The 118,892-nt window shown below is 38.2% G+C and overlaps 7 protein-coding genes across 17 annotated transcripts; 4 read left to right on the top strand and 3 right to left on the bottom strand.

Moving 5' to 3' along the window:
* The first annotated feature begins 34,039 nt into the window (after nt 1-34,039).
* On the top strand, nt 34,040-37,595 carry Noa36 (zinc finger protein 330 homolog Noa36). Of its 2 annotated transcripts, none has more exons than XM_090152855.1 (9): nt 34,040-34,159; nt 35,646-35,731; nt 35,798-35,868; nt 35,934-35,971; nt 36,141-36,309; nt 36,379-36,483; nt 36,547-36,593; nt 36,655-36,880; nt 37,386-37,595. In XM_090152855.1, the coding sequence occupies exons 1-9, from the start codon at nt 34,109-34,111 to the stop codon at nt 37,505-37,507; spliced, it is 915 nt and encodes a 304-aa protein (XP_090008981.1). In that variant the 5' UTR covers nt 34,040-34,108; the 3' UTR covers nt 37,508-37,595. The 2 variants fall into 2 exon arrangements, with proteins under 2 accessions (XP_090008981.1, XP_090008982.1); XM_090152856.1 differs by lacking the exon at nt 34,040-34,159 and adding an exon at nt 34,736-34,865.
* Nucleotides 37,557-43,208, bottom strand: Fbl6 (F-box and leucine-rich repeat protein 6). Of its 3 annotated transcripts, none has more exons than XM_090152851.1 (12): nt 43,106-43,208; nt 42,326-42,455; nt 42,064-42,262; nt 41,848-41,997; nt 41,557-41,780; nt 41,292-41,493; nt 41,087-41,221; nt 40,883-41,017; nt 40,660-40,821; nt 40,497-40,588; nt 40,277-40,439; nt 37,557-40,195 (listed from the first exon to the last, which is right to left on the bottom strand). In XM_090152851.1, exons 1-12 carry the CDS (start codon nt 43,116-43,118, stop codon nt 39,869-39,871), a joined length of 1,932 nt encoding a protein of 643 aa, XP_090008977.1. In that variant the 5' UTR covers nt 43,119-43,208; the 3' UTR covers nt 37,557-39,868. The 3 variants fall into 3 exon arrangements, with proteins under 3 accessions (XP_090008977.1, XP_090008978.1, XP_090008979.1); XM_090152852.1 differs by lacking the exon at nt 43,106-43,208 and adding an exon at nt 42,790-43,066; XM_090152853.1 differs by lacking the exon at nt 43,106-43,208 and adding an exon at nt 42,534-42,554.
* Nucleotides 43,209-43,833: 625 nt separating this feature from the next.
* Nucleotides 43,834-51,079, top strand: LOC149935377 (uncharacterized). 4 transcript variants are annotated; one of them, XM_090152850.1, is made up of 7 exons: nt 43,834-44,086; nt 44,157-44,536; nt 45,431-45,935; nt 46,020-49,148; nt 49,221-49,318; nt 49,695-49,767; nt 49,843-51,079. In XM_090152850.1, exons 3-7 carry the CDS (start codon nt 45,497-45,499, stop codon nt 50,925-50,927), a joined length of 4,824 nt encoding a protein of 1,607 aa, XP_090008976.1. In that variant the 5' UTR covers nt 43,834-44,086; nt 44,157-44,536; nt 45,431-45,496; the 3' UTR covers nt 50,928-51,079. The 4 variants fall into 4 exon arrangements, with proteins under 4 accessions (XP_090008976.1, XP_090008975.1, XP_090008973.1 ...); XM_090152849.1 differs by adding an exon at nt 45,033-45,186 and having other exon boundaries at nt 45,431-49,148; XM_090152847.1 differs by having other exon boundaries at nt 45,431-49,148.
* Nucleotides 51,080-56,714: 5,635 nt separating this feature from the next.
* LOC149935376 (eukaryotic translation initiation factor 4E-like) lies at nt 56,715-59,538 on the bottom strand. 2 transcript variants are annotated; one of them, XM_090181137.1, is made up of 7 exons: nt 59,393-59,538; nt 58,555-58,724; nt 58,431-58,494; nt 58,260-58,373; nt 58,024-58,163; nt 57,596-57,650; nt 56,715-57,420 (listed from the first exon to the last, which is right to left on the bottom strand). In XM_090181137.1, the coding sequence occupies exons 1-7, from the start codon at nt 59,423-59,425 to the stop codon at nt 57,361-57,363; spliced, it is 636 nt and encodes a 211-aa protein (XP_090037263.1). In that variant the 5' UTR covers nt 59,426-59,538; the 3' UTR covers nt 56,715-57,360. The 2 variants fall into 2 exon arrangements, with proteins under 2 accessions (XP_090037263.1, XP_090037264.1); XM_090181138.1 differs by lacking the exon at nt 59,393-59,538 and adding an exon at nt 58,842-58,979 and having other exon boundaries at nt 56,716-57,420.
* Nucleotides 59,495-61,502, top strand: Coq2 (ubiquinone biosynthesis protein COQ2, mitochondrial). Its single transcript, XM_090181136.1, has 7 exons — nt 59,495-60,143; nt 60,200-60,366; nt 60,434-60,555; nt 60,621-60,706; nt 60,761-60,894; nt 61,090-61,278; nt 61,334-61,502. Exons 1-7 carry the CDS (start codon nt 59,831-59,833, stop codon nt 61,499-61,501), a joined length of 1,179 nt encoding a protein of 392 aa, XP_090037262.1. The 5' UTR covers nt 59,495-59,830; the 3' UTR covers nt 61,502.
* Nucleotides 61,503-66,677: 5,175 nt separating this feature from the next.
* Nucleotides 66,678-111,373, bottom strand: ko (Stork-head domain-containing protein knockout). Of its 2 annotated transcripts, none has more exons than XM_090154908.1 (6): nt 111,197-111,373; nt 110,656-111,106; nt 71,255-71,502; nt 69,656-70,064; nt 68,578-68,765; nt 66,678-68,493 (listed from the first exon to the last, which is right to left on the bottom strand). In XM_090154908.1, the coding sequence occupies exons 2-6, from the start codon at nt 111,086-111,088 to the stop codon at nt 67,276-67,278; spliced, it is 2,496 nt and encodes an 831-aa protein (XP_090011034.1). In that variant the 5' UTR covers nt 111,089-111,106; nt 111,197-111,373; the 3' UTR covers nt 66,678-67,275. The 2 variants fall into 2 exon arrangements, with proteins under 2 accessions (XP_090011034.1, XP_090011035.1); XM_090154909.1 differs by having other exon boundaries at nt 110,656-111,089.
* Nucleotides 111,374-111,391: 18 nt separating this feature from the next.
* Nucleotides 111,392-115,516, top strand: Clk (circadian locomoter output cycles kaput protein Clock). 3 transcript variants are annotated; one of them, XM_090154911.1, is made up of 15 exons: nt 111,396-111,527; nt 111,616-111,686; nt 111,890-111,961; nt 112,446-112,594; nt 112,673-112,764; nt 112,830-112,919; nt 112,987-113,104; nt 113,169-113,297; nt 113,356-113,563; nt 113,624-113,730; nt 113,799-113,946; nt 114,019-114,200; nt 114,261-114,649; nt 114,710-115,153; nt 115,238-115,516. In XM_090154911.1, the coding sequence occupies exons 3-15, from the start codon at nt 111,915-111,917 to the stop codon at nt 115,349-115,351; spliced, it is 2,217 nt and encodes a 738-aa protein (XP_090011037.1). In that variant the 5' UTR covers nt 111,396-111,527; nt 111,616-111,686; nt 111,890-111,914; the 3' UTR covers nt 115,352-115,516. The 3 variants fall into 3 exon arrangements, with proteins under 3 accessions (XP_090011038.1, XP_090011037.1, XP_090011036.1); XM_090154912.1 differs by lacking the exon at nt 111,616-111,686 and having other exon boundaries at nt 111,392-111,527; XM_090154910.1 differs by lacking the exon at nt 111,396-111,527 and having other exon boundaries at nt 111,540-111,686.
* Nucleotides 115,517-118,892: the final 3,376 nt, after the last annotated feature.

Here is a 118,892-nt window from a genome sequence, read left to right as displayed (position 1 = left end):
TTTGCCGGTCTTTTAAATGTACCATCGACGAAAATCGCGGTTGTCCTCGGAATAGCGTTTTCTACCATATAATTAGAAACTGAAACCAATGTACTGTAGAGCGGAAGGAGAGCCTTGAAGAACTGTTGCCCATTTTTGTCAATGGCAAAATGGGCTCCGGCCAAGCCTTCGGCGACACCAGCTATACTGTCGGGATTAGCAGGATATTTAACCGCTGCCGCCCGTGTCATCATCGATTTCATGTTTGGATACGTCAAGTGGGTAATGTTGTGTCTAAATATTTAATGCCCCGTTAATTTTCTATAAACTTAAATTGAATACCGACGAGTTTAGAATAATTAAAATCAACTTTCTCCCTTCGAGTTCGGTCGAAAACATTTCGGTGGGAAACATTAATACCCGTTGAAACGTTACGACGTAGGCTCTTTCTGAAAATGAAATCCAATATGTGGTGCTATCTACATAATAAAACTCTAAGAGCCTTTCGTCGCATTTTTTCCTGACTTTCATTCGCGACTCTAACGTGGCATCGCCGCAGGTACACGGAGGTACACACCGAAGGTATGCCTAGCTCTTCGCCTTAATACTAGGTCATTGAGTATATTTCAGAAATCGGGTCTAACGTGACATCGCCGAAGGTAATTTCTCTGTGTATAACCCGTGGTCGTTGCGCTTCGCCTTAATACTAGGTCAAGTATATTTTGGTCATTAAGTTTGTTTTTGGAATTTCGGATCGGATTTCGCACTGGCTCGAATTTCGCACTGTAAATCGGGACTCAAGGACGAGCGTATTTTTATTTGTTCGTCATGAGAGTAAATCAGCCATTGGACACAGGAGGTTTACAGAAGTACAGAGGGGTTTGGGACGGCGGCGAGTTTTTGAGTTATTTTTCGGGAAAAAGGGTACCACGGAAATTCTCGCATGGGAAAAGGGGAGGGGAGTACCACGGTAACTCTCACATGGGAAAAGGGGGGAGGGGTACCACGGTAATTATCGCATGGGACAAAGGGGGAGGGGGTTCCGCGGTTATTATCACATGGGAAAAGGGGGGAGGGAGTACCAAGGTAATTATCACAAGGGAAAAGGGGGAGGGGGTACCACGGTAATTATCACATTAAGAAAAAGTGGAGTAAGGGCCTTACTGGGGTGGTTCTACTATGGGGAAAAGAGTACCATGGAAATTATCCCCTGGGAAAAAGGGGGAGGCTTAACTGGGGGGGGGAGGTTCGACTATGGGGTAAAGGGTACCACGGAAATTATCGCTTGAAAAAAAAACGGTCGGGGGCCTTTCTACGGTGGTTCGACTATGGGGTAAAGGGTGCCACGGTAATTCTCGCATGGGAAAAGGGGGAGGTGGCCTTACTGTTGTGGTTCGAATATAGGGAAAAGAATGCCTCGAAACACACCACTGGCTGAGGGCCCGCCTGTAATATATCATAATAAAACTCTAAGCCCCTTTCGTCACATTTTTTTCTGACTTTCATTCGCGACTCTAACGTGGCATCGCCGAAGGTACCCGGAGGTACACACCGAAGGTATATCTAGCGCTTCGCCTTAATCTATATAATAAAACTCTAAGCCCCTTTCGTCGCATTTTTTTTCTGACTTTCATTCGCGACTCTAACGTGGCATCGCCGAAGGTACCCGGGGGTACACACCGAAGGTATACCTAGCGCTTCGCCTTAATACTAGGTCATTGAGTATATTTTAGAAATCGGGTCTAACGTGACCTCACCGAAGGTAATTTCTCTGTGTATAACCCGCGGTCGTTGCGCTTCGCCTTAATACTAGGTCAAGTACATTTTGGTCATTAAGTTTGTTTTTGGAGTTTCGAATCGGATTTCGCACTTTTGTGTTAAAAGGTTAATCTCTCCCAGCGCGGGACGGAGAGAGAAGCTGCTGCCTTTCGTTTTGTTAGTGGCTCAACTATAGCCTTTGTGCTTTTGCTTAGTTTGTGTTTTTGCGTAGTCAGTAAGGGTACCAAAGGCGGGGCGGCGAACCGGGCGAAGACAAAGGCGGCACGGGACAGAGAGAAACCGGGACTGCCTTTCGCTTTGTTACTGGTGGTGGTTCGACTAGCCTATAGGCTTCCTATTTTTCTAGCTAGAGAGATATCCGAAAAATGAATTCAAAATTTAAGGGCGATAATATTAACCGCAAAATATCAGCTTTAATCGAAAAATAGATTATTCTCATAACACTTAATTTTACATTAATTGAAATTATGGAAATTATTAGTCCATAATTATATAGTCTTGCTCTGTATTCCATTACCATTAGGCACACCAAAATTTTGCTTTAATACAATGAATAAAGGTAGAAGGAAAATTAAGCTCTATGGGTTTGGAATGAAGACTTTAACGGTTAAATTATTGTGATAATATTTACGAGCATTTTAATTTACCCGATCACGATTACATATGAAAATATGTAAACTTTGATGCTGTAGTTCGATTACTGACTGTCTTTTTTATAATTACCATAAAAAATTTATAGGCTTTGCCCAAGGTTCTTACAAGCTTAGCGTGGTTAGGTGTCATTTATTTTCGAATATAATATGGAGGAATAAAGAGAGATTAAAGAACATATAAATTTAAACGAGGGGGGGGGCGAAGAAAGAGCGAAGAGTCCTGGATTCGTCGAAAAAAAAACGGCGTAGGGGTCCGGGTCCAGCGGACTCTCTTAAAAATATACACTATTTACAAGTCAACCCTCAAGCTTTTTACCTCTCCTAGGGGACTTTGTACAACCACCGTGTCTGTCTGTCTGTGGGTGGGTGGGTCTGTCTGTCAGGCCTGCGAACGCGTTCGTATTTTCGAGGCAAAGGGTAATCACTGCGTACGCAGTTTCTTAGAATCAGGGAAAAGGTTTTTCCAAAAGCGCCCTCTTTTTGTCATTGGGTGTAGTATACTTTTTTAATCTGCCGGGATTCGAACCCGAGCCCTCTTGAACGACAGGTGTGCGTTCTACCGCAGAACCACGGATACAGTTACGCTTCACTGAAAATTAAAAACTCTTCCAAGGAGAGGTATATTTTGGCTTGCCAACTTGTTAAAAATCGTGTTAACCTAACCCTTATTTTAAGAAAACTGGTCAGGTGCGTAGAAACTGGAGCGGGCAGGGCAACTTTCAAGAAAGTTTTAGTTTTTGAAATTTAAATACAGCCTATACAGGGTGTTTACGTTTACTCGGTGTTAAATAAATGGAAATAGGGTTTGTAACTGTAACGCAACTGGAACCGGTAAATGTTTAAAAAAATTGCAATATGGCCGAACATTAAAGCCCAGTTCACACTTTTCTTTTACGAACCTTGAGTTCACACTATCATGAATGTATTCATTTCAACCGTGGATATCGAACTGCATTAGGTAGTCTGACCTCAGTCGCTAGGATGGGAGCGGCTTAGCTATCATGACGTCGGTCACGCGCCTCCGCTCAAAAATTGTATTGAAGGGCAACGTTTTGGAACTTGACTAACTGTCAGTGCCAAGGCTTAGCGTTAAATTTTGTTTTTAAAATTTTAATACACATCTTTTCGATTGAACGAAAATAGGTAAGAATATGAATAACAAATTCCTTTATTCATGATTATCAATTGATTGTGTAGTGGTAGAGGTATTTTTCTAAGAATCACTAGTCATTTTCTTCGCCGGTTAAATCGCTCAATCCCGGAAACGTTTTGTGGATCGAGTCAATGACAAATGTCAGTCTCCTGATTGGCTCAAGTGATTACGTAAAACGCAGAAAGGAACCGCCCATCTTAGCCCCAGATGGTAGAAAGGGTAATGATATAGTTCGATATTCATGGTTGAAATGAATACATTCATGACACTATACAATTAAATGGGACACTTAATTGTATCCCACTAGTTGTAAGCCAGAAAATTGTTTAGTGTAAAGCCCAGTTCACACTATACAATTAATTGGGCCACTTAATTGAAACCAACTGATTGTAAGCAAGAAAATTGAATAGTGTGAACAGAAAAATTGTAACCATTGTTCCAACTTTTTCTGTTCACACTGTACAATTTTCTTGCTTACAATTAGTTGGTTTCAATTAAGTGGCCCAATGAATTGTATAGTGTGAACTGGGCTTGAATAGAAAAATTGTAATAATAACTCCCACTTTTTCTGTTCACACTAAGCAATTTTCTTGCTTACAATTAGTTGGATACCATTAAATAGAAGTGAAGAGAAGCACATTGTGAAAAAACTAAATTAAAAGAGACTTAAAACGGTTTTAAAATTCACAATTTATTTATTTAAAAAATCCAACGTTTCGGAGGGATTTTTACAAGTCTGACAATACAATGGCATGGAGGGTATTTAAATGCGAATACATGCCACCATCTTCCCAAAAAATAAGTGCTCTATCAACATTAATTCACCGCACTTTCACCATTTCCTACAATTCTTCCCGATTCTTCCTTCCTCTCCTCCGAATTAAAATTAGTTAAATCCATCGCTTTAAATCATTCTTTTTCGGAATCCCAGATAAATCACATAATAATAAAAATATCAAAAAAAAATATCTAATACCGTCAGTTTTCAAACAACTTTAGCTCCTGAAATCAGTAGGCCTTGATCCTACTTATCTCCCACCACCCAAATTGTCAGATTTATTGTGTAATAACAAAGAACCAACTGCCCTGCTTGACAAGGCCTTAATTTATAAAATCACCTGTGAATGTGGTGATTTTTACATTGGGCAATGCCGTCGCCCATTTCATCAAAAGAACCCAAAAACATAAACAACCAGTACAATAATTATCCCCTTAGCGAACACCTTCGTGTTTTTGGCCATAATGTTAGGTGGGACTCAATAGACATACTAGCTCAACCAAAATTACATCAAACTTATTTTAATGTACGCGAATCTATCGAAATTTAAAAAAATAAATCTGCGCAATGTTTAAACCGTGACGATGGTCCCTTTAACTTATCCACGTTTTCTCCCCTTTTTAGTCTTACACGAGCCGTATAGGCTCTTAGTAAGACTCCTGGTCTCGCTCCGCTGTCCGGCGTCGGCCGCCGCCGCCGCCGTAGGCATGACACGGCACGGTAGAAATCATACTTAACTTAGAAGAATCCTCGCACGCGATTGCGAATAACAGCCACGCGAGGAAATCAGCCTCTAGAAGTAACAATCAAAAGCTAGACGAATCTTCCTACAACTCTTAGAGAAAGAGACACGGGAGAGTCACGTGACACACAAGAGAGGACGCGGGAATCGTCACTACGTCTAGACTGGCGCTGGGGTAGAGCGGGGGGGGGGGCAAAATAACGAGAATGAATATTGGTGTATATAGCAATGAGCCTTCACACCAAGCGCACCAGATACAAAATAAAACAAATGGAAAAATTAACAAACACTAAAAGTGAACAATGCAATAAAATTAACACACAAAACAAAAAATTAAAATACGCGACAAATCGAATAACAAAACAAAACAAAAAAAAGAAACGAGATAATAATAGTTCGCAGAAAGTTATCAAGTCCGAACAGCGTTGCGAAGTATAGCGCAAGTGGCGGAAATAACGTCTGAAAATCCGGCGTGGACCGCTTTCAACACACCCGTCAGAGAGACGGGAAGAGCCCTCTTATGGAGACTACTAAGGAGACTTCGCCGTGCTGCAACTTGGGATGGACAGGCGAAGAGAATGTGCTCCGCGGTATCTATCGCCCCGCACTTCAAGCAAGAATCCGAGCTACTCAAATTAAAGCGGAAGAGAGCTGCTTTCGTGGGAAGGCGTCCGCAGCCGAGACGCGCCAAAAGAGTGTCATCCCGCCTGGGGAGCTGCCGCCGCATAATCTCGCGAGAGCCCGGATTAGGCTTCGCTTCCCTGAGCGCGTAGGAGGTGGCGCGGGTCTGCCAGGAGTCCCACCAAGCACTGGTAACCAATTTACTACACGCGGATTTCAATTCGGAGAGCGTAGCCGGGAGGAAAAAGTCCACCTTGGAGGGACGCGGAAGACTGGTGACGTCCGCGAGACCGTCCGCCGTTTCATTGCCCACTACGCCGACGTGAGCCGGACACCACAAAAGAGTCACTGAGTAGGAGTACCCGTCAGGGCCGGCTCAAGAAATATTTTTCACCCGGGCAAGGGGGATTTTTGGCGCCCCTCTTATTTTGAGACTAAATAAATTATAAATTTACCGTTTTCCTAACAATAAATAATCCCTTTAATCCCTTTCTAAATACTTTGTGTAAACGTATTTAATATCTTCTTTATGGTACAGGGTCATTTTACATGGAGCTTGAAACACTAGGTAAGGTGGCAAGACTAGTATACCTTAAGTACTTTAATTATAATGTCCATACTGAATAGTATCACGGTTAATATGTGAAATAAAAGAATTAAGTTTACGAAGAACCCGTGAGTTAAAGATAAAAATAATCCCTGGATATTTTTATTTTTAACTCACGGGTTGTTCTTAGTAAACTTAATTCTTTTATTCATTACATTAATTGCTTTAACAACTTAATTAAGAAACTTTTTACGGGTTTTTTAAGGCCTACACTTATGAACTTTTTAAAAGCTGTCGCTTGCTTTTCTGCTTTAACGGCTTCTCTTAATTTACTTTTTTTTATAAAAAGAACCAGAATGCTTATATTTCTCGGACATCTTAATTCAATTCAACGTGACTCTAATTAATATCTATCTAACAAAAACTATTTAACTGAAAGTAATAAATGGCTTTCTGCGCGTGCGCGTAAAATAGAAGAGACTAACGGTAACCACGGACACAAGACAGATTAAATCGTACAGATAGACTGCTTAAGAACTAGCCATCGAAAACGATTTAAATACATTTTAGAATATTAAATGCAGGTTCATAATAGTCTAAGAAACAAATAGAATTCTTGAAAATGGCCTGCTAGTTTATTTATCATAAAGCTGGATAAATGGACAACGAAATAGCAAGCAAGTACATAGAAGTACTGTATTACTTTGGGCTTCCTTCTATTCTTGTGGCCCTAAATTGGTTAGGTGTGCAATAACTGGTGGGTTTACCGGGGAGTCGGGGTCCGGCTCTTGTAACCCATAAGGGCGGTGGCGCACTGGGAGATGTTAGCTCTGATCAAATGGTCCTATGTCCACCTCCGACTTCGGCCAGGTTAGCCGGAAACTGAGCTTCGACTCAGGCTAATGGAGAGGGTCCGTGTAAACTAGCCGCCTCGGCGGATTGGGTAGCCTGCTGTGGGGTGGCGGGCCTCCGTGTGAGGACACGTTGGTCCTGTTTCCCGGCCTTATGGAGTTACACCGCGATCTCCGTGGCCAGCTGTGCCGGGTTATGTGGACCGCTGTGTCCCGTCGTTCCCCTTTAGGAGCTCTCTACAAAGGGTATGACTCTTTACCTACGTAGGTAGGGTGTCGGAAGGAGTTGCTATAGCATCCACTCTTACTCGCACGGCTGTGTGCGAAGTGAGAATTGGTCCACCCATTGCTGCACCTTCTGCTGGGTTGAGTGGCTTGCGTCAAAGGTCCGACCATAAGTAGTAGGGTACTACTACCCTAGGGGCTATCGACTTCCCGTAATCGGTATACACCCTAACTGTAATGATTACGTATTTTTCTGTCATCTTTTGTACTTATTTTTAATCCCGTTATCATTTGTAATCTTCGTACTTATCTGTAATCACCGTAATCATTATGAAATAACGCGTACTCATTTGTAATCACGTGTAATCATCTGTAAAATGCGTAATCATCTGTAATCACGCTTATTCATTGGAATTATCCTGTACTCAATTACTCATCTGTAACAATTTTAAAGTTTTGGGTTGCCTGTGTACTCATCGTAATCATTATCTTCTCATCATAATCATTCTGTACTCATCGTAATCATTCTGTACTCATCGTAATCATCTGAACTCATTAATGATTACGTAATCGGTGTACAGGCAAATTCTTACTGGCTAGCCCCACGCTACTACCCATGCTGGATTTGTCACCTGTCCGGGCTTGGGGACGCTGGCGTAGGGCACTATGATGATAGGCCTCCGGTGGTATGCCCCCTGTTGCTAGGTACACCGGGCTAAAAATTCTGACACACTTCTATTCTTGTAGTATCGCCCAACCACTTTTTCTTCTTCATATTATATACCCTGGTTTATAATGAAAATCCCAGGAAAATGCTTTATCCGTCAGAATTATGGACCGTAATTTTATGGTTTATTTACTATTTTAAAATAAATAGTCGCAAAAAAACCAATAATCGACGATGTTGGACATTTTGGTTGGGAAAACGGTTTGTATTTCTAATTAGCTCAAGATTTTTCAAATTATGTTATGCTTTCTTTAAAAATTTTATAAACAAATCCAATTCTTGGTGTAAACTAAAAAGGCGCACAACTCAATTTTGGCGCCCCTCTCAAAACGGCGCCCCGGGCAGTTGCCCGGGTTGCCCGGCCCTTAAGCCGTCCCTGGTACCCGTCGCATAAGTCATGAATAGCGGTGATTACCGGATCATTTGAACGCGAATGTAACATCGTAAGCGCGCTTTTGGAGTCGGAGCAGAGGACTATTGAACTTTCAAGATCAGCGGAAGCGTATGAAAGTGCTAATTGAATGGCCAACAGCTCTATCCTGTTTATGGGATGGCCGGGATCCACCAGAGACCGAGCACCGACCCCTAGAGAAGGAATGGCGAATGGTCGTCGAAAATACCACCGAGGTACCTATACGAGTGGACTTTGGTTAAGGGAGTGCCATCGAGACTGAGAGTGAGATCGCCAGGGATGGTAGTCTCCTTTGAGAAAAGCATAAACTGGCACTTGAGTCGCTGAAAGTTGAGCCCCCAGAGTGTACCGTACTCCGCGATGTGATCAAGCGATTGCTGCATGGACCGCAAAATCGCTGGGGAGAGGACGCGGGAATCGTCACTATGTCTAGACTGGCGCTGGGGTAGAGCTGTACCGCGAAATGGCTGGGGAGAGGACGCGGGAATCGTCACTACGTTTAGACTGGCGCTGGGGAATAGTAGTTTAATAAATATATGTACACTCAAATAAATCGTCGTGCTTATTTATTTTTGGCTTAGTTTAACTCACAAACTCGATACAGTAAGCTCGTGTAAGACTATTATTTGGGTCACGTGACCCACTTGTTGCTTTTGGAGCGAGCGCGGGGAGCCTTTGCGAAGCGTAGAACCGGCGCTTACCATTTCAGGTATGACGTCAATTCTACGTTACTCCACACATAACTAGCAGTAATTATTTCAACTAACTGACACACTTATGAAATATAATTATAATCTTATGGTTTTAGTTAATGCAAGTTAGGGGCTCTAACTCCCGCGGGCGGTGTCCCTATGGGCACAGTCCCCTTAAAGGGGCTGGCAACCTACGTTGCATATTTGCATTTATCGGTGCGGTAATTATGCTAATCATTTTCCTCTGCGTAACTTCGCGCCTACTTCGTATTCGTACTATAGAGTAGTATCGCTCTGTAGCTTTGGGCTATGGCCCCCATTTTGAGGGCAGTTTTTTATCTATAGGAAAAAGCATGGGTGACGTCGACATACGTCACGACGATATTACTCTATACCCAACTTTTTAACAAATTTCTGCAATACAGGTTGCCGGTCCCTTTAAATGATGTGTGTGAAAAACGTGTAACGGGTACCATTTGGCTACGAGCGCTTGCCCGATTATGATATCGGGTTTCCGCCTGAAAGGAAGGTTTTTTGTCAAATGCAAGCCCCCAATGGCGCCCGTGATAATATCTTTTGCAGGCATATAAGCGTTATTGTTTTTGAAATGTTTTTGAAGTTAAACCACGGGCCTATTATGGTAAATTTTAATAAGTGCAGCCAGCAGGGCTGGATTAACCATTAAATGAGATAAGAAACAGCTTAGGGCAACAGGAGAATTGGGGGCAACAAATAGTTTATATTAAAGACAATTCCCAAATTTAAGAAAATAGAGGGAATTTCTATACTCTCAAACATTGGAAACACTACCTTCGCGAGTGTGATCTTAATTTGTAGCGACACTTTTTCATTTTTTAAATAAAACTACATTTTTTGTAACTTTGGTCCTCATTTCACTGGAAGGAAAAGTACACCCCATGATCATGGACTAATTAATTAGTCCATGCCATCTAGGAGCAACAAACACAAGGAGAACGCAGCTAACCTTTAAACACGCTAACGCAGGGCTGTGTACAAATTTCATTGGACGAACTTTAACGCTGAACGTTTTACGGGCGGGGGGGAGACCATTTCCGAATTTCCCCCTTCCGACGGCAGTAGGCGCTAAAGCGTCTAACCAATAAAAAATGTTCACAAGAATATGCATGACTTTTGACGGGTTGCGTTCTCCTTGTGTGTTTGTTGCTACTAGATGCCATGATACACACTCAGAATAGCTCTTTCTATAATATAATACGAACAAATACATGTATAAAAGCGTTATTTCTTATAGCGCGTGCTTTATAACATTTCAGTATATAGAGTCTCGTGCATTTTCGCACAAGCTGCCTGAAAAAGAAAAATCTGCGCGTGCTCTCCGGTCGGTGCTCTCTAATTTTAACAGTACGATGACTCTAACCGTCTAACGTAATCATGTGACGTCTCGTATTTTACGTTATGGCGTTTTTCTTTGGGCTGCTCTCTCTGCTCCCGGAGTGCTCCGAAAGTCCTTGCGTATCCCATTGGGCTTTCGAGAGCAGATCCCGCAGAGATTCGCGTGTCCCATTGGGACGTTGCTCCGCGAGAGAGTGGCTGATTTCTTGCTCTCTGTTGATCCGAGATAAGTGACGGATCAACGGATTCGGAGCCAGTTTTGTGGAAAATGGCGGCGGTCAGGGAAGAAGATTTACGAATTATTTTGTTATTATTAGAATCTTCATCAAGTTCAGAGGAGGAAGATTTTTTGGAACATATTTTTAAGGATAAAGCAGAACATCCGAAAATTGAGGGATTTATTAAAAATGTATTGCATAGATTTTCAAATGAAGAAGTACATAAATATATTACTACCTCTACTATATTGTAATGTAAATGTAGACTGTAGACTAATAAGAAAAAATTATAGTTTAGGGATAATTTTCGATAAACCCGTGAAATGTGTTATTCCCTCGTCGCGGAATTTGAAGCTTCAGAGTTCTTTCCATTAAACAATAAAGGACATGGTGGCCGTAGTGCTATTTCTGCCGAAAATCACCTTTTGACTCATTTTGATAACGTGTGGAAGACGAGTTTTGGGAGCTGAAATTTTCAAACTAAAGACCCTCAACCACGATGACGTTGTCTAACAAATTCCAGTACTCTAACAAGAGTACTTTTAAAGGTATCAGTTGAACATCGTCTTAAACACTTTATCAACTTAACGGCTTTCTTGATTTTGGCCTAACATTGCTCAACTTCCTATTTCGGAAATCAGATCGAGTCAAAGCTAGTTAACCATAAAATGTGACGGGGAACTACTTTCTAATTGGAACCAACTTCGTAGCTCTTACGGTTCTCAAGTTAATTTTCGAATGACCTTGAAGACATGGTTCAAGGTCCTTGACATTTTCATAGTTGGTTGACCCCCTGAGCGCTCTATAACAACCTAAAATTTCCAAATCGTAGCTAAAACACATTTTGAGATATTCGCCCTGGTCCATTTTTTAGTTAACACCCTGTATTTTAGAAAGAGCTATTATATTCATATATCTGGAACAATTACTCTGAAAACAATTTAACTATTAAATGTTTAAATATGTTTTTCTCAAAATGCCCCAAAAATTACGTGGTTATTGCTCTCAGGTGAGTTGTCGTTACACCCGAAAATTTGTGGTTTGAGTAGGAGTTTTAACTCTACAGTAGACACATTGTAGATGTTTTAGCAGTTGGCATTATGAGCAGAGCACAAGGCCAACTGCCGCTGTATCTCGAAATCGAGTTGGCGTTATGAGCAGACCACAACGCCAACTGCCGCTGTATCTCGAAATCGAGTTGGCGTTATGAGCAGACCACAACGCCAACTGCCGCTGTATCTCGAAATCGAGTTGGCGTTATGAGCAGACCACAACGCCAACTGCCGCTGTATCTCGAAATCCCCCCTTGAGGGTCGTTCCTTGCCGTGGTAAGGGGGCTAGCGCGGGTTGGGGCTTAGCTGACGGTGACTGGTGGGTCTTCGAACGCCAGAAACCAGATGTGTTTCTCCAACTCCAGACTAAACGCGACCCAGTTTCCCCAATGGTCACGCCTTGCATGGTAGGGAGCTTAAGGGGATTGTTGACACAAAGGGCCGTTGGCGCAGTGGATTTATCCTGTGACCAGCTCGTCCCGGTGGAGAGACCCCGACCGAAGTGACTGATCCCCTAATGGTTACACCTTGATTGTGGGGGGCTTAAGGGAGTTGTTTGACGTGCGGGCTATGCTGGGTTAGGGTCTCCTATACGAGATTGGTCGTGCTTAGATTCCCAACCGATAGTAACCGCCCTCTGTTGAGGTTTCAGGTCCTGATTATGGCCTGTTTAAAACTAGTCCCATCTGTTTGCCGTGGATGGCGACCTGTAAGCCATGTGATGGGAGACTAGAGAAGGAGGTTGATCCCTCCAAACTGCAAATAAGTGTTCAGAGTGTCCGGTCTTGTAGGAACGAGGGTCTGGTGGTACAGGTTAAAACCGCTGAGGATATGGAGAAGCTGAAGAGGGGAATAAGCGATTGTGCTGCCTTGGCAGACAAAGTTAGTGTGAGAGCTCCAAAGCTCAATAACCCTATATAGGGTTATCCTTTACGGTGTTGATGAGGACATCGTAAAGGAAGAAATTGTTGCTAAGCTTATAAGCAACAATAAGCTCTCCTGCAAGGAGACGGATATTGTCCCTAAGTTCTCGCTGAGGAACAGAAAGGGTGGTGTTAACTGACGTCGTGAGTGCTGGAGGGGCCTCCAGCCCTGCTTAATTCGTGGAAGGCGAAAAAGAAGCTCAATTTGGGCTACTCTGTGGTTGGAGTCAGAGAGTATGTGTATCTTCCAAGATGCTTTAAGTGCATGAAGATTGGACACATAGAAGGTGGGTGCATTGAAAATAGAAGGTATACTTTATAAAAAATTTCTGAATTTGATTTGATTTTTGTTCCCTATGCTCAAAGGATCACAGCTACAAGGATTGTAAGAGTGATCTTAAAACTTGCAGAAACTGTGCCCTGAGTAATAGGGACAAGAATACCAAACACAACACTGCGCATTCAGCCCTGGATGGCCAGTGTCCTGTGTATAAGAAGGAGTTGGGGTTTCTAAAGAGTAGAACCAACTATGGAGGAGAGTAGGAAACTAAGTTGTCTGCAGGTCAACTTAGGCAAGGGCAAAACTGCAACCTCTGCGCTTAGACAGTGTTGCCAGGAAGGCTCTATAGACATTGCCTTACTACAGGAACCATATGCAATTAACGGTCGGGTAATAGGTCTGCCCATGGGAACAAGGATCGTCTGTTCCCAAGACAATCCAAAGGCAGCTGTAGCTGTCTTCAACCCTCAGGCACAAGTGATCGTGCTCTACGAAGACTCTCACATGGTTGTGGTGGATGTGATTCTGGGGAATCTAAGCTTATGCCTGTTCTCCATTTACATACCACCAAACGATGACATTGAATTCCATATCGATAAGATTGCGATTCAATTGGGAGTGCAGAGTGGAAAAAAGGTTATCTTGTGTGGTGACTTTAACGCCCATCACGCGCTTTGGGGATCAAAGCATCACGATGAGAGGGGTAGGTTGTTAATCGACTTGTCGAGAACGATCCGGGTAGTGGCCCGACGTTCTGGACCGTTAATGGTAAGAGTTGGGTGGATCTCACGGTATCCAGTATGGCAATTGCGAGTAGAGTAATTGAATGGCGTGTCAGCAACGAGGAAACCTGCAGTGATCACAAATACATTTTCTTTGAAATTGGTGATCTTGTCCTGAAGAATGATTCGAATGCAATTCGTGTCAAGGATATTGATCTTGAAAGGTTACAAGATATTATCGTGCCTGATTTGGAGAGGTTGATGGAGTCTCCACTCAACAATGAGGTTGAGGTCGAGGCATGCGTGGTGGAGATTAATAATCTCATTATTGAGCGTTCGAAAGAATGCTCAAAGTTGCGGAAGAATAAGGGGCACAAGTCCACTCCCTGGTATACGAGCGAACTCAGTGAGAAGAGGAAGGAGTTACGGACGCTCAGGAGGAGTTTCCAAAGAACCAGGGACCATGCAGCCCGGGAGGCGCTTAAGGTTGAGTACCGTCGTGAGTCAAAAAGCTATAAAGCACTTATTGCAGACTCAAAGCTAAAGTCCTGGCAGGATTTCTGCACAAGGGTTTCAAGGGAGGATCCTTTCTCTCTACCCTATAAGTTGGCCACAAAGAAGGTCAAATGTAAGAATGCATTAAATTGCATCAAGAAACCAGATGGTTCTTTGACCTCAGGTATTGAAGAGACGTGGTCTACTCTGTTGGATACTCTTTTTAAAGAGGACTCCTTGGATGATGATGAGGAGGTTCATACGACAATAAGGGAGTCATTGCAGTTTGCACGAAGACTTCATGAGTCAGAATGATGAACCATTTACGAGTGATGAGGTCTTGGAGACTATCAACTCTTTTAAGAAGGGCAAGGCTCCTGGTGAGGATGGTATCACCATTGAGCTTTTCAAGATATTTTTCTTAGTTTGCCCAGCGTTGTTTGTCAGGCTTTTCAACACTTGCCTCAGTATGGGATACTTCCCAAAGCTTTGGAAGGTTGCTAAGTTGGTTTTTCTTTATAAAGAAGGCAGAGACAGGCAGGACGCAAAGGCCTAAAGGCCAATCTCGATTTTTCCTGTGGTAGGGAAGGTGCTTGATAAGCTGTTGTCAAGAAGGTTGTATCACTTTCTACACAGCAACAAATTGCTTAGCGATAAGCTATTTGGGTTTAGACATAGTCGATCCACGACTCACTGTCTTACCAATATGGTGAACCAAATCAGGGATAACAAAGCAAATAATTGTCACACCAGTCTGATATCTTTAGATATCGAGGGTGCTTTTGACAATGTGTGGATTCCAGGAATCCTACACGGTTTAAGGAACTTTAAGTGTCCGAAGAACATATATGAGACATATGTTAACTATCTGAAGGATAGAGTTGCAGTGGTGAGGGCAGGTAGTACCTGTGTACGGAGAGTACTAAACCGCGGCTGCCCTCAGGGTTCATGCAGTGGACCTCTGCTATTCAATGTGGTTATGGATAGCGCACTGAGGATTGAGTATCCAGAGGATTCTCTAATCCAAGCCTTCGCGGATGACTTGCAGTCATTATTTTGGGGCACGTCCAGGCGTGCTCTCGAAACCACGGGTAAGGTGATCGTGGATAAATTGACTAAGTGGAGCCAAGTCTATAAGCTGAGTTTTTCCATTAAAAAGTCGGCGGCTATCACCTTCGCCGCAAAATCCATTATGAAAAGCCTCCCAAGCCGGCCTTTTGGAGTCCCGCCGGGATCTCCGGTGCCAGCTGTGCCGGGTTACTTGGACTGCTGTGTGCCCGTTGTTCCCCTTTAGGAGCTCTCTCCAACGGGCTTGGCTCTCCACCTCCGTAGGTGGGGTGCTGGCTGGAGTTGCTATAGCATCCGCTCTCTATCCCACAGCTTTGCGCGAAGTGGGGGCTGGTCGAACCATTGCTGCGCCTTTTGTCGGGATGAGTGGCTTGCGTCGAGGGTGTGACCATTAGTAGTAGGGTTCTACTACCCATGCTGGGTTTGTCACCTGTCCGGGCTTGTGGACGCTGGCGAAGGGCATTCTGATGATAGACCTCCGGTGGTGTGGTTTGAATCTTACCGGTACACCGGGCTATAAATCTGACACATGTATCTCGAAATCGAGTTGGCGTTATGAGCATCCCATAACGCCAACGGCCCATAACACCAATTGTTCATTACACCTGCCACAGTGTTTCGAAATCGACTTTTTAGTGACAAAATTAAAAATCATTTCAATATAATAAATGTATATATATTTTAAATTGTTGTTTTAAGTTGTATCCGAAAATATAAATTATATTTCGCTACCTGCCACCAGAGGGCCAAACGTTCCCTACATGGAATTCCATAGAATTTCTTTTTGCAAAGCGTGTATAGAATTATGTTATACATAAATTTAAAATTTGGTAATATTCGGTTGAACAGATCTTCTGTAAAATGCAATCAAAGGGCCAATTTTGACCAAAATACGGCTTTTTCTAAAGGCTTTTTATCCAAAAGTTGCAAGTTGTTGCAAAATATTTCATCACTGTCTTGTAGGAAGGAGAAACCCCTAGCTAGTTCGATCCTATTTGAAGCCAGGCACGGCAAAATCCTACTAATTAATATTAGAATAAGCTAGGGATTTCTCCTTCTTAGTAGGTTTTATAGTAACGAAAAAGCAAACAATATGTACAGAGACACCATGAATTAGCTAATTCAAGAAATATTTTTAAACGTGATAAAACTTGATATATCTTAAAAACTTGGAGGTGATTGGTGCTCGGGTTTTTTGTAAGTTATCCTACGGGAACGGTTCTACAAGACAGTGATGAAATATTTTGCAACAACTTGCAACTTTTGGATAAAAAGCCTTTAGAAAAAGCCGTATTTTGGTCAAAATTGGCCCTTTGATTGCATTTTACAGAAGATCTGTTCAACCGAATATTACCAAATTTTAAATTTATGTATAACATAATTCTATACACACTTTGCAAAAAGAAATTCTATGGAATTCCATGTAGGGAACGTTTGGCCCTCTGGTGGCAGGTAGCGAAATATAATTTATATTTTCGGATACAACTTAAAACAACAATTTAAAGTATATATACATTTATTATATTAAGTTGATTTTTAATTTTGTCACTAAAAAGGCGATTTCGAAACACTGTGGGATGGATTGTCGTTAAGTGTTGTATGTTTGTTTGGCGTCGGCGTCGTGGAAAAGCGACGACACGGTAGATGGAGCTGCGAAAAATAATTTATATAAATTATACTATTGGCGATACCGGGATTCGAACCCTAAACCGACGTCTATACCAACCGAGCTACGCCGTCCTCGTCAAATTGCATGCTTGAACTTTTACCGTTGAACAATGGCCCCGGAACTAGCGTTCTTTAAACGAAAATATTTTTTAAAAATGCTAGTTCCTGGGCGTAAAGATTTTCTTTATCCTGTTTACTGTTTACTCAAAGAAAAAACAAGAATAGTTATATGATAAAAACTTGCACTGGCTAAAGCTGCAGGTGATAGATCCATGTTTAACTTTCACCTAAGAAGGATCTATCATGGATTAATCAAACGGAAATAGATTGTTCTTAGATGAAAGTTGAATTTAGTTCTAGCGCGTCGCATCGCGATGGTGGCGCCCCCTGGATTGTGGCAATTTTTCTTATCGAAACCGTGTGTGGTCAGAAGTAATAAATAAGGGTGGCACTTTCTTATCGAAACCGTGTGTGGTCAGAAGTAATAAATAAGTGTGGCACTTTCTTATCGAAACCGTATGTGGTCAGAAGTAATAAGTGTGGCACTTTCTTATCGAAGTCGTTTATGTGCGGCACGAAATAATATTTTCGCCTTCTTGGCGAACTTGTATAGTTTGTATAGACTCTTAACCGCGCCTCCCCAATCGACCGCCATTACCTTACAGTCTACGGGGAGGGAGATGGAAAAACCGGTTTTGGGGGGATGAAATTTCTGCGGTAGGGGGCTTGCTCGTTAGTTGTCTGTACGATAATGGCGGCGCCCAGTAAACATTTCTAAAAAGAGTGTATAGTTGGTCCAGAGATTTTCCGCCACCTCACGCGTGCCGTTAATTTCCGCCCCCTCTGACCAGCCCCCTTAAAGGGAGAGTGACCGAAAAAAAGCTGGTCTCATTCGATAGAAGTCTTTGACGCGTACGCAGTGCCGTTAATTTCCGCCCCCTCCGAACAACCCCCTTAAAGGGAGAGTGACCGAAAAAAACAAGTTGGTCTCGTTCGATAGAACTCTTTGACGCGCACGCAGTGCCGTTAAATTCCGCCCCCTTCGACCAACCCCCTTAAAGGGCGAGTCACCGAATGGTACGATATCGTACGCAACGAAAATTGTAATACGCCCTAAAAATTGCGATGAAATCATCCCACCTAGCCACTGACGCGTCTTCAACTGATTTCCTCTTTTCCGTAAAATTACATTCATGGGTATTTTTTTATGCATTTGCGAATTTGCATGACTTGTGGTGCCTAAACTACCCAAATGTTTGATATAAATTTCCCAGTTTAAGAATTTCTTTAAATCATATTTCCACTAATTTCCATAATTTAAAAGAATTGTGTTCGTCGTGTTTTGCTTACCTATTTCACCTTTGATACTTTCCGTCTATCTAACGATAGGAAATCACATGGCCTCAGTGGCGGCCTAAGGGGGCCGGGGCGGTCCGCCCCGGGTACCAGGGCAGTAGGGGGTGCCATCGGAGAAGCTCGAGGGGGGGTGCAAATCAGAACGATTAAACTTGAAGAAGACGGACCCGTGAAAACTTCTGCACGGTCCTGGGGGGTGTCACATGACACTGCCGCCGCCCCGGGGACCCAGCCTTCTTAAGCCGCCACTGCATGGCCTCAACAGCTTTTGTAATGGTTTGCCCACCCGCGTATCCTGAGGGTGGGCGGCATCCACTCTTTAACTTAGGATGGCAATTTTTATATCAAACGATTGGAAATCACATGCAGCTTTTGTATTAGTTTGCCTACCTGTGTCTACTAAGGATTTATGGGTTTGCCCACCCGAATACGCCGATGTGGAACTAATATTACGGCCTGGTTGACCACCGGACCAATAACCCGTGACCGCAAGACCGGATTATACCTATATCTCGCTCTGCGCCAAATCAGGATAGAGCAGAGGCGTTTTGATTTTTACTGATAAAATACGCGAAAAAGTAGATTAGTCCATAATTAAAAAGGATAATATAGCTAAATCCTAAACAAATTTGAAGAAATTAAAAAACAAATTTGAAGAAATTAAAAAACCAATTTGAAGAAATTAAAAAACAAATTTGAAGAAATTAAAAAACAAATTTGAAGAAATTAAAAAACTTACTACTAACTCTTACCCAATAGGTCTTCGAGCAAAAAACGCGAAACTCGGATCAAATAGATCTTCGAGTAATAAACTAAATTAAAATTAAATAAAATAGCCAGAAATTCCAACGGTAGACCGGTTTCGTTCTATTTGGAGCTCATCAGTACCGTGCGGGAAATCTGGCTGGCGACTGTCAAATCTAAAGGAGAAACTAAGCCTAAACATTAAAAATTTCAAAACGCGTTGCATATAGCAACGGAAAGGCGAAAAGGGGGGAGTGTGGTGGAGAATAGAATATACGATAAGTTAAGTTAGAAGAAACCACCTATGGACTGTGAGAAGGATGATAAAATACGCGAAAAAGTAGATTAGTCCATAATTAAAAGGGATAATATAGCTAAATCCTAAACAATAGAACGAAACCGGTCTACCGTTGGAATTTCTGGCTATTTTATTTAATTTTAATTTAGTTTATTACTCGAAGATCTATTTGATCCGAGTTTCGCGTTTTTTGCTCGAAGACCTATTGGGTACGAGTTAGTAGTAAGTTTTTTAATTTCTTCAAATTTGTTAAGGATTTAGCTATATTATCCCTTTTAATTATGGACTAATCTACTTTTTCGCGTATTTTATCATCCTTCTCACAGTCCATAGGTGGTTTCTTCTAACTTGATTTTTACTGGGTTTGTTATAGTAGTATACGGTTTATTGAGCGGAACGAGCGAGCGAAGCTCTCATTGTCGTGATCTCGACGGGAAAAGTTTTGTGTGTTCATCCGTCGCCTTTGGGGGAGGGAGGAACGGGGCCGGTACAAGATAGGAAAGAGAAAATTTGGCTGTGGGTTCGTCCGACGCCTTTGGAGAAGAACGGGGACGGCACAAGATAGGAGAGAAAAAATTTGGCCCTCAAGGGGGGGGGAGGGGGGTAGAGTATGGGAACGGAGAGAGGAGAGTAGAGAGAAAATTGTGCGTTGTGCCCGAAATACTAATACCAAAAGTAAATATTGAGATAAAATCTAATACTATCGCCTCGACCTGCGACATCTACTATTTCACCTTTGATACTTTCCGTCTATCTAACGATAGGAAATCACATGGCCTCAGTGGCGGCCTAAGGGGGGGCGGTCCGCCCCGGGTACCAGGGCAGTAGGGGGTGCCATCGGAGAAGCTCGAGGGGGGGTGCAAATCAGAACGATTAAACTTGAAGAAGACGGACCCGTGAAAACTTCTGCACGGTCCTGGGGGGTGTCACATAACACTGCCGCAAAACCCTTTGATTTGGTTAAGAAAACCCATTATCCCATTTCCAAAAAAAAAACACCCTAAAAATCCCACGATATGGGATTTATCCCACTATCTGGCATCACTGGAAGAGGGTTCGACCGACCTTCGGCGAGCAGTGTCGGCTCGAGTTTCGGCTCGGTAAGCACTCGCTTGCACCTTTTTCTGATAAAGCAGAATACACGAAAAAGAAAAAGTGACACTACAGCAATGGTAAAAATCCCATTGGACTACAGTCAGCGACGTCATTTCTGGATTTTTCAGGAGGGGCCAGAATTTGATTTAATTACAACTTACAAGAAATTACGTCTTTTATTTAAAAAAAAAACCTATGAAAACTCCCCGACAGCGTTACACTACACCGACTACAGTCTGCAGCCCTGGGTACTACCGAAAATGCCGCCGTTTTGGTTACAGTTTCCTCATACAGCTCAGTCCTATTGAAAACGCAACAATCCGTCGAAAACTTCCCAGTTTAAAATCTAAAAAACGAAATCAACGGCCGGCCCGTCGCTTGTTTAGTCACTGAAGCTGAAATATTTTAGTCATCGCGAATTCTACTACATGCCGCCTGCGTCGTTTTATCAAGGAGGATAGGAAGGGAGGAGAAGTAGGAGGGATGAACGCGCCGCCATTTTCCCGCCGAGTTCGCGCCTGGGAGTGAATCTAGAATATCACCAAATAACAATAAATTTTTTTAGCATGTCACCGATAACTATACTTTTTTACTTGTATTTTACATTCTTATCTTTTTATCGATTTTCTCTTCTTCTAGTTTGGAATCTTATTTTGGTAGATTTTAGGAAATTTTGGGCACCTACAATGTTAAGGCTTGCGCCCTTTTCCCAGATTTTTGGCGCCCTTTCAGTTTTAAGGTCGGGCCATGGCCCACCCTGGCCCTATCGTGCGCACGCCCATGGCCTCAACAGCTTTTGTATTAGTTTTGCCTACCTGTGTCTACTAAGGGTGTATTGGTTTGCCCACCCGAATACACCGATGTGGAACTAATATTACGGCCTGGGCCGTCTTGTTTCTTCTTCGTGTATCTCGCTTTATATATAAAGAGAGTCCGCAAATGCTTCACTCACTATAACTAGACGCCGAACCGTTTTCGCCATTGCCATTGAATTGGGAATAGTACCGCTAGAATGACATAGGCGCGTTCGCAGTGGCGGCTTAAGAAGGCTGGGTCCCCGGGCCGGCGGCAGTGTTTTGTGACACTCCCCAGGACTGTGCAGAAGTTTTCACGGGTCCGTCTTCTTCAAGTTCGGATTTGCACCCCCCCCCCCTCGAGCTTCTCCGATGGCACCCCTGCTGCCCTGGTACCCGGGGCAGACCGCCACCCCCTTAGGCCGCCACTGCGCGTTCGGTAGTCGTGATATATAATAATTTTAATTAAACATTTAAATTGAAATCTACCGTAACAATCAAAACTTAGACGACTTGACAAACTTTGTTGTTTACTGGTCAAATTTCACCTACCTGCCCCCCCCCCCAAACCTACTCTCTTCGGTACGCCCCTGCGTGACGGTCACGATGGTCATCGGCTACTCACCGAAGTCACGGCCAACTTTGATCACGCGCTGTTCGCGCTACAGCAGCCAATCCATTCGTCGAAATTCCGCGAGCAAGGATTTCCCCCCTATAAACTGTACTATAACGTGTAGGAGTTCAGCGCCACGCTCGTTTTTATATTGGCTTCAATGTAAAAACTATTCTAAAAATATTAATTCGCTAGGGGCGCTCACGTCATACACATCTTTTGCTCATAGCAAAAGTGACATAAGACCCAAAAGTGTGTCAGTACGGTATAATGTTTAATGGGAGCATGATGGGAGCTTGTCGCGAAGTAAAACGAGGGAGTGGGAGAGGGGTTTGAAAACGTCATCAAAATTTGAAATTTTCTCCACTCCAGCGCCGCCGAGTGTGGCGTTTTAGAACGTATGTCCACGGGCGAGTAAATCGAAGAGAGAAAATCGCGCCAGACCATAGACTAAATATACCCGTTGCTAGTACTATTCCAACTAGTAGGTTATGTAGTCTATTGTGAGACTAGCTTTCAGTAAATATTTTAACTGGCGCAAATTTAGAGTTGACACACTTTTGGGTCTTATGTAACTTTTGCTCATAGGTTAACACAGAAACTTCAACGAATGAGATGGCCGCTGTTGAATTACTATTAATTCAACGCCATGTTAAAAAAACACTGATGACTGAAAAAAGCGTTTTACAACTTATTACGTCATTATGACGAAAAAGCGAGCGTAAAACCTCATCGGTGGAAAATATAAATCCATCGGGTTTTTTTCCGTTGACTGTTATCAGTTAGTTTATTATATTTATTAAATTTTATTTATATATTTACAATTTTTGGTGGTTATTTACATTTGTTTTTAGATAATATTTACATTTATTATTCATAATCGCGAAATTTATTTAAAAATGGGGAAAGCAAAGAAGCAGAGCAAAGGGCGAATAAGTTTAACCAAGGTTGAACCAGATAGTCCGGGCGTTAATTAAGCGTCAGAACCTAGCACTTGGTGACTAGTAAGTACCACTTTGCGCACGTGTTTTAGACACCCTAAGACACAATATTAGATATGGCGCCATCAAATCTGCTCACGGGGGTACGTGTAATGCGGTGTTGCCTACCCACGGGGCGAGATTACTGAAAAACCGTTGTGGACGGTCTCCAAATCATAATCGCTCGGTTCAAAACAATTTAAATGTTCAAAGATTGCACGATGTGTTTTATCCTATCTTTGTAACTTTGATTTTAGCCAAGGGTACCCCATTATGTAGCGTTGCCTACCTTCTGGGCGCCAAATCTAGAGATTTTGTTTTGTTGCCAAATTAGGGTGGAGCTGTGTTGATGAGAGCCCAAATATTAAGTAATTACTTACCTGAACATTTATTATGATCCTTTAGCGGATCGAAGTATATTTAATAAAAGTTAAATATGGTTAAAACTTTTATACGTGAAGGTTTCCGGGGACGAATGTAGGACGCAGAATCGTTGAAATCCGAAAAAGCAAAGGCAGGGCAAACGAAATAAAATAAGTCTAATTAAAAAAGTCCATTTAAAATTATAAAATACTTAGTAAAAATACAATATCTAGAGAAAATACACATTTAGGGTATGAGGGGGTCAATACACAATTTTTTTAATCTTCACAATAACCCCCACACATGCACATTTCTGTTCACGGCAGTTCTGCCTTCTTGCATTTGACCCCTAATAATCGTTTGGGGAAATGATAAGAGCCTTGGTTGAGCGAGTGGAGAATCCATGTCGATACTAATGTCAGGAATAATTTGAGTTGCATTTAAATCAGATAGAGCAGGAGTTAAATGGTGCACGATACTGCTATTATCATGGAGTTCTCGGGAATTCCTGGAAGCGACAAATGAAAGTGCAATGTCATTTGAATTGTTTGATTCACTTTCACTAAGAGCTCCTATTAAGATATTATCAATAACTGATTCTTCAATGCCTTCTACAACTTTATCGAAAACATTTTGACTCGTTTGCAACATAGAATGTTTATTTATAACATCGTTCGATTTATTAGTTGAAAGATTACTTTCAACATGAACCCCTATAGCGTCCTTCAATAAGCTTATTTTATTGTCAGTACTATTTTGTTTTGGTTCGGATTCTAGCGATTTCTTTCCGTTGTGGGAAAGTGGATTTTTTAAAGATTCAGTAGTGGTTGGTAAGTCAAGTTTGTTCGCAATTGCTTTTAATTGAGTTTGTTCTAAGACTGGAATTGATGTTTTGAAGTACTTATTTAGAGCCCCTTTTTGAGAATTTAAAAATTCTTGACTGGCTTTTCGTTTTTTGCGACTTTGGCTTCCGGACGGAAATTTTCTCCCACTCATTTCTACAATTTTTTTTAATTTGTCAATACTTATAGTTAAATTTACCGGATATAATTATCTAAAATGTATCTCTAAAATCCTTCTAATTCTCGAGGAATATTTATCTTAGTAAATAATAAGACTAAGTTTCTAAGATATTAGAAAAATAACTAATAATAATAATTTGCCTTGACAAAGGCGGTTTGGAAAATATATATCTACTAATAGTTAGCTAGCCCTGAAAAATGCTTTTTGGAAAAATTAACTATTAATAGTTAATTAGCCTTTAAAAGGCTGTTGAAATAATTTGAAATAAAATTAAACTATCAACTAGTCATTTAGCTAAGTGTTTATATTTTAAACAAGCGCATTAGGGCTTCTTTAAACCTCGAGGAGGTAGAAGTCCGCTCTTGCCAAAATAATAGAACAGAAAGACTAAAGACTTAAAATTCGAGGAAGACTTTCAAAATAGACCTGACTCGTTCTGGAGCTCAAGACGAAATGGAAAGAAATGTAGCATTGACCATATTTCGCAAAAGTGGTGAAATCGAAAAACCGCAGAATTTTCCAGGAAGCGAGAAGAGCAAGGTCGTTTTATTGTTGTGGCTATCGTCGTGTTTACTGGACCCCCTTCTGAGCTTGTATTCGAGCGTCGGATTTCGAGCATTGACGTGCATGCCCGCTGGGGTATTTCCCGAAATTCCCTCAAGCCGCTTTCTTTTCTTTCAATTGTTCATTAAACTTTCTCTCGATTTCCGCTCCCTTCGCCTCCCGAATCTATCTGTTTATGGTCTACTATCTTTTTGAGTAAACTAATTGATTTTTAAAGATTTTTCCCCCCGAAAAACTTTACTTGGCAATAAAAACATAAAGAAATTTCAAATATGTGGCCTCTTAAATATAAATATGTGGCCCCTCTCAGAAATGCAGGGGGGCTAAAGCCCACTTCAGCCCATCCTTAGCGCCGCTACTGCCTTTCTTGACGGCATCTGCAAAAGTGGAGTATGAGCCTCGTGTTTGCTTCTTCGTGGTTTTATGAACTAATGTCAGACAACGCTGCCCCCAAGTTGTTGATGGCTTCAGACTCGATGTTGGTGTAGAATTCGACGCCATCTACATGTAGATTTTGTAAGGCTCGAGAAAGTAGTTCGAACAGCTGTCTTTGGTTTTCGGAGTCTCGAAGAAAAACTGTCCAAGACTTTTTGGGAACTTTCGTCGCAGGTGATAGGTCGAAAAGCTTGGCATCAAACAGCGGGAGGGGGCTGTCTTCGTCCAGGATCCGATCTTTCGTGGTATTGGTGAGGCACTGGATTACATCGGACTTTTTACAACTTCGGATTCGTACCAGTATAGACAAGGATGGAGGGCACGGCTGATTCTCGTGCGCAAATAATTCTGCATGGTCTGTTTTGGCAAGCATAACTTGTATCAAGTGCCATCAAATCCTAGGCGCCCTCGAGTTTAGCAATGAGAGCGGTATCCTTGAGTTTCTTAGCATATTCTATGATTCTGTCGCTATATGATTTTAAAGTTATTCTGAACAGTAGGTTGTCTTGAACGGCAGGCTTTCCACAGAATATGCAAACATTCTTGTCAAAAGCTCCACACGATTTCCTTGTGTTCCTCGGGGAAATGGCATGAGCGCTTTCTGTGTGAGCTCTTTTTCTTGCTCTTTCGAGTCAGCTTTCAGTGCAATGGTTTTTGCAGCTTTTGTGGTAAACGGCCCTTTTCTCTTTTAATGGGTAGAAAATTCCAGATCCGTCATTTAAAGAACTTAAATTGAGCTCAAAAGGAAGGGATGACAACTGGCCTAAGTCACTAAAAGCAGTTAAGACTGTAACAAGCGATTTGTAGCTGATTTTAAAGCGTTTTGGGAAAGATCGACCAACACAAATTTTGAAGTCATGACTGAAAACAATGCAGAAAAAATAAAAATGAACCGCCCCTTTAAGTTGTAGTTAAAGCGTGGTTTAACTGAATTCTAACAAAAAAAATAGGATCTGAACTCAAAACAATGTATTTGTTTAAGAGATCAATGCTCATTAAAACAAAGAAATTCGCCATTCAGTGTCAGTGATACGTTAAAAAAGACGATTAAACTAATATTACTTGCCTTTAAAAAGTTAAATAATACCCCCAAAAGTTAAATTTTGCGGGTTCTGGCGATTCCACATCTTTTTGTTATTTTTCGTACAAAGGTCACTAGCACTAAATTGAAAACATCACTTGTCAATAATTCACTTCATATATCACTTAAAACTTATAATTATTGCGTTCAAAATGTCTTTTTTGAGGAAAACAAAATGAAAAAAGCCGTAATAAAAGAAACATACACCAAGACAAGACGAACACCTTTTTAACATTTTAAAGCTTTTTGAACCGAGTGATTATGATTTGGAGACCGTCCACAACGGTTTTTCAGTAATCTCGCCCCGTGGGTAGGCAACACCGCATTACACGTACCCCCGTGAGCAGATTTGATGGCGCCATATCTAATATTGTATCTTAAGGTGTGTAGAAATCGTGTGCAAAGTGGTACTTACTAGTCACTAAGTGCAAGGTTTAGCTGAATTCTGTCGCTTAACGCCCGGACTAAGAGATACTGGCAATATAGAGATCCACCCAAAAACCATTCGGTTAAAAATTGCAAGGTCCTTTAAACAAAAACGTCACATCCTATATTACTCTAGTAGTGAAATCAAATAACGGGCAAGATCTGTAATTATATTCCCATAAACGTCATAAACTGGACTTATTTATCGACAAGTGATGTGCTCTGAAGTAATATGCTAGACCTTGCGCGCAGTGGCGTAGCTAGAAAAGGTTGCGCCCGGGGCGAGTGAAAATTTGGCGCCCCTAATATAAGCTTATTTTTTTTGCAAATAATATTTTGGCGCCCCTATACCTTAACATGACGGTGGCGCCCGGGGCGGCTGCCCCGTCCGCCCCGCCCTTGCTACGACCCTGCTTGCGCGTCCTAAGTGTTTTACTGAGTTAAAATCCTTTGTACAACCATTTCTTAGCTTAGCTGTAACGATTCTAATGATACAATATCAGTTAAATAATTTACTAAGTTAATCGAAGAAAAAGGTCAATATAAGATAAAACGTTTTCTTAAGAATGTATAAAGAGTGAACAAATCATAAAATTTACAACATAGCGGACGAAAGGCAAGCATAAATATCAAGAATTAGTTACCTAATCACGGGACCATTTCAACCTCCCGACTTTAAAGTTTTCTTTCATTCTCGCAAAATAAAAACACTCGATAAAATTACTGAAACTGTCCGTACTAGTGGTACTCGAACATTTATGTACATTATAGATAGGTGGCGGTGCGACTACTGAAACTGGCAAATTACTGAAAGCAGACAAGTTGTTGACTGCAGTGACGTAATTACTGCAGTCAACAACTTGTCTGCTTTATTTAATTATGGTTTTAAGGTAAAAGAGTAAATTTAAACAAAGAAGATAATATATTTCGATCTAAACAATATATTTGATACACTGCGATTCTAATATTAGCCATGAATTCTCTTTGAAATGTTTTATGGTTGTACAAAGGATTTTAACTTGAGCATTAAAACACTTAGGACGCGCAAGGTCTAGCATATTACTTCAGAGCACATCACTTGTCGATAAATAAGTCCAGTTTATGACGTTTATGGAAATATAATTACAGATCTTGCCCGTTATTTGATTTCATTACTTTTATGGCATAGAGTAATATAGGACGTGACGTTTTTGTTTAAAGGACCTTGCAATTTTTAACCGAATGGTTTTTGGGTGGATTTTACGCTTTTTTGTTTATAACAATAGAAGTGAAGTTATTATAATACCTTTAATCGTAACAAAGCGGAAATAATGTTTATAAACAAAATTGGAAAGTGAACTTTTACCTATTTGGAATATTGAGAACTGCCTAGCTCTTTCGCCAACATTGTGTACGTGTAGATATTGTTTACTTTAATTTTTTGAAAACGTGACGTCATTATGCTCTTTAATTCATTTTTTAATGTTAATAAATAGGCTTGTACGATTTTTATTAAACTTTACACGTTTTGTACTGTGTTTATTACTCATTGGCATGGTTTATCGCCCTCTGGCGGCACACTGCCCACCCTGACACTGGCGAGACACTTGGAACTCACTGCACCTCTTTCACTTAGAAACAACCTATAAATCAGTAGCATTCGAATGTTTAATCTATTTCTTTAATTATATTCCCATAAACGTCATAAACTGGACTTATTTATCGACGACAAGCCCTATGGCGGACAATTACCAACACGGTCAACACCTGACACTCGCAAGATTATTGTTGTCGAACTCAGCGCCCCTTTTTTTCTACAATCCACCTATAAATATGTTGCATACATAGTTTTCAAGTATATCCGTCATAGCGGGCATTTTAACCTTTAAGACTATTTTTTCGTACACAGCGCCACGTTTTCACCTAGAATCAACCCTCAAACCTTTTGCATTAATTTTTTTAAATCGATGGTCGCTCCGGTTTAGTACTTCTTATGTGTTTATTACTCCATGGTTTCGTTACCGACTCGCTAAACTGTACATTTGTCGCCGTAGCTCAAGAACTATACCAGATATGAACTTCTCCTTTGGAAGGACACAATGGGAGCTTAATTTGAAACTGTTTACCAAATTTCATTTAAATCGGTTCAGTAGTATTTGCTGTAGAGCGGTCTGCGAGGAGAAGATGGAAGAAGAAGAAGAAGAAAAATTAAGCCTTACTTTGCCCCATTACTACGAAACGTCGCCTCAACCCTGTTCGATGGAATTCGTATATGTTTGTCGCGTTCCTGTAACCTTTCAAACGATACATCACTTGTTTTGATACGACCTATAGTTTTTGAGATACGAGGGGGTAAAATCGGCTTCATTCTGACTCGAGATAATATAGCAAGTGCTCGAGTAGGTGCTCTACTCTATACCCGGACCTTGCATAGGGACTACCGTCCCTTTTGATATGAAACTCCAACTGAAAACAGTGAAAAGCGACACCCGGAATTTAAAAAAAAATCCTGAGCGGAGAGACGCCTAACGGCCGGAAGAAAGCTAATATTTCGAAATCCCAAACAACGGATTTCAGACGCTAAAATATAGCTACGCGTTTAAATCTCATCTAAATAATAATAAAACATAATTTTACAAATTCAAGGGTGTTAAAATTCAGCTGCAACCCTCGGTTTGAACTTGGAATGTGACGAGCTCCAGGGCCGTGCAGGGGGGGGGGGGGGAGCAAATCCCCGGGGCCTGGCTGAAAAGTGCCCACGATGGATTGTTAAGGAGGCCCGTAGCTGTAGGGCCCATCAAAAAAGCTCGAGCGCAGTGATGCAAATCAGAACGATTGAAAACGCGTTGAATGCTCAAGGGGGTGATGCAAATCATGATAACTTTGGAAAAGTTTTCAGGGCTGGAGGGGTCGGATGCAAATTGAAGGGCCCGCCAGTAACTTTTGCCGCGGGCCTCACGATACCTCTGCACGGCCCTGACGAGCTCCAGCCAGTAACCCCTATTCACCCTATGACGACGAAGATTGGCCATACTAAATCGCATATTATTCATTTATGTATTTTTCATTATTTATGTAATAGGTCAATTGTTTTAGTCGGGGATTTAAATTTTGGTGGCAAAAAAAAGTAAATTGAGCATGCTTTTCATTCCCCCCACCCCTCACTCGGCCTTGGCAGAGGCCAGGGTCCGTAGAAAATAGACTAATATGGGCAGAGGCGGGCAGAGTCACCCTTAAATTTCGCACTTTACTGACTTTACACACATTTTGCCACCGAACTTTGGAGCACCTTTAAAAACTTACAAATAGCTCGTACCGATAGGTCTTCGAGCAAAAAAAATGACGCGAAACTCGGACCAAATAGACAGAGAATGCCTTAGAAAGACTGGTCTTGGAGTGCCAACCTAACTTGAAAACTGAAACGAAACGCAACGGAGGACGGAGAAACTACCTTCGGCGATTGCACGTTAGACCGCGGATGAAAAATTCGGCCTCAAGTGATGTCTTGGGGCGGCAACATAACTTGAAAATTGAGAGCAGCGGACGGAGAAATTACCATTGGCAATGTCACGTTAGACCGCCGGGAAAAATCCCCGACGAAAGGGTCTTAAGTGTTTTATTATATAGACAATAAACAGGAACTTTTGAGATGTAACCGCGAACATTGCATGGAAATAGTAGGAAACCCCCTACTGAGTAGTTTAGTACCAAAGTGTCGGTTCCAGCGTACGCTATTTCCACCCTGAGATGTTTCCATCCTACGCCGTCTCCATTCAACGCCCTTTCCATCCAACGCCCTTTCCATCCAACGCCCTTTCCATCCAACGCCCTTTCCATCCAACGCCCTTTCCATCCAACGTCATTTCCATCCTACAACGGTTCCAACCTACGCCGCTTCCAGCCTATGCCATTTCCCACCTAGTACGTCTCCAGCAAACGTCATTTCCATCCAATGCAGCTTCCATCCTGCGACATTTCCATCCTATGAGTGTTCCAGCGTACGACATTTTCAACCTACGACTGGTCCAGCAAAAATACATTTTCCACCCAATGCAATGTCCATCCTAAAGATCGTCCAGCCTGTGCAACGTCCCCGGGTGGTGCATCGGAACAAAAGATGCAGGAGCTATCATCTATTATGGCAGGAGTTAAGCTGACTTTCTTCGCGCTAGCAGAAACACATCTGCGGGACGGAGCCAAATCCTAACTTACCCAAAGGTGTGCAATGGCTAGGAAATAACCGCCAGGGCCGTGAGAAGAAAGGTGGAGAGATTGGCGTGATGGCCCCTGTTTCTGTGCCCCTTATGCTACACAAAACTTGCACAGACCACGTGTGGTTCTACTTTGAAAATTTGCTAAATATTCTTTTCGCTCTAGTGTATTTTGCTGTGGGAATTTTTACAGCAGCCAAAAAGTTGAACAGTATTATTTATGAATGCCTCAGTAGGGACGTCACAGAAGCAGTCATGAACGGTTACAAAGTCTGTATAATGGGCGATTTCAATGTGCATATTGCGGAGTGTGGGAAGGAAGATCCAAAGGGCCGGCAGGTGAAACTGTTTGCTGAAAGTTTTGGCCTAATAATGAATAACTTGGCTCCAATTTGTAGTGGAATGTATACATGGCACAATGAGGGATATCGTACAACAGTAGAGTACATTCTCTACAGCGAAGAACTAGCACATTTCTTTACGAAAATGGAAATCGATGAGCTTGGTGTAAAGAGTGTTGGTAGCGACCATAACCGTCTATTTTTGGAAGCAATTCGTGAGTCGCCACAAGTTGAAGTTACAAAACCCAATTGCCTCGACCTGAAACCCAATTCAAGGACTTTTTGGGAATTGGATATTGAAGAAAATATGAAACTATTCCAGTTGGCCATGGAAGAGGCTATGGGAACGAGTGATCAGTCGTATGATAATTTCGTCCAATTACTGCTAAAGTCAATGGGAGGCACGTTAAAAAGAGACAGCCAGCCCCGCTCATTAAAGGGGCTCCAAAGTTCGGTGGCAAAATGTGTGTAAAGTCAGTAAAGTGCGAAATTTACGGTTAACTCTGCCCGCCTCTGTTAAGGCCGAGTGAGGGGTTGGGGGGAAGGAAACGCATGCTCAATTTTCTTTTTTTTTGCCACCGAACTTTGGAGCCCCTTTAAGAATAACATACTGCCAAAGAAGTGGTGGAACAAGTCAGTTGGGGAAGCAATCAAACTTAGAAAAAGGCAGCTGTTGCTAGAGGAGCATATACTTACTCTGTACGAGACCTCTGGCTTGCCTATAAAGCCGCAAAAGCCAACGCGAAATCCGTAGTATCACGTGAAATTAGACTGGTGAACTTAAAAATGGAACGAGATATCGAAAGGGCGGCAAAATACAAAGGAAAGAAGTTCTGGCGTTACGTGAAAAAATTAGGAAGCAGGGGGCGGTGGCAGAAAAGGTTTTTAAGGAGTTAGAGCGAAGAATGGGAAAAGAAGGTGGTTGCTCTGAGAATCACAGAGTATATATCAAAGATCTAGAGAATGAACTACTCAGCCCCACAGTCGGCCCCACTACTCCCGCCCCCTCAACTATAGCTGCTCAGGCACTGAAGCGAAAGCTCCCCTTTGTGACGATGAATTCTCAGTTATGGAATTGAATAAGGTGCTGGGTACTTTAAAAACGGGGAAGGCAGCAGGCCCGGACGGAGTCTAATCTGAAAGTCTGAAAGCTCTGGGTCCTAACGCTCACCTGTCTCTGTGTAGTATAATGAATTCTATTAAGAGAAGTAAAGTGGCGCCACTATCCTGGCTTTGTGCACGAGTGACTCTAATCTATAAAGGGAAAGGCAAAAATGCTCTGGAGCTCGACTCCTACCGCCCCATTACTGTCACCTCAGAAATGTATAAGGTGTATGCAATGTTACTGAAGAATCACCTTACTAACTTTCTGGAGGATTATAATTTAATTTGTGAGCCCCAAGGAGGTTTTCGAAAGGACCGACGAACTGGCGATCATTTGTTTGTCATCATGCAGTTAATTTAATTGACCATGAAAATGGATCTACGCCTGGAAATTGCTTTCCTGGATCTGAGGAAAGCTTTTGACAGCGTCGATAGGTCTAAACTGTGGGAATGTCTTTCCTCCAAGGCTATTCCTATTACCCTGAGATCACACATACTATCTGGAGGGGATTGCGACTACTGAATTATCGAGTAGGGTTGGTTTACGCCAAGGCTCCCCGTTATCTGCCACCCTGTTCACAGTATACCTTGATGACCTAGCCCAGTCACTACAAGTTTCTGGTTATGGAGCTATACTTCCTAGGTGTCCTCCAAAAAATAAGGACCTCTGTGTGTCTTGCCTTTTTTATGCGGACGACATTGTACTCTTCGCAAATCACCCTGACGACTTACAGAAGCTACTTGACATTTGTTCGGCCTTTTTTTGAGTACCATGGAAAAGATAGTGGCTGGAAAGGGAAACACAATGCGGTGGGTAGTTCGTAACCTAGCCGAGCGGTCCTACAACAAATACTCGGTCAGCCGTACACTTTGGAAGAGTGTAGCCGTACCAACAATGACGTATGCAAACGAGGTCATTTGTTATTCAGCCACGACTAGGGAGGGCCTGGAGAGATGCATAACGGCTCTAAATGCAAGCCCATTTGCGGCTAATGCCGCTATAGATGGTGAGATTGGATGGAGTACAATGGCAACCAGAGAAGCTCACAGCAAATTGAAATTTCTGGGACGCCTTGAATTTATGGATGCTAGAAGCTAAGAGGATTCAAGTGTACCCAACTGAATTAATCCATCAGTGCTTCCACATGCGGGGAATTTTTCCCTTTTCCGGGATTTTTCAACCTTCCTAAACGCTAAAAGGGAATTATGTAATTTAAGAGGGAAAACGGGAAAAGTCTTCTTTGCACGGGAAGAAAGGGAATTTTTAGCTTTTCGGATAATATTAAATTTTCTAGTCTTCTCTAATTGTATATTTAGTCCATGTTTATGTTATGAGTTATAGGATAGATGTAAAAAATACTTTCAAATTTCAATACGTTCCTAGTAATGAAAGTAACGATCTAAATATCCATTTGCGACTTTTGAGAATATATATTTAGGCAAACTTATTAAAATGTAAGTAAATTTGTATTAAATAAAACCTTATATTAAACTGAATATCCATATAAATTAGTATTAAAAGCTTCAAAATATAGCAAGGGAATTTCTAAGTAAAAAACGGGGAAAAAGTGATTTTTCGTTTGATGAGATTATCGTGAGGGAAATTTTAGATATCAAATGTGGAAGCCCTGGAATCCATACGCGAAGCGGTGATAACAACGTATGCACCGCGCGAACAGTTCTGTGGATTGTTATACTTTCTGGTTTTGAAAAGTACGCACGTGTTTTTTTTAACACCCAAAATGCCTAAAAAGAAAACTGGCCAACGTAAAAAGGCAGAGAAACAGAAACAGGTATTATCATAAATGCCAATATATTCCGAATCTCCCTACTTTTCGTTTGACGCAAATGTTTCCAGTGTTATAGAATATAGAGACCTAGGAACATGGTCTACTATTTCACAATCACATTATTAAATCCTGTTAATGTGTAAATGAATAGCTTTCTGACCTTCTTACTAATTTCTCAGGTGTTCCCACTGATATTATAACCCATCTGAATAATTGCTATGTTTGCCCACTTCTTAAATATGCTAGCTCAGTGTGGAACCCCCATTATGAAGTAATCATAGTATGGTTAGATGGTGCTCAGGTGCTTGCTTCAAAGGTTATTTTCCCATTATGAAATCCCCCCTGTGAGGAGAGACTGGCTAGGCTTAAATGACCCTCTTTAGCCGACTGCCGTTTGTTTCTTGACGTGATAAATCTCTACAAGACTCCAAACACCCGTAACCAGACATTTTTCCAGATTAAGACAACCAGTGATACCGTCACCCTTGTTTCTTGACCTGGTAAATCTCTACAAGACTCCAAACACCCCTAACCAGACATTATACTAGTTCACTAGTTCCTAGAAGATTGCCCTTGACCATTGAAAAACAGATGTTAAAAAGTTATAATTTTTTTACCGCCCTTCTGTCTCTTGGCACTCACTTCCTGACTCAAAAACTGGAGCTACTAGTATTGTCTAGTTTAAGTCTCTTTTAGAAAACACTTCTCAGTTTGATTATTATATAAATGTACTCTATATTTCCAAATCCTTAATTTGTCACACGGAGCTGTAAGACCGCAATGCCCTACCTCGCCAACTAAAATGGAACAAACAAATTTATTTTAGGAACCGGTATTTTGTCTATAAAATTAATAGCACTGCACCTGCTTCAAATATCTTGGAGCAGGAACTGGGTTCAATGTTTGCTCACATACTAATAAGATTAAAAGCTGTGTCAGTTCTGTTGCTGGTATTGTTGTCAAAATTTTAGAGCTATAAAGCTTGAATAAAATTTCTATGACGCTCTTGTCCACCGCTTGTTTGTCATTACACTTTCCTAAATTGGACCGCACAATTTTCGACTGTCCTGCTTACTCTTCAAAATGCCCATAATCAGTTTTCTAAACTAGCAAATAAATTAGATTAAAATCACTATCCATTTGAAGTATTTGTAATAATCAATCTTTGTCAATTGCAAAAGTTTCCTGATTACTTCACCTCGAATTAAGGGCTGCTATCTTGAACTCTCAAAAAAATGACTATTCCAAATTATTGTTATTCTAAAAGGCTTTTCTAAATTCTACTCCACACTATTAGAGCACCTTCTAACGGATTACCCATCTGTTTTCTGTGATTTTACTGTCTCTTTTGCTTATTTTCATTTGAATTCTATTACCAACATTATTGCTCTGTTTGTACGTATATTTTCATGCATGTCTACAAATAAACCACTCCAGTTTTAGAGAAAGTTGTATCATTAAATAAATATGTTTTAATTACAATAAATAGAGGCAAAAGGATATACGAGAGTCGAGGACAAAGTCGCTTCCAGAGTATCCTTGTAACGCTAGTATGGAGTGTGATATCTGCTCAAGGTTTGAGAAAATATGAAATTTTAGTTTTATATATTATTGAATTTCTAAACACATTTTCTATATCAGAAAGCAGAAAAATAGGGCATTTTGTTATTTTTGTAATTCCTTACAAAAACTACCCATGTGTGCTGAATGTGGTAATTTTTTTTTAAATTCTAGATAATGTTTGTTTCTTTTATTAAAATATTTTTACTTCTTTAAGGGAGAACCAAATGTATGATGAAGTCAGGGGAATGTGTTGTAAGTCCTAAGTGAAGCAGCAGTCAAAAAAGGAGGTTGGACTTCTTGAAGGTATCCTACTGACCTAAGTGTCCTAAAATCTCAAGAGTCTTGATTCCTTTTTTGTCTCTTTTCCACACCCTACTATCGATTGTTTACTTTGTTTTCTTATTCCAAAAAAATGTTTTAGGTAAGGCATGCAGGAGTTTATACAACTGGCCTTGCAATGGTTGGAGCCATATGTGACTTTTGTGAAGCTTGGGTATGCCACGACAAAAAGTGTTTAACAACTCATGCCTGTTCATGCGTATTGGTGGATGCTACTTGTGTCGAATGTGAAAGACATGTTTGGGATTTTGGTAGAACTATAACTCAGCTTTTCTTATGTTATTTAAATTTCACATTACCAATTAAATTAATGTTTTTAGGTGGTAGAGTCTTTGAGTGTTCTTTTTGTCTAAATAAGCTGTGTGAAGATGATCAATTTGAACACCAAGCTAGCTGTCAAGTTTTAGAAAATGAAACTATGAAATGTAAGCATTTCAATTTTTACAATTGAAATTTCAGCTATATTCTAATAGATTGACATTTTTTAGGTCAGTCATGCAATAAACTTGGACAGTATTCCTGCTTGAGATGCAAAGTAACAAGAAAAATCTAATTTGTTATGTAAATCAAATTTGTTATAATACTATCATTATTAGACGTGTTTCTGCGATGATCATGTTAGACGGAAAGGAATTAAATACGATAGGAATCAACCAATCAACTGTCCCAAATGTGGATATGAAACACATGAAACTAAAGACTTAAGTATGTCAACCCGAAGGCATGATTATGGAAGGCAAAAATATAAGGACGATGACGATGAGGATGACGATGGAAATTCTTCTGGATATATGTCCTATTATCAATTTCAAGAAGCCTCTGGTGATATGGTCCAAGTGGTGCTCCCAATGTTTATCGGAAGCACCATTAAAAGCTTAAACACGGTTATTCAAAATTTAGATGTGGTGTCCCACATTAAATCTGGACTTTCTTCCCTTCTATATGGGTTAATGAGGGGGATTTTATGTTTTTTGTCAACAGTGCCCTGTATCACAGTTAAATAGAGGCTTGTGAAAAAATAAAGAAAACAATGGTGGGGGAAATTAATTTACTTTTATAACTCAAGCATAAATTTACTGAAAATATTTATTTGGTTTTTACAAAAATTATAAAGAAGGGGATCATTGGGGAAAGCAAGCTTGACATAACTGTGGGCCATCCAGAAGCTTCTATTATCTAACCTCCTAAATTTGAATAACCCTGTTTTTAGTCACAAGGTGTGGAGATCTAGGGCTAATAGCAAATGTTGAATTTTTAGCCCTGGATTGTTTTCATATATCCCTGTAATATAGGATGAACAGCTTCTTACCTAATTTTACACATTCAGGTCATAAGGAAACTGAGAGTGAATCTGAGGATGATGATAGTGAAAATGATGATTCAGAAGATGAAAATGATGATTCAGAAGAGGGTGACACTGAAGAAGAGACAGAAAAGTCAAAGAAATAGTTATATTAAATTGTGTTGCATTAAAGACTTTATTAACTAAAAGAAAAAATTATTTAATTTAAGAAAATTCAACAAATATTTATTGCAAGTAATATGAATACGCTTAACTGGTACATGGTTCAATTAAACTATCCCACAATTTAGGCCTACTTGTCACTGTAAACCTATGTTTTCAAAGGTTCTTGTCAGACTTCAACAATATAATAAGTTAATTAGCATAAATTTTCAGTTGTCAAAAATGGTACAAATTATGTGACAAGAATTGAAAGTCAGAAGAATTAAGCATTTTATCTATAGAAGTTATTTGAATTAAGAAAAAAAAGGCAAAAATTTTCCAATAAAAGATTATGGACTTCGACACTAGAGCTGAAACTTATAGGATAGTTTTGAAGGCCTTTCAATGTTGATTGTTCTCCAAATTGTTTTACACTCACAACCAAGAAAAGAACAATACAACCCTATAATTAAATTGAGGCACCCTTATTACAATATACTGTGCATTCATATAGCTTCGATAAATGATGTAATGATTAGAAATGAGTGGAAAAATATTTACAAGAAATTGGTGTTCTATTTAAGCCATGCAGTATAAATGAAAGAAATGAGATCAAATTGTTTTTAAGGCTCAAATGACCAAACTTTCATTATTATAATAACACAAATTTGGTCCATTTTTTACTTTTAGTTGTATTTAATCCAGTGATTTAATATTTATCACTTATCAAATACAAACTTTTGTGTTGTGTTTTATACTCTGATTATATCTTTCACACTTATAACTGCTTTGAGAGAGTTAATAATATTGAACACCAACCACATTTAAAGAAAGGGGTAGAACCGTAGAAAAGTATGTGAAGCTTATGATAAAATACTGGCGTATATTTAAATCAACATTCAAAAGAAGCTTTTTTATGAATCTCAAAAAATTGCGAAATAAAAATGGTTAATTTTGTACTTATTTGGGAAACTGCTCTAAAAATTACACATTTTACATTTTATAGTTGCGGATAAAATATATTTCAATGGAAAAAGGACACGACTGTGAATAATTTGTTGTACGTCATACTGGCTATTAAATAAGCTGTCATAAAGCCAAGGGTAAAAGCTAGGTGTAACTTTGTTAAAGGGGTTTCCCAGTAAACTTCAACCCAAACATTGGGTTAGCTCCATGCCTCTGATTTAATCAACTCAGATTTTTAACACCACAAAACTTTTGTACCAGTGTAAAATAAGCATTAGAAACTTACAGAACCAATTTCTGATAAAAGAAAAAATTACACTTCTAAAAAAAATTTTGAGACAAGAATCTTTTAAAAATATTTTCCTTCCAACTATAGATTTTAGCTGTTGTTTATTACTAACAACCTTTTGTTCATTTATAATTATTTCTATATATATATATATTTATATATAGAGATTAAAAATTATTTTATATTATTCAATAAAAACATTTAAAAACTGTGTTATTGTTTCAACATCGTAATAAATGCGTGTATGGGGTATTCCATTAGGTATTGAAATATAATTTTTTTTCAAAAACCCAAAAACCTCCAAAACTTAAAATAACTTAATAAACGTTACCATTTGAATGGCAAGGGGTAAAATAAATTTTTCTTCAATCTTTGAAACTTTTTTCTCAATATAAAAGCCTTATAATAAATACTCTGCAAAATGGCTTTGTGCATCACTATAATGTAGTGCTCTATTTTATACAATATTGTACTCTTTTAAACAAATAGTCAAATGTTTTGAGAGAAAATCATTTAAGGAATGATGGCCCTAGCTTCAATTTCATCATTGTTTAGGTAAATAAAAGATGACCCAACAATTCATTCAAAGAATGTGATAAAGTAAAGGGCACAAGCCAGACCATTAGGTGGCATTCGACTCCATGATAGATGAAAATACATTTTTGGAAACTATCCTGGTAAGCCGAGGCGCAACTGCAAAATGACATTTTCAAAATGTTCCGAGGCCAGAATATTTAAAAAAATTCAGTATAAGTTGAACAGGCAGTGATTTGTCCGACACAATTCCGTTTAAACACTTTAAAGATGATATTCTGTTCTTTTGGTAATTATAATTATCAACTTCTGGCTGAAAATGTCTAAAAATAATGCCCATTTTCCAGCCTTCCCGATGAACAGTATTAAAATACACTGTTTTATATCCGAAACAAATTCATCCATTCCTACTAGTTAGCTGATTCAAAGCTTTTTAGTTTTCTGGAATGATTGACCCCATTCGAAAAAGTCATACCAACATCTTAAAACCTTTATATATATATATTACCATTATTTAATATAATCCATAATGGCATATTTAAAATTTCACCATAAATATTCGTTTGACCGGTCAATTTCAGTTTTCACTTTGGGCAACACTAGCTGCGTTATCATCAAACTTACCCTCTATGAGTTCTTCTCTTAACCTATCCAGATCATCACCAACATATAACCGTTTAATTCCTCTGGGTAACGCTCTACACGATTGTAGATTCAGAGTGTGTAAAAGTTTACACTTTTCCAGGGCACTTCTAACACTGATTAGGGTAATGGCTGACCCACAGACATCTAAAATTTCTAATTTGGACTCTCCTTCAGTGTTGCTGAGAGATATAACACCTTGGTCGATAGCATCAGCATTATTTGCCCACGAAAGATCAACTTCTTTCAAACTACGATTCCACTGATAAGGAAAAGTTTCAATATTGGAGGGTGTTAGACGTCTAGTTACTCTAACAAGAATTAAAAAAAAAATTGCTCTGACTTTTTTAAGAACAAGTTCCAAGTCCGTGGTTTTAGTTGCGGCGCACTGAGATAAATGAAGATGTTCTATATCCCAGGCTGGTACTTTGACTAAACTAGAAGCGGAAATACTTCTGCACCCTCTGACATCCAGAAGTTTTAGCTTATGAGACGTTTTCACAAGTCTGTAAAATTATATACATTTATTAAATATTTTCCAAGTGCTATGTATAAAATTGTACCGTTCTAGATCATTGTTGCCAAGCCAAGAGCTATACACTTTGGTAACGGCTATACTTAATTCTTCTAATTCAGGAAATCCAGGTGCTTTGGCCTAAACCACAAAAAGCATCTTAACGCTTGAACCAATTTCCCAAACTGAAAATTTTCTGTATAATATTTAACCTGTGCTGTTAAAGACGATGGCGCTAAGGCAATATTACTATTGGCAAGGCGAAGAACATTGAGTTTTGGACAACCTTCTTGCAATTGTTCAACAGGTAGTACTAGCGAGCTATTAGACTGCAAGTTTGACACATCCAAAACTCTTAAATTTGGACACAATTCCTTGGAAGGTAAACGGTCAATAACAAAACAGCAAAAACAAACAAAAACTACTTAAACGTACAGAGATGCTTTTGAAAACCGGCAAAAAATTATTGACATTGTTTTCTGCTAACACCAAATGCGTCAGTTGATGGCCACGTTTTTCACAAAGATATTTTAAGCAGGAGTTGGACAAAGGGCTTGTTACAGAAGAGTGCTATGAAATATCATAATAATCTCTTACAAATTTAAACTGATAACAAGAAAATTAAAAACCAATTCATACTTGCGCAGCCGCTGATAGGTCAATTTTGCTCAAATTTGAACAAGAATCCACCAATTGCCGGATGGAATCACTAGTTACTTTGGAACAGTGATTTAAATTAATTGACGATAATTTAGGGCAGTTTTCAGCAATAGCCTATTTATAAAAAGAGAGAAAAACAAATATTTGTTAAGGGCTTTCTCTGTCGTAAAAATGATGAATGTACCTTCATTCCAAAAGCCGTGAGAGTTTTCTCCCAACCAGATAGATTCAGATCTTCAGTTTTGGACATATACTCTTCACATAGTTTTTTAAGAGTTAATTCGTTCATATTCAGTTTGTTACAGTGACTTGCAGAGAAATCAACCTTAAACCACAAACTTGAACTATTGGCAACGTTTTTCCAGAGTTTACAGACTTTTGAAACTCTGAAATGCGAAATGGTTAGATAAGTAATCAAACCTCATCAGAAACATTATAGGTGTTGATACCTTTTAATAAATGGTAAAGCTCCCTCTCGCCGAATACATATTTTGAATATTTTAAGCAGGACATTCTCAGGTAGCAAATTACCCCACCTTTCATCATATTCTATTTTCGGAGAGTTATCGTCACTCTTTGACTCTGATTCTTTAAAAGAAACTGATTTCCCTTTCTTTTTCCTCTCTTTAGGAACTCTTTTTTCCTTTTTAACTTTGACCTTTTTGGGTTTTTCCTTTAACAATAAAGAACCAAATATAAACATTCATTATTTTCTTTGAATTATTTAAGAAATTTCATACCTTCATTACAGAGGGAATTTCAGGATTCTTTCTTTTTCTTCCTCTTTTAGAGTGGATTTTTTCACCAAGCTTAAACTTAATTGTCATAATACCCTTTTCCGTTTGTACTCCGTTTGGAACACTTATCACCCAATTTTGATGACTACCACCCTTAAAGAATTACAAATAGTATGACGTTTCATTCTGCAAATGAAACCCATTATAAACTCATTTTACCTTAGAATGGCTTTTGAGTGTATTGTTAACAAGAGGGCCTTCAGATTTCTCTTCATTTTTTGCCTCAATGACAAATTTATCTGTCTTCACTTCAGTGCCACTATCCTGACTTTCTTGCCCATCAGAGGGAAAACATTGAGAGACGTCAGATTTTTCTTCGTATCCACTACTATCACCTTCAATGGCAGAGTCATCCAATCTAACAATCAAGGCTCGTTTAAATCCAATGTAAAATACTATAAACTAAATTACTATTCCATACCTGTTTCTCTGGGCCATTTTTGATTTGACACTTTGAACTACAAAGTCTGAATCATTCGAATCATCAGAGGGCCAATTATCTCCATTAATAGTGAAGAGAATAGGGTTTGTAGGATTCTTTTGAGAAGATTCTATATGATCAGTATACAAACCATTACTCTTCGAGATAAAGTTTTCATTATTAGCCATATCAAGGTCATAACACACACCTATTGAAACTGAAAATTACCTATTCTAATACATGAATACATAGTTTTAAAGGGAAAGATCTTTAGTATTAAAAAATAATAATGGTTGTTACTGACAATCTTTACATAAATAATTTACATGTTGTGACGGAAAGTGATTGAAGGTAGGAGTTTTATAAAAGTATAAAATGAAACATTTTATCATAAGTATACAATTATATAATTTAATGTTTGTTTATTATCAGGTTTGTAACGCGAAATATTTCGCATTTCCTACGTCGAGAAACTAAATAGGCCACAATCTATTCCTTGTGGATGTACATTAAGCAACGCGGCTGGCATTTTATATAAAATTAATTTATGACCAATGCCATTGGTTCCCTCAGGATTTGGACCTCCCTCCCAAGAAAGCGAATATAAGCGTTCATTTAGGCCCCAAAGATTAGCCTACACGTCTCTGATCAAAACTACGTTTTCGATCAAATTGAAAACTTTATACTGAATTAGATATATAAATCTGGGTATAGCAAAATCATTTACATGAAAATTCGAATTAATTTTACTACCTAAACTGTCACATCAAATGAGCTCACCAATTTCCATCATAGCTCCCCCATCACGATATAAACACTAAATCAAGCGCCTCCTCTTTGCCTTGTGGGATGGCTAAAAATGTGCCGCTTCTTGCGCAAAGACCTAAAAATGGTGTCAAAATGGCGGACAGACGTTTTAGATTGGTTTAAAATATTATCATCAAATCGGGCCGCTTTTTGCAAAACAAAAATGGCTTCTTTTGAATATTACTAAACTCTAGAACGGCTTATAATTTATTTACCTAAATTTGTATTATAACTTCATCAACTAATGATCCACACTTAACCTTTTTTCGGTTTCTTATCACTATGAAAAATTAAATTGTTCATTTTTGTTACATTTTACAAATAATTTATTAGCTTTTTCGGCTATTTCCAAAAGCATTTTAGCCGAAAGTAAATCTGGCAGCACTACGCAAGCAGTCTCATTAAGCCTATGCTTGTTTAATAAAATTTCGTATCTATAAAATAAGTAATCGACTTATAATTTTGTTGATATTTTTTAATTACTATGTTTTTGTTATATAATACATCGTATTTGAAACGAAAAAGGTACTTGGTCTAATTAAATAACATTGAAATTTTGAAATATACCGTGCATCATGGGCCTTTGTCTTATATCTGTTAGTGACGTAAGGGTCATTTATAAGTCCTTACTATACATCGTCTTTGGGATTATGAATGTTTATACTTGAGAAAAATCCATAATTCGTAACACTCTTAATACAATAAGTACTTCGCTTTTAATCAAATTAAGGTGCATTTCTCTTTCTATTTTTTCTACACGGCCCATAATTTATGTAGAATTTCAAATAAATGTTAAAGAACTTTCATACTTGCATTATCAATTCCTTGAATTACTATACTAGAGTAACTAGAATAGGCAGTAGGCCTACTTACCAAAACCCATGCCATGGTTTCTAGTAAAGACGTCAGAGCCCCATAAATTTTAACTAACCGTAATTAAAACAAGTAGTAAAGGTACGTTGTTTCACGAATTCCATAATATTAATAAGCAATTGTAATGATAACCCACTAAATCGAACCGTAGATCGAAAAACTAACTCCGCTCTTCTGCTGGCACCGAAGTCTGAAGAAAAAGTCCAAGGCCCGAAAAACACGAAACGATGATTTCAGTCTTTTTAGACGCGCGCCCAAAATCATTGACAATGGCTGAAGCAGCAGCGTCTGTACCCGAAAAAGCTTGACCAACCTTTAATATTGGAAATTTAATGTGGTAGTTTTATAACAATAACGTAAATTATTAAAAGCCCACGGTTTTTGTGATAAACGCGATATTAATTTTAAACCAAGGAGCTATAATGTGCGAAAAGTGAAATGTATTTGGTACGACGTAGCCTTGGCTGTATAATTATACTCAAGAGTGCACACGCCGTTTTTGGACGCCATTTTTATTTGAAGTAAAACTCGGTAAGAATTTTGAGTTAAATTTTTAATAAATAGCCGGTACCTGTTCATACCGAAATTTTATATCACTGCGTTTATAGTATAGAGTCCCATATAATTATAGACCTATCATTAAGAAGAATAGAACATTACTAAGTAAAGCTTTTTACACGAAGAAAGATTTTTGCCAAGGCTTAGTGATGTCAGTTGTATACCTTGATAACTGAACCCCCAGATACTTTTATAAATAACAACTGGATCGTTTGATGTTAATCTTGCTTAGAATGGACATTATAGGCGTATCCTTTTAGTCAGGACAGCTCCAGTCTGGTTGAACTTTGCAATTAGATTTATCTAACTCCACTCACTATTTCATGCTAATCTTAATGACAAAATATATCTATATACTTACACCGTTATGCAATACGGTACTTCCTATTATTAATACTTATTATAGATTTTTATTTTTTTATAACTTTAAACTTTCTAGTTCATTAATTCGCCAGGCTACTTTCTATAGGTGATATTAAAGGTTTTTGGTACGTAGCACTAAATTCATGAAAATGATAGGCGCATAGGTCACTATAATGTGTTTACACAAATAAACTACAACTGATTGAGTAGAACAGTTCTGTTTGGAAATTATTAATCTGTTAACCTCATTGGATAATTTGGTAAGTCTTTCAGTGATTTTATTTGTGATATATGAGAATTTGTGTTAGCACCTTAGCTATCAACCCCTAGGCCATGGCCTTTAGGTAAATTACCTACGGTACACTAAGAAACTGAGTTTTAGACGATCTCATTACACTAGTCTCCTACTAGAATTGGCTTGTAACTTACTTGAAAGCTGTATCAGTCATTGTTAACCGTTGTCAGAGGTGATTGGGTAAACAAATTGATTTGTCTTTTTTTCAGCACGGGCCTTTGCGTACACGTTGACGAATCATGTAAGCCGATTAGTTAAGATTTGCATTTTTGTAAATGCGTAGAATGTTACAAATTTCGCCGAAAGTTATGTCAAAAGAGAAAAACTCTAAATTGAAAGACCACGAAAAGTCTTATAAACGTCACGTAGACAAGAAGTCGAAAGTACAAAGAAAGATAGTTTCGCCATCGGCGGATTTGAATCCCGTGGTCGTATTAGATCGCTTACCCAACGATTACTGCAAAGGCTTAATAGTATCGCCGCCGCCGAGGAGATTGAACGTTGTTGGTGGTAGCAAATCGAAAATACAGCTCAAGAACCACGCTGCCGTCAAGAAAAAGAACACCGCTCGACGTAGCGAGTGGCCCGAGGCTTACGAAGGATGCTCGTACGACGACTCCTTGGCGGAAGAAGCTTCAGTCTTCTTAAACAACTTGGCTAACGACGGAGTAGCCAAAGAGGACAAAGATGAACCGGAAGTTGATGTTATCGATGGTGTGAAATTCCTGAGTTTCTTGCATGAACCGGACGTTCGGAAGTATTCTTGTTTCCATTCCTCTTACGATACGTTCTTTTCAGATTGGGGCTCTGAAAATTCGCGAGATTCGTCGTTTAGCGACGACTTTAAACAGTTAATTATCCCCACCAAAACCAGAGACATTACGCAAATCAAGGGTTGGCGTAAAAAGTTGTTCGGAGATTGTAACGAATACGCCAGCATGCCAGCCGAAGACAATTCACGTTCACCGAGAGATTTCTACGACTCTTGGAACGAGAAGGACGATTTCTATAATCCCGCGATGGGCACGTGCGACGAGGCCGAGATCGTATTCGACGACGCCAACGAAGACAAGACAAAAGCCAAAAACGACGTGGATCAAGATACGCTCCAGAGTCACCTGGTACTCTCCAAAGTGGAATTTAAAGCCGCCAATAGCGAATCGGCTTTCCAGAGCAAAGGCCTCGAAGAGTTTCTGGGACAAAAGAGCGAGCTCAATATCGGTCTGCTTTCTCAGTACAATCCAAACGTCAAAGTGATCGAGAAAGACAGCCCGATACTGGCGGTCGGAACCCTGAAGAAAGATGACTACGTACCGCCTTGGAAGAAGCTAATGGAAAGACAACGGAAGAGAAAGGAATTACTGGATAGTCTAAACAGTCGCCGCGAAGTCGAAGCCAAAAGGGAGAGCGAAAGAAAAGAAGCGGAGAAAACTAAAATGGATGTCGTGGTGACGGAATTGGGGAACAAAATTGTTTGGCTGGACGACGAAGACAGCGATTCTGACCAAGTCGAACCATTCGTGGATACCGAATTGAAGCAAAGCGAAGAGAGCGATCTAAAGTTTCATTTGAAGAGCTACGACGTGACCCGGAAGCGCGATAAGCCCGATTTTGAGAAAGACGCGAATGGAAAGAAATGTCTAGATGAGAAAGAGCAATTACCAGCCTGCGTAAACGTAAAGCGGGAACCAATTTGCGAAGAATCGAGCAAAGAGAATTCAATATCGGACAAGAACGTCCAAATCAGCCCCGAGAGGACGAAACGGGAAAAGAAATTATCATGGAAGTTGTTGAATAATTACGAGCAACCGACGCGGGCTAGAAAGGGCAAACGTAACAAATCGCCTTTGCTCAACGCTGACTCGAATTGGAAAGATTCTAATAACGTCGAAGAGCCCATCAGAATTTCGCTGAAGCATTCACCCGACCGTTCGTCTTGGGTCATCAACAACGTGATTTCGGACAGCGAATTCGCTGCGCGAAAAAAGAAAGGGAAGAGAAAGATTCGCAATTACTCGTTCATTTATTCGAACGACGAAGGCCCCGTGAAAGACAATCTTCCGAAATTTGAAATTATCACGCAAACTGTATGGTCCAGGAATAAAGTCCTAGAGAAAGAGTTCTACCAGTTCCTAACCGAGTTGAGGGCTAACCCTTACGAAGACGCTATGAGACGTTACCAGCGCTCCAATCTTTTCGAAGACCAACCCTTCCCGGCGCTGTCAGAATGGGACGCGATGGCGGCCTGCCAATCGCTCAACAGGTTACCTAAACTAAACGCGAATAAACCCACCGCCGGTCGCCTCAACGGAACCAAAGTCTCACCGCGCAATGCCCTTCCTTATAAAAAGAACGTTTCCAGGTTAGCTCAACTACAGAACTCTTTGAGGTTTATGGACGTTGATACTTCTTCTCTTTTGCAAGGGGAAAGTAACGGCAGCTCTATTGACGTCGAACTTACAAAAACCAGTCGCGGGCGAATCGCAACTCCAGCCAAAAGACTCCTCGATTCGACGCTCACCATTGATCAGCTTTCCGTCGATGCTGGCGATCCTTGTTTTAGGCCGACAGAACTACCTAAGCGCAAGAAACCCACGGCGGAAATCTCTGAAACTGTGTCCGCAGATTCGTCGTTTACGAAGGAACAGGAGTGGATCAAGTCTCCAGAAATCATTTCCGATGACGCCATTGTTTTAGACGATTCTAGTTCCGGAGACGACAGCTCGAATCAAGCTAAAAGTAAACCGGGAAAAACGAAAGTAACGCGGAACTCCTTCGCGCGCCAAGAAAAGAAACTCGTTCGTTCGGGCTCTTTCCCTACTCAAGAATCTATCTCTCCGACTGTAGCTCACTCGAGCCCAGGACGAACACTTTCCAGCGACGATATTATAGAGTTACCATCTCCGGAAGGGAACAAAAGTGACGAAGAGGTCACCGTTATGGTAAAAAAGAGAAATAAGGATACCAACAAAAAACACAAACAAAATCGAGAACTACAAAAAACGTTAATACTCAAATCCTTCCGTCAAGTGACGTCGGGCAACACGGTTTTGAAATCTCTCATAGTGGCCAACACTAACATCGCGTCGAAAGCCAAAGATAACATGAGCTTAGGACTTTGCGCGGTCGGCTTAACTCTGAACAAAGCTAACGAAGGAAAGAACGACATCTTTCTTCTCTACGGTAGGATCAACGATAGCGTCTACAGTGACGCTGTCAGAAAGAGTTTTTACGAAGAACAACACGGGATACAGACTCACCATTTCGTCGTTCCTATCGTTTTGGAAATCACGAAAGCCGCTATGAAATCCAGCAGCGATTTGAAACTGGTGAAAATTCCGTTGAAAGGAAGGGCTTTGATAGACAACCAAACAGACAGCGTCCCCTTGATGTTGTATCCAGTGGCCACGAAACCCCCGAACGAAGACCTAGTCAACTATTCCTCTAAAAATGAGCGCGACATCGCGGAGGTTCCTTCCGTGATACCCAGAAGCCCATCTTCTTCGCGAGACAGTTTTAGCTCCACCACCAAAACCATCAAAAACGTTAGACGACCCATTTCTTTGTTGAAGAAGAGCGAGGAGGGTCCGAAGAAAAAGAGTAAGGTGGGGCAGCTTGATAAGTTGGAGGTTTTGGAAGACGACATCGATATTTTGGCGCGCTCGGACGAAGAGGTCGAAGTCCGTGTGTCCGCACCCAATGCACCCGCGAAAAAACCAAAATTTATGGCTCTAAATAGAACAGAACCTATCTGCCGTTTTAATCAAAAACCCCTTCGCCCTCTGCTACCATTGACTGCCAAAGTTCCAGCGAATGCCACTTGTCCACGTTCTTGGAGTGGTACTATCCTTGCCCAGTCCATTCCAAGATCGGCTGCTGTAAATGTCACCCCAGCTATGCCCCGAAGCGTCACCAATCCCGCTCCAGGTATGGCTCGAGACCCTATTAATAAAATCCGAGGTATAACTCAGAATATTCCATTTATTTCTGGCCTTCCAGTATTTTCCGGAACCTTTGGCGCTAGCAAAGCTCTGGCAACTTTAATATCCGACTCCAAAGCCCACTCGGGTGCTAAGGCCCCCAATATCACGATAAAAGTACGCAATTTAATTCGACCCATTGAATTGGGAATAGTACCGTTAGAATGACAAAGGCGCGTTCGGGAGCCGTGGTTTCGCAAAACAAATTCTGAAATTTCGAGTCAGCGCATTCAACCATCAACTCTATCATTATACAGGTGGCGCCATCTATCACTTTCAAAGTACACTAGTACTATTTATTCAATTGTATGGGATATAGTTCCCGCCGCTAACAGCGGATGGCGCTACCAACAAATGATAGAGTTCTCAATGTTTACAAAAATTGTTTCGCGAAAGGCAGATTGAAATTGCCATTCTAGCGGTACTATTCCGAATTCAATTATTCGACCCAAATTTCACATTAACATTATAGCGTATCGTAACTTTAACACAGGGAATCACGTTGAACGGAACCGGCGATGACGACGCCACGTTAGTCAAAAAGATTCTTTCTGACCCAAAGCCAGGTACTGTAACCTTTAAACGTTTCCTTTCGATGGAACATCGTCGGTTTTTACGTTCTGCCATTTTTATATTTTCAGTGAATGGAAAAGGCAAAGCGAAAGAGTTGAAGTTGCTCTCGACGACGCAGCTCTCCATGATTTCAGGAATTGTCGAATCTGCTCAAATTGAACCTTCCGATCAGGGACTCGACCAAGAACTGAGGTCAGCCGCTCAAGCTGCGTGGCAATTATTCGGACCCTGCATAGTTAGACGCGTCAAACTGAAAAACGGAAACGTGGTGTACGTTTACCAATGTGCCAACCCAGCGGACAAGCCTTCAGCACCTCAGCAGATTTACCACCCACGAACCCCGGTCTCTATTCTACCAAAGTTGGACGTACCCGTCACCGGAACAACTACTAGTAATGTCTCTAATACTAACCAATACGGGACAATAGCGCCTCAACTACCCAAATCAGCATTACCCGACCCAAACCTAGTCAATTTTTCCAACATCACGAAGAAAAAATACACGACGCAACAAACGAATCTTTCGCAAATAAACTCGAATATCGGTTCTGGTGTTTCATTCGTGCCACATTCTCAACTGCCTGCTACTACAAATTCTCTAGCTTCAAACACTGTCCCCATCGCTGCCGACAATTCTACGGGTTCGAGCTCACTCTTTCCCGCGCAACCAACGAAAGCCGTTGTCGAATTGCAAAAACTCAAATCTGATACGGGTAGCGCGCAAATTTCGTCGCTTCCGAAAGGGATCGTATCTCCTATACCTATTCAACCTCTGCCCAAATCGCTCACTAATTCTCTTGAGACCGAAAAAGCCAACGAAAAGAAATTTGAAAGTCCCCTTAGCCCTCCTTTATCTCCGAAGAATCGGTCGGACATTAAACGAAGCTCTTACGATCGCGATGACGGCTGCGTACCCTGTTTAAACGAGAACGTCAATTCGAACACGAGTGTTTGGATCGGTACAGACGGTGAACCGTGCTACGTCATGCGGTTGGACGATAATGAAACGGCCGACATGGAACCTTCCCCGCAAACGGAAGATGTTCTGGAGCCTCAGGAAGATCCTAAAGTGCCCACCATCATAGGTTGTTTCCCTATTTCCGAGGAAGAATTTCAAAAGAATGATACGTCTAATGTAGAAGCGGTCACGTGATAGTCAATATGTCATTCTTCCCGTTTTTGTTTTTGTTTTTTTACTTTTAGTTTATGCGTTCTATTTTGTATTTGTTATTTTTTTTGGTTAGTCATTAAATTTGTAATTACAAGTGGAAATTATAAACATACCTTTTTTTAAATAAAAAATGCACTAAAATGGCCTTTTCAAAGTATTAATGCGTGGAACTAATTATAGCAAAGATAATATAGAATAGCTCATTCTATACACTCTTTTATATCCTTATTTGTGAGAGCTGCCATCTTATTACAGGTCTGATTTCAAATAGTGCATGGAAGGCCGCTTCACGCGGTCAAGTGCACGCGACGTCTCGAGCTGATGAGCACGTGCAGGTGCCCTTTCCTGTACTATTTTAAATTAGGCCTGTAATGAAATGGCCGACTTCGTAAAAGAGTGTATAATATAATGCGAATAAAATAATACATGTTTAAAAGCGTTATTTCTTAGAGCGCGCGCTTTATAATATTTCAGTACCATAGATATAGGAAACGTATATAAAGGTCTAGATAAAATATTTCAAAAGGAGTGAATACCGAGGTGACAGCTAGCAGAAACGCGTAATTTCTGCAGGCTATGCTGGCTATCCTTATAAGGCGCTATCTATCGGTAAGAAAGCTCGTGCTATCGTCGCGAGAGCCATTGTCTCCTGCTTAAAATTTTCTTCTTTTTTGTTTTGTTTGTTTTTTAATTGCGCGCCTGGTGTGAAGGCCCCCGCTATATACACCAAAAACCTGTAAACCTTTATTCAGACCCACCCCTGCTTAAAAATTATACTAAAAGTCACCAACAGATGGTGTCTAAAGACTACGGCCTGCGGAAAGGTCAAGCACTTACTAAAATGCTAAGAGAGCTCGCGCTCTTGGTCACGTGCCTTTTCGGTGTCTGCTAGGTGTCAATTCCGTATTTTATGTTAGGTTTAGACGTCCCGAAATTTATCTAGACCTTTATATTTATCTATGATTCTGTCTGACGATTTTGTAACGAAGCGTTAAAGGTTTTTTTTATTTGCTCGTAAAAAGTACACCCTTTGTCAGGGCCCCCAGACGTCCTATAAAATCCTATATCATCCTTTCATTTTGATATTTTTCCCATTTCAAATCGCGACACTCGGTTAAATTGCTAGATTTAGCTATAGGACAGTCATTCTAGTCTATACTTTTGTTATTGTTAACATGGTTAGCTACTAGTTAATTTTTGTGATAAGATGGTTAAATAGTTTCTATTTTTTAAGTGAAAATCAAAGATTTACTTAACTAAACATAGATTTTGTTTTTAAATGCATAAAGTTAGTAAATGAAATGGCATATATATATATATATATTTTTAGAAATATAATCATATTTATATTATAAAAAAATTGAAGATTTGAGTGGGGCCCTTCTTTTGTAGCGTGTTATCAAAGTTAACCGTGGTCTAATCTACAATTGGTTACCAAGGCAACTGTTTAACTAATATTTTCGGAGTTCCGCTATTGACTAACGAAGAGACTACCCGAGGTGGTTATCACCGATTTTGTTGAAACTCGGGGGTAAGGTAGACCTTATGTTAGAATGGAAATTTCCAAAGGGAAAAGTTGCAATGCGCTTTAGTTTTCTCATGGCAACCGAAAATGTTTTTGATATCTCAAAACAAAAAACTCTTATTTAAAAAAGCATGGGATTTTCAAAACTTACTCAAAAAGATTAATTTAACCTATTTTGGGTAAAATTGATCAATTTTGGTTAAATTTTAACAAAATTTGGGTAACCGAGAAAATCCAATGATTTTTTAAATGGAGAGGTTAAAAACATTTTCGGTTGCCATAGGAAAACTAAAGCCCAAAATGTTGTAACTTTTCCCTTTGGAAATTTTCATATTACCATAGTCTTCCCCCGAGTTTCAACAAAATCAGTGATAACAACCTAGGGTAGTCTGCTTGTAAGTGCGAGGCAGTTTTTCAAATCTATGTTTATATTATCTTTGATTATAGGTTCTTAAAAGTAACGACTCGATCACTCCGCTTCGAAAAAGGGAAATTGGAAAATCTGAGATAGATGGCGCGGTAAAGTAGTACCAAAAAAAAGTAATTAAATTTGTTTTTTTTCAGTTGGCGTAAAACTAACTCGATGAACTTCCTGATAGTAATATTGCAATCTAGGCTTAAAGACCGAGAACAGGGCGAATTTCTAGCCCTCTAATCCTGTACTCGATGTTTTGACGAGTGACAGCTTAAGGGGGCTCCAAGGTTCGGTGGCAAAAAAAAGAAAATTGATCATGCTTTTCCTTCCCCCCAACCCCTCACTCGGCCTTGGCAGAGGCGGGCAGAGTTAACCGTAAATTTCGCACTTTACTGACTTTACACACATTTTGCCACCGAACTTTGGAGCCCCTTTAACTGACATCTATGACAAATTGATTGACAGCTCTGACAGCTTGAGTGACCGCTTGGACAATTCTGGATATTGTACAATTCAAAAACAGTCTGAGCCGTCGGTCAAGCTGTCACTCCTTAAGAAGTTCAGATATGTGGGGGTCAAAATTCGCGCACGAGAAAATGGAATGTCTGTTCTCGGCCTTTAAGCTAAGTGAAAGTGAGTAGTCATACCATATCCAGATATGGAATTTAAATTCGTATAGGGTAGTAGCATCACGTAGTCAACTTGTTGGGAACACTTCTTTCTAATAGTGTAGCAGTAACCTGTTGCTTTTCCCATATCTCGTCGTTTTGGGCTCGTTTTTTGCTTACGAGAAACGCAAAGGTGGTAAGAAACAAGGATACTGCACGCCAGGAGCAACAAACGCAAGGAGAACGCAGCTAGCCTGTAAACACGCCAACGCAGTGTTGTGTACAAATTTCATTGGACGAACCTTTACGCTGAACGTTTTACGGGCAGGGGGGGGGGACATTTTCCGAATTTTCCCCTTTCGACGGCAGCAGGCGCTAAAGCCACTAACCAATGAAAAATGTACACAAGAAAATGCACGACTTTTGACGGGTTGCGTTCTCTTTCTGTGGGGTGCTGTGAGTGTTGCTCCTAGCTGCACGCAAGGGTTTTCGATAGACTAGATCCACTGCAGCGCCACATAACTATTTTTAATGACAATCCGCCACAACCAAAGCAGCTCTAAGCAGCCTCCGTGGTGGGACTCTTGCTCGAAACCGGCCAAAGCTATTAAACGCGCCCCACCAGGGAGTGGACGTAATCATGGATAAGCCAAAGTGGCGGAGTGTCTGCCTCTTTCCGCAGGGCCAATATAGATCCACAGCTGGTGCTCACATCTAATCCTATATATACTCCAGAACTGATTTTAATGGAACCTCCCACAAGGTACAATACCCTATTTTCAGAGGCGGAACTCTGCAAGTTCCCTCACTATCGGTTAATGACTTGTTGAGGATAGGTAGTGTGGAAAGCTGTTGGCTCGCCTCGCATGAAAGGCTTGCATTGAAACCCGGCCACCTGATTAAAAGGCATTAACAGTCGCTGGTTGACTTGGGTTTTAACCTAGCTGATAATTAATATTATTACTTCCCTGAGGATAGACAATGTTTCAAATCCATTAATTAAAAACACTCCCGCTTTTTTCCTCACAAAGCTTTTGAGTGACACTTGAGGATGGGAGGATGGTGTTATGCCATAGAAGTGGAAACACGCTATTTATGATGCAGCATCCTATATTGAAGCCAGAAAAGTCCCGCCTCTTCCTACAGAGACATCTCAATGCTTCTAAACTTGAGAAGATTTACTAAAAATGGGTTTTTGGCCGACTAGTCTGGTTCTGAGAGACCAATCACATTCTCCCACCTGAACCATCTGGTTTTCGAATAGATCTAAAGGCTATCACTGCCTGACGGCATACGGCGTTACTTGGGTCTTAAACCTTCAACCACTACAAGGTTTTCAAAATTGCAACAAAACCTGGCTAACCAATCGCTTAAACTACGCAGCACACTTAACAAGGGTAACGACTTACCTTTGTCTTGGAGGAACAAGAGATGATTGGAAACTCCAAATCGACGCTTACCTTTGTCTTGGAGGAGCAAGAGATGATTGGAAACTCCAAATCGACGCTATCATCATCGACATTTTTTAGGTGGGGTACCTGAACTCGTAACTCGATTAAGAAAAATGCAATACTCGTCGATTATCGAGTATCGAAAATTTAGATACTCGGGTACTTGAATACCCGAATAAGCCGCCTTACTGAATTCATCGGGTTATTATTTTTCCCATCATGTTCGGGTACTATTCGACGAGTATTTTACTATTTTGTGTTTCCGCCGCCATAATTTCAACGCGACGCTCTCTCATATTATGATATTAGAATAGAGTAATTTCACTTTGTAGCTTTGACTATAGCCGCCATTTTGTGTGGGTTTTTTTCTCTATGCGAAAAAGCATGGATGACGTCGTGTCACGTGAGACTAAAATCACTGAACAGGTTTGTAACTGAAAGATATTAAAAAAGGAAGGGAGTGAAAAAATGATTGAATGGTGAAAACCGTTTAACCCCCCTTTCCATGACCTTGAGAGAAAGTACAGTCGACATTCGACAATCGTTCCGTAGTGCGGCTGCGCGATTCTCAAATTGCTCGTTCGACTAGTGTTAAGCTTTCGGTTTGGCATTGAGGCCGAGGGTCACTTTGACACTTGGGATTTTCTTTTCCTTGAGCTCGGATAGTGGTTTCGGCGCCGTTAGGCTTAGGTTACTCAATTCAGTAGTTTAAATGTTTAATACATTTAATCACTCAACTTACCTATGAATTATTAAGTTTAAGATCGTTAATTAGTATATATAATTTTTTTTATTTTTACTACACTAGTAGTCTAGTACTGATATTTGATAGTAAGCCGAATTTGTTAATTAAGTACTCGGAGCGTGCCGTTTTTCTTTACTTCTCGATTACCCGAAAAAAAAATCGATCGAGTACCCGAACGTTTTTCCTAACTACTCGACTACTCAAATAAGGAATTTTTTGGCTTAATCGAGTACTCGCTTACCCGACTCGATAAAAATTCTACCAGACTCGATACTCGACGAAAAAAATTCCGATACTAGGAAACCCGACTCGATTGCCGAAAACCACAACTTGCCCACCCCGGATCACGATAGTCTCTAATGGAAACTCCACATCGACGCTATCATATCTTCTTTGTAGAGAATTAATATTCTGCGAGCCATTACGTCGGTTTGAGGGGTGTATAACTCAAGCGATAATATTCGTATATTATGGTCATAATCTGGGCTTTAGACAAGCAAATCATCGAACACCGTTTCCCTCCGTAAAGGCTACCTTTCCTTCTTCGGGCTTGTCATCTGCACAGACTTACAACCCAACCTGGCTCTTTTATCAATATTTTTTACTGAGCTTCAAAGACGGTCTCCTGACTCATTGATCACTTTCATTCATGACTTCTGTGACGGGTATAACGGTAAAATAACATTCTTGTGGTGTCCCGGGCAATGAAATGGCAGACAACCCAGCAGGGGTCACAGACTTCAGTGTCCCACCAGGGTTGACATTTTCCCGCATCCGACTCTAGGGTAAATTAAGTAGGCCTGTAGTTACCTCTGCGCGGGAAAGTATTGGTAATAGTTCAATGTTCAACCTTCCATGACGCCTCAAAAACCAGGAGGCGCTATGGAAAGTATCATGACTCAAAGGTGAAATACGCGATCTAGTTTCTTGCCGCCCCGCTCAAAGACTTGTCGCATTGCTAAACGCATTTCCTTTTAAATTATGAAAAATTGTAATGATTATTTTTTTACTTCATTAATATCATTCTAGTTCAATTATAAAAATACAATTTTTTGAGGATTTATGAAACATTTCAGAATGTTATGACAATTTTAGAAAATGAAAAGCTTACATTTTTTTTAGTTATTAGGTGTGGAATTCAATCAGCAAATTTGCTGCAGTCAGTTCCATTTATTTACATTTACCGGTGACCAGTATTTTTATGATCATTACAAAAAATGTTAAATAACAAATTGGGAGGGGGTAAAGATTTAACAATCACCCTGGATAGCTGTTAAGAGTAAATGTTGCGGGTAAAAATTTAACCAAACTTTTTGGTTAACAGCAGTACGCTACCAAAACAAATTATTACGTATACATGTACTATTTTCCTACATTATAGTAAAAAAGGCTACTCAGCAAAAACTCATTTAACACAGCTCCCAACCTTTTCAGGCAAAAAAGAATATATAAATCCCGTCTGGTTGGATTACTTAAAATAATTAAAATTAATGTGAAGTTAACTTTCACAGAATAAATAATGGACAGTCAAATTTCTAGGAATCCAATATTTTTTGAACTTTCATAAAATCTGAAGTTTTTTGTTGTTGCGTGCAAAAGGTTTTAGACCACTTTTTTTTACTTTTTATATAAAAATGCTCAATTTGTTTAATTTCTAAGGAATAAGTACCATTAAACCGAAAGCCTATGTTTTGCTGCTGATCCTGTTTTACTTTGCGTGTCAACATGAGCCTAAAACCAAAAATAAACTTTTGTACTTAAAAATAAAATTGGAATCAGCAAGTTGGAGAGCGATGGAATAATACTATACTGCGGTTATGGGTTAGTTAATTAAAGGGAAGTATAAACATTTGGGGTTTAACAATACAATAGCTATAATACTTTCAAAAGAATTAAATTACAATACCTCATATCCAATAGTCGTTCTAGGGTGCATATTAAGCCTCTCTTTCAGCTTTTTCCTAGAGACAACAAAGACTTGATTGTAAGTAGGGTTTGAAAAAAAAAACAGCTTTTTTTTTAAGTTATAAATCCAGTATGGTTAAAACTGTATGTAACCGGTGGATTAAAACCGGTTAAAACCACTAATAAAAAATGCTCAAATTGCTTATATCTAGCCCTCATTACTTCGTAAGACGACGTAGCAGACGACAAAAAGTTAAGGTTAAGTTTTAGTTTCATTTTGGATTATTTGAAATAAACAGTATATAAATTTTTCAATATTTCTAATTCCTTTCTCAATATTTTTTCAATAAAAAAGTTGATTTTTTTTGTTAGTTAAAACTGGTTTAAACCATAACCAAAAGTTAGACGAAAGAAGGGATATGGTCTTACCCTATTTTAATATTTCCTTCAGTATTTTTGGAGTCAGCTGTCCATATTCCAAGCTTGTCACCTTTGGGTCTGATTTGAACTACAGCCCCGCAGAGATTATCACTAAACTCATCAAAGGCCTCTCCAATCAGGCACAGAAGCTAAATGTATAAATAAAAATCAGCATTAAAAAAAGGGCATTACTCATAAATATATTAAAAAAAAATCATTAATTTTTCAGTAATGATTAACTCAACTGTTTCAAGCCAGTAGTTGTCCAAATCAGTAGCTCTCTGGGTACGATTGAGATTTATAAGCCAACGTCCTCCATTTTTATTCTGACCATCTTCCCACATAGGTTTTATACCATACTAACGTAATTTTCGTTAAAATCTTTTAACAGTTAATCATTTATATTACATCTCTACCTTGAAGAGAGAATAATCACAACCAACGGGTAACTTGCTAGCAACCTCAATGTGGTTAAATAACCTATAAACAAATTAAAATTAATAAGTGTTTTTTTTTCAGAATCTTTCAATGAAAACTAACGCCCAAAAGTCTTCAACTGTGTCAAAAGCCGTAATTTCTAACAGATTATCCTCCCAAGCTTTTGTTTTGTCATTTTTGTAAAACCATAGACTCCATTTGTTCTGAAGAGGATGTTTAATCAACATATCTGTTGACTCTATTTTGGTTTCAACTTTATTTTCTTCTTCACTCTAAAATTGTATTGGTACATTAAAATAATATATATAGTGCTTTGATTTATCTATCAAAATAATTAATGTAGTTTGGTTTTCAGGCGGATTATTTGCATTCTATTTCTAATCCTTTACCAGAATGATCTGAGAAGATTCTTGTGGTGGTAAAGGAATTTATCATATATACAATGTGTTTCAAATAATATATTGTAGGTTAAACCTAAACTAAAACTTTAGTAGGAAAGCCACGTGTGCAAGTAGCTTTTCAAAGACTGTTCCAGCAGTAAGACTTGGCTCAATCAAAAAAAATTAGCTTGCTTTGGTAGGTAGTTTGTGATTTAGTCTAATAAGATCGACGGTGCTTAGATTTTCAATTAATTATTTCTTCGCTTTTAATCGCGATACTCCAAACTTTAATTTTAAATGTAGTTCTTAAAAAATAATTTAATTCTAAAAAAACATTTAAAGGAGGGATTCGATTCTGCCAAAAAATAAGGCATTATAGGCATACCTTTTAGAGCTAAGCCTACTACTAGCACTCAATACGCTAACGTGTAAACCGAAAAATACCTTCTATTGCATAAATGTGTAGAAAATAAACTATAACTATAAGGACGATAACTTAACCTACTATAATTATAATCAAAAACATCATATTATTTAAGAATGTGGAAAAAATTTCGTACCTTGACTTCCGTATTGGATAGCTCTGCCGCCATTTTTAAGTCGAAAAGATTTTAGCTTATGCCGCAAGCCGGCAGATGGAAGAATTTTCAATGAGTGACCTTTACGATAGTCTGCTAGCATTTCTGAATATGTTTTTGTCAATGGCTGCGTTCAGTAACCTGTAGCAAATGCAACCTTTTAAAATCTATCAAGCAGTTTCTTTACTGAACAGAAAATATCACGTGTTTAGACATTTTAAGGTGCCAGCACCATAAATGGTGTTCTTTCAAGAAAAAAATTAAAGGAATTAATTTATATTAATTAAATTAAATATATTTTATTTATTGGAAAAGAAAACTGCTAAGTAAGCCAATATGAGTTTTGTACGCGCAGCAATACAAAAAAGGAAGACAACTAAAGATAAAGTAATCTAAAGTTTCCCTTAAAACAATTCTGAGATGTCTAAATACAAAATAACTAGTAATTTATTACATGAAACTGTTAGTCATTTGAAATGGAACTCTTTCAAATATCGAAATATAAATAAACTATTACCTTATAAGTATCCAAGACCATTTACATTTGGAGTTTGGAAATATAATAATGAACTGCATAGCTATACAAATAATGTTACTATAAACCAAATTAATTGTCATTCCACTAGTCACATTTCAATTAGCAAAAGTGTTTCAATAATAGAGAAAGCTATAGAAAAATGTCCATCCTCAGCTCAACCATACTTATATTTAGCGAGAATAGACAAACCTACAGGTGAGTTTCTAATAACCATGTTAAAATTGGATAGTAATATTACCTATGTTACACAGGTACTATACTTCTCCTATGGCCATGCTTCTGGAGTATTGCTCTAGCTGCCGAACCAAATTCTTTACCAAGTTTCTACTACTTAACGTTGTTTGGATTGGGTGCTTTTTTAATGCGTGGAGCTGGCTGCACTGTTAATGACATGTGGGATAAGGATTTGGATTCAAAGGTTTTATATATATATATTAATTGGTTTAGCTTAGGGCGAATGATTTAAGAATTCATGAACCCTGTAGGTAACAAGAACTATGAATAGACCCATAGCAAGTGGACTTTTAACCCGAGCGGATGCATTGGCATTTTTAGCATTGCAATTAAGTTTCTCCTCCATAATATTGCTTCAGCTGAATTGGTACAGGTAATGACTACAAAGAATTACATCTTTACATACATTTACTCTATAATATTTTTGCATTTTGTTAGTATACTATTAGGAGCTAGCTCTATGATTTTGGTAGTGGGATACCCTCTTGCTAAACGATTTACTAACTGGCCTCAACTAGTCTTAGGTAAGAAACTTAAAACCTTCCCCGTTTACTTCATCTAATAATTTATATATTTAGGTCTTACCTTCAATTGGGGTGCTTTATTGGGTTTTTCTGCCATCCGGGGAGCTTGTGATTGGCCTTTGGTTCTTCCCCTTTACTTAGCCAGTGTGTCTTGGACTATGGTTTATGATACAATTTACGCTTTACAGGTAATAGTGTACAGTTTCACCGAGGGGTTAACTACTGCCTAAAATTCTGTACTGCGATTACAGGCATATCAAACTGATTACAGCCAGTGTTAATGGTAAATCTGTAATCGGTTATGTAATCACTTTAATACAGTGACTGATTATGAGGAGTGATCAACCTCTCTATAATCGGCACGTTTATTGATTTTGTTAAAGGACAAAAAAGATGACCGAAAAGCTGGTATTAAATCGACAGCCCTGTTATTTGGAAATGATACTAAAAAATGGTTGGGCTTTTTTTCAACTTCCATGGTGGCCAATCTGCTTTTATTGGGATATTTAGATCATCAAACTTGGCCATACTTCTTTTCTATAGCGCTCGTAGGAAGCCATTTAGCTAGACAAGTAAATTAACATTTTTAGCCACTTTTTCACTAAGTTAAATAACATTTTCTCTCAGATAGCAACTTTAAAGATGGATTTACAAGATGACTGTCAAGAGAAATTCAAATCTAATCGAAGCCTTGGATTGGTGTTGTTTATTGGCATTTTATCTGGCACAATTTTTAAAGACAAAATCAGTGAGAAAACATTTTGTGAAGAAAGTAAAATAAATATTTCTAGTTAAGTTTGTGAAATAAAAAGTCTTACTTACGTTACATAATTTATTTAAATTTACACTGTAGAATCATTTAAAGGCTGGGGTTAGGCAGAATCTTCTTTATTCTATTTTGAATTTCCTGTAATTTCTAAATAGTGCTTTAAACTATTAAGATTCTTTATATTATACCATAAGAAACCCAATGTCATTAGTTAAGACCACGGCCAACTTTGATCTCTCGCGCTACAGCGGCCAACCCATTCGTCGAAATTCCGTGAGCAAGGGTTTTCCCCCTATAAACTGTACTATAACCTGTAGTAGTTCAGCGCCACGCTCGTTTTTATATTGGCTTCAACGCACAAACTATTCGAAAGATAATATTCCGCTAGGGGCGCTCAAACCATACACTTATCTTTTGCTCATAGGTTAACATAGAAACCTCAACGAATGGGTTGGCCGCTGTAGCGCGAACAGCGCGTGATCGAAGTTGCCGTGGTTAGACGCAGAAGGATTTTGATTATTGAGAATCGGTCATGGAGGTATTGCCTTTTCAGATGAGGAACTTCTTCAACCATACTCTTAGTTGACAAAAGACTTACAAGTTACTGTGATGGATATAAATCTAAAATTTTAAAATCACTATCTTCTAGGCATGTGCGAGCACTCGATTTTGGTCTAGTACTCGAAAAGAAACTCGAAACAATTTCGAGTTTGAAATTGAAGCCAAAGGTTATATTTCGAGTACTCGAGAAGTTTATTTTAAACAAGTCACAACCGGCGAGTTTTCAAAATGAACTCGAAAATCTCGAGTTTTATAATTAAGTTCAAAACTCATTTTGTTTACTTTGAGTAAAGAAGTCTCAATAAAAGAATTTTGATTATTTAGAGAATCGAGTACTTGAACGTAAACATAAATTTTCGAGCACTGGAAACCTAAGCCTAAATCGTCGAGTACTCGAAAGTCGAAACCCCCTTTTAAGCTAAGCCTAATTACTTGAAGACTCGAAAAAAAATTAAACTCGATTTTAAATTGACGGCTTTTAAAATTCATTTTGCGCGTGAAAATACCTGTACATGTTATGGCCAAAAAAGCACTCAAAGAAGGCTGTGTGCCCAAGACATGTACCTGTAGTGTCGCGCGCTAAAACGTCATTTCAAAATCCGTCAATTCGATATTAAAATTTTTTGAAACTCGAACTCGACTCGAAATCCAAAAATCCGGACTCCAAGATTTAAGGTCTTCTAAATTTGATATATAACGTTTTTTTAAAAGATTTTCTGGATTACACATATTATTTTACAATATATGATAATAATAATATTATAAAATATAATATGATAAAATATAATATAATAATAATAATATTATAAAATATAATATGATAAAATATAATATAATAATAATAATATTATAAAATATAATATGATAAAATATAATATAATAATAATAATATTATAAAATATAATATGATAAAATATAATAATAATAATATTATAAAATATAATATGATAAAATATAATATAATAATAATAATAATATAAATTTATACCATTAGTTGCCAAATTTGTCGGTGGTATGCGCAATATTCTAAAAAAGCGGTATTTCGAACTCCGTACACTAGATTCGAATCCCCGGAGCTTTACCGTATGACTCACTTCCAGCATGTGACCTCCGAAAAATAGGCCTCCATCGGTGCTGTAGGGCTACGTTTTTCGGAGCTCCGGTTCGAATCTAGGGTACGTGGTCTACAGGGTGTTTCAAAACGTTATACAAAAATTTTAAGGAGTTGTAGGGGGTGATTTGAGAAGTATGCCTGTTTTCCCCCATTTTAGTTTAAAGAGCGCCAGAGAGCTTCCAAGTGTGGCCTACTAGCCCCTGGAAGTAGGCTGCAACAAGTTCAAAACCAGGTAATATTAATAATATTGAACCCTCTAGTGTCGCGCCACGTTAGGTACTTCAATTTGAATTTCGCGCCACTAATTCCGTTTCGTTGACGCTAGGGGTGCGTTCAACAACTCAAAAAAGGCTCAGCGCTGGAATCGGACGAAAAAGAATTTGTTGTACGGGGTTTTCCAATTTCCGGTTTTGAACTTTTGACGGATTGCAATCGGATCTATAGACTATCGGCTCGAAAACGTGCGCAAAGCACATGGTGAAATTTTTGGTGATGGTCTGTGGAGTATGTAAATGTTATATTGAAGGATGGTCTTTTTCAATCTCGTCATCATAACAAATTTCATGATTTTTCATCCCCTCCTACGCATTGTAACCCGACCAACTGTTTAAGGCATTAAAAGTCGATCGGGGGTGCTTTGGGTATTAGCCTAGCTGATTATTATTATTATTATTTATAAGCAAAATAACAATTTTTCTCTTTTGATTTTCAACTTCCGCCATCTTATCTATACACTTTTTTTGGCGCCTTTATTTTACCCCTCTTTCTGGCTTCCCGCTCGTCGGCCATTGCCTCTGCCAAGGACAGTAGATACAGGGACGAGAAAGCAGGGGAAAACAATTCGATTTTAAACGTCTTCATATTCACGGGGAGTTAGATGTAAACAAACCGCGGCCATTGTTAAGACGTGGTTCACCATGGACAGTATTATTGTAGTTGGTTTTTACCATTTTGATTTTAAATTAAAAATAAAACTACGAGCGTAAATAAAAAATGCTCATTTGTTTTGAACACTTAAGCCTCGTCAAGAACCGCTAAAATTAGGTGACCGCCATTTTTTTTGTTTACAGCTATAACTCTCCTTGCTTTTAGGTCGTTTTTGGTAATATATTCCAACAGAGGCCGTCAATACACTTTCTCGTCCCTGTATCTACTGTCCTTGCCTCTGCCCCCAGCGGGGAGTCTAGCAATCTAGCATCCACTCTTTGGGTTCCCGTAATGGAGGATGCGGCTGAAAGGGGAAAATCAAACATGGACGCGCCCAGGAAAATACCGCGAAAAAGATTGTATTCGCTGAAATCACAATCGGGGAAATAAAACCGTACAACGAAGCTAGGAATATAATACTGCGTATTTCCATCCTCCTAGAACCAAGGATCCTAAATAATTTAGATGTATCCGGCGTGTATTATTTTATTTTAGTTTATATCTTGACCATGGTTAAGGAATTTAATTTGTATAATTATTCGAGTTACCTGGTTTTGGAAATAAAGTAGCGAAACTCGAACACCTTAATTAAAATTAAATTTTAGACAAACCGAATTTCTCGAATTACCCTTTTTTTGGAAATAAAGTAGCGAAATGCGAACACATTAATTTAAATGAAGTTAGATGGCACGAAATTCAAATATCACAATATGCGTATGCGAGTTGTGGGGTCCCGCGAATTGGCCCGAAATCTCACCTAAAATTAAAATTTCTTAATGCAACCGAAAACGTTGTTAAGAAATGATCAATACTAACTAAAAATATAATATTCAAGCAAGTCGTTCTTAATTTTTAAAAAATACGCACATTTAAATTCGAAAATCGCCCAAAATCACTAAAATGGGCAAATGCCCCACTTCTGGGGCCCCGATCTCACAAATGTTAACAATACCGGCGAGGGCATGATATTTAAAATCGATTGACGTATCATGTGTCTTTGTACCTCTAACGTACCGCGAGCAATCATGGGGACACAATACGTGAAACCAAAAGTGTGACAATCCCTGTACTTGCGTATGCTAAAGGTTTGATGAATGCTCGACTCGAGATCGACCACATAAAGGACTATTTATTGTCGCCCTTTCTGGCTCTTTTTTAGTCTCTGGTATTATATCGTAGGTAGATGGCGATAGCGTCTCCACAGAACGACGAAAAATAAAAAAATACAGTAGCTTTGACCAGTGCTACTTAGTTCTGCCGTTCCTCACTACAAGGCGTTATTTCTTCGTTTTAACTTCCTTCCCTCCCAAATTGTATTTCCCTCTTTAAAAATAGGTTCGATTGACACACTTTTGGTAATTATGTCACTTTTGGTGAAACTAATACACACAAATCCCTAGGGATTGTGTGCAAAAAAGGAGACAGAGCCAAATTTCTATCCTAACCCCTATTTTCGATTTATTAGAAATTCATTTTCAGTGTACACGCATTTGCAAATTTTCATTAAACTAATAACTTTTGATAATAAGTACAGCGTCACGTATATTCTGAAAAATAAATCCCCGTGGCTAGATTTCTCAATTTGCATTCATTCTAAAATATATAATTAACTATCGTAAAATTCGCTTACAAAATTATTAAATTATCAAGTTGACAATCTATCATATCAAATCGCGATTATTATTATTATTACTGTGGCTAGTTTAATTTTAAAAGGTTTAAAATTAAATCGGCGTTCGTTAGGATTATTTAATCGCCATAAGACCCGGCTTTACAAATTTTCGGGCTTTATTTATAACTTTATATAAGAGTAATATTTTTAATGCGATTTATAACTAAGCCCCAATTATATTAGCGATACAATCAGACTAGGCCTAAAGAGTTTCGGCTAGCAATCTACGGGGGATAACTTGATAAGGCAATTTCAAATTCCAATAATAGGCCTTTCCATAAAATAAGCTACGCTCGCTGAACTTGTTTTTATGAAGCTCATTCGTCACCAAATACTTATGTTCAGAGCTTTTCGTAATGAAACGTCATCGATACGTCACCCAGGACGCAGCAGCACCATCAAACAAGAAGGCCAATGTTACTTTATAGAAAGACCTATACGAAACGCGAGTATAGAGAAACACAGGTGTTGTTTTTAACTAAAAAAAAAACGATAATCATAGTAATAACAGGTTTTTGACCTATGCTGGATTCGAACCCCCGGTAGTATCGGAGTACTTTTACATTAGGTAGTAGCTGTAAAAGTTTATTATTTTACCGCGTGAGGGACTGTAATTGACTTATTTTACTTCTATAACGACAGAAAATACCTCTTAAGTATACCCACGCATCATAAGTATTATAATAGCAATATAAATGACAATTAGCCAAAATTATCACCAAACTAATTTTCAGAATGATTGCAGCAATCAAGGCACAGAGCTCCCTAGTGTCTACAAACTCCCAAGGCGAAAGATACTACTACTACCAAGGACGATAATATTAAGTTGCAAGTCCAAGACATAGTGTCAGTGTCAAGAAAAGGTTAGGTAAGAAAAATAGAGCTAAAACAATATGAAGCGTCATACCATAAGTGTATAATATTACGCATAAGTGTGACACTTCCTATTCTTCACACGCAAAAGTTTTACTGGGAGCTATTCGCGAGACAGACTGCATTACGGGCTTCGTCGCCGTTTTGCGTCCGCTTACTAACGCGTCACGGGTAGCCTTTGACAGCGCCTCGCTACGGGGAGATTTTCTTCCTGTGATGACGTCACTCCGTTACTAGCTCAGTAAAATATTCCCCAAAGTGACAAACTTAAGGAACGATATTATAGACTTATGGTCATACTTATTGATAATATTTTACTTATGATACACGTGTAATCTTCCGTTCGCTTTGAGACTGTAGTAACTCAACACTGAACAAATCATTTTGATGAATAAACCGCGCGTAACCGGGAAATATTGCAATAACTCGCGCGTGAAAAAAAATATCTGGCACTGTATGTAAAACTATCGATTGGCACAAGTGAAAAACGAGTGTTAAGGTTTCTCGTGAACGGAGGATAATTTAAAGAGACTGGCGAATGGTGGTGAAAGAGCGGCTGCCCTGCCAATATCATTCGAGCAGTCCCCTTACACCTTAGGGAATCGCTGTCCCTAGTTTCACGATCCTCAAGCCAGCGGAAATCCCTCCGTTCCTTAAACCGGCGAGACGGTGATGAAACCGCTGTCGTCGGCGTCGAAGTGGTTGGAGTTATTTTTGGACAGATGGTCCGAGTTATTGCTCTTGAGCGGCGATTTCAAGTTGGCGAAGATGGGAATGCTGTCGGCGCTCTTGATCTTGTTCTTCCCGTTCAAAAGGGATTGCTTCTTGTCGTCCAGTTTGAGGGCGTCTTGAGAGACGCTGGTCCGAATGCTGGTGATGGCGGTGATGGTCACGGGTTTGTTACGGGAGGAGCCGGTCTTGATGGAAATCGTGTGGTTTCTAGAGGTACTTCTCGTGGCGGGAGGACCGGTCAAGCTGTCCGGACTCGAAGGCGGGCCTTTGCCGGGGATGTTGTTACTGGAAGAAGACGTTTTGAGGTTGACCTCCAAGTCGATGGATTCGTTCAACAGGCTAGCGTCGCTTTTGGGTTCCCCCTTCAACAGCGCCTTGTCCACGTCGTCGTCCTCGTCGATCCATTTCTTAATGGGCGTGTCCTGGCTGATTAGTTCGTTTTGCTTCATCGTGTTCGACTCTTTCAGGACCGTGGTTTTGTTATTGATGGTGCTTTTCCTTTCGGGGCTGTTCCAGGAGTTCTGGTTGTTTTTGGGCACCGACACGGGGGAGGCCGTCTTCAGCTTCGTTTCGCCGTCAATGTTCCTCTCGCGTCGAGATGGCGAGTTATTCAGCCCGTTGACGATGGGAGGATCCGAATCGGTGGGCGGTTGAGGCGTCCAAGAGTTGGGCTTCCGGTTTCTTTGGTTCAGGTTCTCTTCGCGGTCCGAGGAGGCTACTTCGTGGAGGTCCCTGTTATTGACGCGGATATCTCTGAGGTTTCCGTTGACCCTGTTGGCGGGTGTTAGATTTTCCTCGTCCGGAACCCGACTTCCGTTGTTGAGTTTGTTGTCTCGCGGAGGTTCCGAGGTGACCTTGGCGGCGACTCTTCTTCTCTCGCTGGGCGTGCGCTGCGGGGAGCCGTATATCTTGTTGGAGCGCCGGGCGTTGGGCGTGCTGCAGCGTCTCGGCGGTTCCGTTTCGGAATTGGGAGGGTGGTAGCTTCGGTGGCGAGGAAGGCTCATGGACTTCGTGCGAAGGGAAACGTCCGAATCGTAGCAGTTGTAGCGCTCCACAGCCCGGTTCGGGTAATGATTGGGCTGGATTTGAAGCGAGTGGCGATCTTGGCTGTTCGAACGACCCGCACTTCGAGAGCGAATCTAAGTTTCAACGGAAGGATAAGTTACATTAGCCAACCACGTCCTTTCTTTATCGTTATATTATTCTAATGCAAAAATACTCACTCGCACTTTCGGCAAATACGCGTCAACCGTGAGAGTTTGGGTTCCCTGGGAATGTAATTGAACGCTGCTGGAATCGGACCACTCGGGCGGCGGGAATTGCGCCGAAAAGGTGGACCTCTTCTTAGAATTGCGTTTACTTTCGCAGCTGTGACTTCTGCGAAATAAACGACTGAAAACGGAGCGTTTTCCTGGAAAATCAAAGAAACGGATCAGAGCGAATTCTACGTCAATTTGTACAACCATAAGTATATAATTATCCTTCATAAGTGTGTAAGATAGTCGAATAACTACGGATAGCTACGTGTAGAATTGACGTCATACCCCAAAAGGTCAGAGCCTCTACGGCTCCTTGCACTGGCTTACTATGACCAGTTGACAACAAGGCAAAGAGCACGTATTAGTCCGAAGAACACCTAAACTGTGTGGTCATTCTTGAAATAATTCTCAGTGAAAATGCAAAACGCGTAATTTAGGTAACTAACACCTTGGATTAATAATAGAAGCTAACGCTTCCTGGATATGACACTCTAGCCTTTGGTAGAGGATTTTGGTTTGGCTCACATAAGCCTTTGAAAGAAGGGGACGAAAAAAGGGGGGTTTGGACGACTTCCTTTAAAATGTTACCTTTCCGGTTTTCGCGACGCATGCGCGAGTCTTTAGCAAATCAGGAGCTAATATTGTAAGCAAGCGATTTGTAGTTTGAAAAGCCGAGGGTTTGAAATCCCTCGCTCTTAGTTTTTTGAAATGAAAGCTAAAATTAAGGTTTTATTGGTTATTCAATCAATTTTTTTTGTTAAATGTAAAAGTGATTCAAGATACGCTTCTATGGAAAACGTAAAACTATTACCTTTTCCTAAGCCTTTCTCAAAACGTGTTTGTTCGCGTGTACACGTGCTCCTTGTTTGTCCGTTGTGCTTCTTAAAATTCCCACTAGGCGCGCTGGGGTCGCCCATTGGCTTTTGTGAGCCGCGTTTTTGAGTAAGTGTCATATCCAGGAAGCGTTAGCTTCTATTATTAATCCAAGCTAACACACTTACGCGAAATACGATTATACAACGTAAATGAATAATAAACAAACTTTTGACAACTTCCTCCTTATCAGAGTCACTGACGGACGTATGGTTGTCAGTCAGTCTCGAAAGCGAGGCCAACCTAAACGAATTCCTTCGATTGAGTTTGTCCTTCTCCTTGTGACTGATGACCTTCATAGAATGTCGCCTCTCCAAGTGGTTCGACTTGAAGCTCTCGAGACTGTTGGCCCTTTGACTGGGGTAGAGGACCTTGTGAATGTGGTCGAACTTCAGGGTGTCCTGGATTTCGCGGGCGTCCGTCTGAATGCACTGGGACAGGCTGTCGTCTCCTTCTTGCAAGGAGGTGAAGCTCTTCCGGTACAACCTGTCAATCGCCTCCTCGTTGGTCATCAACATTTGGCGTTCGCTCCGGGACCCGCCCATTGGAGATTTAGATCGGTACGTCGCGGGGCTCACCTTGACAAAAGCCAAATATTACATTCGTTTTAATATAATGTAGTTAAATATAACGTCATCAAATTTAATATAATTTAATTAAGTTCTAAGAGTCCGACATTCGTAACAATCCAGAGAAAAATTATTTTATAAATATAGAAACCGACTTGCAAATCCTAAAATTTGAACGGAAATTAGTTTTAAAATCTTGAAATATATTACAAAAAAAACAGAAATAACATAAAAATCGTGTTCTGAAATCTCAAAATTAGTTTCTGATTTCTAAAATCACTTGGAGATTCAAAATCCCGTTCGCAAAATTTGCGAGTGTCGGACCCCTCGATTAAGTGACATTCGCCGGGACTGCGTAGGAAATACCGTTTTCCTAAGAGGTAATTTATCTTTGTCAGGAGCGTTAGGGATAATACGAGGGGTCGGACATTTACCAAAATCCCGTACACTTTGTCTAAAATCGCAAAATCTTTCAACTCTCTCTATGGTAAATTAACATTGAAATCCCAAAATCACTTCAAAAAGTAATGATAAAATCACCAAAATCTCTACGAAATCCCGTACAAAATAATGGCAAGTGTCCGACCCCCCGGGATAATAAGTTAGAAGCAATAATTTTCCGTTCCGATTTGAAAAAAATCCCCCAATGATGACTATTGTCGTAAACCGCTTTCCTACTTCCTACGTTTACTCATTTATTCGTGAAATTGTTTTCTATTTTGTCACGCGAAAACCGAAACAAAACATAGGTGAAATCTTTTCACGGTGACGAATTTCAACACGCTCATTTCAAAATGACGTCAAACGCTACCTGGGCCAATAACGGAAATAGTAATCGGTGTAAACATGGCGTAAATAATAGGCAGACAGCGGGAGATAATTCGCAATAATTTGTTTGACGAGTGTGAGTGTCGGGATGGAAACTAGGAGCAACAAACAAGGAGAACGCAGCTAGCCTTTAAACAGGCTAACGCAGTGTTGCGTACAAATTTCATTGGACGAACCTTTACGCTGAACGTTTTACCGGCGGGGGGAAGACAATTTCCGAATTTTCCCCTTCCGACGGCAGCAGGCGCTAAAGCGTCTAACCAATGAAAACTGTACGCGAGAAAATCCGCGACTTTAACGGGTTACGTTCTCCTTGTGTGGGGTGTTGCGTTTGTTGCTCCTAGATGCAAAGGTGTAGGCGATCTCTTTACCAGGAAATATCCTTTGCCGGTGTGGTAGATCTTGCGCTCTTTGATGAGGGCGCCCAGGGTCCGGTAGAGGATTTCGTTGCTGGGGACGGTCATCTTGGGGAAGCTCTTCTTCAGGCACTGAGCGATGACGTCGATGGACGCCTTCCGTTTCTCGGCATTCAGCTCCTGGACGGTTTTGCACAGAGCTTCGGCCAATGGAGCGAACTGCGTTTGAGGGATGATGTTCATCGAGACTGAATCCACGTTACCTAAAATGGAGACGCTATTTTCAGATCATTTACGTCACGCATTTCGCGGACATTTTGTAATTTCGTCACTCGAAAGCCATTGGTCATTTTTTGGGGGATTTCCCTATAAGCACGGTTTATAGAATCTACACGGGTTGGGGCGCTTGAGATATGGGAGGGTCCACTTACTCGCTACTCCCGCGTTTAGAAGTTTGAAATCAGGCTAAGGCGCCGAAAGCGTCATCTGGCGAAAATTAGTTATTTAATTTTACTGAATGCTTCAGTTTTTTATTTTTCATATTATTTAATCCTAAAACACCTTATATAATTTTCAAAATTGTATTTTGGAATGTGTTTTAAGCTTCCTGTTAAAAATATGATATTATTATTAGGCCTAAGCGTAGATAGACACGTGGACTTTTTTTTCTCTTTAATCTTGGTTTTAAATTAAAATTTTAAAATATATAAATTAAATAAAAAAACAGGTGAAGCTTTTGTGGTATTTATATTTCAAATTAATTTTTAACAAATTGTATATAAAGTACATTAGTTTTCTTTATAACATACAGGTGGCGCATAGATAGCTAAGTCTGGAACAGGGTTGGCAGGCAGTAGAAAATAAGGGGACCTAATCGCTTGCATGTACGAAGGTACAATGAGCTCCAACCTGTGTAGATTCTATAAACCATGCTATAAGTTATAACGTTTAAGAAATAATATTTCGACCTATAAATCGGTTACAAACAATACTAACCGGTAAACGCGTATTGTTATTTCTATCGTAAACAATTTTGTAGTACGAAAATTGCTTCGGCGGAATATTTTAATCAAAAAAGAACAAATGGCCAGATTTCGGCGAAATTAGCCCGTGAAAAATACGAAAACGGCGTTTTTGGAGGGTACGGGGCATTGTTTGGGAATAATTTGCGGCTTTTAGAAAGCAATTTGGTTTTTATCCCAGACATTATTTTCATTTCGTGTTTTCCATTGCCCCCATTTAAAACGCGTACGCGTGTAAAAACAATTTCGCAACGCTTCGCCATTCGCGAGTAATTTACTTTTAAATATATGCCCCCCTCCCTCGCACCGGGGGATTTCCGAGGCAAATTCAATCGAAAAAGAACGGCTCTTTAGCAAATTATAGAAGAAAAAAAACGGACGTGGAAATCTTTCGGACAAAACGAATCTATTGTGTTCCAAATAGGACTCAATTTAGTACGTAATTCGCGATAGAACGAAGAGGGAGGGGCCCCTATCCCAAACGGAACTAAGTAGTAGCTAGGATTGACCGGCTCCACAAACGTCTTTGTCTACCTTAGAGATCGAAATAATAAGGGATAGCGTAAGTATATAAGATTTTACTATAAGTAAGACTCTTTCCATTCTTCACATTCGAACGTTTTACTGAGAGCTATTCACCGATTTTATTCTTATGATGACGTCACTCCGTGAATAGCTCTCAGTAAAATATTTCCTAAAGAGACATACTTATGTAACAATATTATAGACTTATGGGGACAGGTATAATTCGCTATACGCAACGCGGATGGTGCTCGAAACGAGAGCCTATCGCCGCCGATATTTTCTCTGACGCCGAACCCCCGCTGAGTCATTTGCTTTTCGGCGCGCCGCCGAAATATTTTGTTCCCGCCGCCGAAATTTTTTGAGTTTTCCTACGTAACTTTATTTGAATTTCTTTCAAAAACATTTAATTTTTTTTTAATTTTCAAAAGGGGGAGAGACATTTTTCCCCCTTCGCGTCGCCGAAAAAAATCAATGCTTGTAAAATCGGCGGGTTTTTTTTTCGCCAAACGCCGCCGTCGTTCGAAATTAAATCGGCGCAATGCTCTACTCGAAACGGACAAACCACTTTTTTCGCTACCTTTCCAATATCGAGCCGTTTAACGACCTATTGGTTCGGCGGAAACAGAGTTTAAAGTAATTAAATTATATCTTTGAAATAACAGGTGAGAGAGACTACGAGCTATGCCTCAGCATGAGCCTGGTACCGCGTTATCTTCTAGTTATCTGATTCGGTATCTTTACTTGTTCGTTTCATTACTGAGAAAGAGATGATAAAATATTGTTTTCTTTCTACGCCTGCGGGCCGATTGAATCAACGTAGAGCCTGGGAAGGCGCATTCGAGCGAAACGCTGGTCTTAAAAAAGTTGCTCCGAGCAACTTTCCGTTGATTACGTATGTTCTCTCAAAAACATTACGCAGCCACTAAAACTAGTTGCGTAAAAATTTCTATATTTTATCTCCGCGACAATAAACAATCTCTTTTCATTTTCTAACTCAAAATAGTGTTTAATTCGCGCTGGTAACGCAACTTCTTGTTTCGGAAAATCTCGTGTCGGAACCCAAGATAGTGGCGTCATCTATTAGCGGCAAAAATTACTATTTCCTTCTTAATTGATGCGGATAGAGAATCCTTTTTAGCGCGAGGGCTGAAAACCCCGACTGGAGAAATGTCAATGGTGGAGAGGCTAGTGCCATCTATCAGGGTTTGGGGGAACTATAACGACGAATTTACGTAATTAAGCTGTAAGATACGATACGCGTTGGTAGTTATAAAAAGATTTTAATTTAAAACCACGGAAAATATTAACGAAAGCAGACCAAATAATAAGGAAACGGATACGCCTATAACAAGAGCGTTTCGTTATTTTTATTTTAAGGCGAATCAACATTTCGCAGCGACCAGGAAGAAAGTTCGGAAAGTAATTAGAACTGGTAATTGTGGAAATTTCATTTTCCAAAATGTTATTCTGGAAAGTGAATAGACTTGGTCAGAAACTAGCCCAGACTCGGTAATAGCTTTCTCACGCTTACTCCAGTTCTGGGAATACGCGGGGAGAGTCAGTCCAAAGCGGTCATCGACGGGGAAAACGCGGCCCCGTGGGTGGGGTCCGGCCATCCAGGGTGGCGAAATACGCGGAAACATCGAGTCAATTCGCGGGAGCCGATCTCTCCGAATGAGCTTCCTTTAACGGGGTCCGGGCGGGCCGCGGACGATGATGACTGGAAAAAGGGAACTTCTCCGTCCTAAAGGCGAATTTTATCGACGCGAAATTTCGATTGAAATTCGATAAGTGCCGCGGCACTTTTTCTTCCTCCTTTACAACCATTTAATTTTTATACATTATCCTTTACCGCAAATTTTCGGGGAAGGTTCTCTCTTCAACTTCGCGGGCAAACCCCGAGGCGAGATGCCAGCTATTAAAATCGAATTCCCAGACTTACGATATCACACTTTTATTTCGTTTTTTTTTATATTCTTCTTTATTATAAGAAAAGATTTTTTTCGGTGACGTCCCAAATCCATCTTTTATAAAACGTACGGGAGAAGGCGCGTAATAGATTGAAGAAGAATCAAAAAGAAATAAGGGTTTTTCGTTATTAAAATGATGAGCCGTTTCTAAACAGATCTAGGTCGTCATCTGGGTAAAAAAGCTTTATATATAAAGCTACGATGGAAAACACGTTGGCCTCGTTATCAGTTGGCCAATCCCTCTTGTTCGGCGCATTTTGGAGGGGCTTGCCGCATCTGCGACGTTGTCATTTTACATTATACCTACGTTATTATTATTATTATTTATTGACTATCTCCGCCTTACATCGCGTTATTTGTCAAGAAAGGTTTTTATCCCTATAGCGTTCTATATTCTAATGATATATCGTTTTTATCGAGTATCTGTTCGAGGACAATACTATCGTCGCTTCGCGCGGTGATAACGGTTTATTTTTTCTCGCGCATTTAGACAGTTGACGATAAATTTTGCAAACTTTTAACGGATGGCCGGTTGCAATTGATTATTTAGGTGTTTTTTCTTCTAACGTTGGAAGTTATTTTTAAGTACGCGAGAACGTTTATATGATAAATGAAGCGTATAATGAGATTACGGCATTCTTTCGTTATCGGATAGTTAAGGACGTCGAGAGAATGGAGAAAACGAGTTTTTGTATTTTCTCGAGTACTTGACTAACCTCCCGGCCGCGCGCGCGCCTTATTGCACCCACGATTGGCCTCTTGTAACATTCGGAAACATCTGCTCGTCATAGGTGAGGGGCTGATTTAGATTAGCAAAGGTGGTGTGCTTTATGATTATCCGAGGCTCGTTCGCGCTGCTAATAGAGCCTATTTAGTTCCAGATGGGACTAAAACAGGGTTGCGAATATATTATCAGATTCAAATTCCCTGACTATTTCCTGGTCATTTTAAGTTTTTTTTGCCTGATTTTTTAAGGCCAAAATTAGATAGTTTTTAACTTTATATTTATCAAAAGTTAATAAATTTAATCAACTTATATTTCAGTACTAAAGTTATTTCCACATTCAAAAACCTTTCAAGAATCTAAATAATAATATCAGAATTTGCCATAGATCTAGAGTCAAATTATCTGAAAAAAGTGTCAAGATTAAACTGAATTCCCTGACTTTTTACAAATTCTTAAAATCCCCTGACTTTTCACTGACGGGTGGCAGCCCTGTAAAAGACTGGAACGCGTGTAATCGGAAAACAAAAAATAAAATTATTTAACGTTTCTGTTTACGTAAATATTTGGAAATTCTAACGCAGCGCCATCTCCAAGTCAAACTTCAAACGAGAAATTATTACTACTTTAAAATAAAAATTGTGTTTACAAAACAATTGACTGCGGTGTCACTACAATCATGGTGACTGCCTCCTGTCTGGCGGGGTCGGACGTTTGTTAAAATATCGTTGAAAAATCCAAAATCGCATTGTAACCCATCCACCTGTTTAAAGGCATTATAAGTCGCTAGATGACTTGGGCAACAAACACAGCACTCCACACAAGGAGAACGCAACCCGTCAAAAGTCGTGCAGTTTCTCGCGTACAGTTTTCATTGGTTAGATGCTTTAGCGCCTGCTGCCGTCAGAAGGGGAAAATTCGGAAATTTTCTTCCCCCTTTCCGTAAAACGTTCAGCGTAAAAGTTCGTCCAATGAAATTTGTACACAACACTTTGTTAGAGTTTTTAAAGGCAAGCTGCGTTCTCCTTGCGTTTGTTGCTCCTAGGGCCTAAGGTTGTGCCTTGGGTATTAGCCTAGCTGATTATTATTATTATTATTATTATTTTAGAATCTCCGTCCCATAAGAAAATTCTTAAGAAAAAATCCCGAATCTTTTTCAGGGTTCGTACAAAATTTCCGGAATTAAATTCCCTGACATTTCCAGGTTTTCCTTGACCAAATTGCCAAATTTCCCTGACCATTTTTGTAGAATAAAATTATGTTTTGAAAAATGTTAATTACGTATTTTTAATACATCTTTCAAAACTTTATTTGCCAGATTTTTTTGGGGTCATTTTAAATTCCTTGATTTTTCCCTGACCTTTTGGAAACATTTTCAAATTCCCTGATCTTTTGGAAACATTTTCAAATTCCCTGATTTTTCCCTGACCTTTTGGAAACATTTTCAAATTAACTGACTTTTCCCTGACCTTTTGGAAACATTTTCAAATTCCCTGATTTTCCCCTGACCTTTTGGAAACATTTTCAAATTAACTGACTTTTCCCTGACCTTTTGGAAACATTTTCAAATTAACTGACTTTTCCCTGACCTTTTGGAAACATTTTCAAATTAACTGACTTTTCCCTGACCTTTTGGAAACATTTTCAAATTAACTGACTTTTCCCTGACCTTTTGGAAACATTTTCAAATTCCCTGACTTATCCAGGTTTTCCAGGTATTCCAGGTCGTGTACGAACCCTGTTTTTATTTAGGTACACGTGTCAGTGGCGGCGCTAGGGGGTAGGCCAAGTAGGCCACTGCCTACCTTCAAATTTCAAGGGGGCCCCAAAATCATCCTATAAATTGATCTAGAAAGGGCCTCAAAATGCTCCAAAGATATAAAATTCGCTAAAAGAGGCAATAGGCGAATGTCATTAATTCCTGATATAAAATGTATAACGAAAAAGTGATATTTGAGTCTTTCATTGTAAAATTTATTCCAGGAACCAAGTATATTAAAAGGTTTTAATCGTAATTTTTGATTCAAGCATTTCGTTGAAAAAGGGGGGGGGCATTTATTTGGTTTGCCTACCCTGGTGAAAATTCCTGGCGCCGCCACTGACACGTGTTCCAAGTTTTACTTCGTTCTTTTGAAATCGACAGTTTCGTATTCGAACGCGTTCCTCAATTACGTAGGTTTCTCCGAGAGGAATTTATGCAAATCTCGCAGTACGTTCCGCCGAGATCAGCGAATGGAAACGAAGGGGAGACCGGAGTCGGGTTCCGAGCGAGACACGATCCGAGAGCGGTGTCGTGCTCCTCTTGACCCCGTCCGCTCTCCCCTCACCCCGAGGATCCACTCGACACGCTGATTATCGAATTTCACTCTCACCCCATTCCTTACCCCCCCCTCAACGGCAACATCTGAAACAGAGCCGCCAGCCCACCCCCCTCCCCAAATTTATAATATTTCGAGAGAGGGGAAAGTCAGCTCGGATTAAATCTAATATTTCATACGGGTTTTCTGATATGAATCCCATATTATATTATTCGGAAAATCTCGTAACGTGCTGGCGGCTTACGAAACTACTTTGTTTGTATGTCTTTAAGGGCTGCCACCGAAAATTTCTAGGGTAACGTTTCACGATAAAACTATGATAAAATAGGAACCAAATAACGGAATCAATGTCACAAATTCTGACTAAGGTTTTGATAAACTGAATATCAAATTCTAAAAACTTGTGTAGTTGTAACTACTGTATTTGCTTTGACCATTTTGTAAGTAAAGTACCCTTAAAAAGAAGTTACACCACAGATTCAACCATTTTTTAAATAAAGTACCCTTAAAAAGAAGTTAGCTTCGACCATTTTTAAAATAAAGTGTCCTTAAAAAGAAGTTACAGCACAGATTCGACCATTTTTAAAATAAAGTACCCTTAAAAAGAAGTTAGCTTCGACCATTTTTAAAATAAAGTACCCTTAATAAGAAGTTAGCTTCGACCATTTTTAAAATAAAGTACCCTTAAAAAGAAGTTAGCTTCGACCATTTTTAAAATAAAGTACCCTTAAAAAGAAGTTAGCTTCGACCATTTTTAAAATAAAGTACCCTTAAAAAGAAGTTAGCTTCGACCATTTTTAAAATAAAGTACCCTTAAAAAGAAGTTAGCTTCGACCATTTTTAAAATAAAGTACCCTTAAAAAGAAGTTAGCTTCGACCATTTTTAAAATAAAGTACCCTTAAAAAGAAGTTACACCACAACTTTGAGCATTTTGTAAAGTACCCTTATATAGAAGTTACACCACAGCTTTGATCATTTTGTAAATAAAGTACACTTAAAAACAAGTATAAAAATATTGGAAGCTGATGGTGCGTTTTCTCGCATTTATTAAAATTAAGTTAAAATTTAAGAACCAAATCAAGATTTTCGGGTGGTTTAGTGTACCTTGGAAGAAAAATAGGGACTTTTAGGTATTCTTAGGACCTGGTGGGGTCGCTATTCGTTCGCGGAAATAAAGTTAAATATATCAGCATCATGAGGTCACAATCAGTTTCGAAGAAGTCATATCGGACGAGGAAATTTCTCGCTAAAACAATGACTTACTAGATCGATATCGAAACATAAAGAGTGACGTCATAGTTCGCGTAATTAAAAAATAATTCCACATCTTCCTTCGTACACAATACGGCCGAGCAAAATCATGATTGCAGCGTCGGTACCCATCGTTGAATATCTCTCATAAGAAAAAACTATAAAAATAAATAATCTACGTTTCATATCTGAAATGATCGCGTATAGGGCTTATAAATATTCTTTACGCGCTCCGAGGGGAATCTGTACAGTGTTGCCAGTTCCGCGCCGTTCCCGCCCAATTGGCCTTCTTAGGAAAGTACGACGTGGGAGGAAAAGAGTTATATGGCGAAAAATAGTTTTTTCAGGTTCAAATTCCCTGACTTTTCCAGGTTTTACCTGACCATCTCCGGAGATTTTCCCTAACGTATTTTGTGCCAAAACTTTTGCGTTTTTTACCCTGTATTTTAGTAACGGTTTCCTATTTGCAACTGAGATTAAATTAACTTACATTTCCATGACTTTTAGACTAATTTTTGAAATTCCCTGACTTTTAGACGAATTTTTGAAATTCCTTGACTTTTAGACTAATTTTTGAAATTCCCTGACTTTTAGACGAATTTTTGAAATTCCTTGACTTTTAGACTAATTTTTGAAATTCCCTGACTTTTAGACCCATTTTTGAAATTCCTTGACTTTTAGACGAATTTTTGAAATTCCCTGACTTTTAGACCCATATTCAAGTTCCCTGACATTTCCAGGGATTCCAGACACCGTGGCAGCCTTGTAATGTCGTCATCTTATTATCTTTTGTCAAGGTGATTCCGGAATAGGATTGGTCGTGCTAAATTCGGGCCGAAGTTTTCAAACGCCCTTTAAAGTATTTGAAATCATTTTGAAAGCGATTTCGCGCGAGCTACAATATACTAATATGTCAAGAGCGTACGTCAAAAAAATTCAATACACGTAATTGTCAGTATTATATTTCACAATCACCTGTTATCATAAATATTTTTAATATACGAAAAATTTAATTACGTTGGAAAATATTATTTAATAATCATAAAATTATTTAGACGTCTTCTTGAAAAGATTTTCATAAATTGCTCTTTAATAGGGTTGCCACTATTCCCTGTTTTCTCTGACCATTTTAAGAGATTTTCCCTGACTTTTTAAGGGCAAATATTTATTTTATATTTTACTTTTATCAGAAATTAATAAGTTTTAATGAACTTATATTTCAGTAAAAAGGTTATTGGAATGCTGAAAAAATTAGCCAAACTTTCAAGGAAATAAATGATAATCATAGAATTTGTCATAGATCTGGTCTAAAAAATAACCTTAAAAAAGTGCCAAGATAAAATTTAATTCCCTGACTTTTTACAAAATCTAAAAATTCCCTGACATTTTCCTGACTTTTTACAAAATCTAAAAATTCCCTGACATTTTCCTGACTTTTTACAAAGTCTAAAAATTCCCTGACTTTTTAGGTCCATTCTTAAATTCCCTGTTTCCTCTGACGTGTGGCAACCCTGTTTAATATTAGGCTAATAAAATGGGCACCTTTCTTTAAAGATAATTCGTGTAATTTTTAAAAATACAATTTTAAACGGATGGCGACTTTTTGAACTAGTTTTATTTAGTATTATGGGCACGGCGCTTATAGCTGGCAAACTCCGCAGTCTATAGCGTAATAAAATAGTAGGGAAAGGCGTCAGATACGGAACAATAGGTTGGCCTTTCTTTCGTATACAAATAGATGGTGATGGAATCAGCATCCGAGAAGCCATTGAAGAATATTTGCATGAGCGAGGCTCGGAGAGATGCTATCGGCGAAGTCTATATGGGAAAATGGCTAAATTGGCCAAGCATGAGATATGGCTCGCACTCGGCAACTTGGGAGGAAAAAGAAGCGAGCGACGAAAGCGAAAACACTTCCCCTCGTTTCATTTTCTACGCCACTCAATCTCACGAAGACACGAACTACGAATTATAATCAGCGGGCTGAAAAACAACGGAGAAGCAACTGAGGGTAGCGTGGGAATCCGTTACGGAAACTACGAAACTGGCAATTCAATTACACCGCCGTGCAAAGCGCAAAAGCATTAATGACCAAAACCAAAATATGGAGAAAACCCGCGAAATTCAAACTTTCTTTGCCTTAAGATACCCCAACTTACTTCTTTCAAGTTTATATAGTAGACTTGGATTTTTCAACTCAAATTATATTCTGGTACTAAACCATTTACAGTCCAATCGATATTTCAGAAATCTCATTAAAACCATGTCTTAAAATGCGTTTTGATTTGACTTTTAAAGAAAATAAACACATTAATGCGTTTTTAGTTTGAAAATAATGCAAAAACCTAAAATAATGCGTTTTGCAACAAGTCATTTCTCTAAGAACAAATATTTTAAATTCGAAAATTTGTTCAAAATTGAATTTAACGTATAAAATAAGGATAAATAAAACCAAAATCTGTAAATCGAAAATTTGGTCGTTAATGCTTTTGTGCTTTGCACGGAAGTACAGCCTAGCGAAGGAGTTCGGTCTGCGTGGTTTACTAATAGGTTCGCGTCCCCCGATATTTTACAGGCTAAAATACGCGTTAATAACGTTATTTGTTTGATAAGTAAGCCGAGGCTTAAGAATTTACGTTTTTTAATGGACGTCATTTTCCAAATATCCTTGATTTTTTTCTCTATTTTCCATGATCGTTGCGCAAACTGGTATTACATCGCCTTGAGCGTACGTTTATGTAAATTAGCGCGGATCTTGTGACAACATTAATTTTATTTAATCTTTTCTACGTTTTTTTAGCCTTTCGTTTTAACGGGTTATATTAAGTTTATCGGAGCTCACTTTGATTGATCTATAAATTTAATTTGATAACGAAGAAAGAATTTTCCGAGTTCGGTCAAATTCGGGCAAGGCCCCCGGATACGACTTGTATGGAGATTTTATTATTAGCCAATAAAACAACTATTTTCAAAGTTTATTAGTACGCGATAATTAGTCTCTTAAGTGTTAATATATTAGGAAATTAACCGAGTCCTATATTTAAATTAGAATATACGCTGGTTTTTATTACAACACTTATCGCTACTACAGCTAATTAATGTTAATTCTAATTAGTATTTGAAGAACCCGAATTGACAATCGCGATACTAGACAATAATGTCAAAAGTTTATATAAAATCTGTTACGAAAGAGGTTTACGCCTCCCTATCCTGCTAATGTTCTGGATTTGTGTGTGCTGGACCCACGTACAGTGTAGCCGATGCCGCCGTATTAAAAATAATTCTTCAACAATTAGGTCTACAGGAGTCAGTAATATATATCAATCGAAAGCATCAAAAACACCTTGAAAGAAGTTAATCATGTTTTCCATTTTAGTGATTTTTGACGATTTTCGACTTTAAATGTATATAATCTTTTTATGCCTACCACCAGGGTATTTGTTTGGCGGGAAGTAAACTTAAAGGGTGACAGGCAGAAGATAACCTAGGCCTTTAAGACCGACTTGGTTGAAAATTATATTTTTAGTTAGTACTGCTCATTTCTGAACTACGTATTCGGTTGCTTTGAAATTTTTAATTTTAGGTGAGATTTCTGGCTAATTCGCGGGACCCAACAACTCACCTACGCTCTATTGTCATATTTGAATTTCGTAACAATTGAAAACAGGCGCCATCTAACTTCATTTAAATTAACGTATTCACGTTTCGCTACCTTATTTCCAAAACCAGGTAGATCTAAAAATTCGGTTTGTCTAAAAATTAATTTAAATTAAAGTATTCGCGTTTCGCTACCTTACTTCCAATTCAGATTTAAATTTAATATTTAAAATATATTTCTTTTATTTCATACATCGGGGGGACTGTGTGTACTTAGATGTCAGTGATTTTCGGTTAGCGAATGAGTTGAGATCGGGAATGGATTTTCCAATTGGTTGAAATACTTTGAATTGGGGATGGGAATTTCGGGAATGGATGGTAGACAAATATTTGAACTAAAATGAAATGGGAATGGATGGGAGACAAATATTTGAACTAAAATGAAATGGGAATGGATGGGGGACAAATATTTGAACTAAAATGAAATGGGAACCGATGGGAGACAAATATTTGAACTAAAACGCGATGGGAATTGATATTGTTTCAACGGGAATGGTCGGGAGTAACGTTTCAAACGCAGACTACTTTCCAGGCTTCCACTGATTTTCCCAAAATTGAATTCCGAAGTTTTTTTTTTTATATAGAGCTAATACCCAAGGCACCACCTTCGACCACATAAGCAATGTTGCTTGTGCGTGATCAAATAACAGGTGGCCGGGTTAGAATGCGTAGGAGGGTGGTGGCAAGCCCTTCATGCCACGCGAGCCAACAGCTCCCTACACTCACTATTACCGTTAACCTCAGCAAGTTTTTATGGGAAGGGGAAACCGAAGATCTCGGTGGAAAACCCCTTTTACCAGTGGGGAGAGAACTTACAAACTCTACGCAGAAGAACGTTGCTAAATACTCACTTTCTAAAACTCTTAGATCGGGAAAATATAGATTATATAATAAAATATAATATAATATAATATAATATAATATAATATAATACAAATATTCATAATTATGAAAATTAAAAAAAATTACGATGATTATTTATTTCGAATTTTTTATATACTTAAATTACAATTTAAAATCTCTTGTACAAAAGAAACGAGGAATACCAAGGAAAAAGCGCCAATTACGAAACTCCGACACATTCAACACGAAAATAGAACGTTGCCATAAATGTCTCCACGCGTGGCACCGTACCTTTAACCAATTATACGTTGATTACATAATAATTTGCCTTTTATTATGCGGCCTAGTGTCTATAGAAGAAGGCTTTTAAAAAAAATTCAATAATTTAAGCTTTTTTCGTGTGTATGTCTAAAGAATTAAGAAACTCGGTATTTTGGTTATGATCAAAGTGTAGTATCTTGTATATAGCAGATATACCTAATTATTAAATTAATTCGATTAATTAAAGTTGTTTTGCCGACCGTAACCTTCGAAAACCACAGTCAGGGTACCATGAGATAGTATACCAAATGTGGTCGACCTAAGTTTAAGACTGTAGATTCCTATAGCGGACAAACATGTTTGCGTGTATATATGTATATACAAATATATATATATATATATATATATATATATATATATATATATATATATATATATATACTCATCTTTATATATAGATATGTATATTTGTATATATTAGATTATCACTACTCTGTAAATTTGGTAACCGCCATACGGTGTACACATCCGCGAAATAGAGGTAATTCGCCCCCTTTGAAAAGTGCCTCGAGCCTGCCTTATACGTTCCGTTTTAATGGCCTAGACGGATACTTATAAGAGATAAACTATAAACTTCTGGTAACATTTGATAACATAACGTGAGGCGAGAAAAAATGGGACAAACACGAGCCTTGTACGGTCAACATTTCCGTTTGAAAATTGAAATGACCGCGGACCACGTTCCAAAGACAACAAGAAAACTAGGCTAAAATACCAATTTTATCTTCGTAACGTTAAAATCCAGCGTTTAATCTCGAATTTACGATAAACCGCTATTATAAATTAAAGGATAAAATTTGAAATGTTTCCGCGTAGAAGCGAGTGAAGTCCGCCGTTTTCTCGGCATCCTAAACGCAATTCCCGGCTTGCTTTTGGAAGAAAAACGTGTTATCGCGTTTGGCTCAAACAGTAAACTGAAATTTAGTAATTAGGCTGGACAAACTGGATCCGAGAGTGAATATTTAAATGAGTCAAAGAGTGAAGCGACGCCAAACATGTTTGCTCCGCGAAACACCCCCACCCGAATCGCGGGGGGGAATTACGACGAGTTCAACCACGAATTGGGTTTCTTGGTTAAGAAACTATCCCAATTTTTAAAATAGCTTTTAAAAACGTCATCCCTTAAATTAAGCAAAAACTCTTTCGACTTTGGTTTCGAACCAACGGAATAAATTTCTCAGAGGTTTTAGAGGAAAATTTCACCGGGATTTTATCATAAATAAAAAAATCAAAAGGTAAATTGATAACGCGATACTTAGGTTAAGTATGCGTTTAGAAAACGTCGAGTGATTGAGGTAAATTTTACCCCTAAAAAGGTAAATAGGGAAAAGGGAAATCCGAACAAAAGTTATATAAATCTAGGGAAATTCGAGGGAAAAATTATTTTATTCAAAGCTAATATAAAAATGGCACACCTTTATTAAATTGATTTATTATGAAAGAGTCAAGTAATACAATCATAAATATTTCGTTGGATTCGCTTTCGCTGGCACAAGTAATTGTTTTACGCAAATACCATTGTTATTAGTGTTTTGGAAAAATAGGGAAAATTTAGTACAAAAAGGGAAATTCCATTTTAGCGAACCTGGCATCACTGTATGGAGAGCGTGTAGAATCTTAGACGTAGCTGTGTTGCGCGCAGACTGTTTTACCTACAAGTTCACCTCTAGTGTGGGTTCATTTAGTTTTGGAAAGTAAATAATTTTAAGGGGCTTTGTTATTTTAAAGCGAAGGCGTCACCCTACCTGAGAGCTAAAGTCAAGAAACTAAAGTTGTAAGTCGGAAAATTTTCAAAAAAAAATGACCGAGGCCCTTTTTCCCCCCGGAACGTTTTCCGTATTTTTCCAAAAAAAAGGTTTTAATTCCATGACTAACCTAATATTGTTCGCTAATTTAAATTTCGTGGCATTTTTGCCTCACTTTATCGAATCTAAAAGTAAAACTAAACCTCTAGACTAGTCTAGAATTAAAACACAAAAGTAAAAAATGTTTCAATTTTTTATTTTTCCGATTTGCGGAAAACTTTCCGCATTTAATTTTTCCCGAAAATTAACAACTCAACAAGAAACTATTAAAATCACTATTTAGTTTTAGATCTAGAATATAAATAATATTGTAGTAGCAACCCGTAGCTTTGGTAATTGTTTCGCAAATTTTTTTTCTATACTAATCAAATAATTTAAACATTAAAAAATTGTTAAATGTGAAAGAAAAATTAGTAAAGAGTCAGTCAGTGGCTGGGTTTCCGTGTCCAAAGCTTCCCTTGGACGTACTCAATTTTCACCCCTTATGGACACCCTCTGAACTAACCCCCCTTGATATATTTCTGGCTACGCCACTGAAGTCAGTTTATAGTGCAATAACACACGAGGATAATTACCAGGCCCGAAAAGAGAGGGGGAAGCCGGTACACGTTACCGGGGCCCGTGCAGTAAAAAAAAGGTATAGCCGGTACACGTTACCGGGGCCCGTGCAGTAAAAAAGGGTATAGCCAGTACACGTTACCGGGGCCCGTGCAGTAAAAAGGGTATAGCGGCTAACCGGTACACGTTACCGGGCCCGTGCAGTAAAAAAAAGGTATAGCCAGTACACGTTACCGGGGCCCGTGCAGTAAAAAAAATGTATACTTATTCCCTAAAATGTATATAGTTAGGTTCTATTGGGGCCCGAAATTAATATTTTCCCGGGGCCCGGGCCCTGAATATTACACCGAATACCTTTAAAAAATCAGGAATATTTCGATACGCTTGACTTTGTCTCTCAGATAGCGTCGTACAGTCAAGGACAGGAATTGCGGTTTTTCCATCTCATAGACGAGATGTTATTTCTCGTCCAATTGAGTGATCCCCAACCGCGCTCTCGCAACCGATCAAGTATGTAAAATACCAATAATAAAAGAACTGGTTTTCGTTTTAATTCCGAGCGAGTTTCCGATAAGAGCGAGAGGCCGGATGGGCGAGATCCAACTCGACAACGAGCGCAGTTTCCTTTTCACTCCTTCGACACGTAACCCTAGTCTATTTTCAAGAGCCGCCTTTATGCCGCACTCGGAGACGACGTCATCTTCAGAGCGTGGGAGATAAGGTTTCGGAAGCTTTTCTCATTTTGACAGCTCCTATATATTCGCCGCGAAAAAGAAAAGGAAATCTACTACGAAAATCGGCGAGAAAAATTCGCGAAAGTCAGCGGGGTCCGATTTAAAATAAGTCTATGACGCTCGCTCGAAGGAATCAATTGAAAACACCTTATCCTTACTCCCCCTCCCCCCAATCAAACCCACGATCTTATTCTTAAATCTACAGACTTTTCTTTACAGCCACTAATTTATCATTGCGAGAGGGGGCCCCTGCAAAACTTGTAAATCCGGGCCCCGAAGAAAAGCGTTATTTCTGGAAACAACTATGCGTTATCAAAGAGAAACTTGGGAGAAAGGTACAGTTGCCGGGGTCCCACAAAGCAGTTCTTACTGGAAATAATTGTTTTCAAGGAGAAACTTGGGAGAAGGGTACCAACTAGGGATGCACCTAGTGCTCGGGTTTCGATTAATTTTTATCCATGAATAAAATAAGCTCGGCGATATTTAAATAATATTTATTTAAATAATCAATAGTTGAATAAAAATTGTAAAATGTTTAAATAATCGAAAGTGAATAAGCCTATTATTTAAATAAAACAAACAATTATTTAAATAAATGCCACTTTTATTTAAATAAATGCTTGGTTTCGTAAAAAACATAATTAAATAAGTTAAAATGATATTCTTTTTACCAACGTTTTAGATAATGAATAAACAATTCCGAGCACTGAGCTAGCGCACGGAGGCTATTATTAAGCCGCTGTGGTAGGCTAGCCACACCTCAGGCTGTGAAAATGCCCTTAGGCCCGCTGTAATGCGGGTTATTAAATATATTATTTATTTTATGTATGTATTTATTTAAAAATAAACAAAACGAGTAAAGGTCATTTCTCGACTACGTACACGGATAAAACTACTTCAAAATGATGATTTTTAAGTTCCTGGGGACACGAAGCCTTTATTCAAATACACCTTCCCCGACAAGATAAATAGTTTGATACGATTGTTCTCTCAACTCGGGCTGTTTAGCGAGAGGAAGTCGCCGTTTGTTTTTCTCAAAATAATCGCCACAAAATGAAATTAAAGGCTGATATTTGGTTACACTTCTACACCGCTTCCCGGTCCGTTTGTTTTGGATTGTAATTCGAAGGTTGGCGAATTGATTCTAAATATAGGTCTCGAAACAAAAACTGAGAAAAGTTAATGACGGTTATTGCGGTCTCTCCAAATTATCAGTTTAAAATAAAATCGTTGTCTTTCTTTTATTGTCGCTTATCACGAACGCGCGAAAGGGCTCACGCCACTGCGCGGGAACGCCTTGGAACGGCGTGACGAAGAATTTTCATGACGCTCAAACATTCGCCGTTATGAATGCGTACCAGCCTACTGACACTGGGATGAAATACGCTTCGTAAAATCACAAGCCTCATTTGTCTTCTCCATTAGGAAATTTGACAGACATTGCCAAGGACTATTAGATATGATATATATAAAACAACTGGACTATTGGGGACAATAGAGAGGTTAAGCCAGCGACCGAAAACGTCTAGGGGGAACTTGTAGGAGTGCGGATGTAACTTTTTGTGTACAGCCTGCACCTCCTACATGCCTTAATGGTTTTAAAAGTCGCTCGATGACTTAGGCCTAAGCCTTGGGTATTACCTTAGCTGGTTATTATTATTATTATAGGTCGGTTTACAGTTCGTTCGACGCCGAGTTTGCTTTACAGGGGTAAGCAAAAACTCGGATTTTTTTAGCTTCTTTCAATCGAGAGATGGCGCCAATAGTTCCTAAATTATAGCGAAAACGTACTAGTGGCGCCATCTCAAGAACTTCTAAAATTAAAAACAAAATCCTAACATCGCCCTGCCCCTGTGACTTACTACCCAGATATACATCAGTAAACCCACCTATTAACCTGTCTAATCACTGGACAGGGCTCGTACGAAATTGTTGGATTTTGAATCCCTGACTTATCCAGGTTATCCCTGACCATTCTTTTTATTTGGCAATATCCCTGACCTTTTTGAAGGGTTGGCACAATTTTGCCAAGGGTGGAAAAAACCGGGTGGAAAATCGTACTTCCATAGTTTTTTCCACCTCTAGTGGCAAAATTCAATAAAAAAAATAATAAAAGCAGTATATTCTTCTATTCTATTCACTCTTCTTCTGGCCTTTTTTTCATCTCTCCTATTTGCAATTACCAATTAGTCACTTAATAGATATATCAATGATTATTTAGCATGAAAAGAGTTTTTTTCCGATTTTTACCAGTTTTTCCCACAACAGGTTTTTGCCGGGTTTTTGATATAATATTCCTGGTAATTTTCATGTTTCAATTTTTGTTTTTAAACAACACAAACTGAATTATATTTTATAACAGCATACTGAGATCTCACTCTCGGGAAAAGGTGCCAGACATGAGCGCCCAAGAGATGAGACTTCATTTTCTCTGCAATGCAAAATTTGTTGACTAATAAAATCCTTGACTTATCCCTGACTGTTTACAATATTATTTAAATCCCGGACTTTTATGATATTATTTGAATCCCGGACTTTTACAATATTATTTAAATCCCGGACTTTTATGATATTATTTGAATCCCTGACTGCTTACAATATTATTTAAATCCCGGACTTTTATGATATTATTTGAATCCCGGACTTTTACAATATTATTTAAATCCCGGACTTTTATGATATTATTTGAATCCCTGACTGCTTACAATATTATTTAAATCCCGGACTTTTATGATATTATTTGAATCCCGGACTTTTACAATATTATTTAAATCCCGGACTTTTATGATATTATTTGAATCCCTGACTGCTTACAATATTATTTAAATCCCGGACTTTTATGATATTATTTGAATCCCGGACTTTTACAATATTATTTGAATCCCGGACTTTTACAATATTATTTAAATCCCGGACTTTTATGATATTATTTGAATCCCGGACTTTTACAATATTATTTAAATCCCGGACTTTTATGATATTATTTAAATCCCTGAATTTTTACGATATTATTTAAATCCCTGACTTTTGACGATATTATTTAAAAACCTGAATTTTTACGATATTATATTAATCCCTGACTTTTTACGATATTATTTAAATCCCTGACTTTTGACGATATTATTTAAGTCCCTGAATTTTGACGATATTATTTAAATACTGGAATTTTTACGATATTATTTTAATCCCTGAATTTTTACGATATTATTTAAATCCCTGAATTTTTACGATATTATTTTAATCCCTGAATTTTTACAATATTATTTAAATCCCGGACTTTTATGATATTATTTAAATCCCTGAATTTTTACGATATTATTTAAATCCCTGACTTTTGACGATATTATTTAAAAACCTGAATTTTTACGATATTATATTAATCCCTGACTTTTTACGATATTATTTAAATCCCTGACTTTTGACGATATTATTTAAGTCCCTGAATTTTGACGATATTATTTAAATACTGGAATTTTTACGATATTATTTTAATCCCTGAATTTTTACGATATTATTTAAATCCCTGAATTTTTACGATATTATTTTAATCCCTGAATTTTTACGATATTATTTTAATCCCTGAATTTTTACGATATTATTTTAATCCCTGACTTTTGACGATATTCGATATAGTCTTAGTCGATAGCTACGCCGCAAAATTTTCGTTTTGAAAACGAAAACATTTGAGAGAGTTGGCCGTTTTCGGTCTATTGAAATCTGGCAGCCTTGCCCCTGCATCTTCATACCGAAAATGGCCGACGATTACGGCGCCGAAAATATTTTACTAAACTGATCGGCGGCGTTTTTGACCGTTATTTTGAATTAACGACTGGAAGACTATTATTTAAATATCTTACTTATCCCTGACGTTTTTCCCCGATTAGGAAATCCCTGACGTTTTCCCCGATTGGGAAATCCCTGAATTACCCAGCACATTATTTCCAAACGGGTCTAGATTTCAAGAAACTTTCCAGAGTTGGAGAAAATTGACAAAATTATAAAGAAAATATATAAAAATCTGTTTATTATTCCCGAAATTAATACATTTGTCTATTTTTAGAAGTACGAAAAATGGAACAATTAAAAGTATATTACCGATGCTATTTCGAACTGGCCGCGCAATTTCCCTTTACTTGAAAAATCAACGAAAGAACTGCCGCGACAAAGAGAACGTACGAAAATCAGTGAACCGTTGATCGCGATGGTACGAAATTGTCTTCTCTACGAAAGTGTTAATTTAATAGAGTATTTCTGGCGAAACAGGGCGGCAAAAAAGAGGGTGAGAAGTTTCAATTCGAACTCTCAATCGGAATGAGAAAAGTTCAACTTCCTCATTTCATATTTTTAACAGGACCCGTCATGCCAAACGAAAGCAACGGTTCATTTTTCTGGGGCTCAGTTGGCGTTTTCCTTTTAGCTTTCGTCACATCATCACAATATATTTCAAAGTTGTCACAATATTTTCAAATTAACTTCAAATTTATATTTAAGTATAAAGGTAACGTTTTAACAAGTAAAACGTTTATTGCAACGTGTAAAAAATGACCAGAGCTTTTAAGAAACTAACTAATAGCATGATAATAGTCATAGAAGTTGGCCCGGAACTATGGTAAAATTACCTTCATAAAGGTCTCAAGATAAAATTAAATTCCCTGACTTTTTACAAATTCTTAAAATTATCTGACGTTTCCCCGACCTTTTAGGACTATTTTCAAATTCTCTAACGTGTCCCCGATCTATTACGCTCATTTTCAAATTCCCTTATGTGTCCCCGATATATTAGGCTCATTTTCAAATTCAATCATGTGTCCCCGACTCCCCGATCTATTAGGCTCATTTTCAAATCCCCTCATGTGTCCCCGATCTATTAGGCTCATTTTCAAATTCCCTCATGTGTCCCCGACCTTTTAGGACTATTTTCAAATTCTCTGACGTGTCCCCGATCTATTAGGCTCATCTACGAATTCCCACATGTGTCCCCGATCTATTAGGCTCATTTTCAAATTCCCTCATGTGTCCCCGATCTATTAGGCTCATTTTCAAATTCCCTCATGTGTCCCCGATCTATTAGGCTCATTTTCAAATTCCTCATGTGTCCCCGATCTATTAGGCTCATTTTCAAAACCTTCATGTGTCCCCGATCTATTAGGCTCATTTTCAAATTCCCTCATGTGTTCTCGATCTATTAGGCTCATTTTCAAATTCTCAGGCGTTTCCCCTACCTTTTAGGACTATATTTTCAAATTCCCTGACAAGTCCCCGATCTATTAGGCTCATTTTCAAATCCCTCATGTGTCCCCGATCTATTAGGCTCATTTTCAAATCCCTCATGTGTCCCCGATCTATTAGGCTCATTTTCAAATTCCCTCATGTGTCCCCGAACTATTAGGCTCATTATCAAATTCCCTCATGTGTCCTCGATCTATTAGGCTCATTTTCAAATTTGCTGACTTATCCCTAAAAAAATTTTAGAAGTGTTCCTGACCTCTTTAAAATAAGAATTAGACAATTTTTTATTATACATTTTATTTCTGTCAGCAGTTAATAAATTTACTAAATTTTTTAATTTATTCCTGTCTAAAAAAACGTTTATAAGTTGCCCAAAACTTTAAGTAACTAAATAATAGTCACAGAACTATAGTAAAACGTTTAAAAAATTCTTAAAATTCCTTGTTTTCCATGACCGGTGGTAGCTCTGTACTTAAAGGGGAACGGTCAAGCTTTAACCAGTTAGATAGCCTTATAACCCATTAAAAACTAAAATTTATGGCGAAAACCGCATCAAAAAATATTGAGTGGTTATTGTTTTAATAAAATAAAGAAATTTCGGGAAATCGAAAAGCACGCGTCCGCCGCGACACCTGGTGAGAAGTCGGTGAGACCGAAAAACAACGTATAAGCGCGCTGCTGAAGACGCAAAAAAATATGTTTTTCACGCGCGGCGCGTTCCAGTTATAAGAGACCTAAGCCTAAATTGCGCGATTTTAAAAGTTAGGATAGTTCGCAAATCGCTCATACGGGGTTAGGGGCGCTGGCGGCAGTCCCTAAGATGGCGGCGAAAATTCAAACCCAAACACCTGGCGTTATTTTTCGTTTCAACTTTTTGGGCCAAAAGCTATTTTTACAAGACAAAAAAGGGTACGTGTTAGTATATTGAACGTCTTGTTAATCTTTTGATACGGAAATAAGGCCATATTTGGAAAAGCTTGCCCGTTCCCCTTTAATAATTGACACCCGAGATCATAAAAATAAAATTCCAATAGTTTTCCTAACGACCCTCCTGTCGAAAGAAAACTGTAAAATCGCGGCATGCGTCTTTTATCTAAATGAGCTGTCACTATCCTCCTTGGAAAGTGACAAAACATTTCTCCATCCAAATCTCTATATTTAGCGTCAATTAATAAGGTAAAAAAAATCAGATAAAAGGTTCCAATCGGATTGAGGATAAAATGATGATAGCATTAAGAGAAATTAAGGAATGAATTTATATATATTTTTACTTTTCGCTAAATTAACTTTTTTTAATCAAAACCGGTATTATTAAAGATAAAACTTTAATGAAGGAAAAGGAAATCTAAAATGAAAAATAATTTTTTTTTCCCTGAATTCCGTATTTTGTTTTAATAAGCACCTTGTGAAAATGAACTGTATTATTAAATGATATTCTTCATTGTGTATATTTCAATAAAATTAATAATGACACGTAAAAACGATTTAATATAAATTTATTTAAAAATTCAGCGTTTCGTTTAGGGATGCACCGATTTATCAGCCTATTTTTCTAATATCGGCATGTATTTCTGGCTTAAGCCGAAGTTGGCCGATACCTGCAGGGCTCCCAGCGATTTTTTTAAAAATATTATAGTAATTTTCATAGAAAATATAGGAATTTATAGGAAAATGTTTAGCCAAAAAATAGGAATTTATAGGAACATTTTAGCTAAAAATAGGAATTTATAGGAACCTTTTAGCTAAAATAGAAATTTATACGAACAATTTTGAAAAAATAAGAAATTATAGGAGTATATTGAAATTATAGGAGTACATTGAAACTATAGGAATTAATAGGAATTCTGCCAGGTAAACCGTTGATGTTTTCGGGAACACAGGACCTAAGCCAGAGCTAAGCTCTATTTAGAAGGCAAATTTTTCCCAAACGTTAAGGTTGTTTTCTAATACATTATTTTTAAAATTATAGGAAAAAATAGGAATTTATAGGAACAATTTTGAGAAAATAGGAAATTATAGGAGCATATTTAAATTATAGGAATTTATAGGAATTATAGGAACTCTGGGAGCCTTGTACCTGTATTAGAAAAATATTTTCAGAAAAACATTTAAAAATAGGAAAATTATTGATTAACTAATGCAGGGGCGTAGGAACCAGGGGGGGGCAGGGGGGGGCAATGCCCCTCCCTAGAATTTTGCTGGGAGGGGCAACTAATGTTATTGCCCCCTCCAACCTTTGGTCAGTTGAAATCTTCAAAAGGCTCAAATTATCATTTTAAAAGCATATACAGTTTATAGAACCTCAACTGTGTTTAAATTTCAGTCTTTTCCCGCCAATTTACATAGTAGTAACAAGTACACATGCATTCGGAGAAGCTACACTCCATTAAAAATTAAAAACCATTATCCAGACCCCTTTTCGTTTATCTTTGCCCCCTCCAACTTCTAGAACGTTCTTACGCCCTTGAACTAATGCAATATTTTATTTGATTTGCCACGGACGCCATACTTGTCAGAAGCTAGATCATAGCTATTTTTAGACAAGTGTAAACAAATAAAAAAACAACGATATTCGATTTGTGATAGAAAATATGTATCGCGTAAAATGAAAACAATTATTACACCACAAATAGCCGATATCGGTGCATCCCTAGTTTCGTTGGAATCGCTCTCGCGAAACGTTGGATTTAAAATAAATGTATCAAGGGCATCTTCTTAATATATTCAGAAACTCGGCACACACTGATTCAAAATATGTTTACATGTAAACAAAGCTTCGGGGGATTGATTTTAATGCTTTTATTTATAATAGATGGCGCTTTTGACGGGAATGGAATAATGATTTATTATAAAAACTACTATTTTAAACGATTTTTTCGTAAAATCTATAAACTCGAGAAAAATTATCCGTAAAAATAAACAAGAAAAATATTAAGTTTTATGAGGTTTTTAGATAATTCAATATTTCAACGTTTCAGACCATTGGCGCCATCTGGCAAGACTTAGGGTATTAAAAAATTAACCTCTAATGGCGTTACTCCCGCTAAATACGTAGCCGTGAATTCAGATAATGGTTTACCTCGTTGATATAGAAGGGATTTGTATTTCAAAGGGTAAATAAATATTAATTCATCAGTGGAAATACTTTTAGTGACATTTTGGCTTATTTTGTAACCTAGAAAAGGAATTTCTTATATAAGCATACAATAATTTAATAGCAAATTAAGAGACGTGTACGCCACCAAAGACGTTTGATAAATTACAATCACTGAAAATTCGAGAATATTTTTTAAACGTTGATAGATTGCGCTTGCGCTATTCGTTTAAATAAACCCTAAAAAAACCAAGGTTGATTGAGAAATTACCTATACATAAAATCTACCCGATTTAAGTTCGTAATAAACGACGGATCCGAAAAAGGGTGAAAAAACCCCGGGTTTCCGAGCTAATAAAAGAGGTCTTCAAAATCGGGTTGTCTCTTTTAATACAGGGAAAAACTGTAAACATTGCGTAAACGACCTTCGGCGAACTGGCTCCTTCTGCCGTACTTAAAAAATACATCACATGCCCGATCCAAAGGAGAAGTTACTAGAGTTTCAGCGAAGCGCCTAACGGCAACTTCGGAATGTTTCGACACCACTGTCAAGGTACATTGACCAGTTCCCGTTCATAAAAGCCAGTTGCTTAAGCTCGCAATTATCAATATTTCATCGCGGTGCAACGGCATAATTAGGGATCAAACTTAAATGTTAAATTCTTACCCGTTCCAACGAGTAGATCAAAAGTAGACAAACTTTACCCTACCGCGTCACTTCGGCGAGTATTTTTTTTCGGAGGATAATAATATTGGCCGCAGGGGGTCCTGGGAAATCGTCGGGTTCGCGGAACCGGAACGTACCGCGGCGGGTTAGCCCCGAGAGAGAAGAAAATAATGATAAAATATGAAAAGAGCGAGTTGTGGAGGGCAGCGCGAGATGACTCCGAAACTAAAAGGTTGACTCGCTCGTTAAGCTCCCAAAGAAACGCTACGGCGAACACGAAAATGTTTCGATAACAAATTGATACTACGTTAAAGAAATTTTAGAGAGAGCCGCGCGTGGATTAAATCTCGAAAATTACTAAACAAATTGAGCAATTATTGAGGAAAAAACCTTGGCTATTTCTTTTTCCCCAAGAATCTCCAGTAATTACTCCTTTTCCACGTTGATGTCGATGGTTCGCTAACTTAGCTTTCGAAATAACGGATTATCCCGAAACATTTTCCACTTCATCGATACGGGTACTATATAATTAAATATGTTAATTTTTTATATTTTTAGATATTAATTAGTTGTTTTTTATGTTTTACAAATTTATAGCATTAAAATTGTTTTTTATACATTTAAAAAAAATGGGTTAATGCTTTGAAAAAAAAAAACACGAATTTTGACCGTTCGTGACATTCATTGAAAATTGTGTTTAATAATTAGGTTAACTCCTAGAACGGTATTAAAGAGGTTGTATAAATCAACAACAATTCAGACAGAAAGGTCCCTTCTTTCTAGGAGCTGTGTTTTTTGCTCCTAGCTTCTATACTTTTGCGATTCTTCGTAGAGTTATTGTATAGAGGCGTTTACCGTCGTGTTTAAATTTCTAAAGACGGCAAAAATGGGCATTCAAATTATGCAAATATCCGGACCGCGTTTCCACGACGAATATCCGAGAATAAAATCTCTAAAACTTGATAAAGTTCCGGGATTGAGCCAAACCGCGGCGGGCGTGGGTCGCTCGTTTCGCGGGAAAAGTAAACAGAATTACCGACAACGACCTCTGGTGGTAGTCGCCCCATTCTATGACGACGATAGACGAATACGTATAAAAAACCCGTGGCGGATAATCACGAAGTGAAGTCAAAGAGGGGACCGGTTCTACGAGAGGGGATTCGCCGCGAAAATCATACGTTTCAAAATGAAGTTCGGGTACTAAAAGACTGTACCCTCGCCGAGAGGCTTCGAAACACTGTCAACGGTAAAAGAAGTCGGGATAGAAACAACCCATCTTCCCAAATTCAAAACTGATTCGACAACATTACAATGAAATTAGCGACGGCTAGTTCCGCGGGGGAATTTACCAAACTAAACACGTTGGCGTTTGCCGGCAGTGAGAAGATCATTTTGTTTTAACTACGCGAATAATTATAGGGTTAATTATCATTACTTTAATACGTGCGCGTCCACGACGGACTTAGTTATTACAAAAAACCAGAAAATATTTATATGGTAGAATGACTGTCGTGGTCGAATATGCCCCCGCACAAGTGAGGGGGGGGGGAGAAAAACGTCACCGATGCGTGCTTCAGCCGTGTTGGATGACGTCAGTTGTAGGAACCAATGAGATACCGAGATGATTTGATTTGGTTGAGGGGAGGAGCTTACTGTTGGGGCGTGAAGGGGATTGGCTAGCAACGCCAAACATCGTCTCAACACACCCATTCTCGCTAAGTATAAATAAATACGTTATCGAAGAGCCTGTATTATAACGAAAATAAAGTACAATTAATCAAAGGTATAATAGCAGTTGTCAGAATGGGAAAAATACAGTTATTAGCGTCACATATCTACGGAGCTCTCTTCGACGTAATACACGTACATACCCCATAGGTGTTCATTTTAAATTCATTAAAATAATTTCTTAATATTTGCCAATAGCGGACGAGCGAGTTCGTTACCTTGAAATACAATACAAAATCGTACAACAGACTTTTCTCAATTCGATAGAGGTTACGTCTTTGGAAATATTAGAGAGGTTAAGCGGAGCACTCTAGAAGTTTAAACAACAACGTCGTGAGTCACGTGAACATTTTAGACGTTTTAGTTTTACCGTTTGTACTTCGGAGTCGAATATTTAACACGTCGTAATATATATGTCGTTTAAATAAAAATATTAGTGTTGTTAATTTTCCGAAAAAATAAAATGCGGAAAATTTTCCGAATTGCGGAAAAATAAAAAATTGAAACATTAATTACTTTTTAAGGGTTTTTAATGTTTTTAACTTTTTATCGATATAAAATGTCTCATATCAGTAAACATTCTACAAAACATTAATAATTTTACATTGTTATTCAGTTTAAACTAGTCTAGAGGTTAAGTTTTACTTTTAGATTCGAAAAAATTAGGCGAAAATGCCGCTTTATTTAAATTTGCAAACAACATATTATACCAATCATGTAATGAAACCTTTTCTCTATTTTTTTCGGAAAAATACGGAAAATGACCGAGGCTTTTTTTTTTCCGGGAAATTTTCCGACTTCAACACTAAAAAATACTAATAATTACAATTTCCAACTCAACAAATTATTTATCTAGCAGCATACTGGTTAAAAAGCGTAAATACCATTAAAATTCAGCGAAATAAGTACGAGTATACAAAGATAGACATTCGCGGTACACCCGGGCTCACGAAGAAACAAAATAATTGTATTTCGACAACACCAGGGCTCCCAGCGATTTTTTTTTAAATATTATAGGAATAATAGGAAATTTCATAGAAACTATAGGAATTTACAGGAACATTTTTAGCCAAAAAATAGGAATTTATAGGAGCATTTTAATTCTTCGTGTACCCTGAGAAAGGTGTGCAATTTGTTGAAATTCGATTGCAAACGCACTTGATCGCGTTAGCCGGCGAACTGAAATCGCGCTTCACCGATTTTAAAGAATGTTTCTATCCGAACGTCGACGTACTCCCGACGTTGTTGTTAAAACGCCTAGGGCGCTTTGCTTAACCTGTAAGGGGTTTTCCTCCGAGCTCTTCGGTTTCCCCTTCCATAAAAACTTGTTGCGGTTAACGGTAATAGTTAATGTAGGGAGCTGTTGGCTCGCGTGGCATGAAGGGCTTGCCACCACCCTCCTACGCGTTGTAACCCGGCCACCTGAATTAAGGGCTTCAAAAGTCGCATGATGACTTAGGCCTAAGCTGGTGCCTTGGGTGGTTAGCCTAGCTGATTAATCCATTCGAATTAAAATATTTTGAAACGCGACCAATAATTGACAAGAATATATTTATTTACGGCAAAAGTAGCGAACAAATTGACCTATTAATGGATTTGGTAAATGAAAAACGGGTCAAAATGATGGAAAGGAGGGGGTTGTAGAATCGCCGTCAAAGAGGGATTTAACCCAAATAAGCCAATCATCGAAATAGCGGCGAAATTCAATAAGAAAAGAAAATATTATTCGAGACGAGGGTTTATCCATTCTGAAACGCTTTCTGTTTGGTTAGCGGCTAATGGCGAAAGGGGAAATGAAGTGGCTAAGATGGGGAAATTCACCGTGACCCAAAAGAAGCTCAAATTCGATAATGAATAATTCAAATTGGCAATCGATTGTTTTTGCCGTACACGGCTGCTTAGACTCCGTTTTCTTTCGGTTTTAAAATTACCATTTCTAGATAATCAATCCACTACCGAAAATGGAAATAGCGTTTCCATATCCATAATCAATTTCAAAACAACAAGATTGTATTGTCACCGCAATTTTTAAAACTAGGGATCAGCCTATTTTTCTAATATCGGCTTCGCTTAAGCCGATATTGGCCGATACCGATATTAGAAAAATATTTTCAGGAAAACATTGAAAAATAAGAAAATTCTCGATTAACTAACTTATGATAATATTTGATTTGATTGGCCGCGCCACGTACACTAAACTTCAGAAGCTAGATCATAACTTTTTTTAAACAAGGGGGTTACGAGTGTAAACAAATACAAAACAACGATATTGGATTTGTGATAGAAAATACGTATCACGTAAAATGAAAATAAACATATTCGAATATGCTCTTGCAAACTTTTTTTAATGAAAAATTAGAAAAAAATGGTATGACAGTGTACTGAACTGTCTTTTACAATGATTTTATCATATACACTACTGTTATGATAGATAACTTTGTTAATATCAGCCGATATATCGGCTCTACCCATAACGGCTGCATCCCTATTTAAAACAAAACTCACGTAACTCCAATAAAACCAAACCGTAGCCATTTTTTACTGGAACTTGTTTTTAGTTTTTCAAGTGTTGTACGTATAGTAGAAAATAAATATTTATTTATTAGCCAATTGTTGTAAAATTTTCCATTAGACCATGGATAGTAGATTTTAGAGGATCGGTAAAAAGCCTGGTTTTTAGCCCCCGTAAACCAATCACACTAAGGGAGTCGTCCAAGGTTATTTGAAAAAAAAAACAAGTATCGCTAAAGCTTGGCTGACACGATGCGATTTTATCGTACGCGATTCAGAACGCGGTCGCACCAGAATTTCGTTCACACAACGCGTCGATAGCAAAGAAGAAAGCAATGACCATAAATGAAACAAGTCGTAGCCTCCAAATAGAGAATCCATCGCATCATTCAACCATTTGCTTATACCAGAAACATGCTCCCAAATGAAATATAAATTCCCATTTTGACCATTTTGTTTGGACATTTTATGTTTATGCTAGCATAAACCCGTCGAAAGAAGAGGCAAATGCCCCGGTCCGTATGCTAAAATAGAATTTCGTCGCGTGGAGGAAACTTAGAAATTTTCGAAAGGAATGTCTCCCGTTTACTCCCACTTTTAATACTACCAAAGCTGCCCGTCGCGCGCGATAAAATAGGTTCCAACCTATTTTCGGTCGACGTCGCATGCGACTTCATAAAACCCCTTCATACGACGTGATCTTTGAAAATTTGTCGCGCGCGACCGGTCGCGTACGACAAAATCGCATCGTGCGAACCAGGCTTAAGAGTGGACGATACTGTTCGAAAAAAGAAAAAATATAAACACGAAGTACATTTTTACGCCAAAAGGTATTTTTTCACGTTTTTATAGATTAAATATGATATACTAAATATCTGTTGATAGTTTTTATTGAATCATAAAACCAAAATTAAAAATTACTAAAATATAAAGCGCAAAAAATTACGTAACAATATCAACCGTATTAGATCGCCATTTTGAAATTTTAAGATCACGTGGTACAAACGACCTTGCAAGACTCCCTCGGAGTCTCTCGAGCTGATTGATACGCGTGGAGAAATAAAATGCACTGTGGAACACTATCGAAAACCTGTCCTCTTAATTTACTGTCCATGATTAGACTGAACCTTTATGAAAAACATTAAATCCGGTACCACAGCTAAACCGAATTTTCAAATGAAATTCCGTGTAAATGATAGAAGATTACAGTAAAAAACGAACGCTCCACTAAAAATACGAACTTCTTAAATAAAAAAACCTGATATATTTTTAAACGGTTAAATGGAGAGGTTTCAATGACCGTGTGATCCAAATACATTCTTTCGTATTTATGGCAGCGATTTAGCCATTATATTTCGAGGTGAGAGCGGAAACGCGTTAAAGAAAGAATTATTTTTCCATTTAGCGCCGGCTCTAACGCCATCGAAACGTGCGTATAAATGACGGCATTTCGAATGAAATCGGGCAGGTGAATTCTTGAATAGTATACGAGTTCAGCGACGCTGAAGGCGGAAATTTAATTTTCATTGTCTTCTTCCGACGGAAAAATCGCCAGGGTCAGCCAGCTCTACCCCCCCCCCTCCCCTCATTAAATGACCGGTTTCGGAGAAGCGTCAACTTTGAATATACCGGTATCCGCAAAATTTAAATTATATACAGAGGCAACAGAAATATATTAAATTTCGGACCTTGAGGCAATCGCTAGATAAATCGTCAATTTCCAAAGTTAACGAGTTTAAATGATTAAAATTCTTGTTTTTAAAGAGAAAATACGTTTCTATACAGGGACGTAACATTTTAACGAATTTATTTCGAGTTCAAAACGACCAATTTTAGATAACACGCGTAAAGGCGGAGTTGTTTAAAAAAAAAGCAAATGAGATCAAAGACTTCTTTAAAATTAACGGGTTTTCGTTTTTAAGTTATTATTTTTATTAATTTGGGTATTTTCATCCCTCTCACCGTAAGATCAGAATAATGATGACAAACGCTCGGGGCTGAAGGAGAAGACAAGAACGACTCTAATATCGCAGGGTGTGTATTAAAAATAAATTAACGGCACGACATTTAATTACCCCCTCTGGTGACATTTCAAACTCCCCCCCCCCCCCTTTAAAATTGTCATTGAGAAATATTGGCCAGCGGGAAAGAGGTTCTAGCAGAGAGGGAAACGTAATGAAAAGTATAGAATCGATTGCCAAATTATGACGCTGGACTCGAGGGGAAGATCACTTCCATGATTATTAGGACCAGTGTTACCTAAACGTCACTTTTTCAAAATAAAGTCCATATCAGTGGCAAAAAGTGGTAAATATGGCAAAAAGTAACTAATAATCATCAAAAGTATTTAATATTGCAAATTCAACAGTTTATTTTTTTTAAATTTATCTAGACTTGATTGGTGAGCCATAGTTGATATCACTAGTAAACACTGAAGGTAAAAATATCTGTCACAACTAACAAGGAGACGACCCGAGGTGATAATCACCGATTTTGTTCAAACTCGGGTATAGTGTAGACCTCCATGTATGATGTACCTTACAAAACCTGCAAGGGAAAAGTTGCGACGGGCTTTCGTTTTGCCATGGCAACCGAAAACGTTTTTGACATCATGATTTGGAATTTTTCCCATTGTAAATAACATGGGAATCTGAAGGATTTTAAGGGTTCCCCCTGTGAAACCTTTAAAGAAACGAAAAAATTTTAAAATTTCAAAAACGTTAAAAATACATTTCAATTGATTTTAAAAATAAAATTTAATCAAGTTTAAATGCAGTTTGGTCAATTGGGGGACCCTTAAAATCCTTCAGATTCCCATGTTATTTTCAATGGGAAAAATTCCAAATCATGATGTCAAAAACGTTTTCGGTTGCCATGGCAAAACGAAAGCCCATCGCAACTTTTCCCATGCAGGTTTTTCAAGTTACATGGAGGTGTACATTATACCCGAGTTTGAACAAAATCGGTGATTATCACCTCGGGTCGTCTCCTTGTAAGTAACTAAAGCTTTTCCTTATAAAACCACAATTAATTAAATTGAAATATTGAATTAACTCTTTCAGATATGTAGCATTACTTACATGAGATAATGTTTCAGTTTTTCACAAAAGAACCATTAAAAACACCTTAAATATATATAGCAGACGAATTCCAACTCAGTAATACTAAAACAATTTGCACATAATTTGGAGTTCTCATAATCATGTTCCCTGATTTCCCTGATTTTTCAGAAAATTTTTCATTTCCCCTGATATTTCCCTGACTTTTTTGCTTTAAATAAATTTCACTGATATTTCCATGTTTGTATGAACCCTGCACGACCTCATCAAATAAAAATCAAGCAAACATAGATTTCCAACTGATTTTCGTGACTAAACGTACCCTAGGTGGCGTAACGGCGCTAGTTGCTCCGAGGTAGCGCCTATGATCTAGCGTTTGCTACCGTCAAATTAAAAAGTCATTACAACGTTTTTTCTTAAATAGACTTATTAAAATATAAGTACACGATGTACAAGTTATATTAAAATGCAACTATCATTATTTATAAAGTCAAATTTACGACTAACGATGAAGAAAAAATAATAGCGTCTGCTTTAGCCGTTACCTATCTAAGTTTCAATGGCGAACCAAAGGGGGCGTTGCGATAGTTTGCGGTCGCGAATTATATTTATATTTTAATAACTAATTATTTTATGGAGGATCAATGATTTTCACGTTTCGGCCACCAGGTGTAACAGAAGTTAGGAGTGATTGTCGCTAGTTACGTTCAAAACAAGTCATAGCTAGCAGACGAGTTTTCGACTTAGGGGTGTCAAAAATTGGACAATATTGTGTTGGGAAAAAATAAGTTAAAATAAACAAAAACAATAGTAAAAAACACGATTTAAATATGTACAAAAATCGGTGAACTCGCTCTATTTTAAAAAATATAAAACATAAAATAAATTTAAAACTATTTGTAAATATAGATAAAATGGCCAAGTTGAGATAAAAAAGGAAAATAGGCTTAATCTAAAAAACAAATATGAAATTTTGATTCCGTAACAAAAATCAGTTGTCGTTCGCTTAACTAACAAGGAGACTACCCGAGGTGATAATCACCGATTTTGTTGAAACTAGGTGGGTAGGTAGACCTTATCGTAACATGAAATGTCACCAAGGGAAAAGTTGCAATGGGCATTAGTTTTGCCATGGCAACCGAAAATGTTTTTGACAACACAGTCTGTATATTGTCCCATTGAAAATAACAATTGATCAATTTTTACACATTTTGATCAAATTGACCAAAATTGATCAAAATATCATAAAATTAATTTCATTTGTCAATTTTGATCTATTTTTTTTTGGTTTTGAAATTTGAAATTTTTTTTAAATTTTTTCACAGGGGGGTACCCTTAGAAGTGCTCAGATTCCCATGTTATTTTCAATGATAAAATATACATACTGTGTTGTCAAAAACATTTTCGGTTGCCATGGCAAAACTAATGCCCATTGCAACTTTTCCCTTCGGCAATTTTCATACTACCATAAGGTCTACCTAATCCACCTCGGGTAGTCTCCTTGTAAGATTTGACTTAAAACATTTTGTAGGATGTTTGTAAATATTAAATAGTTTGTGGATTTTATACGTTGAATTTGAATTCTATAAATACTTTTCATGAAAATTTACAGGGGGAAGCTGGTACAAATTATCGGTGCCCGTGCAACCATCGGGGCCCGATTTGGGAAAAACGAGGTACATACTTCTCCGCTAAAATGTATAGTTATCTCCAATAGTAACGGTTCTATTTGGGCCCGAAACTAATATTTTTTTCCGGAGCCCTGGGCCCGCTCTCGTCGGCCCTGCTTACTCCATTTAAACAGATTTACAGCTAAAATTAAATTCCCAGGAGATTTTTTTCAAAGGTTTTTAAAATTCCGGGTTCTCCGACTTTTAAAGGTTATTTTCCAAAATTGCCGTGATTTCCCTGACTGGCGGCTAGGAGCAACAAACACAGCACCCCACACAAGGAGAACGCAGCCCGTCAAAAGTCGTACATTTTTCATTGGATAGACGCTGCCGTCGGAAGGGGAAAATTCGGAAATTGTTCAGCTTGAAGGTTCGTCCAATGAAATTTGTACGCTACATTGCGTTAGCGGGTTTAAAGGCTACGTGCGTTCTCCTTGTGTTTGTTGCTCCTAGCTGGCGGCGACCCTATAAAATTACCTCGTTTTAAGTTATTCTTAATCTAATTCTAATCGCATAATTCGGGCGAGCATTTAATAGAGAAATTATCTGATTTACGGAAATGTGGTTCCCTGGAAATTTCAAAAAGAGGCCAAAGCCGTTGCGCCGCCCGATTAGACTAAAAGGTATTTAACCTTAATTCGAATTGATAAACATAAAGAAGAGCCATACATGCTCGGGAATATATCTAGCTCTATTAAAACGGAGGGGGTCGAAAGAGGGGGAAGAAGGATAAATAAAGTGGTTCCAAAGATTGCTCGCAACAACCGCCAATCATCAATTTTCAACTTGTCTTTATAGGGTAAAGCTTCGACTTATAAACTTCACCCTTTTATCTACATTTTTTATACGGTCGTAGGTAAGGCGACGGGGTAAAGTCCGCGTTAACGCGAGGTAAGGCTGACGAAGGGTGCCGTTATTAGAGAGGTTAAGGTAGCGCCCGAAAACGTGTAGGGGAAACTCGTAGGTCGTAGCTTCGTTTCGTACAGCCCGCACCTCCTAGTTGTACCGCCGTTCCCGTTTTCTGGCGGTGGCTTAAGCCGTCTATTAGCCAGTGTTTGGCTCTTTGTGTGGCACTCGAGCGCCTTATCTCGCTCCAAATTGGCATTTTACGACTCGCGAGATAAGATGTCCGATAAGAGGCTATTTTGCGGAGAAACGTTCCCTTCATTTTTGCAACGATTTCTATTACGAAATCGTGAGATATACAAAGGTTGTCTGTCTTTCATATTATTTTCTAATTCGAATCGACGGCCCTAACTGACATTTGAATGCCTTTATTTTCACGACGGATTTTCGAAAACAACATTTAAACGCGACTATGCCCAGACGAATTCGCGAATTTGCCAAAAAGTAAAGCACCGATGTTATTCAGAACCGCGAGGGGGTAGTCACTTCAGAAATCCGGTGTACAACTAGTGAGAAATCGAAATAATTATTTCCGGAAATCTAGAAATACAGGGGAAATATTTTCAATATTTCTGGAAATCTAGAAATACAGGGGAAATATTTTCGATATTTCTGGAAATCTAGAAATACAGGGGAAATATTTTCGATATTTCTGGAAATCTAGAAATACAGGGGAAATATTTTCGATATTTCCGGAAATCTAGAAATACAGGGGAAATATTTTCGATATTTCTGGAAATCTAGAAATACAGGGGAAATATTTTCGATATTTCTGGAAATCTAGAAATACAGGGGAAATATTTTCGATATTTCTGGAAATCTAGAAATACAAGATAAATATTAGAAATCTAGAGAAATCCAAAGAAATATTGGAAATCTAGAGAAACTCAAAGAAATATTGGAAATCTAGAGAAACTCAAAGAAATATTGGAAATCTAGAGAAACTCAAAGAAATATTGGAAATCTAGAGAAACTCAAAGAAATATTGGAAATCTAGAGAAACTCAAAGAAATATTGGAAATCTAGAGAAACTCAAAGAAATATTGGAAATCTAGAGAAACTCAAAGAAATATTGGAAATCTAGAGAAACTCAAAGAAATATTGGAAACCTAGAGAAATAAACAGAAATATTGGAAACCTAGAGAAATAAACAGAAATATTGGAAACCTAGAGAAATAATCAGAAATATTGGAAACCTAGAGAAATAATCAGAAATATTGGAAACCTAGAGAAATAAACATAAATATTGGAAACCTAGAGCAATAAACATAAATATTGGAAACCTAGAGCAATAAACAGAAATATTGGAAACCTAGAGAAATAAACATAAATATTGGAAACCTAGAGCAATAAACAGAAATATTGGAAACCTAGAGCAATAAACAAATATTGGAAACCTAGAGAAATGAACAGAAATATTGGAAACCTAGAGCAATAAACAGAAATATTGGAAACCTAGAGAAATAAACAGAAATATTGGAAACCTAGAGAAATAAACAGAAATATTTCCGATATTTCTGGAAATCTAGAAATAAATGAGAAATGTTTTCAATATTTCTAGAAATTGAAAGAAACTTTGGAAATCAGAAATCTGGTGTACAATTTTTTTCTAAGTGACTACCCCCTCGCAGAACTGGTTACGCGTTGCGGTGCTAAATTTTTTATAACCTTCTCTGTTATTTGGAAGACACTGGCAGATTTCGCCAGATACAATTCGCGAATACGAATGACATAATAGACTGGTTAAGCCAACCATCTCGAAAACGTGTACGGGGAAACTTGTAGCTGAGTGTAGACGTTTTGTATTCAATATAATAACCTACAAGTTCCCCCGTTCACGTTTTCAAGAGGATGGCTTAACTTCTATGTTATTTATAACTTTCCTATGAAATAGTTTATATAATATTCATTAGTTTCATTTATTTTGATTTCCAACTAACTATTTTAATTTATGTTCAAAATAAATATTTTATGTTTAAAAAGGGGTAGAAATAGGGAACGCCTTCTAACTATTTTAATTTATGTTTAAAAAGGGGAGCCGCCGTCTAACTACTCTATTTTACAATATTTTTTATAATATATTCCTAATCGTGTTAGAATATAATACAGGGTTGACACAGTTTTTCACAATAAAATTTCCCGACTTTTCCAGGTTTTCGCTGACTATCTCTAGAGATTTTCCCGGACTTATTTTGCGCCAAGCTTTCGTAGTTTTTAACCTATAGTTTAGTAAAGTTTCCTATTTGCTACCGAAATTAAATTCCCTGATTTTTAGACTAATTTTTAAAATTCCCTGATTTTTATACCCATATTCAAATTCCCTGACTTTTCCCTTATTTTTATACCAATATTAAAATTCCCTGACTTTTCCCTGATTTTTATACCGATATTCAAATTCCCTGACTTTTCCCTGTTTTTTACACCGATATTCAAATTCCCTGACTTTTATACCGATATTCAAATTCCCCGACTTGTCCCTGATTTTTATACCCATATTCAAATTCCCCGACTTGTCCCTGATTTTTATACCGATATTCAAATTCCCTGACTTTTCCCTGTTTTTTATACCCATATTCAAATTCCCTGTTCTTTATACCGATATTCAAATTCCCTGACTTTTCCCTGTTTTTTATACCGATATTCAAATTCCCTGTTCTTTATACCGATATTCAAATTCCCTGACTTTTCCCTGTTTTTTATACCGATATTCAAATTCCCGGACTTTTCCACCGATATTCAAATTCCCTGACTTGTCCCTGATTTTTATACCCATATTCAAATTCCCTGACTTTTCCAGGTACTGTGGCAACTGGCAACCCTGTAATAGCTATATTAGGCAAATGGATTTACAAGTAGTCCTAGAAATGGAAAGTGAATAACACTATATTATATTAGCCTGCCAATTTCGCGATGATATCGCTCAAATATTAATAATAATAATGTAGGCCAACAATACAAAACACCGCGGAAGTAAGTACATTCGAGTTTCATATTTTGGTACCAATCTTGAATTAATACAGGATATCCGTACTATTTCGAATTAATTTGATATGAAATGACAAAAAAAAACAGCTTGTTGAAGACCCGCGATATTTTCCCTATTTTCCTCAAATTACAATAACCGGACAGTACATTTAATGGAACGGATGGGTACGGTACAAAAGTACGCGGTTCCTACGAATTCCGCTACACTTTCAGCTTAACAAGTTAATTTTTAGTTTAGTCAGCCGTTGTACAAATATGGTTGTGATATTTTTAATTTTCAATAACCATCATGTTTCAATTTAGCCGTGGCTAAAATTACTAACCTAAATAACACATTTCGAGTAAAATGAAGCTTCAAGCGGGTCTGTATTTATAAGCCTCATTTTGAAAGGTTCAGTATTGAAGTCGTAGATAAATGTAAAAAAAAGTTATATAAAAGAATTTTCTTTTCAAAATTTAGGAGTCTTTTGAATTTAGTATTAAACGAACTTATTTTATTTTTTATTTAAAAAAAAATCCGAAATACTGTGTGGCAAGAAGAACGGGTTAATATTTTAAAATTCTATCTAAGTAGGCCTACGATAATGTAAAATAATTTAAACTCGTGACTGGGGAATTTTTTCTTTCGAAATTAATGCAAAATACTTGGCTACTACGAAGGAGAGAAATCTTGTTTCAAAAAGACTCCAAAACTAGGTTTAACTCGTAGCTCGGATACGTACGTGTTTTAAAGGGTCTGTTAAAATAATCTTTACACAAAAGATTGCCTTAGTTTACTAATTTTGTACGCTTTAAAATAAAGACTCGAGTTTGGGAGATAAAAGAAAAAAAAACGCGATTAACTTAATTAAAACGAATATTTATACCTAACACGCACTAGATATTTTCCAGAGGTCTTTTGTTACTAACTTACTACCTAAGAAGAAAAAATAATAACTTTGCGTCTTTCTTCGGCAAAAAGAAATTAAGGTTCTATTTCAAGAAACGGCCATTGACAAAGTTAGACAAAGAATTTGTTTAAAAATTGCGTCGTTCGTCTTCACGCGGGGGAGGTTCATATAAAAACGGGGTTCAGTCACAAAACAGAATTTACAACGAAAAAGGCTCCTAAAACGATTAGCCTGGCGTTCTTTTATGAGATATATCGCGCTTCGCGAGAAGAGCAGGTTCAACTTCACAGGTGCAAAAATTGGTTTACAGGCGGATTCTTCGGCGGGGGAAAACAGCGATGCCTAAAGCGAAATAGTCGCCCCCCCCCGGGCTGTTTCCCCGAAAGGTGGCTGAAAAAGGGGGAGGTGGTGATATTAAAAAGGGGCCCTTCTAAAAATGATAGAATGTTGTTATGGTACGCTTCTTCGCATTTCTGAAACCCGCAGGTTCCCCCTCTCTCTCGCTAGAAAATCTAATATTAGGTTTGCATTCGAGTCTGGAATGTCCGACAATGTTCGAAAAAGAGAGGGCATATATTTTAAAAGCCTGGAATCCACACCTCGCGCTTCTAATATTTAATACACGAGCAGAGAGTAACATAATTTGAATAGGAGAAAGCATGGAATCCACAACTCGCACTTCTAATATTTAATACACGAGCAGAGAGTAACAGAATTTGAATAGGACAAAAATAGGCCAAATTCTTGCGCGTCAAATACGTAGAAACTATCTCAGTCCGGTATTAAAATTACATTTTCTAGACCAAACACTCTTTACGCAAAGTTTTGAAATGAAATTTCAATTTGCCAACCGTTTCCAAACGAGATTGCTTAACGTCAGCCCCTCTGGACATACCGAAGTACCGTCGGTTATTAAAATATGATGTTGAAAAAGAAAGTAATAATTACCCAGGTATTCGATGGCATATCCCACGGGCGGTCGTAGAACTCTTCGCGCGTAAGCGGAGCGGACGACTTCCAAATTGTATCGCGAACCGGTAATTAAAATGGAAGTTCGGTCCCGGTGAATGTCTCGAATTTCACCCACAAATTCCAAAGCGGACAAGGCATTGACTAAACACTGATTCCAATGGCACTTTTGATTTTCGAGAATGAAATTTCGGTAAATAAGGCATCCGGATTGTTCAAAGTGACAGTCCCTCGATATATCCGAAATCGTGGTATTGGCTGCTGATGAGGATGCTCTCTTCGGAGACGCGTTTTGCGACAAAGTCCCTCCTCTCCCAAAACTGCCGTTTTCGTCGAAATACGGAATGAACGATAGGCAAAGACATTCCGGGAAGAGTTGAACGTCGTCGTTACCTCTTGTAGTCATTTCCATACTGTCCAAATAGACAATCTTTCGTGAGGGCGACGGGTAAAAAATATTTTGGTTAGTTAAGAATTAGACGTTTAGGCCTACTAGAGACGCGATGCAAAACCATCTTACCAAATGACGTTTTTTCTTTATCTCACATTCTGCTTAGCGAAAGGTTTACGAGTAACTTCAATTTCGAAGATAATGTAACCTTTGTTTTATTAGATATTTAATCCAAGTAGATAAATAACTACACGCACTCCTCATAGCGCATCTTTCAACGATAACCGTGCTAAGCGACATCCGTCATCGAAAATGATCTCTCTAGTAGTAACTGATGCAAGAGAACACGGAGAAGCTGGCAAATTTTGGATGGATTTTCATCCCAGACGAGGGTTGTGCTTCCATCTGGTGGAAAATCGTAAAGATGTTTCGTAACAGTTGAAAAATATGGCAGCGGACGGTAAATATTAGCGATTTTAATTTTAGTGAAATAATTATTAGAGTTCTGATGAAAAGTTATTACTTTTAATAAAACTTCACTAAATTAGTATGACAATACCAATTGGCATTTCTTTTAATGTCATACTATTCTTTTTCGATATTGTATTCATGTTTCAAGGTAAATACATAAATGGGCCTTAGCATAAATCTAAATAAAAAAATAGACGTAATATTGTTTAGTTCACATATAAGCTTTAAGTCAAGTTTTTCTAATAAGACAAGAAAACAGAGTTTAAATATCAATGTTTGACTTGCACTGCCCTTTTAAGAGTCGTAAGGGTTTCTTAGCCAGTTACTAACGCAATTTTAATTGTTTTTCAGGGTTGATCCACAAAATCTGATAAAAATGAAGAGGTCAAGCTCATCTTTAAGTCAGAGGAAAGGGGACTACATGTAAGAATTAATTTTTAACCTAACCTGGGTTGTTAAAAGTTTGAAAATATCCTATAAATAAACTTATGTTGCGTACCATGTTCAATGTTCTTAGTAACCAACACTTGTACATCTTCTGATTTGAAAAACTCATTCACATATATTGTTAATGTATTACAGTTTAGATTGATCTCAAAAACATTTTAAAGTATATGTACTTAAGCCCCTTATTTTAATTGTCTATAGAAACTCTTAAGAGTTTGCTTAACTGAAAATAAATTAAATGTTTGCTAAAGATCCTCTGGCTCACTTGATGATGAGAAAGATGAGACAAAAAGGTAGGCATACAGAGGCATATTTCTGTTAAATTAAAACTAGTTGTTAGGTTTTCTACACTCTGATTAAAATATAGAAAGTTTAGCCTTTTGCACTCCCACTTTCTAAGAACTAGATTTGTAATTCTAAAAGATGTTTTATAAATGGTTATTGTTACTCTTTTTAACAGAAAATCCCGTAATTTGAGTGAGAAAAAGCGTAGAGATCAGTTTAACATGTTAATCAACGAGCTATGCTCAATGGTTTCAACCAATAATAGAAAAATGGATAAATCAACTGTTCTCCGATCTACAATATCGTTTTTAAGAAACCATAGTGGTAAATTTAATGATAATTGGAAGTAATAAAGTGCCATTCAAACCCATTTTTCTTACAATGCATTATCCTCTGAAATAGACGTAAATGTGCAGTCTGAAACCGCAGAGGTTCAAGAGAACTGGAAGCCATCTTTTTTATCAAATGAAGAGTTTACTCATTTAATGCTGGAGGTTATATTCCTTCGATAGCTACATTGACTACTGATCTAAGACTAATAATGCTCCTATTTTGACAGGCATTGGATGGTTTTATTATAGTTTTTTCGATATCAGGAAGGATATTATACATGTCAGAGAGCATAACTTCACTGCTTGGCTATTTACCAGTAAATTACAATATAGGGAAATATTTATTTATTAAAAATATTTCTAAAGAAATAAATGTTTTATCAGAATGATTTGAGTTCCTCAATTTACGAAGTAATCCACGAAAGTGACAAACCATCATTGTACAAACTTTTAAATAGCGCTCCTCTAGCTACGGATATGAATACTTCTGACAGCATTAGTGGTAAATGCACTTTTATTTAGCTCAGTGGAGTTAGGTGATTAACTTTGTTTCATGGCATTTATAGAAAATTGTATTTCACTAATTGTGCATATGAAACATGGCCCATTATATTCCTCGGAGTCACCAACTTATGAATTAGTGCGTTTGATGGGCACTTTTCATCAGTGGAATTCTCCTCAAGCTTCTAATGATAGTAAAATCTATATACTTGCCAAAATTGTTTCCTTTGTTAAAATTTGTTTATTGTTTAGATTCTAGCATCTGCACGGACTACGATAGTAACAGTTGTAGCAGCGCTTGCTCTCCTGGAAAGGCTGAATGGAGATCTAATTGCTTTATCGCAATGGCCAGGTTTCAAAATCCACAACTTTTGAGAGAAATGACTGTATCTGATGGGTCCAAGAAAGAATTTACATCCAGACACAGCCTAGAGTGGAAGTTTTTGTTCTTGGATCATAGGTAAATTTTTAAAACTAGGATTATATCCATTGTGTCAATTTGACCTTTTTCTTTTGATAGAGCTCCTCCCATAATTGGTTATTTACCTTTTGAAGTATTGGGGGTATCTGGTTACGAATTTTTTCATATTGATGATTTAGACAAGATTTCCGCCTGCCACGAAGCTTGTAATTATTAGATTTTATAAGAAAATATCTTGGTTGGGGTTTCTATGATAGAATTTTTTCCATAATAGTAATGCAAACTGGAGAGGGAACATCTTGTTATTATCGATTCCTAACAAAAGGGCAGCAGTGGATTTGGTTGCAAACACGGTATTTCATTACATATCATCAGTGGAACTCCAAACCAGAGTTTATTGTTTGTACGCACAGTGTTGTTAGGTAATTTTTCTCTTAGACACTTTATCATCTCAAGTTGCCCCTTTATAAAGCATTTTCTGTTTTTGACAAAAGCTATGAAGATGTAAGGAGTAGTTTACTGAAAGAAAAGAAGACAAAATCCAGTGAAGATTGCCCGACAAAGGTTTCCTGCCCACCTCATTTTAATAACTCAACTTTAGTACCTAATCAGTCATCATCACCTTCAACCTGTTCCAGGAATAGAGTTACATCAAAGTATTCCACAATATCTTCAGGTACAACTGAGTATACTTGGTAATTATGGAAGTATTTCTAATTCATAATTGTTTTTTTAGTTTCATCTAGTATGCGGCCTTCAAATAATTCCAACATTAACCAGCATAGTGTAAATGTGGTAAATAATCGTATCAAGACCACTAGTAGGTCTTCATCGTCGATCCCTGTAGATAGGTCAACAATCACCATTACTCAAGAGCAACCAAACCGAGCTTCAAATTCGAGCCAAGTTGTCCTGCCATCTGTGAAAGTTCCCGTTAACAATATGAATGAAACGGTTGTTCATGACAACAACAACTTTTTGGCTGAAGATCCGGATGCCCCGCAAAGGACTCTGCAAAATGCTCATCATCAAATGTTACCAGTAACTAATGCCAATATGATGGAAATTATTAATCCAACATTGATTACTAATCTAGCTCCTGTAGCTCCTATGCAGGACATGGGGGTAAATAGTTCTTGATTTTTTCTGAATTCTTCCAAAAAATTAAATATATTTCCGTTACAGCAACAAAATCTACTAAGTGAACGACCAAATTCTACATCATCGGTCACATCAGCAGACTTAAATGGAACAAATCAAAATCAAGTACAGGAATATTTGACTAGAAGGCGCCAAATTCTGCAACAACAAATTCTTTTTCAACAAGAAGAACTGCGCCGCGTTTCCGAGCAGCTAATGTTAGTTCAGTTTGTAACTCCTAATATGGCTGTTACAACCATTCCGTGTCAAGCAAATGGATTATCGACAATGAGTATTGCGAGTGGTACAATTCAAACTGGTCCTCCTCAACAAATAGTTACGACAACTGCGCCAATTGGAGTACATCACACTCAGCTTCTTACACCTCAACTTTTGTTACAACCACAAGCCGTAATGGCAGAAACTGTTATGGCCTCTTCTATTCCGAAACCTACCATATCAACTAGTACAGCTCTTATAGGCCAACCAGTAAGTTACAGTTCTACAGAGTGTATGGGAGGAACTGTAATTGTCTATTTTGCAGTTTATTGATGATCTTTTAAATTATTTTAGACTGGTTTTCAAGTCTTGCCTCCAACCACTCATATAATGCCATTATCTCAAGAACAAGCCCAAGTGGTTTTCGCTCAAGGATTTCACACACCACATCCACACTCGCTGTCTTGAGAAAAAAAGTGATTAAAAAAGAGAACTTGGGAGTTATAAATACTTTTTCATTCCGATGATGATAGTGAAAGAAATTTTAACGTTATGTAGAAAAAAAATAGGTTAAAAGTCGTATTTTGTTATTGTTTTGGATAAGTTCCACAAAAACCAATTTCCTACGTGTAATATATTTGATATATATAATTTTATATTAAATTATATAAAATTGACCGTCCAATTACGATAAACCATGGAAATATGTGGGACCAGGATATTTAGATGGAAAAAATGAGGGTTAATTGACATTTAGTGCCATAAGAACAAAAATTTAAGAATTATTAAATAGGGAAAATGATCCTATAGATAAAAGCAAAAAAGATTTTTAAGCCTGAATAGTATAGCTGGAATTATTTTAAAGAGTATATAAAAGTACATATTGAATATGTACTCATATTCATTAAATTAACTGGAAATGCTTTCTAAAAGATGGGTTATCAGCTTTTGAAAGATGTTTATTATTATTCTAATTGAATAAGGCCTGGTCCTATTGTAAACAATGTTATTAAAAATATAAATCTTATTGGCTAATATAAGCTAAGGCTTTTCCCATTAGGTTTGTTACCGATGCAGTAGTTCTCTAGTCGACTCATTATGTTTTTTCATTTTATCTGCTTGAAGGACTGCCATATCAGTCACGAACTTAACGACAAAAGTATTAGCAGGAAACTATGTATGTATACACTTAGAATGTCTATGGATCCATTGTGGTTTGGTGAAATTAGTGAAGTTTAAACTAAGTTGAATTTAAGATATTAGAAAATATAGGATGTGAATCACCAGGTCTGCCATAGACATTCCAAGTGTATACATGTATAGTTTCCTGGTCTTGGCTACAACCACATTGTACATAAATATGTGAATCTCAATGGTATTTTTTTGTTTTGAAAATGTTAAGTAGAATTCAAATAATACTGTTAGTTTAGCTAACAGACTGGTATTTTCTACCTGAATTGAACTGTAAAAGTAAACATTTAATTTTCTAAAAGTCGTTATTACAAATATGTTTTGAGCAATTTTAGTACATATTTCAAGGGTTTTCTTTTATTTTTTGTAGTTTATAAATATCTCTAAAACTTCTTTAAAATTAGCTCAAACCAGCTGTGGGGGGTTTTTTGTTATTGTACTTTTGGTTGTCTTTCTTAAACTGTGCAAATGGTAGGTATATTATCTACATTAGTTCCCAGTGACTTAGTAAATACTTATAATTTAACCTCATTTTATATTGTGGTGTTGTTATATAGTATAAAAACTAATGGAAATTTGTATTCCTCAATCGTTTAATGAACATGTTAAATTTAATGGGTCCATTGTTCTTGCGTCCGAGTATTGGTATTAAAAAAAGTAACCGTCTCTCATCATTTTTCTACCAATACTCAATTAAGTGTGATATTCAGAATGTATTTATGCTATCATGAATACAATGAGGTATCATCTAAAACACAACAAAATATTCTATATACATATATATTTCTAATTGATATAATTTTTGTTTTGCACTATGACCTGTTATAAAATGTTTTATTATGTACAAAATCAAGCTAAATGTAATTTTAATTATAAAATAACTAATAAATTTTATTTTAAAAAGTTTAATACATTTTTATATTAATGCCATCCCTAACCTTTTTTTTTATTCAAGGAAGAAAGGGCTAATTGAGTCTGAGAAGACCGCGAGCCCGGCGAAACACCATCTGATTAATCAGGGCGAGATATGTATAACGGCCACGCCAACGGGGGGATACGTGGGGACAGGGGTGGGGACACCCGTGGCGGAAGTATTCCGACCACCCGTTGGGGAATTAGTAGTCGTCCTCACTGCCTCCCTGACGCCTGGGATTACAGGAGTGAGTCACTACTCCCGGCCCATCCCTAACCTTTAGGTAACAAAAGTTTTGCCATGTACTTGCTTCCAGTAGCCTCCAGTAGGGGAACTCAATTGAAAAAAAAAGTTGTACTTACAAGTTACAGTCATAAGTTTCCAGGTGGTGACCCCCCCCCCCTTCCCTGGCTATGCCACTGTCACGTAATCCGTTTATAATAACTAACTGTACAAATAAATTTATTCCAGAATAATCCTTTATTAAAACGCTTAAACTATCCATAATAAATATTAAGTTTGTTTGTATCTGGTTGTATGTTCAAAAATATCGGTTTTATGCACTTCTACGGAATGTAACTGCAATTCTTCTACGGAATGTAACTGCACTGGATAAAGAGCATGTATCCTCGGAATATAAATTACTCTGGAGCCCTCCCTCTGATATTGCTTTTTGAAATAGTACAAAAATTGAATCAAAATAAAAGCTTAAACAGTACAACGAACTTGAACAAAGGTAGTAAATCGCAGTAATGAAAAAAAACTTTAAAAAAACACTGGAATATAAAACGACAAAAGAAAACTTAAAACCATAGAAATCGGATAACAAACTAGAACGCTTAATCGAATGGCTGGCAGCCCACCGATTAGATTCTTGGCTAAAACGACAGTAGCACCATTTACGCCGCGCGCACGAAGCTTATTTTATCTAGTGATCAGATCTACTTTTTGAATAACGTAGGCACTGATGCAATTAACCATTTACACGGGTTGTTGATTCATTAGTGGTCTTTTCTACTTTCTTTAACGGTTTTAGCTGTAAGTACAAAGCCGCTATCCGAATGTGTTTTTCGTATCCATATTTTCCGAAAGGTAAATACAGCATTTCTTTGTTATTTTACTAGATGATAGATTGTCTTTTGAATAATTGTTGTAACTTATCTTTATTATGAAAAAAATAGTTTACTGTATTTATGGCTAGTTAAGAAGGCTTAAGCCGGGTTTTCATGGCAGTGGCGTCGCTAGGGTGTTTTAGGCGGCGCTTGAGCCACCTGAAAAATTTCTGAAGCGCCACCTAAAATTTCTGAAAAGCGCCTCCTAAAATTAAGACTTTTTCCAATTCACTTTGCGAAATGTTTCTTTAAACTTAAAAATGGTCATCAAAATTTCATTTTTCCTAGTCGGTATAAATGTCTCAAACCTTTTTCGGAGCCCCCCCTCCCCCATATCACTCAATGGGACGCCCCTGACCAGTGCTTATGGCTTAAGCGCCACCAGTTTTGAAATCCTGGTGACGCCACTGTTTCATGGACGCTTGTAGCTTGAAAAAATTTGGCTTGAGCTAGAAATAGTTTTAAGTTCGCGCTCACGCTGCAATCGCTTCTGTTTTCAAGAACGCTTGTATTTTGCGCTTGGAGTGTGCGCTTGTGAAAATAGATTGGAGCACGCTTCTAGCGCCGATCAAATCCAACTAGATATTTTTACGCCCAAGTGAAAATTTCCATGTGACTTCAGCTAGCCAATGGGTATGTAGTATGTGCTAGTGTTGGTACCGAGGCTTTTCACACTATTGTACGCTGTTCGAAACAATTAACAATGAGTTCAACCATAACCAAATTAACGAAAAAGCAACAAAAATAAATAGAAAGAAAAGAGAAAGAAGAGAAAAAACCAAAGGGAAATAGA

Source organism: Leiobunum rupestre, chromosome 7, assembly GCF_980474605.1.
Source record: "Leiobunum rupestre chromosome 7, qqLeiRupe1.1.hap1, whole genome shotgun sequence".
Lineage (NCBI taxonomy): Eukaryota > Metazoa > Arthropoda > Arachnida > Opiliones > Sclerosomatidae > Leiobunum > Leiobunum rupestre.
Note: the sequence above shows the minus strand (reverse complement) of the source record. Positions and strands in the feature narration are given on the sequence as shown.

What these genes read in the sequence shown, in the direction of transcription:
- LOC149935377 (XM_090152847.1), top strand. Translation starts at nt 45,497, where the DNA reads ATGCGTAGAATGTTACAAATTTCGCCGAAAGTTATGTCAAAAGAGAAA. An exon ending in CGTCACCAATCCCGCTCCAG is followed by an intron (nt 49,149 to 49,220) that starts GTATGGCTCGAG and finishes CTGGCCTTCCAG; the next exon opens with TATTTTCCGGAACCTTTGGC. An exon ending in CCCCCAATATCACGATAAAA is followed by an intron (nt 49,319 to 49,694) that starts GTACGCAATTTA and finishes ACTTTAACACAG; the next exon opens with GGAATCACGTTGAACGGAAC.
- Clk (XM_090154912.1), top strand. Translation starts at nt 111,915, where the DNA reads ATGAAGAGGTCAAGCTCATCTTTAAGTCAGAGGAAAGGGGACTACAT. An exon ending in TTTTTGTTCTTGGATCATAG is followed by an intron (nt 113,564 to 113,623) that starts GTAAATTTTTAA and finishes TTCTTTTGATAG; the next exon opens with AGCTCCTCCCATAATTGGTT. An exon ending in CAGCTCTTATAGGCCAACCA is followed by an intron (nt 115,154 to 115,237) that starts GTAAGTTACAGT and finishes AAATTATTTTAG; the next exon opens with ACTGGTTTTCAAGTCTTGCC.
- Noa36 (XM_090152855.1), top strand. Translation starts at nt 34,109, where the DNA reads ATGCCTAAAAAGAAAACTGGCCAACGTAAAAAGGCAGAGAAACAGAAA. An exon ending in ACCCATGTGTGCTGAATGTG is followed by an intron (nt 35,869 to 35,933) that starts GTAATTTTTTTT and finishes TACTTCTTTAAG; the next exon opens with GGAGAACCAAATGTATGATG. An exon ending in AGAAAATGAAACTATGAAAT is followed by an intron (nt 36,484 to 36,546) that starts GTAAGCATTTCA and finishes GACATTTTTTAG; the next exon opens with GTCAGTCATGCAATAAACTT.
- ko (XM_090154908.1), bottom strand. Translation starts at nt 111,088, where the DNA reads ATGGAAATGACTACAAGAGGTAACGACGACGTTCAACTCTTCCCGGAA. An exon ending in ATATGCCATCGAATACCTGG is followed by an intron (nt 71,503 to 110,655) that starts GTAATTATTACT and finishes TCTCCATTTTAG; the next exon opens with GTAACGTGGATTCAGTCTCG. An exon ending in CCGGCAAAGGATATTTCCTG is followed by an intron (nt 70,065 to 71,254) that starts GTAAAGAGATCG and finishes GCTTTTGTCAAG; the next exon opens with GTGAGCCCCGCGACGTACCG.
- LOC149935376 (XM_090181137.1), bottom strand. Translation starts at nt 59,425, where the DNA reads ATGGCGGCAGAGCTATCCAATACGGAAGTCAAG. An exon ending in ACAACTACTGGCTTGAAACA is followed by an intron (nt 58,164 to 58,259) that starts GTTGAGTTAATC and finishes TTATACATTTAG; the next exon opens with CTTCTGTGCCTGATTGGAGA. An exon ending in GAACGACTATTGGATATGAG is followed by an intron (nt 57,421 to 57,595) that starts GTATTGTAATTT and finishes TTTTGGTTTTAG; the next exon opens with GCTCATGTTGACACGCAAAG.
- Fbl6 (XM_090152851.1), bottom strand. An exon ending in ACCTATCAGCGGCTGCGCAA is followed by an intron (nt 41,018 to 41,086) that starts GTATGAATTGGT and finishes GATATTTCATAG; the next exon opens with CACTCTTCTGTAACAAGCCC. An exon ending in TGGAACTTGTTCTTAAAAAA is followed by an intron (nt 40,196 to 40,276) that starts GTCAGAGCAATT and finishes TTTCCTTATCAG; the next exon opens with TGGAATCGTAGTTTGAAAGA.
- Coq2 (XM_090181136.1), top strand. Translation starts at nt 59,831, where the DNA reads ATGTCTAAATACAAAATAACTAGTAATTTATTACATGAAACTGTTAGT. An exon ending in GAGAATAGACAAACCTACAG is followed by an intron (nt 60,144 to 60,199) that starts GTGAGTTTCTAA and finishes TATGTTACACAG; the next exon opens with GTACTATACTTCTCCTATGG. An exon ending in CTTCAGCTGAATTGGTACAG is followed by an intron (nt 60,556 to 60,620) that starts GTAATGACTACA and finishes GCATTTTGTTAG; the next exon opens with TATACTATTAGGAGCTAGCT.